Source organism: Schistocerca americana, chromosome X (genome assembly GCF_021461395.2).
Source record: "Schistocerca americana isolate TAMUIC-IGC-003095 chromosome X, iqSchAmer2.1, whole genome shotgun sequence".
NCBI classification, from domain to species: Eukaryota; Metazoa; Arthropoda; class Insecta; order Orthoptera; family Acrididae; genus Schistocerca; species Schistocerca americana.
Window position 1 is genome coordinate 689943820 of NC_060130.1, and position 121896 is coordinate 690065715.

The 121896-nt window shown below is 39.1% G+C and overlaps 1 protein-coding gene across 1 annotated transcript; it reads left to right on the top strand.

Annotated features, from left to right (window-relative positions):
* Window positions 1-20239: 20239 nt before the first annotated feature.
* Window positions 20240-118967, top strand: LOC124556609 (ERI1 exoribonuclease 3-like). Its single transcript, XM_047130576.1, has 6 exons — window positions 20240-20496; window positions 53006-53140; window positions 72906-73103; window positions 106862-106958; window positions 107393-107578; window positions 118527-118967. The coding sequence occupies exons 1-5, from the start codon at window positions 20368-20370 to the stop codon at window positions 107455-107457; spliced, it is 624 nt and encodes a 207-aa protein (XP_046986532.1). The 5' UTR covers window positions 20240-20367; the 3' UTR covers window positions 107458-107578; window positions 118527-118967.
* Window positions 118968-121896: the final 2929 nt, after the last annotated feature.

Genomic DNA, 121896 nt, shown 5'->3' on the forward strand with positions numbered 1-121896 from the left:
AACAATTCTAAAAATAAAAACAAAGCATAAAAATTGAGCCAACATCTCAACAGAAATGAGAAAGGGAAATTATCTGGGTGGACAGTGAAATCTTTAGGGGGGGCATCACTGACACTCATGTACATGTATTAAGTGTTTCTGAATATCATTTGAACATTGATATTAGAATGCTGAACATGGGTGGATGTAATTTAGAATCGAGGTACGGCAGGTCAAGTATGGCCACAGGAGAAGTTGCCACTTAAATTAAGAAGGAATACAGATTGACACTATCTGATCAAAATTATTATGTAAGTGGAAACGAGCACTAGATTTTACTACAGGCGGGCCAGCCAGTATAAAGGGCGACAGGGAGTATTGTGTTGTCAGTAGAAAAGCAATAACAGCAGAATGTGTCAGTCACGTGAGCCCTGTGTCTTTGAACGTTGACCAGTCACCTCAGTAACAGATCCATCAGGGACATTTCAATCCTTCTAATGTTGCCCTAGTCTATTGTTTGTGACGTGATTTTAAAGTGGAAATGCAAAGCAACAACCACAGCTAAACCAAGACTAGACAGACGTCATGCACTGAGGCACAGGGACCATCGAGCATTACATAGGGTGATTGTAAAAAATGGCATGTAATCAGCATAAGGAATCATGAGTTCCAAAGTGACACCAGCAGTCCAAACAGTACAATGTCTGTGCATAGGACGTTAAAAAGAATGAGGTACAATTCAAGGAGCTTCTCATAAGCCACAAATATCTGTAGTCAGTGTTAAGCGCTGCTTGAGGTGGTGTAAGGAATGACACTACTGGACAGTGAATAACTGGGAATGAGTGATTTGAAACGATGAATCATGCTATACCAAGTGCCAACAGTGAAGTAAGGATGAGGTGGTGGCGTGCAAGTGTTTTCTCTAATTAGGGTGTAGTCATATTATTGCACTTTAGAAAACGCTAAATGGAGAAGGATATGGATACATTTTACAGCATTGTGTACTGTGTACAGAAGAGGAACAGTTTAGATATATGGATTGTTTGTATCAGCATGACAATGCACCCTGTCCTAAAGCAGCATCTGTGAGGCTATGGTTTGTGGCTAATAATATTCTCGAAATGGACTGGACTGCCCAGAGTGCCAATCTGAACCCAATAGAACACCTTTGGGATGAGTTAGAAATTAACTTCTCTCCAGATCCCATTATCCAATGTTACTACCAGCACTGAAGACTGGGCTGTTACTCGTCTATAGACATTCAGAAGCCTCATTGAAAATGTCCTCAGATGAGTTCAACCTGTCATAAACGCAAAACATGGATGCACCTAATATTATTGTCCGCTTATAGGCCTCCAGATGCTTTTGATCAGCTAGATACCCATAGATTTTCAAGGGATCGACTTTCTGAAGCTTAAGCTACAGAAGTAGATTTCTATGTAAAATTTATAATGATAGTCACAATATACAGGACTTCAACTAATAATTGTTATCTATTTATAAAACACCTTAATGCCTTATTAAAGTTCTTAACTTCCAAGCAGAATATGGTAATATTAAGTGGAGATTTTAATTTTAATTTTTAGAACATACCTATCCTAGAGCAATACTTGAGTCCATTTTCATTTCAGGTAATGTCTCTCTCTCTCTCTCTCTCTCTCTCTCTCTCTCTCTCTCTCTCTCTCTCTCTCTCTCTCTCTCTCTCCCTTTGTTCAATTTGCAAGAAGAGCTATTGGAACGAACACCACTGCTAATAATGACATTTTAATAGAGGGACAGAGACTGCAATGTCCTAGTGTAGTTCCCACAGTTAATGGGCTCTCAAACCAAGATAGTCAACTGCTAACATTTAACATAAGATAAATAACAATAATTGAAAAATATAAGAGTGCTAAATGAAAATGATAATTTTTTCAATATATACACTGGAAACATGAGCACAAGATACTTGGTATTATTGAAAAATATAGTATGCTCTGTAGCACAGTCATGGGCTGTTTCAGGAACTGTTCTCCTAAGAAATTAACTGGTAGATGCAGTGCATTACATGCATCTAAACCTTGGGTTACAAATCGAATCAGAATATCATGCAAAACCAGGAGAAGACTACTTGGCATCAAGAGACACAGATGATGACAAGGTGAAATTACATGAAAAATTTTTCTACAAAAGTCTAAACAACATCATCAGAGCATCAGTATGAATATACTTTCAAGGAAAAAAAGAAGTTCCTCCTATAACAAGATAAGAACTATTTGGAACAGGGTACAAAAGAGACTGGAAAGTCACATTAACAAAATGATGACATTTCTTTAAAGCTGGAGCATGAAGGATCAAAGATATCTAAACAATTCCAGTAACTTTTGATAACTGTTTCCTGTTAGTTTCAGATAATTTAGGTTTAAATTCTTCCTTAGTAGATAGAAAAGTCTTCCAAAAAATGTTCGATAACATTCAGTTTCATCCCACATCTCCAAAGAAAGTTTTCACTGTAAGTAACTGTTCAAGTTGTTATGATGAAATCAGTAGTAAAATTACGACATGTTGTTCATCTGACCTTAGTAACACATTGATTTACTTACAGAAAGACTCTTTTCACAATGGTGCTTCCCCAGAGAGATTTAAACAATTTGTTGTCAAGCCACTTCACAAAATAGGAGGCAAAATATTATATATAGTTAATGACCACCTCATTACTGTCAGTATTTTCTAAAAATTTCAAGAATCTCATGTACAATAAACTTTAGAAGTGCTTAGTACAGAAAAACATAATTAGTAGTAAACGGTTTAGATTTTAAATATGACTGCCAGCTGAGGAGCCTGAATGTACCTACATAAATGATATACTAGAATAAATAAATCAGAAAGTACTAACATTCAGATTTTTGTGACTTGACGAAACTTTTGATTTTACGAATCATGATATTCAAATGCAAAAATTGAAATATTATGGAATAGTAGACACAGCAGGTTTATAGTCTTTATCTTAGCTGAATGACAGAAAGTATTATTCATTAGTTCCAGGTCAATCACATAACAATAAACACACAGAATTTTATGGTCTATCATTTGCAGTTTCAGAAGATGAAAATTTGGTCTTTTTGCAGATGATTCAAGTACAGTAATAGAAAATAGTACCAATCCCCTACCTGAGAAGATAGCTAAAGAAATATTCGAAATCATCAACTGATGGTTCAAGGCTGATGGAACATCATTGAATTTTGACAAGACTCGTTGCAAACTGTCCAGTATGTTTCATAGAAGTCTGTAAGACGTAATAATAGTCTTTTAAACAATGAAATACATGAAGTAGACAGACTCAAGTTTATGAAACTATGGATACATCAAACTCTTAGTTGGAAACCCCTATGACAATACTAATTAATCTTTGTCTTGATATGTTTGCAGTATGCATAATAACTGCTGGAGATGATAAAAATTTAGAAAACAATTAATTTTACTCATTTTCACTCACTAATAAGTTTGTAATCCTTTTCTGGGGAAACCCAACATACAGCATATATAAACATGTTGTAATAATAGTACCTCGTGTTAATTCTAGAATATACTGCAGAGCCCTTAGAAAACTGGGTATTTTGATATCTCCTTCACAATATGTATAAACTCCCTAGCAAAAAAATGAAGCTCCCAGAGAATATGGTTGGATGTCTATATAGCTTTGTACTTGCTCACACCATCAGTGGGTATGCAAATTATTAGAGTTATGACAGGTAGAATAGCCACCAGTGTGCATTAGTATTGTTTGTGTTTAGTATTAATACCAGCTCTGTTAGGGAATATAAGGGAAGTGAACAGTATCAGATGTTGAGTGATCACTGTTCAGGACACAGACATGTCATGTAATTCTGTGAAACAATGCTATTGGCACCTGATAGAGTTTGAAAGAGGCATAATTGTGGGTCTCCATTTGGGCAGCTGATGAAATTTTGCAGTATCCAGATTTGTGGGGTATTCGGATGTGACAATGGACATATGTCAGTTCCAATTAGGTCATCATGCAGTTAGAACGTGTTATACGTCAGCTCCACTATAGCATTTTCAAGCTGTGAAAAGTAACTGTTTAAACTGTGTTCTGTGTTATTGTTTACTCGTTCTCTTTCTGTTGTAGTATAATGAAAAACATATATATTTGCATAAACTTTTACTGAATTTTGAAAGTTATTTGTCTGTTTAATAATTTTAATTATTATATGCTTGTACCTGTTGACAAGGAAACAGCCATATTCATAAAGTTCTCCTGCAGATGTATGCCTGTCAAGATTTGAAAAAAAATTCCTTCATGCCTGCAATTAGCTAAGGTAACTAGAACTACTTTGCACCTGGACGTCTTTATATTTATGTTATTGATATTTGCAGGAAAACTTTATACATTTGGTTGTTTAGTTTCTGATAGTTGCAAATATATTTGTTGTAATAATTAAAATTAGTTAACAGCCATCGCTTTGGGAATGCAGTAAAAGTTCATGCAAATACATTAGTTTTTGATTATATTACCATTCAAATGTGGTATATAATATGACCAGTGTTGGCAAAAATATAAATTTAAAAAATAGAAGAAATAGCTAGAGACTAGATCTAGCTAACCACTTGACTGATACCATCTCACACTCAGAGTGGGAATGCATGGTATATAAACGCCGCGCAAAGCTTCCCTTATGATTGTCTAGAAATTATCTAGGTAGTACGCCTTAATACTTGCACATTATGTTGTCATAAAGGACTATGAAAAGTGTGCAACATTTGAAGTAAATCAGTGGTTTCCCCTTGTCAGTTTTGAATACGACAAGGCAATAATAAATGTTCAACCAAGTTCATTAGAAATGCACCTTTGGATCATGGAAGTAATCGGAATCATATCAGATCAAATTCCTGCCGCACACTATGACATGAAGTGCTTCTGCTTTTTTTGTGAAGCTTTTAAACCCTGTGTTGCTGGAAAGGATTCTGCTCAAACATCGAGGGAAATCCAAAATCCGTCAATGTGACGTCTCGGTGAGTACTGTCGCAGGTTCGAATCCTGCCTCAGGGATGGATGTGTGTGATGTCCTTAGCTTAGGTAGGGTTAAGTAGTTCTAATTTCTAGGGGACTGATAACCTCAGATTTAAAGTCCTATAGTGCTCAGAGCCATTTAACCTGCCTCCTAAAGTTCAGAACTGTTATTTAAAAAAGGTTTTAGTAAAGTATGGAGAAGTGAAACAAATCCGTAACAAACCTTGGTCTAGCCAACATAAATAATTGCAGTACGGTATTTTAGAGATGTCGCGCCAGCTGAAAAGCATGTCAGACAGAATATTCCATCTCATTTAACTGTTTGCGGATACAAGGTGCATGTTACTTACAGTGCGAATATTGTAACATGCTTTATCTGTAGCGAAAGTGGCCATCAAGGAACGAATTGCCCGAGACGAGCTTTTGTTTCAGAAGATTCGTTAGAACGAGGCAGGAAACTGACGTTAGACTCATGACGGGGAACCAAGCGATGAATACGCGGAAGGGTCGAGATCTGGCGTGGTATTACAACAGGAGGCGGAACTACCAGCTGCAGGTTTCCCTCCGTTACCCTCTAAACCGAAAGTAGGAAAGCCACCCCTAATAACTGATCTGCAGTCGCTGAAAAACCAAGAGGCATCGAACATGGGATGGAAGGAGCAATAACGACGACTTACTCGATTTAGAACAAATCGTGCACAAAGAGAGTCCGAAACCGGCACCTGAAACAAAAGTTTCAAAAACTGCAGTAGATGCAGTCGAGACAGCAGCACAGGGCGTCACTTCGACCAATCGGCAGACAACTCTAGAAACACAACAGAGACATTAATTAGACGCCCTACGTGCATCAGCAAGTCACCAAAACCAAACAAAAAGAACCGCAAGTGCGAACTCTCTATAATCAAAGCAAGGAAAACCAAAATTAAAACCAGTACTGTGTTTTGGATACTCGGAAACTGCAATGTAACGTAGTGATGCTGTAATTCATGATGTTCTCTGTATTGTATGTGTAATTTACATGAAACAAGAACAGGTGATTTTCGTGGATTGTAATATCATAATTTTTTGTCAATAAAGTTATTTTCAGTAAAAAAAAGTTGTATTACGTGGGAAGATAAGGGCACACACACTAATTATCAAGATTCCAGTCGACGACATCTGATCACCACAAGGGAGGCTGCAATAATTTGCACCAAGCACACTGTAACCATTTCACATCTATGCCTTCCAGCCAAGAACAAGTAATGGACACATTGCAACATTCTGTGTCATCCTGCACCATGGCTCGGAGATTAGCAGGAGCCACACTAAGATATTACCATCCCATGTGTAGGCTGTATTTAAGACCATAATACAAACGGCTGCATTTGGAGTCGTGCAGTTACTGGGAAGCATCGACTGCTAATGAAAAGTGTCGCAATGTGTTTAGTAATGAATCGTGGTTCAGCACTACACTGGATGACCATCAATGGCAGGTATGGTGGCAACCTGGGTAGATATCGATTCATGTTTTGCAGAAGCACGGTGGTGTTACTCCTGGGATCATGGTGTGAAAGGGGGAGGGAGAATCGTGGGGTATGACTTCAGATAAGTGCTGGTAGTGATTGAGGGAACTTTGGCGACACAAAAATATGTCACAAGCATCCTGAATGCGACAATGTTGTGGTCCCATTTTTCAACAGGATAATGACCGTCCACACATGTAATGTGTGTCTATGAACTGTCTGTGTGATGCTGAGGTACTCCTGTGGCCAGCAAGATCCCCAGAGCTGTCCCTGACAGAAGATATGTGAAACCAGCTCTAACATCAAGTCTGTCCCAAGGCCAGTGTACAGGATATCAAGGACCAGTTACAATAATTTAGACCATCTCGCCCCAAGAGAGGATGCAATAAATGTTTGACACCCATCCCAATCGAATCAGTGCGAACCAGAGAGGGTGCAACGACATACAATTTTATTCGATTATGTAATCCGTGCAATAACATCGCATATGTTCTCAACCTGTGACGTTTAAATGAATTTTCTCATCCCCTTCTGGGGGCTTTACTTTTTTTGTTAGGCAGTGTATCCATTAGTCCACCTCCATAACTGAGTGGTTAACATGGATGGCTGCCATGTGTAGAAGCTGGTGGGAGGACTGACAGGGGAAGCACTCAGCCTCGTGATGTTAATTGAAGAGCTACTCGACTGAATAGCAGCTGCTCCACGGTCTGGAAATTGTGTGAGACGCTGCTGCAAGGGAGAGGACGACATGGCGGCGGTGAGCATCGCTTGGGCCTTGAAGGTCTTGACGAAACGATCGATTTTAGTGTATTTACTAATGTCCTCTATCGTTATCAATGGTTTAATTTTCTCAGTAGGAAAGTGAAAAGCATGAATATATCACTAGGATCAAAAACAACATTTTAAAAGACTTCAAGCTGCTGACATTAGAATAAGAAAGGAGTCAGATACATGGATAAACATGTATTCAACAATGTCAACAATCTACCAGAGAATGTAGATAGTATTCTTCACTATAAAGCTGAATTAAGGATATTTGTGTTGGGCAACCTGTTCCACTTCATTGAAGAATATCTCTATACAAACTCTAAAATTAAATATTTTATGTTACTTTACAATTGGAATTAGCAATCACTTAAATATATCAGAGATACGGAGGAAATATTTCCTTCCCCTGCTCATGCACATTACTGAATATAATATGGCACAATAACGTAAATTAAATTAAAGAATAAATTACTATATATTATGTCTTAAAATGATCTGTTGAATTTTTACAACTAATTGATGTGATTCACATTTAAATCGAACTTATTAGTGGCTACCATTGCGTCTCCTTTAATTCTGGTACTGCCCACATATCACTTTGATTATGAGTACGATACTTCAACTTAATTGGAGAACACAGGGCATCAACAATATAATCTGTTTTGCCCATAAGAGTTTGGTATTTATTCGCTGGCCAACCAGCCTGTTCCCTAGCCTGTCCTTTCGTTCAAAGTGTACGGAAGTGCCACTAGAAGGAGGGCAACATCAGAGCTTGTGCATTAAAAATGAAGTAGGTGAGCTTTACAGCCTACAGTGTTGCTGGACTCGCCAAATAGCTGAATCAAACTGCTAGGTGCGAGTGGATTGTGTGTGCCTGTGGATTGATTATTCACCACCAGAGAGAGACCTTTTTCAAAGCAACGTTGTGTTTTTACTTTTCACCTAACTGCTAGGAACTGTTGCAAAGTCAGGAAAATGTGATTAATGCTGCAGTAGGAAGCACTGAAGAAAAAGGAATTTTCAAAGCATTCTCTGCATAATAGGGAAATTTAAAGAAAGCACTGAGAACTGCGCAGTCAGGTGGTAGATTGGTCCCTTAAGGTAGCACTGAGAGTTTTACAATCCTCCAACACCACATGGAGAATGGCAGATGAGAGGGACAGAGTGCAGGTAGAAGGCAGTCAGCTGGGACAGAGTGGGGGCTGTCTTTTGTAAGCTATGTGGATGGCCACTGGGGGGGGGGGGGGGGGCTACACAAAGGGCCACAGGCTAAAAAACTTCACTCCATCACCAGCCACTCATCAAGTCGAATTGCTTCGCATAAGCTTAGTAAAAAGGTGTTTTTGCATTTGTTAGACACTCTTGCGGTTCAATCCCGTCTCCAGCCATCCTGATTTAGGTTTTCCGTGATCTCCCTAAATCGTTTCGTTCCTTTGAAAGGGCACGGCCGATTTCCTTCCCCGTCCTTCCCTAACCCGAGCTTGCACTCCATCTCTAATGACCTCATTGTCGATGGGACGTTAAAACACTAACCACCTACCAACCACTCTTGCAAAATTCTGGACCAAAGTGGCTGAGGTTAGGGGACAAGTAATTTCAATGTCACATTGACACACTGAAGATTTTACTCACTATGGTAGAATTAAAGTTGACTTCAGTAACACTGACGTTTTCAGTCTTGATGTGTATTCCACACATATCAGGAATGTGAAAAAGCTGCTGAAGAATAGTCAGGTGTGTGATCAGTACATCAATTTAAAGCTGTACCAGTTGCACTGAACGTGAGTGATTCATTACCTAATGGTAATGACGACACTTGCATAATGTCTGAATCCATACAGGAGAAACTGTATTCATATGTGAAGATACGTGGGCAAAATGTTTTAATATTTTCTTTATTGAAACACTCAGTTGTTTGAGATCAGAAATAGAAAGTGAGAATGTAAATATAAAAACTGAAATTAATAATGTACAAACATATGTTTCAACAGAAATCTCTAATTTGTAATTGGAAATGAAACAAGACACTGGAACACATATAATCTGTCAGGAACTTTCATTGGAACACAGTTTGACAATTAGAAAGTACAACTGGATGAACATCCAAATTCCAGATTTAATGTTAGTATTCCTAATGTCGTTCTGAATTTAATTCAGTGTGCAGGTTTTGTTAAATGTGTGCACAAGAATCCAAGATAAATTCAAGAAAAAATGTGGAACCCAATGCAAATGCTTATCACACTTTCACTGAACATACAGAGAGAAAGCAAGCAACGCACAAGGAAGCTGTATGTAAAGAGTTATCTAGATTATGTGCTAACATAATAACATGCAAGAGCAGCACACCAATTTTAGTAACCTTTTGTTGGAGACAAATCATACACACGATGTTGAGCAGAAAGTGCATCTGTATTCCCAAAGTCTACAGGTAGCATATAATACAGTTTTGGATGAGAAACTGATTAAGCTAACATGTAATACAGTTTTGGATGAGAAACTGGTCAAAAATGACTTGGAAATTCTACAACAATTGTCACAACAAATGGTACAGCATTCGCCAGTTGCCTCAGCAGAAACTGTATCTATAAGATCTCATAAGTTCAGTTACTTTGATCTGGTAGGGACAAAGCATCCAAATGTATTTATACAAGAGTTTACAAGTGTGTTACAGATAGCATGATCAGTGCTGCAGCAGATTTATTTTGTTGTTGGACATCTGAAAGGAGCTGCAGTTGGGGGGGGATAACGAGATTTCGCATGCTTGCACTGATCTTAAACAATTTCATCAAAAATTTCAGCCTGTATATCACTCTGCTGAAGTTCAGTGAAAATTATTCGCTGATTTTTGAAATCGTGAACAATACCAGTCCAAGTGTGACAAAATTAAAAAAAATATTTATACATGGTGATGGATGCTGCTTAAACAAACTGATTTGGGCATGGACACTGAGGTATTTGCTGCCAGTATCGAAAGAATGTTGTCTTTTTACATATGTCAAGAATTAACTGCATCATCCAAAGATAATTACAACAATTATGTGAGATTCTTGGGATGGATAGAATATTTGCTCACATATTATGATGAAAATAAGAACTTTCAACAAAGGCAAGATGGTAGCCAGTCAGTTAACATAGTGTCCATCCAAAGCTGGCTGCCAAACTCAGGTTGAATCCAATATCATGGCAACATGATGTGACACCTGGGTATGAAGAGAATCATCTCCCCAGGGGCCATCACACTAAACAACGTCTCAGTATGAGATGGACAGGAGACAGTAAATAATGAGATTCCAAGGATTATTTTAAATGTAAAAGATCGGTGGAAATTTTTTAAAGAGAATTAAAGAGAAAGGGCAAAATGATGATGCCATCTTTAACCTTGACATCTGCAGGCAGGTGCAGAGTGGTCCCCTGCAGTGCTAACAACAATGACATTTTGATGAAATGAAAGTGGATGATACTTTCCGTATTTCAGTGTTATTTAATGAATGGTAATAAACCACAGGAGGATTTATGAAGAGAAAGGAAATAAAAGTTGGCAGTGTCCTGCAAAATGTGAAAAGAAAAGGAAAGGATTTACTGAACTTTTTAAAATAAAATAAATTGGTGCAGAAAAATGAAGGTCTTAAAGATCTGTAATTCACAAAGTCAGAATGGGACATTGTTGTACTAGGTAATAAGAACTTTGCAAATGGGAATAACTTGTACATGAAACTATGGTAAGTCAGCAATGTATAGGGGTCTGCTATGAATTTGACAAAGAACTATGTGGGTGAAGACACGAATCATGTGTGAAGGTGTGTGATTGTTTCACAATCAACACTTCAGCCAAGCAAGTTTAATAAACTCTTATGCAAATGGCTGAAATTATAGGTAATGTATAGTAACAGAATGAGCAAATAAGTGTTATAGAAAGGACTGCAGAAACCTAACAACAGTGGTATATAGAATACTTAGTCCTTCAAATAAACATTCTCGGTGGAGGACAGCTTTAAGAATTGCACACTGAAGTTACAAGGTAGCCCTAACAAGTGGTCATCAGCCAGTTAAATGTTCTCGAATGCGACTGCAGTGCAGTGGCATTTCTTATGAGGTACAGGTAGAAGTACACTTTGTAGTAAAATATTTCTTTAATGTAGTGATGTTATTTTCGTTTAATAACCTTACCAATTGTAAATAGAATAAATTTACATTAAATGAGGGACTCAGCTGCCATGAGTAACGGTGTAGGATAGAAAGAAGCAAATAGCAATAAAGATTAAGGTGATGAGAACAAAGGATTATGGCTTTTGTCAAAGTGAAACTAGAGTACACCTGTTTGGAGGTATGTTTGATTTTTAAAGATCATTGGACATGTATAAAAGAGTTCCTTGGGATATAAATGTATGAAAGAGCTCCCCGAAATTAGTAGGTCATTGTTTAGGAATGAGGGGTGTAATTATCTTAAGGTTAAATGTTGTAAACTAGAAGGTGTGATACCCACTGAAACGACGATTGAACCAAAAATTTTAAAGCATAACTAAATTAAAATTTATGCATTCTAGAATTCCATAAAATATTGCTAAAATTATGGCAATACTTCCGTGTAAGGAATACCTCTCTTAAAGAGAAAGAAGATTTCACTTAAGAAAGACAAAGTAGAGAGGTGTGTGGACGGGGGCTCAGTAGGCAAAAGGAAAAGAAGCGGCTGGAGGTGGCTAGGTACGAATGGCAGACACTTTCCTTCCACCCATTTTTCTTTCAGTGTGCCTTAAAGCTGAAGGAATGGAAACCTGGTCTTATCAAACCGTCCATACTCCATCGAATATCGACATTGACGATAGAAGAACGGTTAGAGTGCACTTCGAGTGCTGTAGAGTGGGAAAAATACTAGTGTCTGCGAATTGATTTGGGAAGATGGGGAAAATAAAGTAATGGTTTTGAATTTGTCTTGTGTTTCACATTTGTGTAATTGATTTATTTTATGTTAGGTTTCTCTTGCATGATAAATGCTCCTGGATAATTCAGGTTAATTGTAAAGAACTTATAGAACAGCTTCTAATGCGATTTGCCTGATATAGTTGAAAAAGCTTCAGTTGGTAAAGGTATAGTGTAAATTGTAAAATTAATGTGAAATATGCTTCTTAGCTTAGGATATCAGAAAAGCAAAATTATAATTCACTAATAGTTTTAATAATTCCTTTGCAGGGAAGGCAGAGTGATATTTCCGAGAACTTACATTTGGGTGGAATGTTGTTCACATCATATTGATTTTGAGAACTATATTACTTTTAAAATCAATGGCGGTGTGGTGAGACATGGCAGTAGTATTTCATTTCATAGTCCCTTTTCACAGCGCCATTGCGTTCATATTTTTGGCCTAACTAGTAGACACTGTTGCAAACTTAGGAAACAGGTGAATATGATACACCGTAATGTAAAGTTTTTTGTTGCATTGCACTTAAATTAATTTGAATGTACATCTTTGAATTTTTTCTACGTCTCAGAGAACACACTCAATTGGATACATGTAATATGATTAACGTAACGTAAATGTAACTTGAGTCTTCTTTTCGATTTACATTCTGAAGATTGTACGCAATGAGCAGAATTTCAGATAAATCTTTAGTACTTGTGCTTTTAGGAATGCAGTTACTACACAACAGTGATAATAAGGAGTATTTACTGTTGTTAGTTGCCCTGGTATTATGTTGCTGTAGCATCCTATTTAAGCCAATTGAAGTGGGAACTGTGCAGATGTGTAGGGTCCAAATTCAGTGACCAATAGCGAAGACAAACTAGTTCCACCTTGGAAGACGGATGCATCGCACATCAATGATGCACTTGCCTGAACCATCGAGAGAAGTGTGCAATGGCCGACCATTGTCTCAGTACAGGGCAAAATGCTGAAGCAAGTAATTCAGAAACCGAAGCAGCTTTATTATGAGAAAAAGGTAATTATACCAGGCAACAAATAAACTGTATGGGATACAGTGATGACAGAGTCAGGTAGGGGGAAAAAGGAAGAGGGACAGATAGCTTTAAAAATGAATGAGACTCTGGTAACGAGGGTATCTAGTGTTGCAAACCTCTTAAACAAGTACTTCATTACTGTTGCTGACAGCTTCGTTGAACAGCACAATGGTGTATCTGAGACCAGTCTTTAAAAATAACTTCAGTAAAATGGAAATGAGACTCATGCCCCATAAAGAAGTAATATCCATCATAAAATCCTTGAAATATACTGGGTATGATAACATATCAACGAAGTTAATCAAAGAGTGCTCATGCAAATTGAGTTGTATATTAAGTTATTTGTGTAATCAATCTCTTATCAGTGGAACATTTCCAGACTGGCGAAAATATGCTGAAGTTGAGCCTCTGTACAAGAAGGGGGATAAAGAGATACCATCAAACTATCGACCAATTTCACTTTTGTTGGCTTTCTCAAAAATATTTGAAAAGATTGTGTTAAAACGTCTTTGACTGCAAATGATGTATTTTCCAATTCACAATTTGGGTTTCTTAAGGGTTCTAATACAGAGAAAGCTATTTACACTTACATTGAGAAAGTACTTAATCCATTAGATTATAAATTAGAGGCTACTGGCATTTTCTGTGACCTGTCAAAAGCGTTTGACTGTGTGAATCGCAGAATTCTCTTAAGTAAATTAGAATATTATGGTGTCACTGGCAGTGCTGCAAAATGGCCTGAGTCTTATCTATCTAACAGGGAACAAAGGGTGTTGTTGCGAAGTACCTGTGCAGTAAGCAATCAGTGTTCAGCCGATTGGGAATTAATTACATCTGGCGTTTCTCAAGATTCCATCTTGGGTACATTGCTTTTCCTTGTGTACATTAATGACCTCTCTTATGTTACATGGCCAGATGCTAAATCTGCTTTGTTTGCAAATGGTACAAACATTGCAATAAGTAGCAAGTCATGTACAGATTTAGAAATAGCTGCTAACCAAATTTCCACTGGCATTAATAAATAGTTTAAAGCCAATTCGCTGCCATTAAACTTTGAAAAGACCCACTATATGCAGTTCAGAAACTGTAAGAGATTTCCTTCCAGCATGTGTATAACATATAAAGACATGCAGATCAAAGAGGTTGACAGTGTCAAATTTCTGGGATTACAACTCAGTAATAAATTCCGTTTGGAAGAGCATACAATACAATTGCTGAAGTGCCTAAACAAATCTATATTTGCATTGAGAATGATATCAGATGTAGGAGATATAAATATAAAAAAACTTGCATATTTTGCTTACTTTCATTCTATTATGTCATGCAGGATCATCTGAGGTAACTCATCAAGCTGACAAGGGGAGGCCGCCATTTGTGAAATTCAGATTCGATTCATACTGCGCATAATAAAAGCTCATGGCCAGAGGTGTAATGTGGCAAAGCACCAAGATGCACTTCTCAGCCGTTGTCGAGAAAATCGACAGTTAAAAGAAACCGTTGCAGTGAAATACTCTCGACGATTAATAGTTTTCTACAGCATCGTGGCGCAGCGGTAAGCGCTCGGGTTCGTAATCCGAAGGTCGCCGGATCGAATCTCGCACCATATATATATATATATATATATATATATATATAAAATATTAATGAATTGCTTATGCATGTTGGTGAAGGCGGATCGCTCTCCAATTGTACCGCCTCCATTTTTCCGTTTTTTTTTAACAGGGTGTACCAAAGCTCTCCCGTCCGCACTGATTTTCGACAATGTTATAAGTTGCGCTAGGGACCGCATCTACCTTCTTTCGAAGTTAGCAGGCAACTACGCTGTTATGCGGCGGCTCGTTTCGGCCCATTCAACATCTGTCATTCAAGTGTAACGAGCGAGTAATGGAGTTTATATTTCATACCTGCCACAGCAAATTTGTGTTCGTGGGGTCTCTATTCTAATTCGAACGTTTGACTTACGCTATACGTATTTGTTTCGGAATATCGTTTCTACGTCTTCCGTTAACTATACGTGGTTAACATTATGAAGACAATTAATAACATTTGTGAAATACAACTTTGTTTGCGGAAAACATAATGATGTCGCCAGTTTTTCCACGACAAACGACTTTCTACAACTTATTATATGCATAATTGTTGCAACTGATTGTCAGGAATTATATATATATATATTTGAATTATTAAAAAAAAAGGTTGCATAGCGCAAGATTCCATCCGGCGACCTTCGGATTACGAACCCGAGCGCTTACCGCTGCGCCACGACGCTGTAGGGAATTATTAATCGTAGAGAGTATTTCACCGCACCGGTTTCTTTTGACTGTCGATTTTCTGGACAACGGTTGAGAAGTGCATCTTGGTGCTTTGCCACATTACACCTCTGGCCATGAGCTTTTATTATGCGCAGTATGAATCGAATCTGAATTTCACAATTGGCGGCCTCCCCTTGTGAGTAAAGGTTTTTAGCATGCAAACACGTGTAATAAAAATCATTTGTGGCATAAATTCAAGAACGTCATGTAGAAACCTGTTGAAGGAACTTTGTATTCTAGCCACCGCTTCTCAGGATATTTATTCCTTAATCAAATTTGTTGCAAATAATATATCCCTATTTCCAAGCCTAGGCTCAATACATAGTATCAATACTAGGAATAAGAACAATCTACCTGAAGATGTAATATCACTTACCTTGGTCCAAAAAGAATTCCAGTATTCAGGAACACACATTTTCAATAAATTACCAGCAATAATTAAAAACTTGGTTTCAGATAAAGCACAGTTTAAACAGAGTCTGAAAGACTTTTTGAAGGGCAACTCCTTATACTCTATAGATGAATATCTTAACAGAGGCTGTTGGACTAGCTTAACCAAGAATTAATTTTTTTAAATTAAATTTCAGATCCACTACCCACATGAGTTAATAATCACATTATGAACGTTAATTTACGATGGTAGCCTCAAATTCATAATTTTTTAATGTATGATGTATCGTACAATGGGCAGTAAGGGGTAAAGTTATTGCTGTATGATACGTCATACGATGGGCAGTAAGGGGTAGAATTCCTCACACAATTTTATCACAAGTGATATGTTGAACTTTTTGTGATTATCATTTATTACACGAATAAATGAAGAAAAGGTACGATAATAATTTACAGGTATTGTAATGTTCATTTTATTTATATTTGAAGGATACATTATTTATTTATACATTAAGTATGCATGGCAAATTCATTTACTAGAATCAACAAAATAACTGTACTGCATTTCATGAATAACGTAAGACATTGTAATAATAAAGGACAAATGACAAAAATAATAGTTTATTAGACAACTTAGTCTTATTACCACCAGTGATGCAAAATGAAACATCCCTTTGGATGGAGTCTCACATTGCATTTTATACTGGGAAATTTAGTGCATATACCACACTGTCCACGTCTTCTTTGCATGCTCTGCTCATCAGTCATGTGCCAAGCATTATCGAATCTTATGTCTTCTTGCACCTGCGACAGAAATCTTGGCCTCACAACTCTTGGCTTTTCAGTGTTGGGTGAAGTCAGAACTGAAAGTATAATACGTCTGGTAAATTCCAGTAAGCTTACATTGTTATTTAGCTGCTGGTATAGGATCCACATATTCACAACAGCACCATTTAGGCAGAACCTGATCAGTGACCAGTACCATTTCTTTGATCTTATCCGAATGATTGTTGAAAAGATCTACCCCTCCCATGTGGCCATTATATTCCCATACAAGGGAAGGTTATGGTATAGAAACCTTCTTTCTTGATTCTCTATTCCACTTCAAGAATTTACTTTCACCTAATACACCTTCATCCAATACATTTCTCCCCAGAGTCACTTGACTATTGTTGTTCCATCTCACAAGTGTGATAGAATTCTCTGTACCACATAATGCATAAGTAGTACCTCGTGGTGCCTTCTTTACATCTGGGGCATGGGTGTCTTCTCCAAGTGGTCATTTCTCAGGGTACCTATGCATTTGCTTCCATTTGAAGTAAGAGATTAAAGAAGGGGAAAAGATTTAAAGTAATTATCAATGTACAGTGTGATGTTCTGAGGGATGTAGTCCACACAGAGCTTCTCAACTACAGAATGTACCAGTGTCTTATGGGGATCTCTTTGACTTGCTCCAACATATGGCTGAAATTTGATGAGATATCCATTAGATGTAGCTAAACACCACCATCTGAAACCATAGTGAATTGGCTTCCCTCTTATAAGCCGTTTCACAAAGTGGTGGCCATAATAAGGCTCCATGGCCTCATCCAAGGAGAAGTTTGACCCTAGAGGGGGTATAATGTCTTGAAATTTCTTATTTAGATGTGAAATTAATCGCCGAACCTTATAAGCTTTATCTTTTTTTCCAATGCTGTCATTACCATTGACATGGAAGAATCTATGAATTTTGTCAAAAGTATTTCTGGAGAAGGAAGTCGAAGCAATGTCATTGTTTGTGTCAGGTCTGGTCTCCTAGTACATATGTCTGTGCATGACCTTATAATATTCAGATAACAGCAAAACAGCGATGTATTTGTAGATATCATCATGACTTGTTTGTATGTTGTGTCCCTTTTGAGCAGCATATTTTACTGTCTTCCTTGTCACAATCTCAACTAAATCAGCATCAAAAATTTTACGAAATATATCTATTGGGGGTCGAGTTTGATGTGTGGAGATGTTCTATTACATCAGGTGTAGAATCACAAGATACCTCAAATGTTTGTGAAGAGTCTAGTCTTTCCTCTATCCAGTATCTTATTCTCCTAACTCAGGACCCCGACCATGATTTGGAACAGCAGGGATTTTCCTTTTAAGTGGGTAAAGATGTAACATTTTCAACAAGGCCATCAGTGCTTCCTGATGTTATCCCTGCAGTTTGTCCCAGAGCCTTCTCCTCTAAACCAACAACAGTGGCGGGACAGCCTGCATCATATTTATGGGTGTCCTCACCATCATTTGGTGGAACAAGTACAAATTCAAAATTCTACATGTATGAAATACGTCATACAAAGTTTCATGATCTTTTTCTGTCGAGAACATGATATTTAGAACCTCTTCTAAGTCTCTCTCCTTTTCCAAATTATATCTGAAATAAATCGGATCAACTGCGAGAAAATGACCCCTTACTGCACACCGTATGATATTTCATACATAAAGATATAAGCCAATACGACGACAAAGCAAGTAAAGTACTATTTTCCGATTTGTGCTTATATATTGCATTTAAGTATTCAGATTAGTCATCTGTAATAATATAAATTATGAACCTGCACATCATAATTTTATCGTTACTTACCGCCTGTCCACAACGAGAAGCAGCAGAGTCAATAGCACTAGAACAAATGCTTTCCACCAGGATATAAACGATCCTGATCTCCATTCCTACAGATAGTTTCAACATTGGAATTTCAAACTAACAATGAAACATAAAAGAAATATTTCAGCTGTTGAGAAAGAACTTCTGAAAACAAATATGCCTGAGAAGAGCAAGCATATGATAAATCATACGATTAGATATAATAGGCTAAGTAAAAATCTCTTTTAGATTTCAGTTTTGACAGCACTTGGTCACAACAGTCAGGATTAGGTATTTTGTGTATGATAAATTTGTTAAAAGTGCACATCAATGTTTCATTCTGACAGCATCTTAATTCTATAAATATTAGCAGTTCCATTTACTGTAATGTATTCACATATTTTGACAGTCTCTTGACAAATGACCAGGGTAGTAAGTATTAAATTCAATTTTTTTAATGTTTTTTGTGTTATACTTTCTGACATGTTCCACATCCACGAAAATATTGTCGTTATTTGCTTCTATGGAAGGAAAAGTTAATCTAATCTAATCTACGGATTACAAAAGTACTAAAATTCTCCCATCGACTTTCCGTACTTCGACAGCGTATTTAAATGATCGGTCGAAATTCGCGTCTCAACAAATCTTGTAAATATAGATAAGGTTCACCAATTTACTACAGCATGGGATCCAGCGCTGACACTACTAGATTCACAACGACCACAAAGTGAAACTACTGGCCACCGAAGAGATGACGCTTTGATGGCCAGTTATTTGGGTAACAGCGACAGCGCCAGTGTGGACCCGTATTTCGGCACGCAGCATCCGAAAGACGTCGTTGGGCCTTTTGGCGGCAGTGCGAAGAAGGAACGACAGCCTTTGTGCGTACATGTTCCACATCCAGGAGGACCTCCTCACTACGGATCAATTGGAATGAAAGTAAATCTAATCTAATCTAAATGCGTCGAGGTCCTTGACTCGTCGTCCGACAGGTGAGGTAGCTGTCCTACACGCTACCGATCAGGAATTCCTGGCAAGCGGCCACCGAATTTGGTGTCTTAACGGCTGCGAGTTTCACACTTTAATGATGTAAATGGGAGGCTGCAGTCATAGCTCAATAATGTGTTTGTCATACTCGAATATGTCGGTCAGATGCGACGATGAAATATCGTGGGGTTTCAAATTAACATCAGAAGTTTCGCCAAAGAACTAGTTTTATATCTCGGTGTTACTCGTAACTTAACGCTGGCTGCCATGTCGTCTCACATATGTGTATATGACTTCTAGAGCAAATAAATGTAGCAAAAAAAGGAATTCAGAAGTAGTTTTACTCAGTCATTTACTTTTCAAACGACATCTGTCCTTTGTCGACAGCACTTATTTTAGCGGTTTTGTCACCCGCAACTGATTTCTGCTAGAAATCTGTTTTCTTACCCAATTTTTGTGGAACAGCCTTTTTTCACCAATATTTCTGTATGTTCTCGAGCTAAAATCTGCATGATTACGCCCGCACAGGTGATGTCCTCTTCAATACCATACCAGCAGACGATCAGGTACCACATATGGAATCACTTACTAGCCTTCCAACGTAGCGGACTTTACGGGCTATGCCTTCGAATGGGTGGATGGAAAAATTAGTTGCGCGGCGCAACACAAGTGTAAGGTCTTCGGAACTGGACGCTTAGAAGAACTTTGATGTAAGTGCGGACTACTGTGTATTTGAACACAAATAAGATACTAGTTGTTATTGTCAACTTTTGTATTCCATTGGTGTTGTGTTTGTCTCATCACGTGAAGGTAGATGCTTTAAAAGAAAGGAGTACGCAGCGGATGATGTCTTCTAAGGCTCTGAGATACACTATAAAAACAACATTGCGCCCTTCACCGCAGATTTACGAAAACTTGTTTGTGCTCGATTTTGAAGCTACGTGTGATTATCCAGAGCAGATTTCACCGCAGGTAAGAAGTTCGGTAATTTTATTAGTTGATCGTGGAGGGACAGACCGACGGATATTGAAATTGTGCGATTTTTCTGCTCGCTATTTTACCGGCTCGAACATATACCGGCAAACAGTTACGCATTACTTAACGTATAGTTTGTCTTTTCAGGACGGAGATAGGAGTAATGTATAATATTCCTGATTAAAAAATTGTATTGTGTTTCACCCTGAGATCCAATAATTTCGAATGTCATTGATTTCAGCTACAAGAGGAAATGAAACTTCTATAGGATTAAGTTGTTATGGAACACCCACATGTAGGATAAACAAACCCATAAAATGGTGTCGGTAATGATTGCGTGAAAGTTAGTCAACAATATCGGTGTATCACTGATAATCAGTATCCTATGGTTCTGAAAACAGACTAATTCTTGATTTCATAATAGTTGTGTAATATTTAATGCACCGAGCATCACTTAAGAACATACTGTAAATACCAATATTAGTCTTGATGAAGGTTAATATTCATCTAACTGATGTACTATAACTCCAACCCACCACCATAGCCCATATAGGAATGCATCCTATTTTAGTGGGATGCCATTTGATCTGAAAGAACTATTAGTAAGCAGTTACCAAATTTGCCAGTCTTGTTGGTGCTTTTTGAGAGCTGCTAGTCTCCAGTTTCTCCATTTTATTTCTTTAACAATACTGCATAATCAGTAACCAGTCACTGCCTTGATATGTCTACTTCATGTGTTGTTGAGGGAAGAAGAGATGTTCCACTTTGCAATTTTAACATCTCATTACAACATGTAGCCTTGGACCATCTTCTAGAAAATGACAGTAACTACAGAAGTACACTTATTAGAAGATGGATGAAAATGATACCCTCATTAAGTGGCAATAAAGATACAGTACATTACATTACAAATTGTTTTCAGATATTTGCATTTTTAAAAGTATATTACAGTAACACTTACATGAAGTTGTAAAATATTTTAATACTAAGTAGTATAAATTATATTATATCCAAAAACATTAATCTTAAGAATCCCTATCAAGATACTTGAAGCCAAAGTCATTAAATAAGCTCTCGCAATTTATGAATATGAAAAAGACACTGTTTTTCATCCTACTAAATCACATATGGTGACAATCGTGTTGATTACAAGTGCAGCAGAATTTTTTAATCGCATACAGTTTTGTCACACTGTGATTTGTTACAAACTAGAAAATTGACAGAACAAGTGTAATTGGAGTGAAGAATAATTTAGTTCTTCAGCTTGAGCAAAGGTTTATTTAAATATAAGCTTTAAACGCCAACTTATTACGTAGGAATTGTGTGTCCATAGGCTAATATTTCTTTTAGCTCTCTTCTGCATAATGCATCTAATATAACTGTATATTCCTATGAATATCCTTTTCTACATCTCAGAAAAATGAGAAACGGTAGTCTCTCATTGTACTGGCATTCAGTCATCCCTGATCCCATCTTTACTGTGCTCCGAAGTCTTCTTGTAGCACATACATTGTTTCTGACTAACACATGTCAAGTTTTCAGGAAAAAATGAAGGTAACTGTTTAAAAAGTGAGTCTTGAATTTCCTCAAACAGTCCCTCTTTTAATAGTCTTGACTGCTATGTGCTCCAAATGTTCAAATGTGTGTGAAATCTTATGGGACTTAACTGCTAAGGTCATCAGTCCCTAAGTTTACGCACTACTTAACCTAAATCATACTAAGGACAAACACACACACCCCTGCCCGAGGGAGGACTCGAACCTCTGCCGGGGTCAGCCTCTATGTGCTCCACAGCTTGTAAATGTTTGTTATAGGATGTCTCCTAAACGCCATGAACTGGGCTTAAAATGTTTAACAGCCAAACCGGTATTTGGGTGTCTAACTCATTGTCAGTGATATTTGATACAGAAAACAATAAACAGTTGTATGCATAACAGCAGGAATGTAAGTCTACTTACGTAATGTATCTCTATATCAGTGATATGTGTATCAGTTATTAATTCTTTGTAATGTTCAAATTGACGTTCAGCTTCAAAACAAACAACTATGTGGATACCTAGAACCAAATTACATCCATGTCTATGTTAATATGTTAAGGATATAAAATCTATCCACCCTCACAGTACACTGTATGTTACTGCTGTCAGTCTTTTTGAACTTCCCAGCATTTTTGAGTTGAACAGTAATACAATGTTAGTTCTTTTTATATATATATATATATATATATATATATATATATATATATATATATATATGCTGGGAAGTTCAAAAAGACTGACAGCAGTAACATACAGTGTACTGTGAGGGTGGATAGATTTTATATCCTTAACATATTAACATAGACATGGATGTAATTTGGTTCTAGGTATCCACATAGTTGTTTGTTTTGAAGCTGAACGTCAACTTGAACATTACAAAGAATTAATAATTGAGATATACAGGGTGATTCAAAAATACATGTAAATATTTTAAGGGTGTATTTGTGAGGTAAATATAAGACAAAAATGTTCTATAAATGTTTTTCCATAAACGTTTAATTCCAGAGTTATCGTTAAATACGAAAGTCATGTCCGTATCAAAACGACGGCAGTGCAAGCAGCAGGATGCCATATTCTGGTACGTAATTCACATACGTATCTCCCAACAGTTGATTCGAAACTGCATGAATAGTGTTTGTTTTTGTTTGCACGTGATGTTTACTCCTACTGTACGGAAGATGGCGCTGATGTTGTTGGTAACGGAAAAGTACGTCCTGTCGTTCATTCATCGTCGGAAGGCTAAAGGTTTCGTGCACATGATGTACTCAAACAGTGAGTATGCTGATATGCACCTTGTGTATGGTGCAGCAGATGGAAATGCACTTGCAGCAAGACGAAGGTACAGTGAGCTGTTTCCAGGAAGACGGTTACCAAGTCATCAGACGTTTGTATCTGTGGACAGACGTATGCGGGAGTATGGCATTCGTCCTGGGCCACATTCAGGTCGACCACTTGAGCATGCAGTGAACGTCGAGGAACATGTTTTGGACCTGGTAGACCAAGATCCATCTATCAGTACGAGACAAATTAGTGCAGCTGTACGACTTCCACAATCTACTGTATGGCGGCTGCTTCGGAGACAACAGTTGCATCCATTTCACCTGCAAAAAGTGCACGAATTGACACCTGAAGACTATCCTCGCCGTCAGCAATTCTGCCAGTGGTTACAAGAGCGTCATTTGAATGATCCAATGTTCATTCGGCGGATATTATTCACAGATGAGGCCATGTTTACTCGTGCGGGTGTAATCAATTCGCATAATATGCACCAGTGGGCTGTCGAGAATCCTGGCGCGAGAATTGTGCGTGGATATCAACATCAATTCTCCATAAACATTTGGTGTGGTATTGTGGGGAATTACTTACTCGGACCTCATGTTCTGCCTCCAAGGCTGAATGGGCACGCGTACTGCGAATTTTTGGAGGGAGAATTGCCTGGATTGTTACAGGATGTCCCTCTTGCAACACGAGCCACCATGTGGTTTATGCACGATGGTGCTCCCGCCCATTACAGCCGCAACGTAAGGTCGTACCTCAATTCTGCGTATCCACATCGATGGATAGGTCGCGGAGGACCAATTGCTTGGCCAGCCAGATCACCTGACCTGAACCCTTTAGACTTTTATTTATGGGGCCGACTAAAGACATTGGTGTATTCTTCTGCAGTACCGAACAGAGAAGTGCTACAACAAAGAATTGAAGGTGGTTGTGAAATTATTCGTGGAGAGTTGAACGGACTGTGTAATGTGCAGAGATCATTGATGCGACGAGCACGGGTCTGTCTGCAAGTTCAGGGACAGCATTTTGAACATGCATTGCATTACGATTTGTGCAAATACAGTACAGTACAGTACAGTCTGTAAAATGCTTCAATTTTCCTTAGTTATTGTGCATTGCTGTAGTTCAATCAACAGGACCTAAATTAATACAGTGTTCGCGAGGAATTGTTTCAGTTTGTTACGTCACGTTTATTTATCAGTTTGCGTTGTTAGTCCAAATGCACTGTAATTAAACTGTGAACTCTGGGAATTAAATACCTTACGTTGTATTGAATGTATTATCCTGTTTTGTTCATAACTCTGTAATAAGCCAAGTATGGAAAAAATTGTATAGAACATTTTTGTCTTATATTTACCTCACAAATACACCCTTGAAATATTTACATGCATTTTTGAATCACCCTGTATATATATATATATATATATATATATATGTGTGTGTGTGTGTGTGTGTGTGTGTGTGTGTGTGTGTGTGTGTGTTAATAGAAATCTTTTCTGATCTAAAGATTCTACAACAGAAAGAGCAGACACCAACTATCTTGTCATAATAGCAATGATGTATCGTACACTATGTGATCAAAAGTATCCGCACACCTCCAAAAACATACGTTTTTCATACTAGGTGAATTGTGCTGCCACCTACTGCCAGCTACTCCATATCAGCAACCTCACTAGTCATCAGACATCTTGAAAGAGCAGAATGGGGTGCACGGAACTCATGGACTTCAAACATGCTCTGGTCATTGGGCGTCACTTGTGTTATACGTCTGTATGTGAGATTTCCACACTCCTAAACATCCCTAGATCCACTGTTTCTGATGTGATAGTGAAGTGGAAACGTGAAGGGACACGTACAGCACAAAAGTGTACAGACTGACCGCATCTGTTGACTTACAAGAGACCACCGACAGTTGAAGAGGGTTGTAATGTGTAATAGGCAGACATCTATCCAGACTATCATGCAAGAATTCCAAACTGCACCATGATACACTGCAAGTACTATGACAGTTAGGCGGGAGGTGAGAAAACGGATTTCGTGGTCAACCGGTTGCTCATAAGCCACACATCATGCCAGTAAATGCCAAAAGATGCCTTGCTTGGTGTAAGGAGCATAAACATTGGACGATTGAACAGTGGAAATGAGTTGTATGGAGTGACAAATCCCAGTACACAATGAGGCAATCCGATGGCAGGGTGTGGGTATGGCGAATGCCCAGTGAACGTCATTTGCCAGCGTGTGTAGTGCCAACAGTAAAATTCAGAGGCAGTGGTGTTATGGTGTGGTCGTGTTTTCACGGAGGGGGCTTGCACCCCTTGTTGTTCTGAGTGGCACTATCACAGCACAGGCCTCCATTGATGTTTTAAGCACCTTGTTGCTTCACACTGTTGAAGAGCAATTCGGGGATGGTGATTGCATCTTTCAACACAATAGAGCACCTGTTCATAATGCATGGCCTGTGGTGAAGTAGTTACTCAACAATAACATCCCTGTAATGGACTGGCCTGCAGTGTCCTAACCTGAATCCTATAGAACAACTTTTCTCCTCAGTGCAGCACTCCATGAAGAATGGGCTACCATTCCCCAAGAAACCTTCCAGCACTTGATTGAACATATGCCTGCGAGAGTGGAAGCTGTCATGAAGGCTAAGGGTGAATTCCAGCATTACCGTAGGAGGGCGCCATGAACTTGTAAGTAATTTTCAGCCAGGTGCCTGGATACTTTTGATCACATAGTATAAATAGTTCAGCAACTGCCACCAGAATTTCAACTTCATTGTATTATTAACTGAAATATTCCATTTTGAACTGCTTGCAAGAGAAATCCACTTTCATTAAAATGAGATTTTTTTATCTGTAGTCCGTGACATAATTACAGCTTCTGTGTGATTCTTGGCAAAATTCAGTGAAATTCCATTTTCCTTGAACCAAATATTTTACCAGCTGTCCTTCCAGTACTGATATTATATTCCTATGCTCTTGTCATCTGCAAAATGGGTATAATTTGCTTCTTCTTTAATGGCTTATGAAATTTCGTATGTCTGATTATTTCAAACTCAGAGTGACTATTGCTATGTGACTGGCAACTAATACATTTCTTTACATTTTTATGAGGATTATAATGAGTGTCTCAATCAAAAAGCTTGTGTAGATAATATAATGTTTCTAGTGATAGTAATTTCTGCTTTAGTTATTGTAACAGAGGCTACTTTGCAATGTTATTGACAAACTTTGGATGAAGATAGTTAACCTATGCACGCACTTTTTGTTAAGAACGTTCGTCGTTTTTACCCATTATGTAGTAGTCATGTGCATTGATCATTTTATACATCACAACATAGTGTATTCAAGAAATACTTGTTGTTCTGCCACTGAGCTTTGAATGTGCTTTACCAGTTGTTTACATGTGAAGTTCATGATACAGCATGGACTAAAAATTAATTGAGCTCACTGACATGAGCGCTGCCACACACCTTTGAGTAACAGAATGGGGTCTCTTTTTTTCGTAGTATGTTGATAGGTGTAGGCATGGTGTGTGAACTCAAGTATGTGACTGCTGCTACATACACAGATCACATAACCCTTTGGGGGACAATTTAGAAATACAGTCTACGCATGTACTACCTCCAGAAGTCACTAGGATCACCTGATTCCTACCCTAATATTGTACTTATTTAGTGGTTCATCGACACTAGACATACATGTTAGTTTCATGTTACACGGAACATTTGCACGATAAACAGTAATGATGTGGAACAACTCATTTTACATTCACACTGCATACTGATTTGTAAATAAAGCTATATACTGAACATTTATAATTTTTTTAAAATCTACAGATATGAGTTAGTGATTCCTATCCACCACCTTTTACACATGGCAATAATAGAAATCCTTCTACGGAATATAAGGAGTTGTCAAGGAGAAACCATTCCAGATTGTTGTTAAATTTTACTTTGCTATCTGTCAGACATTTTATGTCACTGGATAATTTATTTATTTATTTATTTTTGTGCGCCCCTTTTTGTGCAAAAGACCATCTTAATGTGACATAATGAATGTCATTTTTCCTTCTGGTATTGTAATTATATACTTCATTGTTCCTTTTGAAGTGCAGTGGATTATTTACAACAAAGTTAATGAGGAAATAAACCTACTGAGAAGCAGCAGTCAGAGTGTCCAACTCCTTAAACAGATGTCTAAAAGTTGAACGTAGGTGAGCAGCACATCTTATTGTTACAGCTTGTTTTTGAGCAATGAATATTTTCTTTCTTAACAATGAGTTACCCAAGTACATTAGTCCATATGACATTACTGAACGAAAATATGTGAACTTATTGATTTGTCTGTCCCCAAGATTTGCAATTATTCTAAGTGCAAATATTGAACTAAGTTGTTTTAGGAGTTCCAATATGTGCTTTGGCCTGTTTAAATTCTCATCAGTGTAGACACAAAAGAATTTTGAAGCTTCCATGCTACTTATTATTTCCTCACCACGTGTTATAGTTATCTTTTATGTAACAGCCCTAGATGTGCAAAACTGAATATATTTTCTCTTTTTAAAATTGAGGGTGAGACCATCATAGGAAATGACTTGGCGATACTTTCAAGAACATTGTTTACCATTTCTTATTTCACGATACATTTTTAAGGGTATTTGAAAATTGTTTTCCCAAGAAAATAGCTAAACATAATTCCAAGAAAGCATATAAAAAACCTTGGCTAACTAAAGGAATAAGAATATCTTGCAACCGTAAAAGAGAACTGTATCTAACAGCAAGAGGGAGTACTGAACCCGAAATTGTTCAATATTATAAAAACTATTGTGCGGTACTAAGAAAAGTTATTAAAAAGTCCAGAAGCATGTGTATCATGTCTGAGATCAGTAACTCTGATAATAAAATTAAAGCAATTTGGAATATTATTGAAAGGGAAACAGGGCAACCAAGAGCACAGGAAGACTTTAGTGCCCTAAAACTGAATGACAAGTGTACTAACAAACAATCAGAAATTGAAAATATTTTCAGTAATCATTTTTTAAATGTTGTGGAGAAAATAGGATCTATACCTTCACTAGAAGAGGCAAGGCTACTAATAGAAGAGACCATACCTGTGCAGTTTGAAACAACTGTATTTCCACCAACCTCTCCCTCTGAAATCAGTAAAATAATAAACTCACTGAAAAGTAAAAGCTCTTACGGAATTGATGGCATTTCCAGCAAGGTACTTAAAGCTTGTTCCCCACAGATAAGTAGGATTCTCAGCCACGTATGTAATAGCTCTTTAGAGCAGGGTGTTTTCCTCGATAGACTGAAATATGCCATTGTAAAACCATTGCATAAAAAGGGGGATACGTCGGATGTCAACAACTATCGCCCAATCTCTCTTCTGACATCTCTATCAAAAATTTTTGAGAAAGTAATGTATTCCAGAGTAGCCTCCCATATTTGTAAATATAAAGTACTAACAAAATGTCAGTTTGGTTTTCAGAAAGGCTTTTCAACAGAAAATGCACTTTCACTGATCAAATATTAAATGCTCTGAATAACCGGACATCACCCATTGGTATTTTTTGTGATCTCTCAAAGGCCTTTGATTGTGTAAATCATGGAATTCTTTTAGATAAGCTAAATCATTATGGTTTGAGGGGCGCAGTGCACAAATGGTTTAATTCATACGTAACTGGAAGAATGCAGAAAGTTGAAACAAGTGGTTCATGTAATGTTAAAACAACAGCTGATTCCTCAAACTGGGGGGGCATCAAGTACGGGGTCCCACAGGGTTCGGTCTTAGGTCCTTTACTGTTCTTGATATACATTAATGACTCACCATTCCACATTGATGAAGATGCAAAGTTAGTTCTTTTTGCTGATGATACAAGTATAGTAATAACATCCAAAAACCAAGAACTAAGTGATGTAATTGTAAATGATGTTTTTCACAAAATTATTAAGTGGTTCTCAGCAAACGGACTCTCTTTAAATTTTGATAAAACACAGTATACACAGTTCCGTACAGTAAATGGCACAACTCCAGTAATAAATATAGACTTTGAACAGAAGTCTGTAGCTAAGGTAGAATTTTCAAAATTTTTAGGTGTGTCCATTGATGAGAGGTTAAACTGGAAGCAACACATTGATGGTCTGCTGAAACGTCTGAGTTCAGCTACGTATGCTATTAGGGTTATTGCAAATTTTGGTGATAAGAATCTCAGTAAATTAGCTTACTATGCCTACTTTCATTAACTGCTTTCGTATGGCATCATATTCTGGGGTAATTCATCGTTGAGTAGAAAAGTATTCATTGCTCAAAAACGTGTAATCAGAATAATTGCTGGAGCCCACCCACGGTCATCCTGCAGACATCTGTTTAAGGATCTAGGGATCCTCACAGTAACCTCACAATATGTATATTCACTTATGAAATTTGTTGTTAATAATCCAACCCAGTTCAAAAGTAATAGCAGTGTGTATAGCTATAACACCAGGAGAAAGGATGATCTTCACTATGCAGGGTTAAATCTGACTTTGGCACAGAAAGGGGTTAATTATACTGCCACAAAAGTCTTTGGTCACCTACCAAACAGCGTCAAAAGCCTGACAGTTAGCCAAACAATACTTGCATCATCTGCAAAAATAAGTTAATTTTGCTTACTCCATATGTGAGGAACAATAGCAGACCTACAATTGAATTGAGCCATGTATGGTTTCTCCCCAGCCATAACAATGTCCCCAGACAACATTTGTTGAATTACCAGGTACAGCTTTCTACATTCTTTTGGTTAGATATGACATTATCCATTGGTTGGCTATACCATCAGCCCTAAAAAACCTCAGTTTATCTCGAAGGATATTGTGATTCTCACAGTCAGGTGCCATGGATAGGTCGCAAAAAATAACAACCAGTGTTGTTTTGTTATTTAATGCTTTGGTGAGTGAACATGTTAATTGCATTCTCAGTAGATCAGCTCTCCTGAAATCCAAACTCTGAATTGCTGAGGATATTGTTTTTGCTCAGGTGAGATACTATTCTAGACTACATAATTTTTTCAAAAATTTTGGAAAATGTTGTTAGTAGTGGAACAGGCAGGTAGGTATTGCCACCTCTCCTATCACCTTTTTATAGAAGGGAGGAGGGGTTAACAACAACCTATTTCATTCTGTCTGAAAAAAAATGCCTTGAGTTAGTGATACATTACGTATTTCAGATAAGACAGGGCATATTATATGGGAACAAATCTTTAGTACCCTATTGGAAACACTGTAAAATCCAGATGAGCTTTAATTTTTGAGAGAATATATAGTTTTCTTAATTTCAATAGAAGTTGGGGAGACATTCATATGGCTGAATTTTATGAGAGCTGCTTTTCAACATACTGCTGTGACTTTTCTCTTGAACTTCTTGTCCATATACTTTCCACTATATTCAAGAAATTATTATTAAATATATTTGTAACTTGTGACTCATCATTTATAGCCCTTACATTCAGTTCAGTAGCAATGATTATGCTCTTCTATGGCTGGTTGTGCTGTCTCTCATTGCACTACATTCCATATAACTTTAAGTCTGTTTAGATAATTACTTATTCCTGACATCATGTGCTTGTTCCTTGATTTTTAGTAACTTCCCTTAGTAATTCCGAGTAGTTTTTGTAGTGTGCTACAACTGCAGGCGTTCTGCTTGTTCTTGCCAACAGATGTATTTCCCTTTTCCTTTCTCAAGATACTTTAATCCCTCTAATGATCCATGGTTTTTTTTATGGTTGTTTAATGCCCTTTCTGGTTAACTTATGTGGTAAGCTATTTTTCAAATGATAATATGAATTTGCCATGGAACAGGTTAAATTTTATGTTAGCATTTGGTTCGTTATAAATTTCATCCCAGGCCTTCTCTTGTACACTATTTGTACAAAAATTTGTGGTGGAGTCATTAATTATTCTAACTGATTTTTACTAAGGAGTATCAATACTTAAACACGGTATCTTATTTATCCAAACTGTGTAATATGATCAGAGGGAGCATTTGTGACTGGGTAAACAGTTGGTTTCTTGCTTTGACATTCTCCAAAGAAAACATTATCAGTTAAGATCCTATTGTCTTTACCCACCTGTGTTGGAAAGTTAATTATTGAGATCAAACTGTAGGATCCAAATAAGGTTTCCACATCATTTTTCCTATCAGCATCCTTTACAAAATCTACATTGAAGTCACCACAGGCTGTTAACTGCTTGTATCTGTCTCACAGATAGCATAGTAAGGAATCCAGATTCCTCATAAACGTGATAATATGTAGTTATGTTCTTTTAAACAGTTCAAAATAGCCCAGTGATGATCTATCTAATCTAACTGCCTCATTGTTTTTGAAACTGTCTTCTGTCTGAACAGATGTAACTACTACTTTTCCCTTATTAGTTCTGCGTAAGTAAGATACTAGAGTGTAATAGCTTACATGTAGCTTATCCATCTTATTACAGATAGTTATCCATGATCCTTATTTACACAGGATTTTAATAATAGTGTATTCTACATACATGTCATTCACAAGTGGGCCATCATTTATGTATTTGGGTTTTTCCAACAATTATAATTAGTCACATCCCCTCATTAATCATGGCTCTTGCCGAGGTAGGGTGGCTTCCATGCTTCAACAATACAGATAGCCGTAACATAGATGTGATCACAATAGAGAACTATCTTTGCAGCAGCCAGACAAACTTGTGGTTTGTGAAGAGGGGCAGAAGTATTTACAGTAGTTGCAGGGCCAACAGTCTGGGAGTATTGACTGATCCAGCTATTTAACCTTAGTCAATGTGGCCATGCTATGTTGGCTGTAGTTTCCCCTTGCATTCAGCCATTCACAATACCATTACATTTCCCCGAGGACATGCAGCTCTACTGTACGTCTCAATGATGTGGCCCCCATTTGGATCTCTTTACAAAGATTTCTCAGGAGGACGTTGTCAGCAGGAAAAACAAAAGTGATGCTCTATGGGTCAGAGCATGGTAGGTTAGATCCTGTTACCAAGTAGTTAGGTTAGATAATTTTAAAAAGGAAATGGATAGGTATAAAATAGGTAGAATGGGAATTTGTGAAGTGTGATGGCAAGAAGAACAGACTTTCTTTCTGATCAGGTGGGGAGGGGGGGGGGGGGGGGGGGAACTGTTTTGATCGTATAACCAGGGAACAAGAAACATCTGGTGATCCCAAAGGACTTGGTGTCACAGTTACAGCTGTGGAACGTGTATGGCTTTCGATGTTGGAAGAACTTTGTGAGAAGATTTTCAGATCTAGTGTAGTTGAATGCTTGTAATATTAACCTACACTTGAGAGACAATACAGTCAAGCTGCAGTCTCTAGTACATAATCAGTTCTCTTAACCAAGGTGTACCAATGTACTGAAATATACCTTATACAAATGAGGATATTCAGAGGATCACCTGCAACAATTTGATATCATGCTCAATTGTGTTTTATATTGTCTTCTCTCTCAAGTATGTTATGTGAAGATATTTCATTCATTTTATGTACATGGTGTAAAAAATGTTGTGTCTTAAGCATTCCTTTACAGATTATCATTATTGTAATTATTTTCTATCAAAATAATAAATTACTATTTTTGCCAATGGCCTTGCCACAGCTCCCATCAGATCACCGAAGTTAAGTGCTGTTGGGTTTGGCTAGCATCCAGATCTGCAGGGCACTGTTGGCAAGTGAGGAGCACTCAGCCCTTGTGAGGTCAACTGAGGAGCCATTTGCTTGAGAAGTAGAGGCTCCAGTCACAAAAACATAATTGCCAGGCAAGCAGTGTGCTGACCACATGCCCCTCCATATCAGGCATCACGTGACGCCTGTAGGCTGAGGATGACATGGCGGTCGGTTGGTGCTGTTTGGACATGTGAGGCCTGTTCGGTTGGAGAACTTATTATTTTCAGTTAAAAAAATAACGTGTGAAACATTAGACTAAGGAACAAAAAAACCATGAACATAAAATAGCAATTTAAAATGCAAGCAAATACAAGTAAAATAAATAATTAGAATAGATATTTTAATTAGGTATGCTGAACATACTCTGACAGCACTTTGTGTATATCGTGTTTCCCAAAAATGGTATTTCAGGATCCAGTTTTATTAGACAGGGATGCATGTGCATTGAAATCTTCTTTAATTTATGCTGTAAAAAGGTTTTTGCTTTTCAAAATTAATGGTGGTGAGATATTTTGCAAAATTTCAAGTTATTACAAAAGTTGATTTCACTGTTTTCAAGAACATTAATTACATCAACTTTTATATGAAAACATTTTTTATGTATAATGGTTTTGAAGGTATTGCCTCTAAACCTAAACTGCCAAATTACATTTCAGGGAGTATTTTACCCCTTAAAAGTGAACTTCGGCACCAATGAAAAAAACATCTCTCGCACTATTTTTGTCCCCTCTGCACAGCCGCCAGATTTCATCAGGATCATTTATTGACACTTGGGAATGTTCTCCTGTTAGTTGTTCAGATGTTTAATCATGGAAATTTTCGTCTCATGATCTTCATTCGATTCTTGCGACCGCATAGTCCTCGGACTTTTAGCCTTTCGGGTGTATTCAGAAAGACATGACTGTTTTCTAGACATTTTTATTTGTAAACATAACAAAATAAAAATGTAACAAATGTGAACCCAAATCACAAAGCAAACTTAATACATTCGCTTTTCCTAGCAAAAAATATAAATAAAATGTATCGAAAGGAACAAAGCAGTCTCGTTAAGTTTTTAATACACAAAGCGAAATCAGTAAATCTGTATATCGTAGTCAAGTAACTTGCATAGTACACCAAAGAGAACCAATACATGGTGCTGTTAGTTTCTTAGTACACCAAAGACCCAATACATGGCTAGCTTTTATTTTTATTTATTTATATTTTTTTAAAAAGAAAAAAAACTTGGTTATCAAGTGAGGTGGTGCAGTGGTTAGCACACTGGACTTGCATTCAGGATGACGATTGTTCAAATCTGCGTCTGACGACCCTGATTTAGGTTTCCCGTGATTCCGTAAATTGCTTTAGGCGAATGCCAGGATGGTTCCTTTGAAAGGACATGGATGACTTCCTTCCCTAATCCAATGAGACCAATGACCTCAGTGTTTGGTCCCCTCCCCCAGGTCAGCCAACCAGCCTTAAACTTGGTGACAGATATGTTTCCAGAAGTTTGCTTCAGTGACAGGATTAAAAGACCTCAATCTTATTTATACAATTACAAACTAACAGCGAGACTTTCTGTGGCTGATGAAGATCAACCTTTAACTCACTCTTTGGAAAGTCCTCCTGAACATTAGGCGTGGCGTAACTTATCGAGAGCATCATGAATTATCTTGCTCCTCAGAACCCTTCACTCACAGAGGCTTAAAGTTACTTCTCTCCAATGTAACATCATAGAAGCAAAAATTTTGATGGGAAGTGGCACAGGCTAGTGAGTTTCTATGCCCTGAATCCCACTTTTTCCTAACAGTTTATTATTTCGCTGTAAACATGTACAATTTCTGGTGGACCTTAGTGTCAGTTACTTTTACATGGTCATCCGTACATGGCTCTCTCCCAAGTTAGTGAAGCAAACAAGCTCTGTGTTCATGTCTCCAATCATACTACTTCAAAGGTTGTAAATAAAGAAGCTTTGTAAGTCAAAAATAAATCCCACACAGCCACTTTTTGACACAGCTATAAATAAATATGTGGGCAATGCCAGGTTTCTCAACTAGTAATGAATAAGAAGATAATAGTAATGTGAGTAAGATATCAACAGCATAGTGAATGCATTATCATAGCCAAGACAGACATGAAGCCAATACCTACCACTGCAGCACAAGTTTATACAGCTTATAGCTGTATCCTTTCTTTCAGGAGTGCTAGTTCTGCTTGGTTCGCAGGAGAGCTTCTGTAAAGTTTGGAAGGTAGGAGACGAGATACTGGCAGAAGTAAAGCTGTGAGGACCGGGCGTGAGTCGTGCTTCGGTAGCTCAGATGGTAGAGCACTTGCCCGCGAAAGGCAAAGGTCCCGAGTTCGAGTCTCGGTCGGGCACACAGTTTTAATCTGCCAGGAAGTTTCATATCAGCGCACACTCCGCTGCAGAGTGAAAATCTCATTCTGGAGAAAATTACATGTTACCCCTGTGCAAAAATTTTATTATTCAAGCACTGAATTTTTAAATGATGATAAATAATTTAGGATAAAGAAGACAACTCACCAAATAACAGAAGCATTGAGTCATTTACAGGCACACACAAAAGAGAATGAAAACATGCTACCTTTCAAAAGAAATCCTTTGGTGAATTACAGAACACACACACACACACACACACACACACACACACACACACTGGAGCTGGTGAGACGTGGCACAGGATGAAGATGGCATGATGGTGGGGGTTGGGAGGATATTGGACAGCAGAATAAGGAACCATTAGGTAGAGGGTGTCGAGGTTGTGGGTCAGTGGAGAGTGGAGATAGAGGCTGGTAGGATTATAGGAGTGAAGGAGGTGTTAAAAAGGTAACTCCCATCTATACAATTAAAAAAAGATGGGTGTTGGAGGGAAGGATCCAGATGGCACAGATTGTGAAGCAGTCATTAACTTGAGCATGTTGAGCACTATACTTTCTGAACTACATAGCTGGGAGTCATCCTTGCAACACATCCATCACTTTTGTAATACTCCTGGCCTCAGTCTCTGCTAACGCACTGTCTCCATACACTTATCCTTTGTCCTGTCACTCCCTCCTAATCCATGTTTTGTGCGTGCATGTGTGTGTGTGTGTGTGTGTGTGTGTGTGTGTGTGTGTGTCAGAATGTCATATTTTTCAAAATATTTGAAAGGATGTAATACATAATATTAGTGGCACTCTAAAGTAGAAATTTATGTAGCAAATCACAGTTTGGATTCCCAAAGCTTTGCTGAACCGAGTATGCCATTTATACATACAGATATTACAAACCTTAAATAACAAAACATCACCAGTTTGTAATTTTTGTTATCTGGCCGAGGTATTTGAGTGTGTGTATCATGACACTCTTTTGGAAAAGCTTAAGTGCTGTGGAAATATTGGTGTTATGAACAACTGGTTTTGAATCATATTTAACAAAAGTATTACAAAATGTAATGTTAAATGTTTCTAGGTTGGAGAAAAATTTTAGGACCAGAGGAAATCCTCACATGTGATCGAGGTAAAAGTAATCGGACTGTTTTTGTAGTGCAGTACAGTAGACCATCCTGTTTGTCCAGTTGTGATTGGGACAATGTGGCTTGTGTACTCTGTTTAGTCTGCAAGAAGCTTTGAAGGATCATTTCAAGCTGTAACTGTACACTTATTGTCACTTTATAATGAGGAACATAGCTACCAAGGAAAATTGCCTTCCAAATTGACATGGATCTCAGTGACCCCATTCAAACATTTGACCACAATTTTGAGGCTCAAACATTGAAAATTTGTCTTAGTGGTTGCCCGTGGTCAACACTACTTGAGAACAACGAAGTAAAGCTATCTGCTGCCTTTTTCTGGGAAATTGGGAACACTGTGTCACCCCAGACAGTATGCAACTACTCCATTACTTTAGCCTCTAGGCATCTATTACTAACAACAATGTTGTGCGAAGAAGGTATGCAAGGGAACACTTAAAGTGGAACTTTGATCAGTGGCATAAAATTCTCTTCATCTATGAATACATCATGTGTTTGATTCCAAATGCTCATTGTAGAAGAGTGTGGATGTGTCCAGGAACCTGTACACATCTCAGGCATGCAGTGTCATTTGTTCAGCAGGGAGACAGGTCAGTCATGTACTGGCCAGTATTATGTATTTATGTCAGAAACATCTCGTCACTGTCAAGAGTAGTTGGAGGGTTGTGTGGCATCAGGACAGGATCCTCCAACATATTCTCCTTCCATCCAGTTAAAATTTGGGCTATGGGTTCATCTTACAAGATGATAATATATGAACACCTTCCTCCAGGAGACTGTCTACTGATAGGACTATCCTCGCAGCTCATTGTCACAGAAACCCTCCTCGTACACTGTATGATCTCAGTAAAGCTGTTATCGAAGAGTGGGACAGACTTGAGCAGCAACGTCTCAACCACCTTGTGATCATCATGCCAAGGACAAACAGTGTGTTGACTGTTGCCGCATAACGTTTGAGGGCATTTCTAAAAGTAAAGATACAATGGCTCGCATTCCTTAAATAGAACATTTATTTAGAAAACGGTCAGTTACATCTTATTAACTGGATTACTTGTTATTTTTCGACAGAATCACCCCCGCTATCCAAACATTTGTTAAGCCAGTGCACAAGCTTTTGTATCCCACAGTCATAGAAGGTTGCCGCCTGTTGTCGGAACCACATTTCAACTTCATCTTTGATCTCTTCATCGTCGTGGAATGATTTTCCACCAAGATGTGACTTCAGTTAACGGAAGTCGATGGGCGCAAGGTCCGAGCTGTATGGCGGATGGTCCAATACGTCCCATGTGAATTGTTTGAGTAGTGCTTTGGTTACGAGCGCTGTATGAGGCCGAGCGTTGTCATGAAGCAAGCGGACTCCACTTGTCAGCATTCCCCTGAGTTTGTTTTGAATTGCACTTCGAAGACATTTCAAAGTCTGGCAATATGCAGCAGCATTAATTGTCATTCCAGGAGGCATAAATTCCAACAAAAGAATGCCTTGTCTGTCCCAAAAAACAGAAGCCATGATTTTCTTCACTGAAATCGATGTTTTGCATTTCTTGGCTTTTGGTGAATTCGAATGGTGCCATTGCATTGATTGTTGCTTGGATTCAGGTGTATAATGATAAACCCACGTCTCATCACCTGTCACAATGTGATCAAGGAACTCATCACCTGCTTCAGCGTAGTGTGTGAGGAAGTCGAGTGCAAACGCCATCGTTTTCTTTTTGTGTTCTTCCTTTAACAGTTTTGGAACCCAGTGCGCACACAATTTCCTGTACCCTAACTTGACAGTCACAACATAATAAAGAGTTGTCTTTCAATGTGAGACATCTATTCGCACGAATTGCTTCCTCTGTTCTTCGAAGAAGGGCATCAGAGATCACAGATGGCCGACCTGTTCTTTGTTCATCATGAACATCGGTCCTACCTTCAGAGAAATGACGACACCATTTCACTACATTTTGTCGATTCATAATGTTCCCGTAAACAGAAACAATTTCTTTCTGAATATCTGTTGGTCGCTGACCTTTTGCATGAAGAAAACGTATGACGGAGCATACTTCGCATCTGGCGGGATTCTGAATCGGCGCAGCCATTTTAAACATGACATACTCCAACCAGAAGCAATGTTCAACTGCCGAACGACTGCGAGGAGAAAGCTAACAGTTCAAGGTTAACACCAGTGTTGCCAACTTGCTCGCCAAAAATCTTCTGTTCCTCTGGCGTACAGTGTATCTTTACTTTCCGAAATACGATCGTTTATGATTTCACAAATGTGCACTTTCAAACTGATTGCCTTTATTTTACAATAAAACTATTTGTTTCATAAGGTGTATTCTATCATCACCCTTGAATTTAAGTCCACACTTGTTCACAGATATTTAGTTCTATGAAAGTAATAGAATGAAACAAACATTTAATGTAGCACATAAACAAGAGTCAGTGAGAAGGGTAGAATGAGTGTACTTGGTGGTAGATATTTGAACGGTAAGAACCATGGTATTAAACTGAAATAACTAAGTTCAGTAGCTGTTGCTCTCTACGTAACTATTAGTTTCAGAAACAAGAAAAATCAACAAATTAAAATATTTTGCCTATTTCTACTCATTATTTCGCATAACTTTTTTGGGCAACTCATCACTTACAAGAAAGTATTGAGACTAATGTGTAGTGAGACTAATATATGGTGTTTGACAACAGTCATTTTTAGGCTTCTATCTGAAGAGTTATACATAATAATTGCATCTTCAGAAAATATATATATGTTTTTAATTCATCATAAGTAATCCAGTGGTCTGTGAGAAAAACAATAATGCCTGCAGTTACAGCATTAGAAGAAAAAACTGCACTTTGTTATTCATTATTAAAACTGCCTGTGGCTTAGGCCGGTATTACACTATCTGATTTCTTTGTCAAATATCTTTGTCCAATATCTTTGTCAAAGATATTTGATGGTGTAATAGGGAACTTTGTCAAATGTCGTCAACATTTGATCAAATCTAGGGCCTCGCTGTAGATTTGATCAAAGAAGTCGCTTGTCTTCTGTTTACCGCAATGTGACATGTTACCACATGGAGCGCTAGCATTGCTGCATTCTGTCATCTGTAGTGTTTTTCTAAACATTGCCGGTAAATACAATTGGTGTTTGCTGATAACTACAAAATTAATAGAGATGTATGAAGCTGATGAGGCGCTTTACAATGTGAGGCACGCTGAATACAAAAATAGATTACGAAGATTGGAAACCTGACCTAACCTAACCTAACCGTCTCCTGTAGCAAGGAATCGGAGTGTTACAGCGAGCCTGCTTTCTGCAGATGTAGCTGTTCTTAAGTGAATATTGTGCTTTCTGATATGAGGATACACTTCATTGACCACATACAGAAATGTATTCTCATCCATTCTTAAGTAATTGATGTACGACTTGACATCCTCCACTATAAGCTTACATAACAAGTTTTGTTGAATGCTTTTATTGTGTCGTTGTAAAACCCACGGCTTCACCTAGGTATGTTTCCTTTTTTCCCCCCGCTTCTCTTCCGCATGTGCACACAGTGCAATTGTGGTACATGCAACTGCTGCAGTTAATAACAAGTTGCTGTTGTCAGCCATCTTGAACTTTGATGAAAAATATGATGACAGTGTAATACCCCTTCTAGCGCTACGTCAAAGATCTTTGTCAAATATATTTGACGGAATATTTGATCACATCTTTGATCAAATTTTTGACAAAGAAATTTGATAGTGTAATACCGGCCTTAGGAAGAAGTTTAATATGCAGCAACAAAAATATTTCTGACAGGTAATGAAACTAATTTTAAATCTAATCTGAAATGATTCTTCTGGACAACTCATCCTATGCCATAGACAAATATTTGATACTGGTAACATGTGTAATATGGTAGAAAAATATTAACTTTGTTATGAAATCGATGTAATGGCATAGAATGAAAGTTACTTCCTTTTTTTCTGTCATTGCCTGTTATTAATTCCCTTTGGTAGCTGTTGAATATTTTTGTGACCATATAACCAGACTGCAATTATGAGAGTCAAAGAAAATAAAAGGGAGACAGTAGTTAAACAGGGAGTGATACAGGATTGTAAATATCCCCCCCCCCCCCCCCCCCCCCGCCCCCAACATCTTCATAAAGGAAAAAAAGTTCAGTCTATACACAGTGAGACAGCTAGGACAAGCTACACCAAATACATCCAGAATAAGTAAGTATGGTATGAAGGTGCAGTTTTTGCTAAGTTGTAAGGGACACTGTGGCAAATTTTCTAATGTATACACATAGTTTTTAATGTTTGTAGCTACCTAATGAGGACACCATGTTCTTTTTTTATGGGCTGATACTTTTTTTCTGCGACATTGAAAAGCTCCTTCAAAGAGAACTTCAATAATGTAACATGGTGTGGAACTTCCAGAGTGGTCAGTCAACTTGCTACAGACTTTCATCACGTGTACAACAATGAAATAGTTGATATGGTTTTCAGTTATGGTAAATGTCAACAAACTGTTGGAACAGTGGTGCAGTTGTATGCTGAAAGATATGATAGTGCCAAGTCCTTACATCTGTCTTTGCAAACATTATAAAAACTTTTCAAGAAACTAGAAATATGAAAAATAAAATACATGAACTAAAGAGAACAGTAACTGATGAGAGTGATACAGTTAGGATTCAACAGCGGTAAGATAGAATCCACATGTGGTGTGAGGCAAAGAGTGTTCTGAAAATATTACACACATTACTCTGTCAAAAGCTACCCCACCTGGATAGCTACACATGTTAGCATGCTGCAGGATATGGGGAGGCTTGCTAGTCCCATATCAAATTTGCCTGGTTGTGTTACCAATGAGGGGTGCTGGGCCAGCCAGCCTGAACGAGGTTTTTAGGCAATTTCCCACATCTGACTAGGTGAATACGAGGCTGGTACCCACATACTGACTCAGTTACATGATTCACAAACATTTTGGAAAACATTCTCACACGTTCACATATGCGTGTCCCCAAATTCCTTCATAGTGGGGGGCGGGGGGCAAAAAGACATCCAGCCAAGCTCTACCACTAACATTGCCAAATCCACAGTAACAAGGCAACACTATGAAGACATGGGATGAGGCCAGGAAAAGACTCCATCAAAAGCTTCATGACATCGATTTTCAAAATTAGTTCCAGTTCTACTAATGGTTCTGCAAAAAAGTAAAGTTACATGCCATTTTTTTTGCAAGATTTATCGCGTGGACGGTCCATCATTTGCAAAACATTGTCAAATCAATCTTTGCAAATGCACTACTGGTCAGTTGAAACTCCTTGCTGGCTGATAGAAATGGATAAACAGTCCTTCTTTTCCCAATGTATGGTCCAGGCTTATCAAGAATTGCATCATTGTTCCTGTTTTACTAATGCAGCTCTCATAGCTACAAGTATCTAGTGTTCTTAGCATATACTGCTGCACTTATGGGAAGACATCCTATTGGACATAACGCAATCCATATGTTACCTACATGATGAATGTCTCACCCATTCCATACATATAATTACAGACTGTGTTAATAGAACATTTGGAGATCGTTGGATGAGTATATTTATTTCCTCGGGAAGTTTGTTGTAAGTAATCCACTACAGTTCAAAAGGAACAATGAGGTACATAATTACGATAACGGAAGGAAAAATGACATTCATTACTCCAAATTAAAGTTGTCTTCAGCACAAAAAGAGGTGCACAATGCTGCAGCAAAAATTTTTGATCACTTACCCAGTGATATAAAATGTCTGACAGACAGCAAAGTAAAATTTGAAAGCAAACTGAGAAAGTTTTTCCTTGACAACTCATTCTATTTGCGATGTGGATGTAAAAAGACTCATTCCACATCATTATGATCTGTCATGCAAAATGATCCATGGAGCATGTAAGCAACTAACCAACCAGATGTAACACTTCTGTACTTTTATATCTGGGGAAAATTAAAACAAGAAGTATACAAGAAAACACTGATGATCCTTTAAGACATGAAATAACATGTATCACGAGCCTGAGCTGTGGTAAGTTCCAGTGAAAGTCAGCTTGCAGTATTGTGTGTCCAAAATCACTTTATAGCACGTAGCAGTGCTCAAGGTTGGTATTTTGAGCACTTAATATGACAGTCATAATAATACACACATGAACTGTGCCTGAGTTAAACCTTTGCTTACATGTGGTTCAGTAGAGCAGACATTTGTGGGACCCATTCTCCTGATGGTGGGACAGTGTTTTGGGGCACTGTTATCATGTTACTATTTGAATAAGCTCCATTCCTAGTCTGTTGATGAAGTCCTTGTCAAAGACTCATACCAATGGCACAGAAAATAATAGAACATTGATTGCCTGAAGCAATTTTGGACAAGAGATGTTGAAGTAACTGATTTTTTTGGTAACCAATCATTTATGGAGAGAGTCAAAAAAGACTTCACAATTTTGGAATGATACAGAAATTTATTGAGATAACTTACAGAATTGGTAGATGTGTCATTTTGCAGCAAACAGCTTGAAGTTTCACATAAACATGTCAAGTGTCATTTGGTTTCAGTGTGGCTACCATTTGTGATGTGGCAAGCACCCGCTTTGGTGCCTCTTCAGGTACAGCGATGGATTCTTGTTAAAGAAAGAGCTTGTTCCAAGCCTTGTGCAGTGTCTAGATCTTGGATTTCTGCCATTTTCATAATTTTTCTGTACAAGCACACATCTTCATTGTGAAGCACACTCACAAATTTTGTAATAGTATCACTGTTATTTCTGAGCTGTGCTGGATTCACTATAACCATTAATCTATTGGTGAATTATTTTAAGTTGATGGGAAACACCAAGAACAATACATTTACATTTAGTCACTATTGTGAACGCCAATACGACATCACAATCAGTCACAAGTGAAGGTTTAGACATCTACACAGAACAGCAACAATGACATTTGGCTGGGAGGAGGAAACTGTTGAAATCGCCAGCCCGACATCAGCAGAACTACTACATGGCATTTGCAAATTTTTGAATTTGGGAACTGCAACACTTTTGGCTAATATTTTAATGATTTATTGGCATTAGGGTAATTGATGATCTACTGTAGTTCCATTAAAAATCAATGTAATAATCCATTATAAATGTTGAAAAAAAAACCATCCATCTGAAAATTGGCCACATTATTGGCTATAACGTAGCAAAAACTATACCTCTCGATGTGTGTGGGGTGCTCTGTCGTAGCTGTGTCACCCTGTAAACAGACCAAGGAGTATAGGAAACTAAGGAGAAATTTAGGAAAGGAATTGAAGCTCAAATAGAAATTTAAGTGTTAGGAAGTCTTATACGTAAATAATTGTCTGAAGTGTAACAGTCTATGGGAGAAAAAAGTGGAAGAGAATTGAATCTCTTGAATTGTGGGATTATTGAAGAATGATGAAGGTTAGGTGGGTAGATCAAGTAATTAATGAAGAAGTATTCCTTCAAATAGAGAAGAAAAGAGCTTAATGGTAGAACTTGAACAGAAGAAGAAATAGGTTGTTAGGACACATTGTGAGTCAGCATAGAAAAATTAACTTAATAATTGGGGGAACTGTATTGGTTAAAAACTAACTTGAATGCAGTAAGTAGGTTCAAATGGATGTACAGAGATGAAGAGACTTTCACTCGATAAACCAGCAGGGCAAGCTATGATCAAACCAGTCTGTATATTGAAGTCCTCAACAACAATGACACATAATTTACTACATTCTTTGTTACAGTAAGGTTTAGTTATTACTACTGCCAGTCACTTTTCTTTATAATGTAACACAACTGTTTCTATATGATTGTAGACAACTTCCACATTACAGAGGCCTGTAGTCTACCTGAGGTTAGAGCTTATATGGTCCAGCTCTCTGAGGAAATGTCACCTCTAGTCAACATACTGTTTGGCACAGTCTTTCACTAACTTTCAGATCCAGTTTTTGACAAGGCACAGCAAGCGTATTAATCTTCCTTTCTATTTACTTTATTCAGCTAACAATTTCTATGTTTCTTTTGCTCAGCAACATTTAGTGGTAAAGTGATGTTATCACAAAATATCTATTAAATACCATTTATTTGCTGCCTAATGGATGCCTGAACTCAGACGCTTGACTTCCATAATGAGCCATGCTCTTTGAGTCTAAAATATGGCCAGATAGCTAAGTCTGTAAGAGCATTGTACTGGTTTCTACATTAAAGTTCCACTCTGAAATGCAATTTACCCATCACCATGCATTGTACTGTGGGTTGCGGAATATATAAGTTGATGTATACTTCATGCTTTCATAAGCTGTATATCGTCTTATTGCAGAGTAGAGCATTCACTTTTTCACAATTCTTGGTCATTTTCATCATAATTCTTCTCATATACTTGCCAACATTCGAATGTGTTGGTCTGACTATGCCTAGCAATTCGTGCAACACAAGAAAGAAATGACCAAAATAGATGTTCAATAAACCTAAATGGACAATTGCAGCCAACTGGCTTCATTTAAACACTGTGACAGCATCCAAGAATGGGTTAATTAAAAAGTTACTCACCTCCCTGCTGATCCATTCCAGTCCTCAGGTAAGCTACGAAAACATGTTCCCTGATGGAATAAAGAGAATCACCAATGGAGCACAAGAGGCAGCTTAAAGTTCTGTCACCTCGAAAAATTAAGATGTGACCAGGAAACTTGGTAATGGTATTAATCCTTATACGTATTCACCCTTCAATGTAACACATTTTTCCCAACTATAGGTGACTTGCCAGTGACGTTTATTGTCGAATTCTGCATTTTGACCATTCAGGAAACATTCCGTTATGATAACGTCTCTTTTTCACTCTGCAACTGCTTGCCACAAGTGCTCTCCTCATTTAAGTAAAGAGGAAGATATCAGAGGGTGCCATGTCAAAAGAGTATGGGAGTGAGGCAAAATTTGATAGCCCAAAGAAGCAGTGTATGTGATTGTGTTGTGTGCATAATGACCTGGGGCTTTGTTGTGGAGCAAAAACTCCCCGTCAAGCAATTTCCCATGACACTTTGTCTTGATAACCTCATGTAACATCATCTAAAGATTGTGGTGGTATGCTCCTGAAGAACATAATCTGTTAGCACCTCGCTGTGGAAATCCTACAAAACCATCAACATCACATTGTCTGATATGTTTTGGTATTCACATTTTTTTTGGAGTGGTGAAGTCCCACCACAAAGCGGCAGATCACTTCTCTGAGAAGAACTAGTATCACTAGCGAAGTGGATGCCTAAGTGCTCAAAGACCACATATCACAGTAGAGGCAATAGTGGAAAAAGTGAAAAATCAGTCATGGATCAGGTTTCAACATCTTGCAGGACATTTTGAACATGACAGAAATTGCCACACACAAGTTGAACTCACCACAGCCATAAAGGGTGAAAACCCAACAGTTATAGGGCAAGGTGACACTGATAGTTTTTTAGGAGCACCATAGTGAGGTGCTAACAGATTAGACTCTTACGGAGCATACTACCACCATTTTCTGACTGGGTTATGGGAGTAGTGTTTTACAGGGTGTTGCTTTGCTCCTTTGTAGCTAAAGAAATAATCTTGATTGGCAACTTTTCTGCTGCTGCCTCTGTTTATGGATCCTTTAGAGTTTAGAGTGTGTGAGCAATTTCAGAACCTGATGTGTGAAAACATCTGTCATGTTCAAAGTATCCTGCAAGGTGTTGAAAACTGATCCATGGCCAATTTTTACCTTTTCCACAATTACCTTGATTCTAATACACTGGTCATCGAGCACTAGGACCTCAGTTTCTCTTGTGATTCCTAGATCTTCAAAAATAGACAGTCAACCACTTTGTCACCCAGACTTGTCTGACCGCACGTCTGCACCACTTTACCATTGTGTCATATGATGACACGTTGTTGTACACTTCCACTGTCTCAGAGTAGATTGTTGCAGTGTTATCTTCTTCAGATGCAGATAACTATCACATGACAATTCACTTGGGCTACACCATTTTGTTTTGACTCCTCCAGTACCGTGCTATGGTAATGTAATACAGAGATATCACTGGGTACTACTGCAGACAAATACCTACAAGGGACTTTTTTTAAAAGTGATAATTAAAACTTCACGACTACCCCTTGTAGGCTTGCAGTTCATTATGAAAATGTTTATCAACCACAGAGAACCTCTCAGCATTTTAGGATTGTGTAGTTAAAGCCCCAGTGAACTCATGTGTTTTGGAATCATTTCATTAGCTCAACACAAGTATGGGAAACCACATATATCTTTCTGGAAGAGATAGTTGCGATACTAGTGCAGAGGTGTTCCCAAATAATACCTTGAAAAATCGTCCATGCAGAGTTTAACCATTTGCCAAGCTTCAATCTGGAGTTCGATTGCCACCATGAGATCTGGGAGAGGAACAGGTTGGAGTTCAGGTTGAACAGTACTAAATACAAAAAAGCAGTAAGTGTATATTTCATTTTATCCCATAACAGTGCTAATTGTGTGTGTAGTGGACCAGTTTTGGAAATGAATTGTGCTACTTTAAGTTTTGTTACTGTTGATGTACGTAGTCCAGTGTCAGTAGGAAGATGGGCTGCAGGGTATGATACACAGTAAACTGCAGCTGGTAAAGGCAGTTATTTGGCCATGATGCTTTTTACAGCTTCTCAAGCAGGAAAAAATGTAACGTGACTACAAATAGGATGCAGTCCATTGATGCGTAGCTTCTTGCTCCAGTGAGAACACCCAAATACACAAAGCATCTATATGAGTTAGTACATCACATTTTAACTGAGGGTACTTTGTATTCAGACAAATGTATGTATGCTAGTTCATCTGATGATATCTCTAGTATTTCACCACATGACGAGACTAATGTGATATAATTTATAATATTTTGTTTTTGTTCTATACACATTCTAAATTATTGGGAAGTTGGTTTGAATGTATTTTCATGGTGACTAACTCTTATTTTATGTAAGTTGAAACACAGTGATGTTCCCTGTTTTACAACAAGACAAAAATATCAGTTTGTGAAAATTTCAATACTGATTTATTATTCAGAGTAAAACCACAACAGAAAAATGAGTGTAAAGCTGTCCTGTACTACTTTGGGCAAGGTTTCATCAGTGCTCATTGCCTGTGCTACGATATTTGCCATTACCAAAAATTGTTTAGAGACGTGCTTTTCAAACTTTTCGGGCTCACGACTTCCTTGACTTGAACATAAACATCTGCGGCTACATTCGCACATAACATTCAACTCAAAGTGTGGGATAAATAAACTTAAACTTTGAAAATAAATCAATAAGATGGGTTATTTCTTTATTAGCTGTTGGCAGTAACACATGTTAACCAAATTTTAATATTGGTACATCTTATTCTTGCGACTGAATCAATGGAAAGGACGAGCTTGCTTCTTTGTCATTTGTTCAAATTTTGGTGCTAGATTGGAAATTCCGACTTGTTTCTCTTTCTCCACATTCATTTTTGACCAGATTTTTTTTTTTTTTTTTGACTGCCAGTGCCAAAAAACTGACTTCAGATTAGTAGGATGTTGTAAAAGGTATCAAAACTCTTAAGGCCTTGTTTCCTACTTGTGGATACTCCCACATAACCAAGCTCCAAAATTCAAGCAGTAGTCAGAAAACAAACTTCAATTTCAATTTGGAATCTGAGGAAAGATCAATAAACTGCTTTTTTTTCCTTGTGTAGTGTGTGCTCATGGAAGTTGTGTATTGAAAGGGTATTTGATCCAGGTGTTGGTCAAAGTGCTTCATTTGGAAAATGCTTCATGAAGTGGTGAATGAGTTTAGTTAAATGATCCACAAACATACTTCAGTTCTCCACTCAACTGAAAGACAATGTCTTTTAAAACTGGGTGAAGAGCAGGGAAAACATAATGTATATTTTTGTAATCCACCAAACAAGGTGGAGCAGTGGTTAGCACACTAGACACGCATTTGGGAGGATGACAGTTCAAACCCGCATCCGGCCATCCTTATTTATGTTTTCTGTGATTTCCCTAAATCACTTCAGGAAAATGCTGGGATGGTTCCTTTGAAAAGGCACGGCCGACTTCCTTCTCCATCCTTTCCTAATTCGATGGGACTGATAACCTAGCTGTTTGGTCCCCTTCCCGAATCAGCCAGCTTACCTTTGTCATCCAACTTTCTCTTCTATTTCTGAAGGATGAAATTTCATCTGACATTTGCAGAATGTTGGTCAGATTATCTTGAAGGGCTGCATTCAATGAACTGAGTTTTTCAAAGATGTCACAAAGATACACCAGCATCAAAACAAAGTCACTGTCTACAAACTTCTCGGAATTCGTTTGTTTCTCTTGAACAGGTGAAGAGTAAAGTTCGTTCCTGAGTTCATACACCCTTTTCAGGACATTCACACAGAAAATCCAGTGAGAGTTACTGTAATAAATTAGGGAAATGTGCTCAGTCTCCATACCAAAGCACATTCGTTGAAAACATCTTGACTTAAGTGGCCACTTTTTAATTAAGTTTACCATTTTGATTACTGACTGAGCAACCTCATGAAAGACAGGGCTCATGCTCTTTGTTTTATTCACTGAGAAGTGCCAGCATCAGTGTATCCAAACAGCATGAGAAGTATCTTCGTGGATCAGAGTCCAGCATAACAGCCAGCCTTATTGCAACCTGCATATGTAAATATGCCTACACAATTTACCCAGTTAATGTTTTCTTCTGTAAAAGAATGTAGTATTCCAAAGAGGTCTTTTGCTTTTGTTCCAAGTTATTTTTGTGCAGAAAAGAGATCTTCATGAAATTTTGTTGCCACATATAAACAACACACAACAAATTAGATGTGCATCATTGTGATTGTCAGTAGATTCATCCAACTCAATAGTGAAATCACTATTACTTTTGAGTTTTTCAACCAACTGATATTAACATCATCAGACACATTCAGTCACCTTGCAAAATTAAACTGTGACCACAAAACATGGTAATGGTGTCAATCCTGTCTATTCGCCCTTCAGTGTAACATATTTTTCCTAACACTGGATGACTTGGCAACGACCATGGTTGGTGAAGTCCAGTCTGAATTTTGACTATCTAGAAATAATTACACTTTGAGAACACCTCATTGACATTCTACAGATGCCTGCTATGTAATGCTTTCCTCATCTAAGGGAAGAGGAAAAAGTCATAGGGTGCCACATCTGGAGAATATGTAAGTGAGGCAAAATTTGATAGTCCAAAGAAGCTGCTTAATAGTGGTGCCCTATGGATAGTGATTTTTGGCATTGTTGTGGACCAGAAACACCTCTCTATACAACTCCCTTCAACACTGCCTGTTGACAGCCTCCAGCAACCTTTTCAGGAGACTGTGGTAGTATGCTCCTCGAGAGCATAATCTATTAGTACCTGACTTGTGGCACTTATAGAAAACCATCACCATCAGCATCACCGTGCCCAATAATTTTTGGGTATGACCGTTAAAAAGGCAGTGGTGAACGAAGTGGCAGATCATCTCTCTGTGAAGAACCGGGAATCACAAGAGAAATGGAAACCAAAGTGCTCAAAGACCAATATATCAAATTTGAGGCAGTTGTGGAAAAAGTGAATGGATTTGTTTTCTACACCTTTCAGGATGTTTTGTACATGATAGAGGTTCTCACACACAATATGAATTCACCACCACCAAAAACAGCGAAGACCCAACCACTATGGGGCAATGTGATGCTGATGGTTTTCTAGGACCACCACAGTGAGGAGCTTACTGCTGCAATCTCCTGACAAGGTTACAGGAGGATTTAAAATTGAAGTTTTTTTGCAGGATGTTGCTTTGCTCCATTGTATGGAGTTATGATGATACACCTAGCACTTCAGCTGAAGAGGTCATCTTGATAGGCCTGACACTGCTGCAGCATTTCCACTGGAAGCGTACTGGAACTTAGAAACAAATGAAACACCACAGTTATTTTTCATTTCTAACAGTACTACATGTAAAAACCAAAATTCAAGTAACTGCCTTCATACTCATTACATTTTTGTCTATTCATATCTTTACAATGGCAAGACACATTTGAAGCAACACATTTTGTACTTCTTTCTTTTTCTGGTGCCTTTGTCCCATATTGGCACAAGGTTAGCATGCTTAGGAACAGATTTAGTACGGTTAATTTAAGGGGTGGCCAGATGCCCTGCCTGTCACCACTCCATTACCCCAGGGACAAAATGTATGTACCCCAGCTTCCTGCATGTAATGTTAATTCTTGATATTTGCGAATTGCATAACTGAAGCAGGAGTTAGATACGAGTCTGATATTAAGCTAGTGGGATGCAAGAAACTGCCTAAACACCATATCCAGGCTAGCAAGCACACCAACAATTATTATTAATCCACAGGACGGATTCGACTTGGCGTCAGCGCACCTCCCCATCCCAGAAGCGGCACTTAAACATGCATGACTATCCAGGGAGGCATCATATTTTGTACTTACATTTAAAAATTTGTCCATCCTGACAGAGAAACACATATCACAGAAGATAAACAACAATTAAAAATGATCTGCATTCAATAAAACTAACTTTAGAGCTGACTGTTACTGAATGAAAGCAATTGGAGTCATGTAATACAATTTGACTGCCATGTACCATTCTGCAGTAGTAACAACACTTACTTGTTGACCCACTAGATATCACTGCTATCACATGTGCTGTTGCTTTATTCAGAAAGCATGTAAATCAATTTTTTTTAAATGACTGCAGCATCCGTACTGTAAGGCCACAATGTTCTCGGGAGCTGCAACCCACAGTTTGAAAACCACTGTTTTATAGTTTCCTGCAACTTATCTCTAGATGTAGACAAACTATTTCATCTTTATCAAATGTCAGATCATGCCCCCAAGTTGTGATAAATTTATCAGTATCTGCATGCTTACCCGTAGGCTCTTATAGATACATTATTATAGAGGCTGCTCTCTCTCTCTCTCTCTCTCTCTCTCTCTCTCTCTCTCTCTCTCTGTCTCTGTCTCCATGAAATATTAGCTTTTGGGTTGAAAAAATGCTTGAAGCCATTTATGGTCAGTGACTAAATGGAATCTTGTTTCATATAAATACCTGTGTGGTCTATCCTGCTGTGGCTAGTAATGTGCTGCTTTTGGGTGGGATACCACCTGCAGCTGTATGTCTTTAGTGAGATATTGATATCATTACACCAAACCATAACTTATAATTTAACATTAGTTTTAAACTATTTCAACACAATTTTGCAAAAATGTGAAATTTTATTAGATAGCACCTTATGACACATACGACTTAGTGGACCCAGATGAATACAAATTATTGGCTAGTGTTCTTGCATTTGAAGACAGCATGAAAGTAGTCAGTATTCAACCAGTTATAAGTGATTCTCTAGCCATTACTACAACATAAACATGACAACTAAGTGAAATGTTGATATTAAAAAAAGTCTGTTTTTCCCTCATTCAGACCCTATGGTGCACTTGTTCACTGCAGTGGACAACTGTTAATGTCACTTATTTGGCATTTTCAGTCAGTCCTGAGGCAGCATATTCACGCAGCCCACTCCAGTAGACACTCCCTACTGGTGTTGTTCCCTGTGTGTATTTGCCATCTCAGGACTGATTGAAAACACCAAAGAGCAACTGTTAACAGTTGTCCACTACCGTGAAAATGTGCACCATAGGGTTAAGGCAAATATAAAGATCATTCCTTTGAAATAGCCATGGCTCATTTCCTTCTTCACCCTTGTCAGATGAAGGCTTGTGCTCTGTCTCTAGTGACCTTATTGTTAAGGGAATATTAATTCCTAATACATCTTTCTTTAGACCCACTAGGACAGCTGTGCATATAAGCATGCCGCTTCCGGGATTCAAACATATGTGCTGGCTCTGGATCAAATCAGCCTGGCACATTAACAACAAGCCTGTGTCTTGTTTTTAGCAGTTTCCTACAGTAATGGGCTGGCACACATGTTCTACCTCAGTTACCAGATTCGTGAACAATTTCACATAGGATAACACTGGATAGAGACAGTTGGGGTACACAAATTCTGTCCCAGGGGAGGTGTAGTGACAGGAAGGGCACGTGGCCATGCTCTACCATAAACATTTGCCAAATCCAGTAATTAACATGCCAGTCTCTTGAAGATACAGGATAAAGGCCAGAGAAAAAAGTTTATGAATCCTTTCTTCTTTGCTAATAATAGCCAATTAGACCTACTGTAACGGAGTTCTTATTCTGCCTTGAATATGAAATACATCAAGATTTAAAACTTATTACAGTGCAGCACATTGGTGATGTACTGTGTTGTCAGTTATTCAGTAATGTTTTGTTATTATTAATAATAAGTACAATTTTCTGTGGAGCAATGATACATCGTTCATTTCATGTGTATTCTTGCAATTTCAGTTCACCTTTTAAGGTTTCTACAATAACTGGTGAGGATTATATATGCTTATTACTGATAAATATTATTTTACCTTGCAGGAAATAATAGAGTTTCCATGCTTGAAAGTTAGTGGCAAAACATTTGAAGTTCTGTCACAATTCCACCATTACATTAGGCCAATATGCAATCCTCTGCTGTCAGATTTTTGTGTGGCCAGGACTGGAATAATTCAGGTAATTCATGAAAAAGAATTCTAGTACTACAATTTTGTGTACCATTATAACTGTCATTATTGTGGTCTTTCCTGTGGAAATACCTGGAAAGGGATTACATGTGGTAATGTAACTAGATTCATTAATGAAAGCCATAATATACATCTAGTAATATACTCCCAAGTCTCTGTATGGTGCATGGTGGAGGGTACTTTGTACAACTTATAGCCATTTCCATCCCTGTTCCACTTGCCAATAAAGCGAGGGAAAATCAGCTGTCTATATGCCTCGATATGAGCCCCAATTTCTCTTATCTTATCTTCATGGCCCTTATGTGAAATATACATCGCCTGCAATAGAATAATTCTGCAGTCAACTTCAAATAATACACCTCCTAAAACAGTGGGAGAATAGTATCTCCACAAGTTGTTGTGATAGTGTTGATATCACAAACTGCATAGGAAATACCCTTGAGCATATGGTTAACTGCTGTCCAGTGTGAGTATTACAAAGGAAAAAACTCATTAGTTGCTTCCAGTATGGCTTCAAGTAGTATTGTTCAGACCTAGCTAACCTGATCCTGCTGTAGGTGGGTTAAGAGGACAACACCTTGTAAGGAAGGATATTCTTTGATATTGGAAAAGCACATGGCACTGCATGGAGGTACGATGTACTTAGTCAGCTTCACAACTGGGGTGTGCATGGAAGTCATTAAAATATTTTCTTGCAGAGCAGTCATTCCATTAATGAACAGCAGTCATGTTATCCATTAATGTTGTATAAGAGAATGGTTGCAGTAGATGAACAGTTAATTACAGATGTGTTCTTGTGCTGTACTTGAAGGTGAAATTAGTTGAGCTTGCCCTCAGGATCAAGGAAAACAAACAGAAATGTTTGAAGCTGTGTATGGAACTCTGCAGATGTGTGTAGACTCAGATGGGCGCTACTTCAAAAGTGGTCACCACTAATTGAACATCTGATTAGTGCACAAATTTCCAGCATCAGTTTCTTTCCTTTTATGCCATGCCCACTCAACACATTTTCCAGCAGAACACAAAAATCATTTATAGCAACCTGCTCATTCACTGCTGTTGATTTTTTAAAATTATTATTATTATTATTTTTATGAAACTTGCCCCAGCACAAGACCATATTTGAAGGTCAAAAACAGTTGTGCATTAATATACCAAGAGGGGTAATTTCTTATTATGTCCTTTGTACTGGTGATTGAACTATTTGGCTGTGGGTTTTCACACATATTCAGTTGGCACAATACACTTGCCTCCATCATTAGTAAGTTTATGTCAACTACATTTTGAACACTGCAGCTGCCCTGTGCAATGTGACAATTTCTTTAGCTACCACATTTCCTGAGTTCTAAATTTATGTCTAATTTAAAGTGAAGACCACTTATTTTTATCTTGGAAGTCCTTGCTTCACATGTACATGCTTTACACACACACGCTTTTAGATTCACTGGTATTCTGATATAGCAGAGCATTTGCCATGTGACTCTCCTTTATGTTTGTTAGCAATGGAAAATACACCTAAAATCAAGTTACAATTTTTGTGTATGTTTGGAAACTACTTCTGAAATCAGTCATGTTTGTAGACTTAATAATATTACTGATCTTCAAATCTGATAGAAGTTTCTGTATGAGGAAAATAATGAATGATCTCATGTTCCTTGCTTAACATGCCATGTGTGTATTGTAATGACAACTGCTAGATTGTTTTACAAGTGGATATTTTTCTTTTTTTTTATTTAGGTCAGTGAAGCACAAATAAACATCAGCATACTGGATTAATGATGTAAGATGTCTGTAATTAGCAATTTCAGTATTTAAAAATAGACTTTAAATGATTATCTAACAAAGAAGCACTGACTGACTGGCTGGCAGTAACAGAATAAGTAATTTAACAAGAATGAAACAGTAGTAATATGACTACTAAATTGGTGGATGTTGGGAAGGAGAACAGAACATTATTGTGCTTTTGGTCATTCGTTATTATTGTTATGTTTTTGGTAGGACTGTACTTGATTAGTATATTGTGGAAGTAATTTACGAAAATTGCAAAGAATAGTTTGATCATTAAAAGTGTCATTGAGAATGTGCACAAATGGATATTATTTTCATATTGATCGTTTTATTGTCTCTGCTGGCCAGTTTCAGTGTTCGTAGCTTCTGTGTTATTTTTGTCACACGATCTCCATCTTCAGCAGAGTATTAGGCAAAGGTAAAATACTTTATTGGTGTCAAGTTTGATCAGCTGGTTCCATTGGCATTTAATGCATTCTGTAGAGCATTGCTTTTTAGTAAACAATTTTGTACTTACCTGTGTGACCTGACGTTTTATTGATAGAGACATCAGAAATTTAAACCTTTCTCTGTTCATTGGTTAAGATGATATTCTGATGCATTTCGTTCATTTAATGTGCATGGTCTCCAATTTATAATGTTGTACTATCGAATAAGATCAGTATGTCATCAACATGTCTTTTATAACATATTACTTTAATAACTAGCTGATGGTTCATTCTAAATAATTTATATTCTAAGTCAGTAATAAAAATATAAACATGTAAACTGACAAGGCAGCTGCCCATAGCTAAACCATCTCTCAAGGTACTTTTTATTATTTAAAAAAAAAAAAAAAAAAAAAAAAAAAAAAAAAAAAAAAAAAAAGGGGGGGGGGGGGGGGGGCTAGCCTAGAGTTAACAAATCAGTGAACTCGTATGTTTCTTATAAAATTAGATTTTTGTGCCCATACAAGTTAGTTTTAATTATTTCTTTTGTTTCCTTGAAGGGTATGTTTGTGTAGAGATTAAAGATATAAAATGATGCAAATATTGTAGTAGAAGTAGTTGTATACATAACTGCAGGTCTAGTTTGACAATGATGGGACAGCCATTTGGCCTTGGCCATATAGTTGGAACCATTTCACATCTGCTTGAAATCTGGGTGCCCCTTATGCAATGAATTGGTTTATAACTACTCTCTATTAAGTATGTATCTTCAAATTTTTGCATGTTATTGAGAATCTCATTTAGTTTCTTGCTGATTGTGAATTTAGAAAAGGTTTTTCTACAATTTAGAAGTGGAATCTGACAGAATTTCCATTATATTGTTGCTATTGAAAAATTATATGGTTGTACTGAAACATTGACTATTGTACATTACAACTGCAGACTTACCTTTGTGTGTCCTGACTATTAAAAACAGTTTGTCGATGTTGTCACTATAGAATGTCTGACTTTGTTGACGCTGCAACAACCTCATCTCTGCTTGCTCTGCTTCATCACTATTAAAAAGAAGTCCTTGAAGATGTTCTTTAACAATCTTAATGTTGGAGACAGATGAAAATCAGATGGAGCCAAGTCAGGACTATATGGATGATGACTGATGACAGCAAACCCAAGCCGTCAGACTGTTGCAAATGTTGCAGCGCTCATGTGTGGTCTGGCATTATCGTGCTGAAGGATTGGGTGCTCCACATATGGACTAACTCTTAGAATTCATGCATTCAGTTTCTGAAGGTCTCGCAGAGCACTGACGTAGTTAGGTTACACATTGCCATGTTGCACACTACAATTCTGAACCCTCTACCAAACAAGGTGGTGCAGTGTTTAACACACTGGACTCGCACTTGGGAGGACGATGGTTCAAACCTACGCCCAGCCATCCAGATGTAGGTTTTCCATGATTTCCCTAAATCGCTCCAGAAAAACGCCTTGATGTTTCCTTTGACAGGGCACGGCTGATTTCCTTCCCCATCCTTGGCACAATCTGAGCTTGTTCTCCATTTGTAATGATCTCAATGTTGATGGGTTGTTAAACCCGCTATTCCTTCCTTCGGAGCCTCTAGTGGTAGAGGGTTGCAACTTCCCTCAGTGAAGTGGCAAAGTTGAATGAGTAAAATGCGTGATATGTAATACCTCAACCGATATTGAGAACAGAATAAAAAATTTTGAAGCATTACTTTTCAGCACACCTTCTTAGTATGTTAAGTGAGGAATAGGACACCATTCATTTCCTCCTTTGTTCATAAGCTTACATCAGGTTTGGAGGTTGGCAATATTGTGCAAATGCAACTGCCATTTAAAAAAAAATAATTATAGTAATTCCAAATATACCCCAAAACTATAACTTTGCTTCAGATGTATTTTTAAATGTAAATGAACACATTAGTTGGGCACATAGCAAATGCTGTGCTTTATCAGTGTACGAGTGAATCTAAAAGTAAGTTTGTGTGTGTGAATTACTGTGCACAGGCAGCTGCAGCGTTCAAAATGCAGTCAACATAAAATCAATAATGATGAAGACATAAGATGAGATAACCAACAGAAGATGGGCGAAAACCCCAAAGCACTTCTTGGTATAAATTAAGTTACATGAAAGTGGCCGATTTCTTATTTTTTGTGTAATTAAATAGTTCCTTAGCCACACAATGCTGCCCGTAAAAACCGCAATACCATACAACAAAAATTGACTTATTATGCATATACAATGAGGTGAGAAAAGTCATGTAATACCTCCTAAGGTCGTATCAGACCTTTTGTTTAGAGTAATGCAGCAACTCGACCTGGCATGGACTCAAAAAATTGTTGAAGTCACCTGTACAAATATTGAGCGATGCTGCCTGTAAAGGCATCCATAATTGCAGAAGTGTTGCCAGTGCAGGATTTTGTGCACAAACTGACCTCTTGATTATGTCCCATAAATGTTCGAAGTGATATCTGCTGGGCAATCTGAGTGGCCAAATCGCTGGCTCGAACTGTCCGTAATGTTCTTCAAACCAATTGCAAACAATTGTGGGCCAATGACATGGCATTTTGACATCCATAAAAATTCAACCCTTGTTTGGGAACATGAAGTCCATTAATGACTGCAAATGATGTCCAGATAGCCGAATATAGCCATTTCCAGTCAGTGATCACTTCAGTTGGACTAGATGACCCAGTCCATTCCATCTAAACACAGCCCACACCATTATATAGACACCACCAACTTGCACAGTTGACAACTTGGGTCCATACCTTACAGGGGTCTCTGTCACCCTCAAACTCTACCATCAGCTCATACCAAATGGAATCGGGACTCATCTGACCATGCCACAGTTTCCCAGTCATCTAGGGTTGAACTGATACAGTACATAAAGCTATCACCTCTTGCAGCAACAATAATTGTAACTCAGCTGGACATCAAATTGATCTGAGTGTGGGTGACATAGAGGTACAGCATTTCAGGCTGCTTAAACTCTGGGTAGAAATCGTCAGTCATAATGGCTGGAGAGTGATGGTGTGCATGTCTTAGAAACCCATGACCACATGTTTTCAGTGGGTGAGTAATCTCTAGAGAACACTCTGGCCAGGTAACAGTTTAAACACCCACCCGCCCCGCCATATCAGCATACCCGGACAGCATCAGGAACATGAACTGCAGTCTCACAGAGACCTTGAAAATAGGTCACAGCCACTTGTTTTAACACTTCAGAAAGGTGACACCTACTGTGCAAATTACTGGCCATGCAAACCAGAATGTACACTGCTGGTCATTAAAATTGCAACACTGTTGCACTTGGCAATGTCCTTTCTCCTAGGAATGTTCACATGTGGATACCTCCATTTCGAAGCTATGTGCAGAACCGTGTTATCACTGGCCGAACCCTAGCGTTGCTGCCTCTGAATTACGAGGTCCTGGGAATGATTCTCGGCCAGTTTGGGGATTGCCTCATCAGGAAAGAGGGAAGGAGAGGGAAAGACGAAAGGAAGTGGGTTTTAAGGGAGAGGGTAAGGAGTCATTCCAATCCCGGGAGCGGAAAGACTTACCTTAGGGGGGAAAAAAGGACGGATAGACACTCGCACATACACACATATCCATCCACACATATACAGACACAAGCAGACATATTTAAGGAATGACTCCTTACCCTCTCCCTTAAAACCCACTTCCTTTCGTCTTTCCCTCTCCTTCCCTCTTTCCTGATGAGGCAACAGTTTGTTGCGAAAGCTTGAATTTTGTGTGTATGTATGTGTCTGTTTGTGTTTCTATCGACCTGCCAGTGCTTTCGTATGGTAAGTCACATCATCTTTGTTTTTTTTTATATATATATATATATATATATATATATATATATATATATATATATATATATATATATATTTTTTTTTTTTTTTTTCAAATCGATGTACTTGTGGTACACCCTATTCATAGTAAGCCTACATGAACTCAGAGGTAGTGTGTCTCACATGTCAGACACCAACAATTTCGTTGCAATCAGATGTGCTGAAATTGTACATCTCCCCATACTGGACTCGAGTGTCAAGCCAATAACCAGCACAAAGTCTGGAAACATCTCAGTTGTGTGACTTGCTGAAATATTACATTCACAGTGGCGATGCCAACTGGAATTTATTCTAATCGTCATGAGAATATATTTCTGCATCACCATCCCAGTCAAGGCTGATGTCATGAAAGACAAAATACAGTAGGACCTCGATAATCTGGTGTGCTTGGGGTCTGTAAATGCCAGATTATCAAATATACTGCATTAGCAAGGTGATTTTTAAAAATCTGCTGTAAAACACATGATAAAAGCAAAACCTATAGTTTTAAGGTACATCAAGTATCCATTATTTATTAACAGTAGAAATTGCACTATAAAAATTTAAAAGTATGTGTTACTGTCCTGTAAAGACAGGAATGAATTGAAAGTCAAATACTGCATTTCTGTATTAAACCAGTTTAAGGATCAAAGTTTTTCAAAAGTTCAGTATGCATAAATAATCCTCTTTATCTAAGCAGTCCTTTTTAAGCTGGTTACACAATAAAATAAGAGAGAACCAATCAACATATAAGTCATATTGTCCAGTTAAGACACACACACATTTACCATGCAAACAGACTTTCATCTTAAAGACAGAAAGGAAAACTGTCATATGGCATGGCAACTCCGTCAAGGATGATTTATTAACGTATGTTACCAAAAAGATCTCTGTTGTCATAAACATGTTGTGTCTTTAGAATATGTGAATAACATGAAGAGATGCAAACGTTATCACTTCCCAAACTGCTTCTGGGAGTCTACGAAGTGAACGGGCACAGCGATTGTGATACTAGACTCTTACTTGAGAAGAGTGGGCCACTTGGCTTTAGGATTTTCTTAAATCATTTCATGTGAATGCCAAGCCGGTTTCTTTTGTTAGGAGATGACCAGTTTGCTTCCCCATATTCATCCACCTGATCTTGTGTTCTAACAACCAGTCAGACAGCAACCTCTGTGCAATCAGTAACAGATGGTTAGATCATTTGTGTGTTCATTTTGAGAGCTTCTAAATAGAAGCAAGTTACTCATTTAGATTTGTTTGTCACATGATTGATTTTATCTGTCAGTGTGTAAATTGTGTGTGACTAATATTGTCTGTTGGCATGGGAATTACCAATCGATTTATTTATTTATTAGCCTTAAGCAGAATGCTGACAAAATTGTAGAGATATTTTCTGTTTTTTGTTTCAGTTTGTTCGTCAATAAGTTTATCTGACTGATTTTTGAAATGACTGAAAATGGAATTTGATTATTTTCATTTCATTTCATGTGTTCTTTTAATCTAATCCAAATTTCCTACCTATTTGGCCAGTGTGCATTATGTCACATCTAATTGTATAGGTTCCTGATGTAAGAGATATTTAATGGTTCTGTTTTGTGGATGGCGTGTCTTATATTTTAAATTTGATTCTCGGGTGAGATATCAGATGTTGCAAAATTTCCACAGTACTTCGTCAGGGAACACACTGCTGAGGCTGTGACCGAAGCCTCCTATTTATGACAGTCTCAGAAGAAAGTGTGCAGGTGTGCATGCGCCAAATTCGGTGACCAATAGTAGAGATATGCTGATTGATAGTGAGAGAGACAGCTATGCCACCTCTTTGATGATGAATACACACAGAGGCTGTCAGTCATACTGTACATTGCCATTAGCCCCCACCCCCCACCCCTCCCCTCCCCACCAGTTCTCTCTGTTGGGAGCCGCGTGCCAAAATATATGCCCATGCTAGCATGTGCCCATCCTCCCCACTGTCAGCTGAATATCTGTATAACCACCACATCATCATCCCATGTATGACTAACAGTTCTTTGTGGTTGCTGCAATTTTAACATGGCCAGCATGGCCTGCTTCTTTAATAACGGTGCCAAGTACGAAGATGTCAATGGGAGACTTTTGGTGTTTTTATATTCCATACTGTGTCCTGTACTGAGTCAATGCTCGGCCACTACAGATTTCTCTGGCTAGTCCAGATGTACGATGTCAATGGTAGACACATCTGTCCTCCACAGTGCGGCAAGTTTCTCTAGTGTATGACATCCCACAGCTGTAGGCAATCTTATAGTCACCAAGCCTTCTTAAACCATGATCGTCTTTCACTGAGCCTAAAAGAGGTCTGAGTTTTGTTGGTAGATGAAAAACGCTTTTAATGTCATGCTCTCATTTTTCCACTGAAGGGCTCAGTTGTGCTGCTACATCTTTAGCTAGGTTGTATGTTGGTGACCCATTATTGGACAAAGAGGCACAGTATACTTATGATTCTTATTCAATCTGTATAGTCTGGGAGGAACCAGTGCATGTATACGAAGTTTCTTGGCCACAACATCAGAGATTGTGCTGGTCTTGTGGAGCTCTGAAGTTTTCCATTGCAATTTGGTCTCATGGGATCCTTTAGAAAGTGGTATGCACAGTTGTCCAATGACTGGTTCATCTTGCTTAAGTACATCTGCTTGGAGGGGATAACAGATGTGTTGCCTTATCTGCTGGTACGATTACATTATTAGGATCCTCGTGTAGATCGAAGCACTGACCTCTCTGCAGCCAAGATATTCTTGTGCACTTGCACACATGTCAGAGCACAGCAAGTCTCCCATCTGATTCCCTTGGCAGCATCCCTGAACAGTTTCAGGATTGCCTGTTCAATAGAGTTAATAATATCCAGAATGTATGGTGCCCTGGGTGGGCGTAAGAAGGAAAGTTAGATGGCTAACATTGTAGAGGGACCATGTACAACCTTACCGACAGATATCTTTCTGACATGGCAGTTTTGGTCTCGGAGAAGGAGCTGAACTTTGCCACAGCCTGAAGACATCTCCCTTTCTGGATATTATTAGCTCTGTTGAACAAGGATTCCAGATTTGCCACACACTGACATGGGCATCAGCACCCAAGAATAATATATCGGCTGCTGAGAGGTCAGTGCTACAATCTCTGTGTGAGGACCTAATATTGTGAGCTTACCAGTGTATAAAGGCAACACAACTGTTATCCTCTCCAAAAAGATGTACTTAAATAAGATGAAGCCATTATTGAATGACTCTGCGTATCGCCTTCTAAATGAGGACCACCATGATCAATTTATGACGGAGAACTTTAGAGCTTCTCAAGAACAGCACAATCTTTGATGCTGTGGTCAAGAAACTTCATACACAGGCACCAGTTCCTTCTAGACTATATGGATTGCCTAAGATTCATAAGGATACTGTGCTCCTTCGGCAAATAGTTAGCAGTGTTAGAGTGTAGGGTACCAACGTAGCACAATTGAGCCCTTTAGTGAGAAAATGGGAGCACAACATCGCAACTCAGAATATTTTGTCCATCAGCTCAAGAACTTGTGACTTGTACCATCAGATATTCTCATTAGTTTCATTGTGATCTTGCTTTTCACTTGAGTGCCACTGTAGGAATTACTGTTGCTCATTGGTGAGAAGCTGGAAGGGGAGCTTGTTGATTTGTTTGAGCACGTGCTCACTTAGACTTACTTTTCATTCAGTGACCAATACTTTAAACACACTGACGGTGTCGCATTGGGTAAGCCCTTTCCACCCACTGTGGCCAATCTTTTTACTGAAGATTTCATGGAGATTGTCATCTGGCCCCACGGCACTGCATTGCTGAATTCATTTTTGCAACACCTAAATTGTCTTCATTCTAACATCAGGGTTACTATGGAGATGGAGAGAAATGGCGAACTATCACTCCTGGACATGTTGGTGTGGAGAAAATAGGATGGCACCTTGGGTCACACTGTGTACTGTAAACTTACGCATGTGGACTTATATTTACTGGCCTCCAGCTGTCACCAACCAGCACAATGAAATGGCACGCGTAGGATATTGCTCCACAGAGCACAAGCCATATTGGATTCAGAAAGCTTATCTGATGAGCTACCCTACCTCCGTACCTTCCTTCCTTGTAGAGATTGGATATTCTGAATGGGAGATTTGCCATGCCTTACACACAACATGTGCTAGACAAAGTGAGGAGCTGGAAGAAAGTGAAAAACAAAGAGGAATGCTTGTTTTTACACACGTCGGTGGTATTTCTTCACAAACAAGAAGATTATTGGAGAAACATAAAGTTAAATGCATCTTTCGTCTGCTTTCAAGCTCAGTGAAAGATGATCTTGGTTTAAGAAGGCCTGGTGTCTACAAGATTCCCTGTAGCTGTGGGTCATCATACCTTTAACAAACTTGTCACACTGTGGAGGACAGATGTGTTGCAAATCAAGGAAACATACATGCACCATCCAGAGAAATCTGCAGTGGCTTAGCATTGTCTCAGTACAGGACAAAATATGGAATACAAAAACATCAAAATTCTCTTCTCGAAGTCTTCGTATTCGGACAGCGTTATTAAAGAAGCAGTGAAAATTCACAGCTTGACTAATCTGCTTAACAGGGACATACCAAAAGTCTTGAGAAGTATGTGCCTGACTTACTTCTGATTTTTACATGACTCTCTAATAAACCTTTGGAGGGACATAGTCTACTTATTTTTTGTGGTGCATAAATATATATTTAAAATCTATACTACTTTATAAAGACACATCAATGTTTAATGTTGTTAGGAAAACTCTCAAAAAGTTCTTGAATGATTTGCTTCAAATTTTTAAACATTATTCTAATAAACATTTGGACAGACATAGGATACATATTTTAATATATATGGTTTAGAAATGTATATATATCCATACATACTATACATATGGAAGTATGTTTATTGTATGTTCCACATCTCCTAAACTACTGAACCGATACCAAACAAAGTTGGTACACATGGGGGGATAAGAACCTTGTACCACATCTCCTAAATACTGAACCGATACCAAACAAAGTTGGTACACATGTCACTACTGTCTGTAAAAAATCATTGGGAGGATAAGAACCTCCTACCTCTCAAAGAGTATGGGGTGGGGGTGAAAAGTAGTGTAGCCCATAACACGTGATTATCCAACTTAGTTTATCCAGTATTTGAGAATGAGAGCACATAGTGGCTTGCAACAAACATTGAACATAATTTCAAATCTTTACAAAATGTTTTCTCACTGACAGTCCCCACAAAAGGAAAAAGTTTATTGCATACTACATTGTCACTGTTCGTGCAGTAAAACTGCCATGTGAAGCATGAATTTTAATTAATTACTTCTTTACTACTAACTGTTTGTAACACTTTTCACAGACAGTATCCACAGATTCCACTGAATGCATCAATGTACGACATGTAATTCAGGAGATCGACATCATAAACACTGAGATTCATGAAAAATTGCCACATTATGCATGAAGTCTTCCGAAGAAGTCTTCCAAAGTGAGAGTGATTTCAGGTGTGCCGCAGGGGAGTGACATATGACCGTTGCTATTCACAAAATACATAAAGGACCTTGTGGATGACATTGGAAGTTCACTGAGGCTTTTTGCAGATGATGCTGTGGTGTATCGAGAGGCTGTAACAATGGAAAATTGTACTGAAATGCAGCAGGGTCTGCAACGAATTGACGCATGGTGCAGGGAATGGCAATTGAATCTCAATGTAGACAAGTGTAATGTGCTGCGAATACACAGAAAGATAGATCCTTTATCATTTAGCTACAAAATAGCAGGTCAGCAACTGGAAGCAGTTAATTCAATAAATTATCTGGGAGTACGCATTAGGAGTGATTTAAAATGGAATGATCGTATAAAGTTGATCGTCGGTAAAGCAGATGCCAGACTGAGATTCATTGGAAGAATCCTAAGGAAATGCAATCCGAAAACAAAGGAAGTAGGTTACAGTATGTGTGTTCGCCCACTGCTTGAATACTGCTCAGCAGTGTGGGATCCGTACCAGATAGGGTTGATAAAAGAGAGAGAGAAGATCCAACGGAGAGCAGCGCACTTCATTACAGGATCATTTAGTAATCACGAATGCGTTACGGAGATGATAGATAAACTCCAGTGGAAGACTCTGCAGGAGAGACGCTCAGTAGCTCGGTACGGGCTTTTGTTAAAGTTTCGAGAACATACCTTCACTGAAGAGTCAAGCAGTGTATTGCTCCCTCCTATGTATATCTCGCGAAGAGACCATGAGGATAAAATCAGAGAGATTAGAGCCCACACAGAAGCATACCGACAATCCTTCTTTCCATGAACAATACGAGACTGGAATAGAAGGGAGAACTGATAGAGGTACTCAGGGTACCCTCCGCCACACACTGTCAGGTGGCTTGCGGAGCATGGATGTAGATGTAGATGTAGACTTTTAATTTATTACTTGTTTACTGCTTACTTTATTCACTACACATATCACAGGCAGTAGACCCACATACCGCTAGATACACCTGCAAAAATTATATCACTGTGCATACACAGTTCAAGAGATATGATGTCATAAGCATTGAGATGCATAAAAATGAAACTGCAGGGCGAAATTCGCTAGAGATACAGGTGAAATATGTGTACAAATACATGAAAAATGTCTTAAATATATTCGACACGTGTGTATGCAGGCAAAGACGCAAGAAAACAGCTCATCCTAAACCAATGGAACAATATCGGTCACATTTGGTACACATATTAGCTATGATCCGAAAAGATATACTGTGATGGTAAGAACCACCAGCCTCCTGTTGGGCTTGTGGTAATAACGGGGAAATAGAATGGGGAGAAGGAGATGGACAAACAGAGAGTGTGGAGGAGAAGATGGGCAAAGATATGGGGGGAGGAGGAGGTGGACCGAGAGAGGGGACAGAAGGAGATGCACAGAGGTAGGGGGAGAAAGAAATTGGAAGAGAGTGGGGGAGGAGGAGATAAAAAGAGAGGGGGAGGAAATTGGCAGAAAAGGGAGGAGGAGGAGACTGACAGAAGAGGAGAGAGGAGTAGGTGGACAGACAGAGGAGGGAGAAGGAGATGAGCAGCAAGAGGGGTGAGGAGGAGATGGACAGGGAGAGGTGGTAGGAGGAGATGGACAAAGAAAGAGGAAGGTGAAGATGGGATTACAGAGGTAGAGGAGGAGGAGCAGATGGACAGAGAAATGGGGGACGAGCTGATGATGAAGAGTGGGGTAGCTAGCAGTGGGAGTAGGTGGACAGAGAGAGTGGTGGGAGGTGATGGTCAGAGAGTGGAGGAAGTGGACAGAGGGAGAGGCTGGTGAAAATGGATATGGTGGAGGGGGGGGGGGGCGGCGGAGCCGGAGATGGAAAAAGAGAGGCAAAGAGGAAATTTACTAATGGAAGATTGGAATAAATACATACCCAATCAACACCAGATACTTGGCTAGTATTTGTATAAAGGTTATTACTATCATAAGAAACCAATTTACTCTTAAAATTTTTTCCAACTGTGTTGGTTGCATGGTTGTAATTATTACTTATTTACCAATTTAGGTAGGCTGTCATGAGATAGCTTTATTTTACCCTACTGTTGACTGTGTCATTACGATAGCACTCCTGCTCAGTAGGAGAGGAACCGCAGGTTTGGACATTTGGTTCAGGCACTTTGGCCAACCAGCCAGTGGTGTGAAGCCACTATCCATGGGATTAAGCCTTAATGCCTCGAAGGCCGAATTGTTTGTGGCCACTGCGGCAATAATATCACGGAGTCCCAAGGGCTGAAAAGCTCAAAAATACACGACTTTACTAGGCGTGGTCGATCTGTGTGGCGCTGCGCTGTATGGGCCCAACTTGTTTACTGGATGGGACACTCAGAGGGCGCTGTCTAGAATCTGATCTCGCAGCCACCTCGGCTCTACCAGTCGACCATGCGTGTCTGTGTTTCAGTGTCAGGACTCAGAACCATCTGTTAATGACTTAGATAGGTATAAATAATAATTCCAATCACAGAAACAAGACTGTTTGTTTCTTTGTCAATTTACTCTTCTTTTGAATCCAGTAAAATGTCGCTAACCTCTTCCCTACAGAACATGGAGCACGGTCAGAATGCAAAATAGGTTGAATTATCAGAGGAACTTGTATATTGACCCGTAACTTCACAATACAGTACAGCTTTAATTTTCAACTGGAAATACTGTCTGAAATATTGTTCTGTGTTGAAACAGTTACAAAGCACACTAAAACACTTTCATGTAAGAGTAACATACAGTAGTGTCTGTACTGTAAAATATGTCTGTATTTTATGGCAAGATATTGCTACTGTGAGTGAAAGTTTAACGACTCTATACTCTATATACCTCATTACAGTACTGCATTGACAACCTTGCCCCCCCCCCCCCCCTCCCACACACACACACAAAATTGCACTTAACTATTTAAAACATGAGAAATCACAGAGTAAAAGCATCTTCTGTCCTTAAGAAGGACGAAAAAAATCTGTAACGTTCTTTTGCTTAGCAGACAACAACCTTGATTTTGCCACGATGTTCTGCCATTTCCTAATCCTCAACATGCTTAGCAGACAACAACCTTGATTTTGCCACGATGTTCTGCCATTTCCTAATCCTCAACATGTCTGTTGAGGTAAATGTAGGGCTTTGTTCGATGTATTGAAGGGCTATATCAAATGCATTTTTAACATCTGTTTGTGATACTTGAGTTGTAGGTTCATTTTCTTCATTGCCATCATCATCTTTCCATCTTTCTCACTCTCATTACTTGTTTGAATTACAGCGTCAATGATTTGGTTGTCAGTTAATTATTCTTCTGTTCTGCAGTCAACGTTAGCTGTACTGATCCACTCACTTATGTCACTGGACTCAGCATCTGGCAAATCCCTCAAAATTGCCGTCGTATGGTGCATGGGGTGTTTTATCTTGATTCTATTCACAGTTTTTTTTTTTTTTTTTTTTTTTTTTTTTTTTTTTTTTTTTTTTTTTTTTTTTTAAAAAAAATCACGAACAATGGCATCTTGTGATTGCCATTAGCATTACTACATTGTCTCCATCAAATTTTTCATAAAATCAGTGCCTTTTTTGTGACTGGTCCAGACAATGGAGGTGTTTTTTTTTTCTTCCCCCCCCCCCCCCCCCCCCCCCTCCTGCTTAAACTGCACGCACAAAACATTGTCTAGAATTTTGCTTTTAGGTTACTTCAGAATCTTGCACAGTTTCTCAACCCTTTCTCACCATCATTCGCCACTGTATGACATTCAATATTTTTCCTGCCTTTTTTTTTTTTTTTTCCTCCAGTCTTTTGCAGTTGTTATGCCAACCACTACCTCACTTTCAGTATCATCATCATCATCAGTGTTCTGCCTAAAGGCAGGCTTTCACATGATAGTTCTCCAGGCTGTCTGGTCTTCTGCCATCCTCTTCAGGTCTGCATAATTTCCTCTTCCCTTTATGTCATCTTTCAGTATTATGAAGAGACTCATCTTTATGTAACCATTGAAGCACTTCCAGTTTCTCTGCTGAAGACCATATCACATGTTTATGTTCATTTGATACCATAATTTAGTTTTACACACATTAATTTGTAAGAACAACACTGTCGCTAATTTATAAAACATATCCACAACAAACAGGTATCCGGAGACATTTTCAACAAATTCGAAATGCTTCATCAGTCAAAGAAGGGAAGAAAATGGATATTCTGGAAGAGATAAAAATATTATTCATTTTAAAAATCGGACAGATGAAAAACAGAGGATACTTCAACAATTTTGTTAGCGCTCTGCTTGTGGCTAATTAAGGAAAGAAAAAGAAACTATAGCTGTTGCATTTGTAATTGCCAAACTGACATATAAGATTAGTCGCACATGATTTCCACGCTGACAGACGGAATTATTAACATTATCTGTATACTAAACGAACTTTAAATTTTCAAACTTACCATTTTGTAACACTTTTTAATAATTTCATCTTACTTCATTTTATTAGTTCCTCTCTTTATGTATATATTGATATCATTAAGACACCTACACTTTTATTCTTTGGTCAGTATTCTATCTGTGCATATTTTCTGCCTTATATGCACAAAATAAATGTCAAAACTGTAAAAACACCTTGAATAGTTTGTAAACTAATTCAAATTGAGACACAGGTTGTGAAGACACTGCCAATTTAAATATTTGCCAGACTTAATGGTAACTATTTTTTCTGCGAATTTACCTTAACACAATTGTGTTCTTATTTCATGCCAGTAACATAAATATTCTATTCTGTACAGATATGCAAGACAATAACTTCATAAGCCAAAACCAGTGTTGAAAATAAATAAATAAAAGCCTAAGTGAAGAAAAAAAATGCCACATTCTTCCAATAAATATTTGGCTGTAGCACCCTCCATGAAAAAGATTAATGATGTGTGTCACTTTTTATCAGAAGAGATTCTCTCTGGTTTCCAGTGTCTGTCTGAAGTGGTCAAGACAGCCAGTCTAACTTGCAACATAAAGACAGAGCTCACCACATGTACCATCATTGACAGGATCAACTGTGGGCCTTTGGTACAGAGCTGAGTGGAGATTCTGAATAAGAAGCTCAGGGAGTCCTGTATCCATGTAGGTTGCAGATTTCCTTGACTCGCACCATAAGGTAGGGGGTATCAGGTTCTGCTTAATAGATCAGGTATCCATTACACACAGGAGGCAACTACATGGGCGGCAGTTGCTATGTGGAGTGGACTGTGAGCAGCTTTTTAGGTTAGATGGTTGCAGAATTGTAAAAATTGTTTCAGTCTCAAAGGGTACAGGTCAAACACAGGATGGAGGTAGATCTAGGAAACATTGGTATTGTAATTTTAAATTGTTGTAGCTGTGTTGAGAAAGAAACAGAGCTCCAAGCGCATATAGAAAGCACTGGAGCAGAAATCATTATAGGCACTGAAAGCTGGCTAAAGCCACAGATAAGTTCAGCCAAAGTTTTTACCAAGCCTGATGATGTTCAGAAAGGATAGATGCACTTCTGTTGGTGGTGGCTGTTGGTTGCTGTTAGAAGTGGTGTATCTTGTAGTGGAATTTAAGTAGACAGTTGGTGTGAGCTAATATGGGTAGAGGTTATACTTAACAACTGGAATAAGTTAGTAATTGGTACCTTCTACTGACCCCTGACTCAGATGACAGTTGCTGAAGGGTTCAAGGAAAATTTGAGTCTTATCTCAAGTAGGTACCTGACTCATACAATTTGTTGTTGGTGGTAGGGATAAAACATTGTCCAGAGTTGTACTAAATGCAGTCTCCAAAAATTATTTCATGCAGTTAGTTCAGAAGCCCAATTGAAGTGTTACAGTAATGTACTCGGCCTCTTAACAACAAGTAATCATTAGCGAATCATCATGACAGGTACAGGGATTAGTGACCACAAGGTCATTGTAGCAAGACTAAATATGGCAACATCCATATTCACAAAAATAAACAAAAACTATATATATTTTCAAAAAGCAGAAAAAAATTCGCTTGTCACGTTCTTAAGGGCAATCTGCACTCTTTCCAAACTAACCGTAGAAGCACACACAAGAAGTAGTGTTGCTAACAGTCTGAAGAAATTCTAGTCAAATGTAGAACATACCAGTGGCAAGACACAATAAATACCTTCAATGCATGATAGCAACAGTAATGTTACCAGAGACAATGCCACTAAAACAGAGTTACAAAATGTAGTTTTCCAGAATTCCTACACCAAAGAAATTCAAATCTAGAACACTGCTAACACAAGGAACTTAGAAGTTCAGGGTGCTTATAATTAAACTTTAGCTACCTGAGCCAATGTATACTGAAAACTGTTTATCATTTGGGTGTCCAAGTTTATAGGAATGATATTTAGACTGTGCCTACAGAGTTCGCATTTGTAGTGTTAGTGTCATTGCTTGCCATTATGCACTGTTGTTGGTATGGCAACGTGGGGTTGAAACATAAGTGTCATTGTGCATTACAGTTGCAGACAGTCAACATGGATATGGACAAGGTGAGTAGGGCTTTACTCATAAAGCTGTCGTATCAAAACAACTGCAATAGCACTGCTGCTCTTTGCGAGTGTCAATGCATTATAGGAATATGGAGAGGCCTTGTTGCCCCACTGGGGTTGAAGAACATGATTCAGTAGTTCAGATTACCTGGCAATTTGGGAATTGCGCCACAAATTGTCTCCTAATCATATTTCTTGCCTATTGAGTATTGTCTTAATTGTTTGACAGGATTTCTGATTTCCTGTCAGAAAGGTCACAATTGTCGAGTAAAACAGAAGTGATATTTGGCATTCCCTAAGGAAGTGTTGTAGGCCCTTTGCTGTTCCTAATCTATTTAAATGGTTTAAGAGACACTCTGAGCAGCCCTCTTAGGGTGTTTGCAGATGGTGCTGTTGTTTACTGTCTACTAAAGTTATCAGAAGATTAAAACCAATTGCGAAATGATTTAGACACAATATTTGTACGATGTGAAAAGTGGCAATTGACTCGAAATAAGGGAAAGTGTGGAGGTATTCCACATCAGTGCTAAAAGGAATCCGTTAAATTTCACTTACATGATAAATCAAACATTGTCAGTGCAACTAAATACCTAAGGATTACAGTACGGACAATTTGATCTGGAATGGTCACATTGATATTGTGGGAAAGGTGAACCAAAGACTGTTTTATTGGCAGAATACTTAGAAGGTGCAAACTGTCTATAAAGAGACTGCCTACGCTATGCTTGCCTGTCCTCTTCTGGAGTTGTGCTGCATGGTATGGGATCTCTACCAAATAGGTATGATAAAGGATGCCAAAAAAATTCAAAACAGGGCAGCTTGTTTTGTATTACTGCGAAGTAGGGGTGATACTGACATGGATATGAAATGTCAATTGGGATGACGACATTAAAACAAAGGCATTTTTCATTATGCAAGATCTTTTCATGAAATTTCTATCTTCAACTTTCCCCTTCAGAAGTGAAAATGTTTTGTTAGTGGCCACTGGCATATGGAGAAATGATCATTGTAATAAAAAAGAGAAATTGCTATTCAAGAATGGCATGGTAAAGAAAGGGTCTGAAGGTAGTTCGATGAACCATCTGCCAAGCACTTAAGTGTGAATTTGCAGATTAGTCATGTATATGTAGGTGTCAACAGGACCTTAACTATAAATTTCCATCCTTTTTTGTATCTTGTCAAAATTGATTTATAGGGAATTTATACTATTAAATAAAGTAGTTGATAAAATTATGTATGTACCAAGATCACAGGTGGCACTAGTATAACCATCACTTAAAAAGAGAGTTAACTGTAAAACATTGGGTTTAAAGGTTCCCTTTTCCTAAGGCTATGTGAGACAAGGACTGAAGCAAGATGTTGAAGGCTTTTAAAGTAGGCCAGATGGATAAGTCACTTAGAAACCGTGATTGGATAAGATACAATAGCAAGGAGAATATATATACACTCAGCCTCACACCAGTTATCCTAGTTTAAGTAACAGGTAAGTAGCCACTTTTTCTGTCTGCTATTGTAATTACTAGCTCTCATTTATTACTTTCTTGTACTTACACAGCTATTTTACAGTTTTTGCGTTGTTATTTGTGTGCAGTATTTTTCACTCCTCTCTCTTGTCATATTTCATTCCAGGAGATAATTGATAACTCCGAGACATTTGAGAGCATTTTTCAGCAGTTCAGAATATGGCTTCACAATAATGACTTCAATAACAGATGTGTGTTTGTAACATATGGTAACCAGGATTTCGAAAGGCTGCTGCCAACTCAGTGCCAGATTTCAAATATTGCTGTTCCAAGCTGCATGAGAAAATGGCTTGATTTGAAGAAGGTAAATGAATATATTTATATTTTCAGTTGCACATAGATGCAGAAATGACAGATATCTCTGTAAGTGAACATGGAATTGAGAAACAACTGTTTTGCTAAAGGGAAGGTCACTTGACTGATGGGGGTATCATTGGAAGTCAGTGTCTGTGCAGATAAGAGATATCTTTTTAACCTTATGTTCTACCACAGTTATTTTTGGCTGCTGAATTCTTTACAGTTGGTTCTCTTAGTACTATAAAAATGAGTTATATTATTTTTGTGCCTCATCCTAATGTTTTGACAAATTCAGAGTCTCGTGTTTGTGTCTGATGTGAGAATACACTTTTTTACATGTAACCACAAACAACTGTGTCTTTGAATTTCTCCTTTTCATCAAAAACAAAATTAAACTTTTGCACTGTCATTGATTTTGATTTAATTTCTCATATTGCTGGCATTTTTAAAGGTGAGTTACACACAAGCAAGTGGGAATTTACCCTGGTTTATTTACAACAAGAGTTATATATAGGATGCTCCTCGGAAACAGTGCTATCTAACTTTAGTCTGTATTCCAAAGCAAAGTCCAGTTCATGCTGTATCAGAGTTCCGCTTAGGACAAACAGAGTCCACGATAATAGTACCTAAGCCAAACCAGTAGCACTCATTGCACCCTCCACAGATTGCATCCCATTTGATTCAGACCCGTCCTGGGCCAGTTTATATGCTAGATTCTGGTGTGGCCTTATCAGAGAGCACTCTTGATGGCAAGCACCAAGTTAGACCAGTTCTTAAGTATTGATTATTGGTCTAGGAGCCCTACCAACTCAGAATAAAAGAAAAAAGAAGATTCAGAGATGAGGTGCGTGATTTGTCATGGTTTTGTTTTGTTGTCAAGAGAGTGTTATAAAAATACTTAACAAGCTGCAATAAGAGACAATAAATGTAGTGTGTGTCGTAAAGAGTCTTATGCTAAACATGCTGAACCCACATTCCAATTAGAATGAAATAATATATTGCTTTTTCCATCACACCTCACATAATGACCACAGTGTTAAAATTAGAGAAATTGTGCTTGTTCAGATGGGTACTGACAATTGTTCTGCATATGTAACATCTGTGAGTAGAACAGGATTAAGGTGAAGTGAGTTTGGTATGTTATGTGCCCTCTGCTAAGGACAGTATTGTTTGTGCAACATAAATGTAGACAAAACTTCCGTGTAGGTGCAAAAATACCATTTATTGGAGAACAATTCGCAAATAAACTGGGAATTGTGTACAGTAGAGAACAAATCACCGCCTGTGCAGTATATGACAGAGGCAGAATGGACAATCTCCTTGGAAAAAATGCAAAATGTATCCTTATTTGCTAAAGCCTTGACTGAAACACATTCTCATCGAGCCTCTACAAAGTTAGAAGGTATCCCTCTCACTATTATTACAGACAAAAGCAGTGATGTGACCAACGGAATTATCTTTTAAAGAGGCCTAATGCTCCAATTTGATGAAGAATTCAAACATGGAATTTTGCAGCATTCAAGGTGTATGATGCATATAGAGGGGCTCAAAGAAAACTCAGGCTGACTCAGGTACCTTCATATTTACATTTTGCCAGAAAAAATAAAGTTCATGTTATAGAGATATGACATTAAGCTCGACATGTTTTCAGCGTTTCCTTTTTGATTATATATCATGTCACTTTCCTTCAGAAGTATATATGGAAATACTGAACTCCACATGACAATCACACTTACCAACAACCTCCACAGTCCACAAACTACCCATATTATTTTCACTCGTCCTGGTCACAAGTTTGCCTGATGTTTAAAAAGGAAAAGAAGATACAGGAACATAAAATGTTTGATCACCTGTCGTATGTCAAAGGCTGGCACTCCAAAATAGTAATAATAATGAAATTTTTCAGGCTTTCCTAACATATCTGTTGCAAATATTCTTCTCGAGTTTGCCACCGGATCATACTGTATGAATCCCAGAATATTTCATCAATACAGCTGTTCGACATCTTCAGATGGTGATAGATACTGTTGTCACTGCTACAAGATGCAGCTGACAATAATTGAGTGGGGGGGGAGACAGTTATCTGGCCAGGGCCTGGCAGTATGTGTGTGTGAAATACACTCATCTACATCTACATCCATACTCCGCAAGCCACCTGACGGTGTGTGGTGGAGGGTAGCTTGAGTACCTCTATCGGTTCTCCCTTCTATTCCAGTCTCGTATTGTTCGTGGAAAGAAGGATTGTCGGTATGCCTCTGTGTGGGCTCTAATCTCTCTGATTTTATCCTCATGGTCTCTTTGCGAGATATACATAGGAGGGAGCAATACACTGCTTGACTCTTCAGTGAAGGTATGTTCTCGAAACTTTAACAAAAGCCCGTACCGAGCTACTGAGCGTCTCTCCTGCAGAGTCTTCCACTGGAGTTTATCTATCATCTCCGTAACGCATTCGTGATTACTAAATGATCCTGTAACGAAGCGCACTGCTCTCTGTTGGATCTTCTCTATATCTTCTATCAACCCTATCTGGTACGGATCCCACACTGCTGAGCAGTATTCAAGAAGTGGGCGAACAAGCGTACTGTAACCTACTTCCTTTGTTTTCGGATTGCATTTCCTTAGGATTCTTCCAATGAATCTCAGTCTGGCATCTGCTTTACCGACGATCAACATTATATGATCATTCCATTTTAAATCACTCCTAATGCGTACTCCCAGATAATTTATGGTATTAACAGCTTCCAGTTGCTGACCTGCTATTTTGTAGCTAAATGATAAAGGATCTATCTTTCTGTGTATTCACAGCACATTACACTTCTCTACATTGAGATTCAGTTGGAGGAAAGCAGCACTTGTGCCCCCTGGGGGGAGCTGCAGAAAGGCCTTCCGTGCATGTGCTGTGGGCAAAGACTGTGCTACTGGACAGTCCTGTGCTTAAAAACTGAATCACACGTCAGCAATTCCCTGTGTCGAGTCATGAATCGGAAACTCTTGTTTCTTCTGTTTTCATTTAATGGCAGCTGGATTCCAGGCAGTGCTTAACTGAAAACCACCGTTGATAAGGTTGCCCGCTGTACAGATATGTATGGCCTCCCTAAGAACATAGTTCCAGAAATATGATGCTGAATATAAAACTTAAGTCTTCTTGTAAAACATATGATGCCTCATGATCAGGCAGTGCTAAACTACCGCTGATTTGTCAGGTTGTCCCAGGCTTGTATGACAATGGTGTTCAACACAACGTTCCTGCACAGTTTGGCATGTCTACCTGGTATAAGGTATCCCAAATTGGCGTGGGGTTTGATATACACCTTAGGAAACATGACTTATATAATATTCCATGCCAGTGTGGGAAGTCTTATATTGGGCAGACATTCCGAACCATGGCAGAACATTGAGTTGAACACATTTGCAAAATAATAATAACATGTAAATCAAGAACCTCTTTGTTACAACTCTTGGGCCTTGAATGTCCCATTACATTAGAAGTACCTGTAGACAGAGGATGTTACACCAATAGTAATGGAAACAGAAATAACTCACCTTTCATTTTCGCTGCTCATATTCCCCCTCTTTTAATGCTCATACAATGGAACTGTAGCAGTTAATACCACCACCTGGCAGAACTCAAGAAATTGATGTCACCCTTCTCCACATATGTGTTGCACTGCAAGAATCGCAATTACCGGAAAACCATGTCTCGGGTTGAAAGTACCATGTCTTTAGTTACATGATAGGAGCTTCAGGGGGCATTTGCACATTGGTGCAACAATCCATTTTTAGTGAGCAGGTTCTACAGAACATCACCGTTAGGCCATAGCCATTAGAATCCGACTGTCTGCCTTGGTAATAATTCACAACTTATACTCTCCCCCTCCCCCACCGCCCTCCCCCCAAAAGTAGGGATGTATCTTATTGGAAGGTGGAAGAATTGTTATATCTTATCCTGCTGGCTGATGTCAACATACACAATTATGTGCAATGCAGTGACAATGCAATGAGTAGAGGTCAACTAGTCAAGCACCCAACTTCTGGATTTCAACCTTTATCTGATGAATAGAAAGATTCCAGTGCATTTTTAGTGCCACTCCTGGCACCTTTTCTGTGATCAGCTTAGCACTCTGCAGTCTGTGTGTCAAATCTGTGATACAATTGCGTGCCTATAGTGATGTATTCTATGGTGGTCTCAAGAAATAGCTGAGGCCATAAAAAACAGACAAAAAGCATTAGAATGACAAATGAGACATACCTCTGCCAGTAATCTATTCCATATATATTATAAAAATGGCTGTACATAAATATGAATTTATGTATGTGACGGATCTCCAAAACCACTGGATTGATCTCAACCAGACTTGGTACACATATCACCTACTGTCTGCCAATCATTGCAGTGGTGGTAAAACCACCTACTCATCTCACACTGGCCCTTCTGTGATTGATGGAAGTCAGCTGAGTTTGTGCCACTTCGGAATGTGTACACTCATTGCCAATCTTAGCTATATAACAGTATTGTGCACCATAAGAATACAGTTTTGATCCATGTGCAGTGTTCTGCATAGTGATTATTAATATTATTTACAGAAATGAGCGAAGATGCTGGACCTTGTCCTTGTAGTAACTCACCATCAACTTTTGTGACACTTCTGCAACACATTACTCCATTATGTATTGATTTCATTTATAATCTACAAGCTGGCTGCTCTCGGGGAAGGAAGTGGTTGTCTCATCATCCATAGTGCTCCAAGCTGATCACAAGCTTCTGCCCTCAACATCCTCCAAGCAGGGGCCTAATAAAAGTGTGTAATCAGTATCTATAAAAGGGGTGAGCATAAAAAAGCAGTGTATTCAGTGACATGTGAATATCCATACTGTAGTCATCCAATATTTGAGAATGAGAGCACATGTAGACTTGGAACAATGTTCACACATAATTTCAAACCTCTATGAAACTTATTCTCTGGACGAGCCCCACAAAATGATGAAAGCAAAAAAGGTTATTGCTTACTACTGCCACATGATGCATGACATTTTAATTTATTACTTCTTTACTGCTAACTCTGTTTGCAACATATTTCATAGGCAGTATCAACATATGCTGCTGAATCTACATACCAAGCAGGGTAGTGCAGTGGTTAGCACACTGGACTCTCTCAGGAGGACAATGGTTCAAACCCATCCTGATTTAGGTTTTCCGTGATTTCTGTAAATCGCTTAAGGCAAATGTCAGGAAGGTTCCTTCGAAAGGGCACGCTTGCTTTTGTTCTCCAGCCTTCCCTAAACTGAGCTTGTGCTATGCCTCTAATAACCTCACTGTCAATGGAATGTTGAACACTAATCACCTCCTACTCCTCCTCCTCCTCCTCCTGAATTTACATAGAAAAATAAATCATGGTGCGACATGTAGTTCAGGAGATATGACATCATAAACTCTTGAGATCTGTGAAAACCTGGCACATTATGCATGATGTCTTAATTTATCACATCTTTACTACTAATTTTATTCTCAACACATTTCACATGCAGTATCTGAATATACCAGTGAATGTACCTGCAAAATTATATTATTGTACAGCACATAGTTCAAGAGATACGACTTCATAGAAATTGTGCTGCATGAATGTGAAACTGCAGGGTGAAATTTGCTGCAGATACAAATGAAATATGTGTACAAATTTGTGTGGAATATGTTAAATATATTTCACATATGCATACGCTTACAAAGCCACAGGTAAAAAGCTCATTCTAAACCCCTAGAACGATCTCAATCAAACTGGGTTCACAAATTGGTTACTGACGGGGAAGAAATATTGTGGGGATAAGAACTGCTAGCATCCTATTGGGGTGATTGTGATAACATGAAGTGAGAAGGGGAGGGAGGAGATGGACAGACAGTAAGGGGAAAGGAGTAGATGATTACAGATACAGTATGAGATGGACTGAGAGAGAGGGAATGGCAAATGGGCAGAGACAAGGAGGAAGATATAGGCAGAGAGAGGGGAGAGGAGGAGATGATCAGAGAGGGGGGAGGAGGAAAAGGACAGAGAAAGGGACGAGGAGGAGGGGAGAGGGAGAGGGGAAGAACTTGACAAATGGAAGGGGGAGGGAGGAAATAGAGTAAGGGAAGTGGAAATGGACAGAAGGGGAAGGAGTAGATGGACAGAGGGGGAGGAACAGGTTAACAGACAGAGGGGAAGGAGGAGATGGACAGGCTGGGGGTGGGGGTGGAGGTGGAGAACAGAGAAGGGGTGAAGGAGCTGTGCAGATAGAGTGGAAAGAGAAGATAGACTAATGAAAGATTGGAATAAATACACATCTGGACAATGCCAGGTACTCAGTTAATATTATATAAACTATAAATGCGAACATTTTTAGGTTAGGCTTTACCGTGACTGTTACTGACATTAAATGAAACAACAAGTTCACTGTTACCAGTCACCGTTTTATTTATTTCCACAACGCGTTTCGAAGGTTTAAACCTGCATCATCGGGTGGATTTAAATTAGTAAGTATTACATTTGTGTGTGTGTTGTGTTACGATTTTTTGGAGGAACTTGTGGCACCGAGTTAGCAGTAAAGAAGTAATAAATTAAAATGTCATGCATCATGTGGCAGTAGTAAGCAATAACCTTTTTTGCTTTCATCATTTTGTGGGGCTCGTCCGGAGAATAAGTTTCATAGAGGTTTGAAATTATGTGTGAACATTGTTCCAAGTCTACATGTGCTCTCATTCTCAAATATTGGATGACTACAGTATGGATATTCACATGTCACTGAATACACTGCTTTTTCACGCTCTTCCCTTTTATAGGTACTGATTACACAAGTTCCTCCAAAAATCGTAACACAACACACACACAAATGTAATACTTACTAATGTAAATCCACCCGATGATGGAGGTTTAAACCTTCGAAACGCGTCGTGGAAATAAATAAAATGGTGACTGGTAACAGTGAACTTGTTGTTTCATTTAATTATATAAACTAATTAAAAGCAAAAGCACATTATGTAATCAAACAATGGAAGTAGGATTGTTGGGACCAATACATTGATTCAATGGGTACAGATACCGCTGCAAAACAGACTTTTAGATTGAAGAGTACTTCATACCAATTCCTTTGACATAGCCAAATTACCCGCCACATACTAAGTCAAAATTTCAGCTTCAAACAATTTTCAGCCACATCGAATCTTTATGTATTGCAATATTCTACATTTTAACACCTGACACATGTAGATCGATAACATCCCTATCACAGAATGGAAATTCAACATTGCAGTAGCACAATGTGAAGCTGCTCTTTAGGCCTGGATTCCTTACACAATCAAATGCTTCACTAACTTGGTGACTCAAATGATCAAAGTATCTTGATGATGGTTAACAAGATCAAGCAGGAGGAATTTTTCCCCACCTATTGGATGGGAAGTATGATTTTATCAGTATTGAAACTTAGCAAAGAAAACCACAGTATAGGCAGCTACAGACCAATCAGTTTAACAGCAACCCTGTTGTGGATTTCAAAGGTTATGCAAGTTGTGACATGGTCGCAAACTGAACAGTGACCCGAATATAGGATAACCAGTTCTCTCCAATGCGACGTTCTGGAGTTGGTGCTAACAGAGGGCGCTGATTATGAGTGGTAGTTTTCATTCATTAGGCTTCTTTAGCTATTTATTTTGTAATTTTCTGTATTATTCTGTGCACTCTGAAAGCTGTATACTATTTACTTCGTTATCTGTAATACCGCCATTTGTGCATATGTCAGTTACTGTCTCTTAACATTTTCCTTTTTAGCAATCTAACTTTTATCATGTTTTATTTCATTGCTTTTTATCACCGTAATGCCTCTTACACCTTATAAGCCCATTGCAGACTTTACTGATTGTATCCCCCGTTATTTTTCATCATACAATTAATCATCGAAGAATGAGTGTACGTCTACAGTAGCGACATCTGGCGAACTTGCAACACAAACATTTTGTGGCTATTGTACGCAGTTTGTTTTGAACAGTAGTGCTGTTGACAAGATGATTCTTGTATATACTATTATTTATATATAATCTGACAAGGCTGGTGCTGATTTTGTTTTTACCATTTGACGATGCCACTATGGCTCCAGTATATTAGGACATGTTTTTATAAAACAAGTATGCCTCTTCAATTGTAAAGTGCAAAAATGCACATGTATGTCAGTAATACTTTTCATTATGGTCTATTTTATTGTTTTAAGATGAAAACAATCTGCTAGTGTATTTGTATTTTTCCCATATTTTGCTGCAGATCAGAAGAGTGTCATTATAGACAGACACCGGTAGTCTGAAGACAAAAAATTTGTGACTGTAATTGTGTAGTAAAGGAAATTTATTCAAAGATTATGGTTGCAGACTGCTGTCAGGGAAGCCTCAGCATTTAGTCAACACCTATTAGTTCTCCTTGACATACAAAAGACCTATGATGCAACATAGGGACACACAGCTACTTTACTCAGATGAGGGATTCCAAGGTAATCTACCAGCTTTTATCTCAAGTGTGTTGCCCCATTGGCATTACATCTAAGAATGATATGGGTCTTTGAGCACTACCTTCTTTGCATTTGGCGTAAACAGAACTGTTACCATTGTGGGTCCCCCTGCAGGTTCGGGGGTTAGAATAGGCCCGCGGTATTCTTGCCTGTCATAAGAGGCGACTAAAAGGATTTCACACGTTTCGGCCTTTATGTGATGGTCCCCTCTCGGGTTTGACCTCCATATTTCAAAATTCTTCCGAAGAGCGAGCCAATTGGGGAAGGGCGCCTTACAAGGTGCATTGTGTCCATCGTGCATTGAGATCTTTTGCCTGCTTTCTCATCGTCGCATTGCATTCCCACTCGTTCTCCATCTCTTGGGCGAGGATACATTCCTGGGTGCGATTTCTGCCATGCACTGTGCAGTGTCGCTTTCTGCGGAGACGACGACCATGGACTTCCTTGCACCTAATATCCAGCGTGGTAGCCAGTCCGTTGTGGTGGGGCCGCCATGTACCCTGTTGGTTGTAGCGCCCTGACAAGACCCGGATCGCTCTGCTGATGCCTGCGCCGTTAACTCCCCACATATGCCAAGGAGTAGATGCCTATCTCCCTGGGGCATCGGTACTCCCGGCAATGGCCATCCTGCCAGGTGTCCCTTGCTAAGGCAGGGTGGCACCCATGGGGAGGGCCCTTAGTTGGAGTGGGTGGCATCAGGGCAGATGACCTGCAGTGAAGCGTGGTACATCATCTCTTGCTGGTGTCCAGCCGCCAGCAGAATCTACGTGTTCTAGGGCTCAATTCAACACTCAGAAATACGATCCAAAATCGTTCCCCTCCCTGGTTACACCATGGGAGGAGCGAAAGGCTAAGGATGGCAGTAAGACTTATTCGCCCCAGTTCCTAGTTTGTACAGGAGCTGATGGGGAGTCTTTCATGGCAATGAAGCCTCAGTTCTTTGTAGAGCATTTAGAGGAAAAGTTTGGGGAGGTGAAGGGATTATCCAAAATGCACTCTGGGTCGGTTTTGATAAAAACAGCATCCTCTGCCCAGTCACGAAGGTTATTCACTTGTGACAAGTTGGGGGATATTTCAGTTACCATCATGCCCCACAAGAGTTTAAATATGGTCCAGGGTATTATATTTCATAGGGACCTTCTTTTGCAGTCTGATCACGAGCTGTGTGCCAATTTAGAGCGGCGAAGTGTTCATTTTGTCCAGCACATTCATCGGGGTCTGAGGGATAATCGAGTTGCTACCGGTGCCTTCATCTTGGCCTTCGAGGGTGATACATTATCGGAGAAGGTCAAGGTGATGGTCTACCGCTTGGGTCACTCCCTTCCCAGGTTCCTCCTACCAGTGGCAAAGCAGACACCCGCCAGTGGCTGAAGAAGCCCCAGGTAGCTGGTCGTAGGGCTTCGCGGTCCTCTTCAGTCCCAGAGACTGAATCAAAGAAGCCCTCCCTGCTTGAGCAACCCAAGTAACAGCGCGAGAAATCGCCAAAGACCCCTAAGATGAAGGAAACTGCGGTGGCACCACCGCCACCATAGTTACCTACCAGCTCTGCATCTGAGGATGAGGTGGAGACTCTGGCGTCTGCTGAGGTCCTAGATCTCGCCGGTCCCTGAGACGCGATGGATGACACGCCCATAGGTTCCCAGTTGGTGGCAGCAGGTGACCTAGCAGCGTAATCTGCCTCCTCGGTCCCTTCACGCCATTTTCGGCCATGTACAATGTCTTTCTCCCATGAAATTGCAGCAGTTTTTTCCACCATCTTGCTGAACTATGCCAACTTGTCAGCTTTCACCCTTTCTCCTGCATTGCTCTCCAGGAAACTTGGTTTCCGGTGATGTGGAACCCTGCCCTCCGTGGCTATCAGTGTTATTATAAGAACCGGGCAGCATATGAAAGGGTATCTGTTGGTGTCTGCATCTTCATCCTTAACTCTTTTTACAGTGAGTGTGTCCCTCTTCAAACACCTTTAGAGGCTGTCACTGTTCGTGTGTGGACTCCTCAGGCTGTTACTGTCTGCAGTCTCTATCTTCCACCGGATGGTGACATCCCGCAGCATGTCCTGGCTGCACTGATAACCCAATTGCCGCCACCTTTTCTGTTACTGGGCAACTTCAACGCCCATAACCCTCTGTGGGCTGGATCAGTGGCAACAGGCCGAGGCAGTGTCATCAAGCAAGTGTTGGCACAGCTTGACCTTTCTCTTTTAAATGATAGTGCCTTCACACATTTCACACTGAAGCTCAAGCTGTGCCAACACTTGCTTAACGACTTCAGTGTGAAATGTGTGAAGGCACCTTTAGATCTGCAGTCCTAGCCTATTACCATCTGTCCAGTGGAGTGTGCATGACGACTTGTGTGGTAGTGACCACTCTCCGATCTTTCTGTCTTCTGTCACTGCCACAGCGCCACTCTTCTGGGTGTCCCTGTAAATAAGGCTGACTGGGACTGGTTCACCTCCATTGCCACTATTGAGACTCTTTCCAATGACGCCATTGATGTGGTGGTTCACTCGATCACCAGCGGCATCATTACAGCCGCAGAATTTGCAATTTGCTGTTTGTCTGGGTCCCCTGGCGGAGGACTGTGCGTTGGTGGTCACCCGAGATCACTGAGGCAATTAGAGATCGCATGCAGGCCCTCCAGCATCATAAGCGGCATCCATCATTGGAACACCTCATTGCCTTTAACTGTGCGCAAGCCTGCCACCTCATTCGCAGACGCAAGCAGGAGTGCTGAGAAAGGTATGTCTACACCATTGGCCTCTGTACCTCTCCATCCCAGGTTTGGGCCAAGATTAGGTGACTCTATAGTTATCAGACCCCTGTCAGCGTCCCTGCACTTTCACTGAATGGAGCAGTCTGTACTGACTCCGACACGATTGCAAACCACTTAGCGGAGCATTTTGCTCAGAGTTCCGCTTCTGCGAATTACCCGCTGGCCTTCTGCTCTCTGAAAGAGCAGTTGGAACATCGGAGCCTTTCATTCCACACGCACCACCCTGAATCATACAATGCTCTGGTCAGTGAGTGGGAATTCCAAAATGCCCTATCTGCTTGCCCTGACATGGCTCCCGGGCCAAATTGCATCCACTGTCAGATGCTCAAACACCTTTTGGTGGACTGCTGGCGACGCCTCCTAGACCTTTTTGACCGTATCTGGGCTGAGGGTGAGTTCCCGTCGCAGTGGCGGGAAAGCATCGTAATCCCTGTATTGAAACCTGTAAAGAACAGCTGGAGGTAGACAGCTACCGCCCCACTAGCCTCACCAATGTTCTTTGCAAGTTGCTCGAATGCATGGTGAGCCGGAGGTTGAGTTGGCTACTTGAGTCTCGGGACCTTCTGGCTTCGTCTCAGGATGGGTTCCGTAAGGACCACTCTGCCACCGATAATCTGGTCTGTCTGGAGTCTGCCATTCGTACAGCCTTTGTCCACCACCAGCATCTGGTTGCTGTCTTTCTTGACATGCGAAAGGCATACAATACAACATTGCGACAACACATCCTCTCCATACTACATGAGTGTGGTCTTTGGGGGCCGGTCCCGATTTTCGTGCAAAATTTTCTGTCGCTTCGTTCCTTCCGCGTACAAGTTGCGGCCTCCCATAGTTCCTCAAGAGTTCAGGAGAATGGGGTCCCGCAAGGGACTGTCTTGAGTGTCTGCCTCTTTTTAGTTGCAATTAATGGGCCTGCTGCAGCGGTGGAAATGTCTGTCTCAGCTTCCTTGTATGCTGATGACTTCTGCTTATACTATAGCTCCACTGGCATTGCAGCTGCTGAATGGCAGCTACAGGGTGCTATCCACAAGGTGCAGTCTAGAGCTGTAGCACATGGCTTCCAGTTTTTGGCTGTCAAGACCTGCATTATGCATTTCTGCCAACATTGCACAGTTCACCCTGAGCCACGGCTTTATCTTGATGGCGAACGTCTTGCTGTGGTGGAGACGCACCGGTTTTTGGGATTGGTTTTTGATACCTAGTTGACTTGGCTCCCTGATATTCGGCAGCTTAAACAAACTTGCTGGCGGCATCTGAAGGAGAGACCCGGACCCCTATCTCACCCATGTTAATTCACTAATGTTAATGACCCATTATCTCAGAAACTGTTGTAGATAAGGATTTAAAATTTATGCTGTATATTAACCACTGACTCTTTATTCTACTGATCTACGATGGTAAGTTTTGCTTCAAAACAAAAGGTTTTACTAATTTTTTACTCAATGCCTAAATTTTGTTAACATAAATACACATAAAAATAGCTGAGCCGAACGTATATTCTTGGTTGTAGATCCATGGCTGACTGGATAGTTGTGCAGGACCCTGTAAAGTTTCACTGCAATAGGATGAATAGTTTCTGATAAAAAGGGGCTTTTGTAGTGAAAAATGTATAAACTGAGAAAAGGACGTTTAAAGTTTTCATATAAAATTTCGTACCTTTATTGTTACATGATGTTATTAAAAACACCCTGCTCCATATTTTAGGTCATCTTCACCACCAGTTCTATCAAATAACAGCTGCCTTCTCCTTTTCCTTGCCTGTTTGTTCACATGTTTTGCTGAAATTTCAGCTTTTTTCACTCTTCCGATGTCCACTTTGTGAAGACCTTCCACTTTATTCTTCCCCAAAATCACTCCCACCTTCTCAAGTACTCTGTGTGCCACTACATCCATTATTAAATGTGATTACAGTGTCATACTTCCTAACTGTAGGGTCTTCATCCCAAGTACACTTTTTGGTATGTGAGTCCAGAGAATATTATTGAAAGATTCATTGACGTTTTGTGTTTTCCCATGCAAAAACCTTTTCAACAGATCTGGATGGGCCATATCTCTAAATATAGGCTTCAGAGCCTCCATTACTGTTGAGGCACACTGTCTTTATGCTTAAAATCTGCCAGAGATCCTTCAGTTTCAGATTTTCTATATTTGCACCATGTCTCAGGAGGAGGAGGAGGACACAAACAGTGTTCGGGGTTGTTATCAGTTGAAATTTTATGATAGTAGATAGCCCACACTGTTCTCACCATCTTGTGCAAATCACTGGTGTTGTCCCTAATAGCTTTGCCATAATAATCTTAAAACTGATCTGTCACCTTGTCAGTCAGTCTGTCAGGACCTTTTATTGTTTTACCATCTGATAGCTTTGCATTGCCAAGTTTTATTTTCAATTGTCTGAGACATGCACCCATTCTATTTTTCACATGGCCTACACATTCTAGTTTAGTTATGGGCACACTGTAAGGTTTGCTGTCCACTACTGCTTTGAAAGACTTGCTGTCTCCATCTCCCAAGAACTGAATATACCTAACTCCCCTTTCTTCCTCAGATCACTGAAAAATATTTACTGCAGCAGCCACTTCCATCCCTCCACTTGTTCCCTCATAATTTTTTCCACAGTTTGGCTTATGGGCTTCTACTCTCTCTCTATCCATGTCAGCACATGTGCATCCTTGAGAATATTTTGACAAAATCTCAAGATCCAGGACTTTTCCAGTGTCAACACTTGTTGCCGTTGCAACTCCATTCTTAGATTTGTGTCTTTGTCTCTGCCAGGAACCATCAAAGGCAATACTGATATCAGTGCAACCATCACTTGCTTCCACTGCTTCTTTTGTTGCAGATATCATGGAATCTGTAGCCACTTCCTTTACACAAACACCAATGACATTTGTGTTGTGTTCATCCTCTGTAGGAGGACCTGGCAAATTCATGATGCTGCACAACATTTTCCCAGCTGCCCGACCCTTCCCATTGCACCTCAGTCCATATACTAATCTTACGTTATTAGTATACAAGTTGTTTTTGCACTTGCTTGATGTGCAAAATGATTTAGAGAATTCACAGTTCTGACAGGAAATATGTAAATGACAAACAATTCCTTTCCTATCTGATTCATCTTCAGACAGTGTTACTGTACCACCACAAAGAGAACAACTCCTTGCTTCACTTAGAACACGAGCCAAAATACCGAACTCCACAATTATACTCGTATCCATGTCTTTTTCTACACTGAGCTCTTCATAAACTCTATAGTCAACTTTCCTTTTTGAAGCACTGCGGGGTGGGGGCGGGGGGGGGGGGGGGGTGCGGCGGCTGTAGGCACTGCACTTTTCTTGTCACTGCTGTCACTTGTAGTTCCTTGTGATATACTCAAACAAGCTTCATCAGCTACACATTTTCGGTAAAACCTGTTAGCTTTGTTTCTTCACTTCTTGAATATTCCACATGGTTTTGTCATTTTTCTTCTGCAAAATGCTGTCAATGTCTGCTTGCTGCGCGAACTAAAACCCACTAAACAGAAAGCTGTTCACAAAACACTTCACGCCATTCAAACAGAGAGCTATGGAAACAATACACTGTGTAGAGCAGACTGTCAACTACAAAACAACAAAACCATAGCCTTCTACAGCAAATAGTTTTGGAAACATGACCGTTCAAATGAGTCAAAGCAAGTCACGAGGATGAAAACTGACAGTGCAGATGTACAGTAAAGGACGATAATACCAACAAGATAATATTTCCACCAAATAAATATCAGAATGTTCAGGAGATTCCGTAGATTTTAATGAAACAAGAAAATAATAATCAATTTTTTTTTCCATTTTTTGCCCCAGGTTTCCCCGGAGTCACACCATCTGGGGTGCCAATCGGTCTACCCTTCTATGACTGTATCAGGCGCTAATTAAGTCCCGTCTAGATTATGGGAGCCTTGCTTACTGTTCGGCATAACCTTCTGCGTTGCGGTTGCTTGACCCCATCCCATCCTTCACAGTGGGATCTGACTCGCCACTGGAGCTTTCTGCACAAGCCCTGTGAACAGCATACTTGTGGAGGCTGGTGTCCCTCCAGTGCGGATCCAGTGCCAACGATTACTGGCCACTTATGCTGCACATGTTTGTAGCTTGCCCGGGCATCCCAATTACTGTGTGCTGTTCCCCAACTCGGTTGTCCATCTTCCAGAACGGCAGCCCCGGTCAGGGTGTATGATCTCGGTTCATGTCCGGGCTCTTCTCTCGGGGCTTGAGTTTTTCCCTCTCCCACCTGTTTTCCGAGCCCATGTACATCTACCCCCGTGGTGTGTGTCACACCTTCGGCTCGATTCGGCACGGGGCCCGAAGGACTCAGTCCCTCCTGAGGCCCTCCGCCACCACTTTCTTTCACTCCTTGCCATGTTTCAAGGCTCTGACATGGTCTATACTGACGGTTTGATGGTTGCTGGTTGTGTTGGGTATGCTCTTACTCTAGGGGATCATTCTGAACAATGCTCATTGCCGGCTGGCTCCAGTGTTTTCACTGCCAAGCTGGTAACCACCTCTCGCACCCTAGAGTATATCCGTTCCTGCTCAGGTGAGTCCTTCGTTATCTGTAGTGACTCCCTGAGTGGTTTACGAGCTATCGACCAGTGTTTTCCTCACTCTCGTCTGGTGATGGCTATCCAGGAGTCCCTCCATACTCTTGCCTGTTGCGGCCACTCCTTGGTCTTTGTGTGGACCTCGAGTCATGTCGGCATCCCGGGAAATGAACGGGTAGACATGCTGGCCAAACAGGCTGTTAGTGCCCCGGCCTTGGAGATTGGCCTTTCGAAGTGTGATCTCAGGTCAGTTTTGCAGCAGAAGGTGCTTGGTGCCTGGGGTGATGAATGGCGCACCCTGCCTTCACCCAACAAACTTCGAGTTGTCAAAGACATTACAGGTGTGTGGCGCTCCTCCTTGCGAGCCTCCGGCAAGGACTCGGTTGTTCTTTGCCGGCTACACATTGGCCACACCTGGCTAATGCATGGTCATCTCTTGCGCCGTGAGGACCTACCTCTCTGTCGCTGTGGATCAGTGTTGACAGTGGTCCACATCTTGTTGGCCTGTCCATTTTTAACTGTGCTCAAGCAGACATTTGTACTTTTATCGGATGACGCTGCAATGGCAGACCTAGTTTTTAGTTTTATCCAAGCAGGGGGCCTTTTTATCACTCGATCTAAGGACCAAATGTATCATCTGACTTGAATGTTAGTGACATCTCTCAATACCAAAGATCTATGTCATTATGCAGGACAATCACCAGAATGTCATCTGGTCCTCAGATGGTGGACGCAGATGTGAAAGAGCTACTATGTACATGGTGCTCATATGGCGATACTCATTTGTGGTGGTCAGACAGGGTCAATCAGAACCTTGATGAGGAGTATGCCTGACCTCACATTCCAATGCAGCCCAACATCAAGCCACTGCCATATCCAAATTGCCCACAAATCTTGATATTGCATAATTTGACCAGCCAGCCAAATGGAGACCTTTAATGAGGCCACTTTCAAGCTCAATCAGGTGCTGATAACTCTTGTCTCTCATGAGTACATGACATCTTGAGTTCCTTCTCAGTGTTCACTCAGCATATGATAGTGTTCACTTCCCTTATACACCGTATTTATTCGAATCTAAGCCGCACTTGATTCTAAGCCGCAGCTGAAAAATGAGACTCGAAATCGAGGAAAAAAAATTTTCCTGCATCTAAGCCGCACCTGAAATTTGAGACTCGAAATTCAAGGGGAGATAAAAGTTTTAGGCCGCACCTCCAAATCAAAACAAAGTTGGTCCATTGTAATATGAGACACAATTTAGGTCAAATGAATGACGATACAGCTACAGTAGTTTGGTTCAAGTCATAAGCTTAGCAGTTAAGCTTTACCAGGTAGCCATTGCTATGTGTCAGGCGGTCCTTCCGTATTTGTACAGGTACCCTTCCTTTTCCATGTTCTTCGTCTGGTTTGAATTGATTGCTTAATTTTCTTTGATCTGATAAGTGCCATTCTCTTTGTTATAGGTGCTTACGTCACTCTAAGCTGAAGATGCATTACTGTACTGTGTCATGCATTGTTTGTCGCATTCTGATAATGAGTGTTTACGGCCTGTCACCACTCGCGGCATGGCTTGCTTTTGTGCGTGCTACCGCCGCTTACAATTAAAAAAAAAAGGGGGGGGGGGGAATTATCATCTCATTAGCTAAACAATGGCAAGAGACTGCTATTTGTTGTTACTTACACTGCTGCTTTCTTTGATAACGATCAACAAGAACCAAATAATAGACTGCGTATGATTGAAGATGTTCTGAACGAGAGTTTAGCGAAAATTTTTCTCCGTTTGAAAATCTTTGCAGACGTCTCTTTAGTACATTACATTCTGCACAGAAATTAGAGTCACCTTAGATTTAAAAATCTAGTCAATTGCCGTGCTTCATTTCTGACTGTATCACTATTCAGCATAAGAATAATATGAATATAAACATGACATGATATGTATATTCTTCCACGTTTACTGTTGTCTCACTCTAGTTTCGTAGTTTATTAGGCAGACAGAATTGAAATGAGATAGCAGCAAACACGAAAGAATACATGGCAAAATGTTTGTATTTCTATTATTCTTATGGTGAAGAGAATACTGCATGTGATTCACAATTCATAAAAGTTCCTATTAGCAACCATCTCTTCTCACAGGTAGGAAAAAATTCAGAACATAGAGTTGGCCATATTGACAAACATCCCTAACAGTCTTGCCAGTCGGATTTTCGTAGTACACTGAAACGCTGCAACATTCGAAGATGAACAATATGGAATTTGTATTTACTTCGATGGATAATGTATGAAAATGCAGTCTTTTTTTTACGCAGAGGTTTTGGCGCCAGTATTTATCTTTGTGCCTGCAAAGCATGCCTGTGTAGCGCTACATATATTCGATGACAAAAGTTAGTTGTGACGGCACCTACCAACATTTTTCAGAACTTCCGCTTACTTTGCACTCTATTCTAAGCCGCAGGCGGTTTTTTGGATTACAAAAACTGGAAAAAAAGTGTGGCTTAGATTCGAGTAAATGCAGTAACCTATCAGGCTTGGTAACAACATTAAACACGAATAATACTAATGCACTTTGGTGGCTGTTTTACACATCACAGAGAATTGAAATTCATTTATATTCCCACTGATTGTGTGTACGTGTATGAAGTCATAGTGACATCAGACCATATCTTCTGGATGACACAGTTTTTTGGTCAGGCAGTGTATATATTTTATTGTTTATGGCAGTTACTATACAGTGTTTTAGTAAGATATAGAGGCTGATCGTAATTAAAGTTCCAGTTTATAAACAATAACAAAATAATGCTGCACAGAACGATATCAAATTTGAACAGAATATTATCAAAGAAGGAGGAAATTTTATGGAAACAGAATAAATGAAAATTTTCCCACTAGATGGTACTGTAAACATCATAACATAAATGGGTTTGGCTACAAATGACAGATGAATCACAGTATGATGTGTATGGTGCAAGTAGCACATTAAACCAACAGTGCATTATGCATGACTGCATAAGTTTATCTTTCAACAGTTGTGGCATTGTTAGTAAGATAAGTCCATCCACCATGGCAAGGCTGTACCACATAGGGTAGGAAAACTTGGTTTTTAATTGTCCTGAGGCCAAGAACTGCTTAAAAATCAGTGAAATCAGTGTTTGGTATGAGACTGGCACATGACATGTTCAGTATGCTGTCCACTGTTTTCTGCCACTAGTTGAAATTGAGAAATAGCACATTCCACGACAGAGTGGAGTGTCTCAGGGGTCACATTCGGAATGTGATGCACAATGTGTGCCTTCAGTTCAGCTACATTGTTATCGGAGCACTGAATACATTATCTTTCAGATAACCCCACAGTCAGAAGTCTCTGACACTGGACTCGCATTCGGGAGGACGACGGTTCAATCCCACATCCGGCCATCGTGATTTAGGTTTTCCGTGATTTCCCTAAATCGCTCCAGGCAAATGCCAGGATGGTTCCTTTGAAAGGGCACGGCCGACTTCCTTCCCCATCCTTCCCTAATCCGATGAGACCGATGACCTCGCTGTCTGGTCTCCTTCCCCCCCCCCCCCCCCCCCCCAGAAAAAAAAAAAAAAACATCAGAAGTCACTCAGATTCATATCAGGTGATCTGAATGCCCAGGCTGTGGGGAAAATGATGGCTGATTATTCTCACATTTCCAAAATGCCTTTGCAGCAACTGCTTCACTGGCTGTGTCAGTGTGCGGAGGAGTGCTATCTTGCATAAAAATGACCCTACCCATGCAAACTCTTGAACGGTTGGAATAGTGTTTGTGCACAGAAGTCTCTCATAGCATTTGACAGTGACAGTACAGATAACAGGACCCATCACCTCGAAAAAATATGTCCCTATGATGAACTACACCATGAATGTGCACCACACAGTTACCTTTGCAGAATGAAGTGATACCTGTTGATGTGACAGTGGATTTTTTGTTTCCCATATTCTACAGTTTTGTGTATTGGCATGTCCATGGAGATAAAAATGGGCTTTGTATGTCCTCAGAATTCCATGGCCATTCGTTGTCCACTTCCATATGAGCAAGAAATTCTAGAGCAACATTTGTCTTACGGGCAGGTCAGCATGAAGCAACTCCTGATCGTGGGTAATTTTGTATGGCTAGCAATGCAGGATGTTTCGTAAATTGTTATGCACTAGGCATGTCCAGAGTTAGGGCAATTTTCCATACACTACATGTCTGCACACCATTGCTCGACCCCTCCTGTAATGCTGTGGCCACGCTTCTACTGTTGATTCAGTTGTTTTCCTCCCTCTGCCACACTGCACTTAAAAATAGCCTGTCTTTTGAATTTCATTATCATTTTCTCCAGTTCCTTGGCAGACAATGGACCAATGCCTCTTTTTTCATAACATTGACTGTCAGGAACTTCTGCAGAGCTCATGTGGTCACCGTTCTTGTGAAAAGCTTTGCCGGCAGTGTGCTAATCATCATTGAGACAGTCATGCTGTGGTTTGCAGACACAAACAGAGGAACAGCTGTGCACCCCACTTCTTTTATTTTGCATATTCTGCTGCTTACAGTACCATGTACTGGTAAAATTTTCATTATTTTTTTTTTTCTTTCCATGAAGTTTCCTACTTCTTCCATAATATTTCATTCAAACTTGGTGTCGTTCTTAGCAGCATTTTGGAACTGTAACTTTAATTGTAATCACCTTGTATTTTAAATAACAGGTTTTATTTGTTCATATAAATCATTAATAGTACATAAATTGAAAATAAAACTTCCAGGGAGATTAAAACTGTGCACCGGACTGAGACTCAAACTCAGGACCTTTAACTTTCACAGTCAAGTTCTCTACTGACTTGAGCTACCCAAGGATGACTCGTAACCTGTCCTCACAGCCTTACTGCTGCCAGTACCTCACCTTCTTCCTTCCAAACTTCACAGAAGCTCTCCTGCGAAACGTGCAAGACTAGCACATGTGGAAGAAAGGATATTGCAGAGACATAGCTTAGCCGCAGCTGGGGGATGTTTCCAAAATGAAGTTTTCACTCTGCAGTGGAGTGTGCACTGATATGAAACATCCTGGCATATTAAAAGTGTGTGCTGGGCCGGGACTTGAACTCTGGTCCTTTGCCTTTCACGGGCAAGTAGAGCACTTTACTGCGAAAGGCAAAGGTCCTGAATTTGAGTCTTGGCCAGACACCCAGTTTTAACCCACCAGGAAGTGTCACATCAGCGCACAAGCCTCTGCGGAGTGAGAATGTACATAAATTACTGATTAGAAATAAAAGAAAAAAGGGCTATAAGTAAGAGTTGGGAAACTGCCCCTTTCCAAAATGTGCTTATTACTTAATTCTACTTCATATTTCCTTGTTTTGAGCAAAGAAAATTCTTTGTTTGTGCCATTGAAGTCAAATTTAGCATATGTGTCCTATTCTGTCAACAAGATGGCTAAATTTGACAGTCTGCTTGCACCAATATTTGACCTTAAATACTTTTTTTGGCATCCTTAATTTTCTGAAACTCCATTCTCAAGATGCTACAGTCACTTCCATTGTCATAATTGTTATCAAAGCTATTTTGATGTTAGCATAAGCATTTCTGAACAAATACTTCAGAAAATCTTAAAATTTACAAATGGGAAGTTGTGTGAATGTTCGTGTTCAGACATTTCACTTGGAACTTGAAAGCAGCTATTTTGGTAACTAGCTCTACAGTATTAATATCTCTGCTGCATTTGGCATCAAAATCAGCTGCACATTTTTCAAGATAATATACAGAGCTTTTTTCTTTTAAAGTGTTTTCTTGATAGGAAATTAACACCAGACAAATGGTGTGATACATGTGCGACCCGTTTTTCATTTCACTTATTATTCTATCAGTTACACTGAAGCACTCTGACTCAGTCTTCCACCTGTCCTCAGTCAGCAAAAATCAGAAGCTTTTGGCCAAATAACATATTTGTTTTAGCACTTGCTCACTGACATTAAACATGCTACAACATCGTAGCAAACGCCATTGCTGAACATGAGCGAGTTTTTAGGCAGCAACAGTCGAAACCTACGACATGATTGCTACATACACCATGTTAACAGTAGACATCTGTTGGTAGTAGTGTTTACTATATAATGCTACTTGGATGAAATGACACTGTTGCAACAGCTTGCACTTACAGTCATAAGGAAAGGCCTCTCGTGGATATAAAATAACAACATGATACTTAGGAGAATTCTCTTTTAATTCTCAAACCTTTTTTTCCATCCCTTGGTGCCTGTGCACTTGGCGGGTTGACAAGTTCTAGTAAAATATTATCAGTCATTGACATTAACTCAATCAGACTATGGAATGGACACTTGCAGGCCAACAGCGCCTTCAGTTTTAGACCTGCTAGACTCCATGCATTTCCATGGAGGTCACCTTGCTACTGGAGTTTTCTGCACGTACCCTGTCAGTAGTCTCCTTGTGGAAGCAGGTATCCCACCTTTGAGTGTTCATCTCCAACAACACTCAATTATGTAGTTTAAGATTTTTACTGTGGGTCAGAACATCCCTCTTATGTGACTTTTCCAGAACCCTAACATCAGTTGTTTTTATGAACCATTTGAAAACGTGGAGAACAACAACAGTTACACCAGAAGGCGTGGTTTGGGAGCTCATTTTCTCCATAATAATTTGGTCACACAACCCACAAATGGAGCTTTCTCACTGATGTATTCCTCGATTTGTGCAAATGGATGTCCCTTGTGGTATAAAGGATCACATAGACCCTAATGTTTATCACCATAGGTTCTGTTTAGCCCTTCATGTCTATGCCACCTTTAGTACAACCCCGCCGTCTCCAAGAACAATGAAGAAGTTGGATACGGATATATCAACAAAAAAATGTATGAACAGCCCAAAGTATGCAGTATCTACAAGGCAGAATTAAAGCAAAGGCACAGAGCTCTCAACCTGACAGAAATATTCTCTTGCACAGACTTTCTCAGAAGTTCGAAGATGATTGACAATTACTCATGGACTCAGCCATTGATCTCCACCATCATGATCTCCACAAAACCAGATTCTCCATGTCATTCCTCTGGATGCTGACCTAAATAGGCATCTCAGTCAGTGATCGTGCTGTTACATTAGTTAATGGAATCCCCAAAATAAATGTGCTGGCAGTGCAAATTTCAGAATCTGACTTACAGTTGCTGTATCTTACAGTAGTGGGAAGCCAACAAACTCCGAAGGATAAAAGTCTCCATCAAGAAGGGGGGGCATGCCACTTCGCCTCTCTCGAAGAGAAACTGCGCCTTTGTAGCATCCGTACTGATCATACCCGTGCCACACATACATCTACGTACTACAACAAGAGAACCCTCCCCCGTACACCTTCAGAGCGACCCTGACAGTCTGCATGTGCTAGTGGCATGTCCAGACCCACTCGACCTACGCCATAATTTACATTTCAGCTAGTGATTACCATGTATTCGTGCTGATGATGTAATGAAAGCATCGTGTTTATTAACCTCTATGTGGGAAAACGTATATTACTACTTAAGTTAAAGCACTCATTTTAGTAGTCAACTTATGGGGTAAAGTTGGGGAGGAACACCTCGCACCACTTTTATTGTCCCAGGGATATTCTCCCCTGGCTGCACCCCTACCCAGACATAAAATCCGAATCTTAACTCCCTACACTTAAAAAATATTTGTATGTTATTTGTCCTTATCATCTATAATATGTTGAATGACTTATTCATTTTTAGTGTATCCTCTACTGGGATAGGTGTCATGTAGGCAGAAATGGAGGGGGAGTTGTGAGGTTATAACTTCTGCCTTGTTTCAATGGAAACTTGATCCACACACTTCCAACTGCAGGTCTACCTGTAGTTTTCAGATATGCTTCTATTGGTAAAAGACATGGTATTTGCAAATTTTTGTCTGATAAATTTATTTTCATCTATCATTCATCACCTTCCAGTTTAGTAAGTAAATTATTAAGTAAGTATCCATATTGGCTTGTAAAGTGACAGCCTTGAAAACTGAGCCCAAGTGGAGTGAGCTGCTAAGTCTCTTTATTATCATCAGGAGTGCCCGAGGAATGTCTGATAGGACCACTGTTATTCTCTATACACATAAATGATCTGGTGGATGAGAAACAGCGATCTGCAGCTGCTTACTGATGATGCTGTGGTGTATGGGAAGATGGTGTTGAGTGACTGTAGGTGGATACAAGATGACTTAGACAAAATTTCTAGTTGGTGTGATGAATGGCAGCTAGCTCTAAATGCAGAAAAATATAAGCTAGTGCAAATGAGTAGGAAAAACAATCCCGTAATGTTCGAATAAAGCATTAGTAGTGTGTTGCTTGACACAGTCACATCGATTAAATATTGAGTCATAACATTGCAAAGCGATATGAAATGGGATGAGCATGTAAGGATTGTAGTAGGGAAGGCAAATGATTGACATCCATAGAGGAAAGCTAGTGTGTGTGTGTGTGTGTGTGTGTGTGTGTGTGTGTGTGTGTGTGTGTGTGTTTCGAAGAACAAGCTTGAGAAAATTTAGAAAATAGGTATTTGAAGCTGTCTGCAGAACAATTCTACTGCCAGCAATGTACATTTCCCATAAGGACTACAAAGATAAGAGAAATTTGGGCTCATATGGAGGCATATAGACAGTCGTCTTTCCCTTGCTCTGTTTGCCAGTGGAAGAGGAGAGGAAATGACTAGTAATGGTTCAACGTACCCTCCGGCACACATCATATGGTGGCTTGCAGAGTATGCATGTAGATGTAGATTATGACTATTGGTGATGCACAAACACTGTACTTTTGAATACTTCAAGTGATCTAGTTTCTGTTTTGCATCGGCAAAACTGGGAGAAGCTGATGGTTTCAGTGTGATGTGAACCTCATAATTGATAGTTACTTGAGACCAGACGAGACAAAAACAAATCCTTAAATTGATGACATATGTCTTTCATGGCTTAGATTGATACATATATAGGTAAGAAAGCGATTAATTTGTCAATTGTAAACAGGAAATGTTTGAAGGCCATATAAATTCTCAACTTTGGCAACTGTGAGGCATTTTGGTAAATAACTTTGATGCTGAATGTGCCTTTAATTGGTAACTGATGATCACCTTTTGCACGTAATCATATTTTTGAGCAAGCAAGAGAGCAGATTCAAAGAGAACATATGTTCGCCACTTGTCCAATGAAATGGAAGCACCTGGTCTATTATTGGCTTAACTTTCTTATTATTTATTAGCGAATCAATCAGTAATTCATGTGGAGATCTGATACCAGGAATCAGCTGAGGGGTGATAGTGTGTACATAATATGAATCAGGAGAAGAGTGCCGTCGCAAGAAACGGCAGACCCAACCGAGGTGGCTTAAGTGATGATTTATTAGTCGCGGGGTATAGTGGAGTGGCACAACAATGCAGAGTGGAGCTGTGTGTCTGGCCGTTGCCACAGTGCTGCTTTGTGCCTGGGTATAGTGGGGTAGGGAACAGTGCAACCACCGGGCAGGCTCACTTGACTGCATGGACTGCAAACATGCGTGCCAGCCGATCTGTAGTCTTTCTCAAATGATTTTAAAGAAACTATTCAGTGAAAAAATTTGATTCTCATACATCTCATAGCTTTACTCGCCAGCTTAACGATGAACTGCCTATCATTTTGTTAATGGTCATAGTTATTGTGATATTTCAAAATTAAGTAACCTACTGCAAGAATTTCAAAAAGTTTGCATTGAAAAATAGCACTTGCTATGAATTTGCATTTGGTGCATGTTAGGTCATATGTTCCTGCATATGAAATGTGGCTGACATACTGAATTATACTTTAAGCTTAGAATAATATCACTGTCTGTCACCAGTCTTGAGAAAATAGATTGTATGTTAAGCACTTAGTCCTGAACTCTAGTGTGAGCAAAAAAGCCAGAATGAAATATTTGTAACATTCCTCATATCTCACAAACAGTTTGAGATATCAAAACAAGATTTTAGGAAATGATAGTACTCAAAGAGGAGAATATTTTGTCGTATGATTAATTGGCCAAACTTTCATATCTAACTGGTATTCAAGCTACTACAGATTTTTCCAGTGAAATAACATTATTTTTAAGGCTCATCATTTTTAAGGGTTGTCAATAGCTGATGAAATGAGAATTGTTACAGGTTCCTAGAAACCAGTAGTAGTTTTTGAGATGTTGCTCTGACATTCACAATAGGAAATACAACCATTGTAAGTATTGTGTAGTCAACTACCAGACTGTTGTGGGGTTGCCTCCAGCCACTCTACACGTGAGTGCCTTTTTCTAAATACTGTAAATGATTTATGTAACATGAACAACTTTCCATCTGCAGTCGGTGATGTTCACAGAAAACAAATTGGTCTAAAATGCCCAGAAAATGCCGGTACATTGTTTTACGGCTACAAAAATTTTCATTTAATCATACTACTAGCAGTTGCAGATCATCAGGGGAAATTCGTTAGAGTCGATGTTGAGGGTTTGGGAAGGAAAGGGAAGGCGGTAGATTTTATTCTTCTAGTATTTTTCGCTTGATGCAAGAAGGGAAGCTTAATATACTGCCAGACACTCCACTACTAAATACATCAGTTGAATTGCCTTTTGTATTCATTGGAGAGGAGACATATGCATTGGGGCATGTTAGCAAATATTACAGTCAATGTGTTTTAGATCCATGGAATGAATATTTTAACGAACAGTTTTCTGGACCATGATAATTAATAGAATGTGCTTTTGGAATAATGAGCACAAAGTGGTGCATATTTTGGAAGCCAATAGAAACTTTAGCAGAATTTGTTGATGATGATGTGAAATGTACGTGTTCTCCACAACACTGTCATTGACCTACAACGATCTCTAAGTATCGATGAGCAACATACAGTAGACATTGAGCATTCTGTGTAAGACATACATCAGACAGGACGAAACTTTAACAGACCTTCAAATGAAGCTGTGCAAATGAGACGGTTTTGAAAACATTTTCTCACCTAGTAAAACATGATTTTTATGTGTTTCTCAGCTGTGCTACTTCAACTTTATTATTGCCTCTCATTTTAAGACAATGGGAGAATAAGAAATTAATGAAATGTGTTCTGTACTTACAGTCTGTAATAGTGCTGCCACCTCATCACAAAACTTGTCTAGAATGAATCAGTTGAGATGATAGTTGTTTTCGTGGTCCCATAAAGGATGCCAGATAAAAACACTTTCGCTCATAGCTTCAGCTGATACCATTTTCTCTATGCAAGGGGGCTCGGGTTCAATTCGCTGCAGTGGACTGGGTGTTGTGTATCCTTCATCACCATTTTCATCATCATTGACATGCAAGTCACTGAAGTGGTGTCAATTAAAAAGACTTGCAATACAGCAGCCAAAACCCGAAGGGGGTATCCCATTCAATAAATGCCATATGTTCATTTAATTTTATTTCAACACTACAACAAAAGAAACACAAGTGCCAGCCAGCAACAGTACAGACTCTGCTACCCGCAGCAGAGTCACTCGAAATGCTCTGGTCGCTGTCTGTTTAAAACAAACATGTTTGATTCTCTCAGCACCACTCTGTGCCATTCTGCTCCGCGCCCCATCACTTGCAGCATCACACACACTGAACAGCACTGGTTTGTTTCACCATTGCTGCTCTGCTTGCCATGCCATGCTGCTCTGGTCGTGCTGCACCACTCCAATATAACTGCAGTATTACTTGTAGGTGGAGCCGGCCGCTGTGGCCGAGTGGTTCTAGGCACTTCAGCCCAGAACCACACTGCTGCTATGGTCGTAGGTTCAAATCCTGCCTCGGGCATGGATGTGTGTGATGTCCTTAGGTTAGGTTAGGTTTAAGTAGTTCTAAGTCTAGGAGACTGATGACCTTAGATGTTAAGTCCCATAGTGCTTCGATCCATCTGAACCATTTGAACTTGTAGGTGGCAGTTGGATATGTTGTTGATGTGGATACTACTTGAAGCACTCAAGACATAAAGGTTATTATTTGCTTCTCATGAAATAATTTTGATTTTTGACTACAACTAGAAAAAGGGGCGAAGGATTAACTGGAGGTTCACCTATTCTGTTTATCAGACAAGCTGGTTTTCATTCATTGGAGAACTGCATCTCTATACTAGAAGAGAGGGCAGGTGTGATGCAACACAACAACTGAGTGCAGTTGATTGATCTGTAAGTTTAACCTATCATTGACATATCTTAGTACATTTGGAGTCATTGTCCTGCTCTCAGTAATTTTCACACCACCTTCTAATATTGGATTTGCTAAAAGTAATAGTTCCAAGTGCATGACTTCCACTGGGGCAAAACATGTGGCCAAATCATGAATAAGAGAATCTAAATATGTCTGCTTGAAATCGTGTTTCAACAGATAAAAGTTACACTTTGTACTTAAGCCTTTTATGTGTGGTATCCGTCCATGATAGGATTGGTTGGGCAGTGTTCAACACTGTTACATGTGAAGCCTGCTTCACAGGCTGGTACCACCAGAGGTAAGTTGCGCTGCAGTTTGTAGTCCTCTTACAGGTTCTGATCTGCATATAGTGCGTCTTCTCAAAGTTTAATGACAGTGAATTAGCTTTAAACCACTTATTAATGTCAGTGAAAATTTGATTAGCAGCTATTTCTAAATCTATACTTGACTTGCTACTTATTACAATATTTGTATCATCTGCAAACACAAGAAACTTAGCATCTGGTAATGTAACAGATGAGAGGCCATTAATGTACTGCAAGAAACAGCAGTTGACCCAAGATGGAATCGTTAGAAACACCACATGTAATTAATTCTCAATCAGATGATGACCGACTGCTTACTGCACAGATATTTCGCAGTGACACACATTGTTTCGTGTTAGAGAGATAAGACTCAAACCATTTCGCAGCATTGCCGGTGACACCAAATATTCTAATTTACTTAAGAGAATGCTGTGGTTCACACAGTCAGAAGCTTTTGACAGGTCACAGAAAATGCCAGAAGCCTCTCATTTATTATCTAATGAATTAAGTACATTCTCACTGTAAGTGTAGATAACTTTCCCTATATCAGAATCCTTAAGAAATCCAAACTGGGACTTGGGCAATATATTATTTGGAGTCAGATGCTTAAGGAAACACTTGAACACAACCTTTTCAAATATTTTTGAGAAAGCTGGCAAAAGTGAAATTGGTCAATAGTTTGAAGGTATCTCTTTATCCCCTTCTTGTAAAGAGGCTTAACTTCAGCATATTTTTGCCAGTCTGGAAATGTTCTGCTGATAATGGATTGATTACATGAATAACTTAAGATAGAACTCAACTCACATGAGCACTCTTTAACTTCGTTGATATGTTATCAACTAGAATACTTAGATTTTAAGGATTTTATGATGGATGCTACTTCTTTGGGAGGTGTGAGTGTTATTTCCATTTTACGGACTTTATGTGTGTGTGTGTTTGAGGTTTACAAACCTCACAGACAGAGGCAAAACAAGAGGAGAAGGAACACACTAAAAAGGAAGGGAGACAAGGAAAAGAGAACAGAAACCGAAGGGAAACAAGGAGGTAATCGTGACTGGCTGACCTCTTACCTAAAACCTGGGTGAGCCAGTCACCCAGCAGCACATTAAAACCCTCTCCCTAAAATCCGAGGCAACAAATTGGACAGGACACAAAACCGTAAGACCTTAACTACAGTCGTTGCGTCATCTTGTAAAATAGAGGGCAAATCCGGTGGCAAAGAAACCACCACCCTCTGGTCAGAGAATAAAAGACAGTCAAGTAAAATGTGGTGGACAGTAATCTGGACGTCACAAGCACTGCAGATTGGGGGGTCCTCCCGCCGGAGTAAAAAACCATGCGTTAAGGGACTGTGCCCGATGCGGAGGTGAGTGAGGAGAACCTCATCCCGCCTGCATGACTGGTAGGACGTACGCCACGGCCGTGTGGTGGCCTTGACCAGACGCAGCTTATTTTCACCGACTGCCAGCCACCCCTCTTTCCACTGACGCAGAACGCGAAAACGCAAAAGGGAGGTAACAGCATGGAGGGGGACGGCACATGCAATAACGTGAGGGAGGGAACATGCATCTTCGGCAGCCACATCCGCCAGTTCGTTTCCCCTAATACCCACGTGCCCCGGCACCCAGCAGAAGGAAACCTCCTTCCCCTGCCGTTGCAGGTGGAGTAGGGCATCGTGGATGTTCTGGACGACCGTATCCGCTGGGTACAAGTGTTGCGTGGTCTGAAGGGCACTCAGGGAGTCAGAACAGATGAGGAACTTAAGACTGGGAACACATCTCATCTGCTCCAATGCCCGCAAGATCGCAAACAATTCGGCATCAAAGATGGTAAACACCGCAGGAAGCCGTAACTTGACGACACGATCAGGGAAAACAACAGCACAACCAACAGAGTCCCCCTGTTTAGAGCCATCCGTAAATACTGGTACATGGTCTACTGACTTTATTTTTAAAGATTTGTCTGAGATACTCCATTGCACTGTTCACCGAACCTGATAACCCCAAGCTGTCAGCAACAGAAATGAAGTACTTGTTTAAGAGGTTTACAACTCTACATGCACTTGTTACCAAAGTCTAATTTATTTTTAGAGCTATCTGTTCCTCTTCCATTTTGGCCCCACCTGTCTCTGTCTTCACTATATCCCATACAGTTTTTATTTTGTTGCCTGATGTAATTATCTTTTCCTCATAATAAAGCTGCTTCGATTTCTGGATTACTTGCTTCAATATTTTGCTGTATTCTTTGTAATGCATTACAATTCTAACATGAGAGTTGTTCCTAGATAGTAATACAGTCTCCCTTTTGTCCCACATGATATCTTTATTCCTTGTGTATTACACAGTTTATTTTTTGACTTCTGTGTGATGTAAGCTACCTTTAGGGGAAATCAGTTTTCAAAAGTGAGGTAACTTTATTAATGACTGCTTTGTATTTTCCATTTCAGTCAGAAGTATTGTAACCATCTATCCAGTTCATGTCTTTGAGCAATTTCCCGAATTTCTCAATTTTTGACTTATTTATTACCCTCCTGTACGCAGATTTAATAGATTTTTTTATCCTGACAAGTTTCAACATTTAACAGAAGATGCTGCATGTCATGATCAGATATCCCATTTACTATTGGTTGTGTGATACAACTTTTTTCCCTAGATCTGTCTACAAAGGTGTTATCAGTAGCAGTCTCAGAGCATTCACATATCCTAGAAGCAAAGTTCACAGTAGGAACTAACATACTATTATAAAAGACTTATTATGAAATACTACTTCAATTGCACAAGCTTCTAAATGCTTCTCTGAGCTAAATTTATTAATATCAATATTCTTGAAATGAAAACATTTTCTTACAAATGTGGCATCTCCTCCTTTCTCCATATTTTCTCTACAGAATTAAGAAGCTAACTTGAATCCTGTAACATTTAACATATCTATACAAGTGGTCACATGTTCAGAGAGGCAGATTATATCAACTGGTTTGCTCAACTCTAATTCTTCAACACAAATAAGTAACTTATTAAGCGTATCTCTTGGTCCTTGGATATTCTGATGCAATAACAATAATTGATTTTGTACACTGGCTGAATTATAACTGGATGAACCTAATTTTCCTGCCGGTTTTTGAGTATCTGTAGTTTCAATCAGAGGTTGCCTGCATGGATTCTGTACATTAAAATTTGTTTTCTGGCTGCCTGTTTTATCAATGTGAATGTCATTTTCAGCCGGTCTCTGAACATGTTTTGTTTCTGTCCTCCCTACCCTAAAAAACTGCTGATCTGTCACTTGTAATCACTTACAACTTGTGGCAGTGCCCCCCCCCCCCCCCCCCCCTCCCCAAGATATTTGCTATTAGCCCAGACAGTTTTCCCTTCCCTTTCCTGTTGAGGTGGAGGCTATGCCTAGTATAATCCCACCTGCTGATAGAGTCAACAGGAACCACACTGATATGAGACCCCATATCTGATCCAAGCAGCCATTCCATCTCTAAATTAACTCTCCTAATAGAAGAGTTTAAATGAGGTGGGTCATGGCGGCCTCAGAACAGACACAAGCCCAACACCAGTATGTCTCGTTGCTGAAGCTATCTTTACCAGGTCACTCTCAGTTGAATAATTAGGGCTCTTATCTATGCTCTGGCCCACCCCACCCACTATTATCACGGTGTCTTCCTTTATGAAGTCTTTGCAAAGTGAACCTACATCCTGTATCGCCTGACCCAGACTTGCACTAGGTTTAAAAAAACTTGTAACCTGACCCTAGTTCATCCTGCAACAGTTGTGAACTACCTAACAACAAAACTGTCTTCTTCTTCACAGCATTTCCTGGCTTCTTACTTTTCAAACACTTTTTGAAAGTTTGTTTTGTCCTATCCTACTCCTACATCTATTTGTGGCTCATAGTTTCCAATTGTGACAACAGATCAAACCTTTTTTCCACATTCACAACCACACTGTCTGAGAACATCCTATTCCGCTTTCTTCTATAACCTGTTGTCACTTCCCACCTCTCTTTTCCCTTCTCCGCCCTTAACCTTTCCAGCTCTTGTTTTGCTCTATCTAGTTCCATCTGAAGGGCAGCAATCTCCCCCTCCTGTTCCACTCTCTTCCTGTGTCTACAGCAAAACCTACACAACCAAGATTGGCGATTGAAAGAGGTAATCACCATCCCCAAATTGCTCTTCAACAGTGGGAAGCAAGAAGATGCTTAAACCATCAGAAACATCAATGTAGGCACTGGCACTGGCACTACACACGCTGGCAGATGACGTTCACTGGGCATTCGCAGTACCCACACCCTGCCATCGGATCACCTCATCGTGTACCATGATTAGTCACTGCACACAACGTTTTTCCACTGTTCAATCGTCCAATGTTTATGGTCCTTACACTGAGCGAGGCATCGTTTGGCATTTACCGGTGTGATGTGTGGCTTATGAGCAGCCACTCAACCATGAAATCCAAGTTGTCTCACCTCCCGCCTCACTGTCATAGTACTTGCAGTGGATCCTGATGCAGTTTGGAATTCCTGTGTGATGGTCTGGATAGATGTCTGCCTGTTACACATTCCGACCCTCTTCAACTGTCAGCGGTCTCTGTCAGTCAACAGACGAGGTCAGGCTGTACGCTTTTGTGCTGTACGTGTCCCTTCACGTTTCCACTTGACTATCACATCAGAAACTGTGGACCTAGGTATGTTTAGGAGTGTGGAAATCTTGTGTACAAACGTATGACACAAGTGACACCCAATCACCTGACCACATTTGAAGTCCATGAGTTCTGCAGAACGCCCAGTTCTGCTCTCTCATAATGTCTGATGACTAATGTGGTTGCTGATGTGGCGTACATGGCAGAAAGGTGGCAGCACAATGCACGTAGTATGAAAAATGTATGTATTTGGGGGTGTTGGGATACTTTTGATCACATAGTGTACTTCAGGTAAGTGTTGAACAGGTATTTTGCTTAAAGTCTCTGCCAGTCTTTCTTCCTCTTTGTCCGTAGTCAATATTAATAGTGAGCAAACATGTTATGTCTAAGTTGTTAGATTGCTGAGCAGCATGATCTGTAATGTAACATCCACCACAACAGTCACAAGTAAATAGGAAGGAACCTGCTAAAGATTTAGCAACTCTCTTGATCTGAGAGAAATTGTTTCAAGAGTTTATTTATAAGCTAGTATCATACACAGATAATTGACTCCATTTCCTAACATCTGTTGTGGAGCTTTAAAATATGCATACTTGATTGATCTCACAGCTGATACAGCAAAAAAAAAAAAAAAAAAATGCTATTCACTGTGAAACAGATCTTTTTGTGTTGGTGCTGTTACTGTTGGGCATTGTGCTCTGGTAGATTCACAAAGTGCATACAAAAATAATTTTATATGTTTATTTCATTCATCAGTGCATCGCCAGGGCAACTGGACATTACCCATCCAGCTTAAAAAGTGCTGTGGAAAGATTTGGAATAAAATTTTCTGGCCGCCAGCATTCTGGTATAGGTATGATACTTAATAATATGTTTTATTTAATAATTTGGTTGTTTTGAAAGTAAAATAGTACTTACAGGTTAATTCTTAGTGTTGTAAATACAGAAGTGGGAACTATTAATAATGCTAGTTATTAAGAATGGGTTTTACTTTATTGTGTGACTTAAGCTGTATTTTCGCACAGTCCCACCATGATAACTTTCGACAAAATAACAGTATTACTTAGTTTTTTCTTTATGTTGCTCACTTAAGATCCAGATTTTTGTGTTATCTGATTTATCTTGTCTCTGGTTAGCCTTAAAATTATTCTTTTTGAAGTCCTTATTACACCTCTGTTTTCAGTTATTACGCAATGCTTTCATTTTATAATGTGTAGTGTGACCTTTTTCTTTGTTACTATTCTTGTTAAGAAGCTATAATTTGTAACAGTGTCATTTATTTTACAGATGACTGCTACAACATGGTTTCAATTATGAAACTCCTGGCAGAGAAAGGATATGTTTTCAATTAGCTCCAGTACATAAACTGTGATGTGGCAGGAACAGAAGTGTTTTCTTTTGCCATGAGTATGGTGCCAAATAATGAACTGAGGATTATACACACGGAATTGGCAAAATAATTAAGTTGAAGAGGTACAGTTTATTTTGTTTTTAGTACAGATTATATAGTGTTATAATGTATGTAGTTAAGCAGCTTACAACATGAAACTTGCACCATTATGAACAGAAATATCTCAGAACGAGCTTATTTATGTGTCTGGATGATGACATGGAGTTTGTTTAACCAGAGATGAAATGCTCAAAATCACACTAATGTTTTATGGGTCATTGGGAATCCTCATGCTGCAGATGTGCCTTCAACATAGATAATTAGTGAACTTATGGACAGACTGACCCAGTAATTGGTTATGAAACTTAACTACTTCTCTTCCATTTAAGTGCATCTCTGAGGGACATAATCCTCCTGTCATTGGAAGGTGTCTGCTATGATCTTTGTGCATAAACTGGAGCACCAGCATGTTAAAACTACATTCATTTCACACATCTTGTCATGAACAGGATGAGAGTGAGAAGGGGAAAATCTGAGGGGACAAGATCAGATAAATAAGGTGGGTGTGGAATGACTTCCCAACCCAATTCCTATATAGTTTTTTGTTGTCAGTCTAAGAGAATGTGGGTGGACATTATCATGGAGTAGCATCACTTCACGCAGTCTTCCTGGTTGTTGTTCTTGGACTGCATTTGCAAGAGGTCTCAGTTGTTGATAATAAGTGTTAGCGGTGATCGTTACATGTCAGGGAAGAAATTAGTAGTGCACCTCACTGTCGCTGTTCCACCAGCTGTGTTACATTATCTTTCGTGGATCCATGCAGATCTTTGTACGGGGAGTTCCTGCTGTGTTTGGGTTCAACCATTTCTTTCTTTACCTTGATGTTAGCATAGAGAGATAATTTTTTGACACCAATAAAGATACAGCAAAGGAATGGTCAGTGAGCCATTTGATGATGAGCAAGCAGAGCCACCCCAGTGATTTTTGAGATTTTGGCTTGGAGCACGTGGTACACAGGTACCAGATTTTTTAACCTTCCCCACTGCATGTAAATGTTGCATTATTGTGGAATGATCACGGTTCATTGCATTTGCCAGTTCTTGTGTACACCTTTGTGGATGATTGTGGATTAAAGTATTTAAATAATCTCCATCAAACCCCGAAGGTCTTCCTGAACATGGAGAGTCACTAATGTGTAAACAATCCTCCTTAAAATATGAAAACCATTTTCGTGCCATGCTCTGTCCAGAGGCGCTATCTTTATACACAGCGCAAATGTTTTTGGTTGCCTCTGCTGCTGTCACTCCTCTACTGAACTCAAACAGAAGAATATATCGGAAATGTTCAGATTTCTCCCCTCCGTAGTCCATGTCTTAGCTTCCACAGCTCCACTCACTATCTCCCAATGACAAACTGACAATGTGTAAACTCAAATAGCAACAGTGAACTACAAATAAAAAGTGACAATTGATAAATAATCCCATAGCAACCAAGGTACCAATATACAAAACAAAAACACTATGAAATTACACACAAGTGTAATAAATACATGCATATTTATCTATCTAAATTGGTGTATGAAAGTGTGAAACACTTATTTGACTATGAAACTTACTAGCAGATTAAAACTGTGTGCCCGACCAAGACTCGAACTCGGGACCTTTGCCTTTCGTGGGCAAGTGCTCTACCATCTGAGCTACCGAAGCACGACTCACTCCCGGTACTCACAGCTTTACTTTTGCCAGTATCTTGTCTCCTATCTTCCAAACTTTACAGAAGCTCTCCTGCGAACCTTGCAGAACTAGCACTCCTGAAAGAAAGGATACTGCGGAGACATGGCTTAGCCACAGCCTTGGGGATGTTTCCAGAATGAGATTTTCACTCTGCAGGGGAGTGTGCGCTGATATGAAACTTCCTGGCAGATTAAAACTATGTGCCCGACCAAGACTCGAACTCGGGACCTTTGCCTTATTTGACTAGTTTGCTGAATCAGCCATTTCCACTGAAGCAGTTTTTGTTAGGAAGTAATTTTTTTATGTCATTAATGAGATAGTGAATTTTTTTATTTGATAATGGTTCTGAACCAAAGTTTTTTCAAAGTTGAAGTACATTATCTCCCAAAGGTACGATGGCCTGAATTAATAAGGTATCTTAAGTTGCAGGATATCAAAATGTGTCTGTTGGGTTTCAAAATGAGTTATAAATTGTGGTGTCCCACATTGGTAGGAGTTTAGAATGTTTCCATTTTGGATCTCTGGGGGAATCTAAGTTAGGTATAATGCACGTAAATTGATACCACACTAAAGCTGCATGCAAATATTAACAATTGTGAGAGAAAAATAGTAATTTGGATGGTCAACAGCTGATTGGAACTAAAAATTACTAAATGGAAAGAAAGAGACAGGAATACAGGGGGTGGGGAGGTGTGAAAACACTCATGTCAGTTCAATAAACACAAAATGTTAAAGGCAATAACAAAAATTAAGAACTGCAACATTGATTTTGTTGTTCTGTGACTTTGATATTTCTCTTGACCTCAAGTTGTAGATAACGTACTCGCCCTGTTGCTACATTTCTTTCCTTTTTTTCTTTAGTTGCCTCTTGGAGAAAGACGCTCAGTGTCAGTTTTTTGTGTTATTATTCAATCAAAACCCATACATTGACTCAGTGAGCTATTTGTATGTCGCTGATATGAAAAAATGTCTGACTAATTTAAATGTCCTCATGGCCAGTTCAGCTTGTATTTCCATATGTATCTAAACATCTTATATCATAAATATACTGTAAAAAGTTTTTGCAATCTAAAATATCTGTCAGGCCTACAGCATTTATTTGGAGACTGTAGTAATACTGCAATATATTTATTTCATGACTTGAGGGGTTCAAATGTTTTGTAAAATATGTCTGTGACATTTTGGTGCCCATTCCCCCTCATGTTCAGTGAAGTATTATACTGTTTGGCTTAGTATGTTTTATATCATGGAGAATTGTTCCATCTGAAGGAAAAGTTTCGAAGTTAACAATCAAGACAATCAAGACGTACCACATTAGTAATTTAATATCATATTGCAAGCCACTTGAACTTGGGTATTTAGCAGAAAGTATATTACTCCGAGTGTAATGGTTTCATGATCAAATGGTTTTTGAATATGAAATTTGGGGAACGAAATCTTCTTTTCCATGCTTATATACACTGCTTGGAAAAGTAGTGAAGCACCCTGAAGACATGGTCAGAAGTCATTGTAACTTTGTACATGTACACACTATTTGTGGCTATGTAAATGATTAAGAGTTGCAATTCTCTGTAATAGGTGGAGCAGTTATCAGAGTCCATTAGCGTTGTTAATGTTTAGTGTTGTTACAAGGCCTGGTATGATATATAAGGGGAGTGATGAACTGCATCAGATGTTGAGTGATCACTGTGAAGGAAATGGAGATGCCATGTACTTATATGAGACAGCATTATCAGCACCTGACAGTGTTGAAAAGGGGTCTCATTAGGATTAATTGTGAAATATTAATGTTTTGGGGCATTCAAATGGGACCTGACCCAGCATGAGAAAATGGTCAGGCATACTCGTCATCAAGATTCTGGTAAACCACTTCTGATCATCAGAAGGGAGGTCACCATGTTGTGCACCAAGCTAGAGTTGTGCTTTACTAAAACTAAGGGTCGGTCGTAAATGGTAGTATTGGTAGGGCAAGAAACATAAATGAATGTATGAGAGAGAAGTTGGGAGCCGATGACTTCTCTTTTTTTTTTTTGTTTGTTTGTTTTACACATAATTAGAACTGAACATCATTCAGTGTTAGCTCATTGTGTATTTTATATCCTTAATAATATAAATTGATTTTATAAGTCATAAAAATTAGTTGATTACGCAACTTCTGCACTTTTATATAACCAATGCAATTACTTTTGATTCAAGTACACACAAACATAAAAAAGTCTGTATAATAATTATTGTTATTTTGTACTCAGTGGAACCTTCTTCATCATGATCAAAGGCAATCTGCATTGCATTTTTTTTACTTTTGCTATATCGTCACTCTGCTTTGCATTACAAATCAACAATTTTCTAATATACTCTAAATTAAACATTGACAATTTAATTTTTCCTGTGAAGACTGTTTAATTTTAAATGACAGACAGGAGGACTACAATGTAGAACAAAAACGTTCTGTAGGTTATGTGGCCCATTATATATCGCCACTCAGTTTCTAGACGGTTCACCTCTTCTGGTTTCTAGGAGAATCTAGTAAGACACTAATCACATATGAAGACATGCGGGGAAAAAGATGAATGTCACTTTTTACCATTATAGAGAAAAACAATTTTTTAAGCTTTGAAAAATTTTTTATGAACATTTACTTATTAATTCAAATTCAGTTGTGGTTAACATGAAGTATGCATATTAGGCATAGTATTGACTAGTCTGTTACTAGCACTGTGTAATAATAACAATGAACACTTTTTCAAAATTGATGATCATTTAGAAGCAGAAAAAATGATGGGTGTTCATTTTTGTTGACATATTTCATATTCATTGTGCTAATTATTTTATGTTAATGAGGTTTGTACTTTAAGGAAGTAATAGACTACTCAAATTTAAGTTTCTAAGAATGTAAAACAATGAAACCTGTTTACACTTTTAACACTTTTTTTTTTCATTGAGGTAGGTTCTTATAATAGTTTTTCGATGTCTCACTGGAGACAAGTCTTGAAATTTCCTGAAAAAAAAAAAGTGTATAAAATATCTTTAGAATAGAAGAATTAAGTTTATAGAAATTGCCAGTACATATTTGAGAATAGTTCAATAGTTACTTGAAGATCTTTCCATTTCAACAGTGGAACTGGTATGAAGTCTGAGTAGGCTGGGCCAGGTAACATGAATTCTCCATCAGCTAGTTTATCTTCTGTTGTCTTCTTCTTCATGGTCATTACTGTAATTTCCCATGGTCCATTGTAGCTCCCTGACCTCGGAGAAAGAAGACGCGGCAGCTGCACTTCAGTTTTAACTTCTTTCAATGGTCTAGAAAGTGTAGATAATTTTGGCTTGTACAAATTTCGAAGAGAAAAGCATTTTGTCCACTCTTTGAAAAGATTTTGGTCACATTCAATTACTTTGAATGGGTTAGGCTTCACTCTGCAATCTCTGATAATGGCATACCAATTTTGAGGAACTTCAGTAATTTGTTTCTGTGGAATGAGCGCCATATTTTTGTCACACTCCAAATAAGAATGCCCCCATTCAGAGAATGTTATTGTGATTTTATGTGAATGGTAATGTGTTGTTACAGCATAATGAATGTAGCAGAAAACTGTAATTTTTATTCTGTCCATCGCAAGAGTAACAGAAAATGTGTAGCTGTTTCACTTTAGGTGGAAGAATATTGAAGATATAATGGTGAAGCATGGATACTACTTCATCCAATCCTTTCTTTGCAATGGTTTGATCATAATAGCAATACACAGAATCACCAGATGTCAGAACATGGATATTAAACAGATGTATTGCCATCTGTCATTTGTAGTACACAATATTGCTTGATATATTCACTACTAGTGTCTGACCTAGGATAACCTAATGGAATTTTATACTCATTGTTAAAAATGCATAACTAGCTATCATATGAAATGGGCATGTTTGGATTAATTTCCATATTTATTTTGTGTAGTCTCCTTGCACTGAGTTCCTCTGGCAAATATATTTTGGATGTTTTTCTCAAGGAGTAATGAATACGGCGACCTTTGAAGGACTGAATATATTCATTGACCTTTAACCATGTTTCATTACTTACAGAGTGGGGCCTGTTATTGTTTTTACCTCTCCCATCAGGACGTACCATACCATACATGGTCAGCTGTTGTTGAATAGTTTGCAGACGTTGTGAGATTATACCATGAAGTGCTATGAAGGCATTGTAGAATACATGTTCTTCATGTAATAATTCACCTCTTTTTACCCAAAAATTGTATGTGTGCGAATGATTATGAAGATCAGACTCGGCTTGATTTTTATGACTCCATCTTTGTTTGATGAAATGGGCTTTTATTAGGCCAGATAAATGTAAATTCTGAGCATTCCTATCAGGTAATCCATTAAAATGCTTTATAATAATCTACCTTTCACTTTCAGTAATTCTCTCAAAACATTCACAGTTTTTTCCAGTTTCATGCATGTTGTTTCTTATTTTCTTAATAGCATCCGATACTCGACCATACTTCTGCCTTTTTTTTGTATTAAGTTTCCACATTGGAGCAGCATTTTTATTTGGATCCATTGTAGAAATCGAAATAATAACACCTTTGCACTAACAAAATAGCACATCATGTCACTATGAGTCTTTCAAGACTTTCAAGAATACTAAACTTAATCGGTGTGGCTCTTGAACCTATTGTCATTTTAAACAGTTAAAGTAATAATTCATCTAAACAACAATGGAAATACTTTAAACTGATATCCAGCACTATTAACATTGAAATACAAACATGAACCTGGTTTTAATATTATTCAAACAGATGCAAAACATTCATGTCTACTTTGTAAAACTCCATGACAATCATAATTTTTCCCTCGTCTTATGATTCTAAATTTGTTTATAACTGCTAATACTCATTACTTTTCGAGAAAACAAATATACCAGCAGACAATATGGACTTCAATGTGTCTAACAGAAGCATAAACAAAATTTTGATATAAAGTAAAATTCATCGTTTCTTCCCCCATGTCTTCATATGCAAACAAAGCGATAGATATGAGGTAACACCTGATAAGTATGCAAAACGCCTAATGTAAAGGTAACATGGTTATGATCTTAATTGATCAGGGCTACTACAAAAACTAGTGTAGTCTATACTAACTTCTGATAGTCTTCGGTAGCCTACAGTAGTTTTAAAACTCTACATCAAGTACATTACAATACCTTCACATCTGCGTTACCATCCGAGAACAAGCACCGTATTTACTCGAATCTAAGCCACACTTTTTTTCCTGTTTTTGTAATACAAAAAACTGCCTGCGGCTTAGTCGAGTGCAAAGCAAGCAGAAGTTCTGAAAAATGTTAGTAGGTGCCGCCACAACCAACTTCTGCCGTCGAATATATGTAGCATGCTTTGTAGACACAAAGATAAATACTGGCGCCAAAACGTCTGCGTCAATAAATAAATTTTAAAAAAAGGTGGAAGACGAGCTTTTTTTTCTCCGTCCCGAGTTTCGACCATTTTCATACATTATCCAACGAAGTAAATACAAATTCCGTATTGTTCATCTTCGAATGTAGCAGAATTTCAATGTACTATGAAAATACGACTGGCAAGACTGTTTGGGATGTTTGTCAATATGGCCAACTCTACGTTCTGAATTTTTTCCTACCTATGAGAAAAGATGGTTGCTAATAGGAACCTGATGAAATGTGAATCACATGCACTATTCTCTTGACCATAAGAATAATACGAATATAAACATTTTGCCATGTATTCTTTCGTGTTTGCTGCTATCTCATTTAAATCCTGTCTGCCTAATAAACTACGAAACTAGAGCAAGACAACAGCAAACGCGGAAGAATATACATATTGTATCATGTTTATATTCGTATTATTTTTATGCCTAATAGTGATACAGTCAGAAATGAAGCATGGCAACTGACTAGATTTTTAAATCTAAGATGACCAATTTCTGTGCGGAATTTGATGTACTAAAGAAACGGCCGCAAAGATTTTCAAACGGAGAAAAATTTTCGCCTAACTCTCGTTCAGAACATGTTCTATCATACGCAGTCTATTATTTGGTTGCCCGCATCTCGTGGTCGTGCGGTAGCGTTCTCGCTTCCCACGCCCGGGTTCCCGGGTTCGATTCCCGGCGGGGTCAGGGATTTTCTCTGCCTCGTGATGGCTGGGTGTTGTGTGCTGTCCTTAGGTTAGTTAGGTTCAAGTAGTTCTAAGTTCTAGGGGACTGATGACCATCGATGTTAAGTCCCATAGTGCTCAGAGCCATTTGAACCATTTTTTATTATTTGGTTCTTGTTGATCATTATCAAAGAAAGCAGCAGTGTAAGTAACAACAAATAGCAGTCTCTTGCCATTGTTTCGCTAATGAGACAATTCCTCTCTCTTTTTTTTTTTATTTATTGTAAGCGGCGGTAGCGCGCACAAAAGCAAGCCATGCCGCGAGCGGCGACAGGCCGTAAACACTCATTATCAGAATGCGACAAACAGTGCATGACACAGTACAGTAATGCATTTTCAGCTTACAGTGGCGTAAATACCTATAACAAAGAAAACGGCACTTATCAGATCAAAGCAAAATAAGCAATCGATTCAAACCAGACGAAGCACGTGAAAAAGGAAGGGTACCCGTATAAGTACTGACGGAGCGCCTGACGCATAGCAATGGCTACCTGGTAAAGCTTAACTGCTTACGACTCGAACCAAACTACTGTAGCTGTATCGTCATCTATTCGACCTAAATTGTGTCTCATATTATAATGGACCAACTTTGTTTCGATTTGGAGGTGCGGCCTAAAACTTTTCTCTCCCCTTGAATTTAGAGTCTCAAATTTCAGGTGCGGCTTAGATTCGGGAAATTTTTTTTTTTTCCTTGATTTCGAGTCTCATTTTTCAGGTGCGGCTTAGATTCGAGTGCGGCTTAGATTCGAGTAAATACGGTAATGGAGTAATATGCGATCCGAGGCTTTCCCAGCATATATGATGCTTCCACGGTTCTCAGGTGTACTGCCGGACACAATCGTCAAAGGTCCACCATATTTCGGCGAACAACCGTTCCGCCATCATCAGATGGTATTATGGAATGAACGGTCTGTAGTGCGCTCCCAGTATGTATACCTGTGGGTCCAGAGTTCTGGCTTCGCAGGATTCGTGCCGTGCTCGGTGGTGGGGGAGAGTCTCAGTTGCCTGTCAGGCACTGCCCACATCGCATCTCGCATGTGGATGTTATGATTTCCTTTGTTTGCGCTAGGTACTGGCTCCCATGCCTTACTTAGTTTTCCAACAGGTATATATACTGGGAGCACACTGCAGGCGTCCTCACGTGTTCCCTCTCATGCAACAGTATTGTTGTGCCATTTTTCAGCAGGACAGTGCTCTCAAACATGGCAAATTCAGGGTGATTATAACTAAAGTTAAACTTTCAAAACATTGTAGAAATAACACCACTGGTCAGAATGACATCAAATTGCAACGGAATATTATCGGAGAAGGGGAAAAACGTATGGCAGATGAAAAAAAAATACTACGAAAATTAATCAATAGATGGCGCTGTATGTGTCAGAATACGTAAATGAAAACACTTGACATGCGCATGACCCATTGATGTTGGTATAAACACGACGGGTACACAGCTTTTCCTCCTTTCACGTCTGCGATGTTCGCCATGACTGTCTCAATGCAGGATGACGCTCTGCTTGTAAAGCTGTATTACAAGAACGATGACTGTGCACACATCACTCTGCAGAAGTTCCGGACACTGAAGGGTTTGAAAAAAGGTGTTGGTCCGATGAGTGCCGTGGGTCTGGAGAAAAGATGGGTTCTTTTGGTGTGCAACCTGGTAGAGGGAGGAAATGAATTGATTTTATGTCAGTATAAGCAGTGGTCACAGCAATGCAGGAGGAGATGAGTGGTGGTGTGCAAACGTGTCATGCACGGAGAATTGCCCGAACATTGGACATACCCATGAGCACGGTGCATAAAATCCTACAAAACATTCTGCTTTGGTGTACATACATAATTGCCCATGTGCATGAGTTGCTTCCTGTTGACCTGCCAACGAGAGAGACCGTTGCTTTAGACTTTCTTGCTTGCATGGAAGTGGACAGTGATTGGCCACAGAAGATTTTGTGGACAGACGAAGCCCACTTCCATCTGACAGGATATGTCAGTACACAGAATTGTCGAATATGTACAATGGAAAATCCACACGCAAATCAACCAGTACCACTTCATCCTGAAAAGGTCACTGTGTGGTGTGGGTTTAAGGCAATGTTTATCGTAGGACCACATTTTTTCGAAGAGACAGGTGCTTCCGGTCCTGTTACCTGTACTGTCACTGGTAAGCCCTATGAGTGTCTTTTGCGCAACCACACCATTCCAGCTCTCCAAATGTGTGGATGGGATCATTTTTATGCAAGATGGTGCACCTCCACACATTGCAAACCCGGTTAAGCAGTTGCCGAAGCGCCATTCCGGAAATCCTAGAATTATCAGCTGCCATTTCCCTACAGCCTGGCCATCCCGATCACCTGATCTTAATCCATGTTACTCCTGGCTGTAGGGCTATCAGAAAGATGTTGTGTTCAGTGTTCCGATTGCAAACTTAGTGGCATTGAAGGCATGCATTGCACAACATATTCTGAACATGAGCCCGGAAACACTTCGATTAGTTGTGGAACATGTCTCAATTTCAACTTGTTGCAGAAAATGGTGGACAGCATGTTGAACGTGTTTTGCGCCAGTTGCAAGGAAATTAACAATCCGGTTTGATTTTGATTGATGCTTTTTATGCGGCTTTTGACCTCAGGACAATTAAAAAACTGATTTTTCCCATCACACTGAGTTGTACAGGTTGTTTAATGTCGAATGTTCACCGTAGGCATTGTTGTATGATTCATTTGTCATTTTTGGTTGACCACTATTAAAGTATAATGTTTACAGCGCCATCTATTGCCACATTTTATAACTATTTATTTTTCTTCTGCCACACGTTTTCCCCCTTCTCCAGTAATATCCCTTCTCAACTTAATGAGTGCATGCATCCAGGCCAGAGCAAGAGCAAAGTAGTTCGGACAAATGGATTTACACTGCCAAGTTTTTTGCAAGTTTGACTTGTTTTTATAACCACTGTAATAACATCTGATATCTTCCCTACCTGAGAAGTTTCATTTCATTTCCTCCTCTCATTCTGGTTGCTTCACTTTTTTTGTCATGCAGTGTAATTTTGAGCATATTAAGTATTGCATTGTAATGTATGCACATACATGTTGCTGCAAATAGTCTAACAAGGTTCCTCTTTACAGGTTTATTACTACCTAAAATTATGAAGAAATGTGTATATACCTTCACAACAAAGGATAGTGTGTTTTATGTTGATGTATACCAGTATTGTGTAGGTTTTAAGAGGAAAAATTAACTGCCACACCACATCTGTGTAAGGATTGACTAATTTTGGACATCATGTGATGCATGTTTGTGTTGAGATGGTCAGAAATATCTGCAGTCAGATCTGATTTCTGAAATGTTTTCCTATTATATTTTTTCTCTATTTTTGATACAGCCAAAGTTTCATATAGTATGTTGAATGTATTAATTGACTTTATGTATATGTTTTCTGATTTTGCTAGTTTATGTCATATTTTTTATGACTGAAGTCACTGAAAAGTTACAGTGAAGTGTGGAATATGAAGGAGATAAGTTGGTTATTTTATTATGTATGTGAACTTGAGTATATTACTTTATATTACTTTATATGACTTTTTTATCTGGGTGGCCTAATTCACCTGCTGTGCTATTATTTTGGTGCTGTAGATATTGAAATCATATAGGAAATGAGTATGACAGCATTAATGTTCACCAGTATTATATTATGCAGAGGTTGATGTCATGTAGAGATTGAATATAAAACTGAAAAATACATGTGAATTGATTTGTATCTGTACTGCCGATATGAATTTATTTTAACTATTCTTGTAACAGTCCATCAGTACAGTCCAAAAAGAATAATCATTTTGTGTCATACGTGTAATTATAATGGTAGAGTGTTTTCCGTATTTATCTGTTGGACTTATCCTTTTATTGCAGGGAATATTTTTGTTGTGCGTACTGAAAGTGATATTTGTTTGTACATGTTACTTAAATACATTAAGAATTGGTTAGTCAGTATATGTATTATAGCACATCCAGAAGACTGTGTTTCATAGAAGTTCCGATTGACATTTATTGAAGGAGAGCACATTTCCACATCACATGAAGTTCTGATGTTGTACTTTTTATGGCAATGCAATTTATACTATCTGTAAACTTTTTGTGTTGGTTTGACTGTTCCATCGGTTCTTGGTAGAATATTTCACACACACCAGTGTCGTGTGTGTGTTTTCATCCATAATGCAAACTTTTTATTGAGCACCAACAGAGGGCGGACAAGCAAGCTCCACCTTCTTGGCACACTGCTGCCACAATGTGCACTTATTTTGCAAAACTGAAAGAATCTTTTTACCATATTTAGTAATTGTACTTATTGTTATAAATTACGTATCAGTACTAAAGAGCACTGCATTCACTAAGGAGTTTTTCTCATTGAGGCGATACAACATATGATATGACTTGTTGTAATGATGATGATGATGATGATGGGTTTGTGGGGCGCTCAACTGCGTGGTTATCAGCGCCCGTACAATGATCCAATCTGTGCTCAGTCCAATTTCGCCACTTTCCTGGATGATGATGAAATGATGAGGACAACACAAACACCCAGTCATCTCGAGGCAGGTGAAAATCCCTGACCCCACCGGGAATCGAACCCGGGACCCCGTGCTCGGGAAGCGAGAACGCTACCGCGAGACCACGAGCTGTTGTAATGAAGGTCATGTGACATGTCAGTTATCCCTGCAGCACTTGTGTTGCCACATTAGCAATATGTCAAGCAACAAGACATGGCAGGTGGCAATAGTTTCATGTGTGATGTGTTGCTGCAAGTCTCATTGTGGACAGCTTCCAAATATGTCACATATTTACTCATAACTGGAAAGAGGTATGACTCTCCGAGTGTTAAAAACAATTTTGATACATTACACAATGGAAAATCCAAGGTGGGATAACATCAATATTATGAGAAGTATAGATTGCTACTCACCATAAAGTGGAGACACTGAGACACAAACAGGCACAAGGAAAAGACTGTGTGTGTGTGTGTGTGTGTGTGTGTGTGTGTGTGTTTGTTTGTTTTGTCTACTTCAAAAGAAGGCCTTTTGGCCAAAAGCTTACTTGTTTAGCAGTCTTTTTGTTGTGCCTGTCTGCAACTCAACATCTCCACTGTATGGTGAGTATCCTTCTGATAATATTGTCATTTTTCCCAGTGCAATCCAGTTTAGTCATTTCCGCTACATTTTTTATGCACTCCACCAATGTGGGTTGCTTCTGCATTGTATCACGAGTCACATTGCACATCGTATTGCCTCAGTGAGTACCGTCCCTAATAGCTACTGCACACAGGTTTGTTTGGTCACTGACAATGACAGTAGGGGTATAAAATACAAGCTGCATGACGTCTTGAGAGTTGAATTAATTCAGAACTATGGAACTGAACACTCAAAAGTTTCCAGGTAGGATTGTTCCCCTCCCCCTACCCAACCTGGAAAAATCTGTGATCTTGAATTTTTAGTGACTTTTTTTTTTGTCCGTTTTTGCAGAAATGTGATGTAGTTTGTATTGTCAGCAACTGAATTTTGTTGCATGTAATAAAAAATATACACTCAGAACAGTTTTATGTGTTTTCATATTTTCTTTATGTACTGCACACTGGAGACAGTTTCTAGAGCACTAATATTTATTCAACAGAAAGCATGATGTGTTTGGTAAACGTATTATTTGTTTTTTCCCTGTAATGTTAACACTTTGGGGCCAGAACCCATAAAAGTATGAGCTATGTTAGCCTACCTGAAAGTATCCCCTCCCCATAATTCTAAAGGTAACTTCCTTGATATTCTCTTTCATTTCTTTATATGTTCTTGCGGTTCCTGCTTTTTAGTGATGCTCAATGGGGACTGTAAATATAGCATTGATCGTTAAATGATGTGGACAACTTGGAAAAGTGTGTATATTTCTTCCATTTTGTGGGTCGTTGGAGCAACATATTTCAGCCATGCTAAAATTGTGAAGTGTGATTTGGTTAGTAATAAAAATGCTCATGCTTTATCTCCTTGATTTAGAGGAAAGAGAATTTTCAGAAAATGACATCACAGAAGATGTGAACTATGATGAAAAAGAAAGTTTGTAGAGTTCAGACAAAAAAATTTTGAAAATAGAATATCCTGTACAGTTTTCTTACAGATTTCAACTGGAACAGCTGTACATTTGTAACTTTGAAGTAATTTTAATTGCAGTTACGTTTTTTTAATAAAAGGGAATGAAACTGTGTTTTTCCACTGTCTTTTTGACTCTTGTAATTCATTTGGTCACAGAACTCTATTTACTACTTTTTTCAAATAGTCATGCTTCTGGAAAGCCTGCTTCAGATGTTTTAATTTGGCATGTAGATGTTCCAGTGAACAAATTCTTTTAACTCTGTTGACAAGACAGTTAGTGACATTCCTATTTTTCTGTGGATTATGTTTGGAATTGTTATGTAAATGTCTGCAGAATCTGTGACTTTGTCAACCAGTTCAGCGAAAT

What these genes read in the sequence shown, in the direction of transcription:
- LOC124556609 (XM_047130576.1), top strand. Translation starts at nt 20,368, where the DNA reads ATGATGTCTTCTAAGGCTCTGAGATACACTATAAAAACAACATTGCGC. An exon ending in CAGAGCAGATTTCACCGCAG is followed by an intron (nt 20,497 to 53,005) that starts GTAAGAAGTTCG and finishes TTTACCTTGCAG; the next exon opens with GAAATAATAGAGTTTCCATG. An exon ending in AATGGCTTGATTTGAAGAAG is followed by an intron (nt 73,104 to 106,861) that starts GTAAATGAATAT and finishes TTCATTCATCAG; the next exon opens with TGCATCGCCAGGGCAACTGG.